This window comes from Carassius carassius, chromosome 46 (assembly GCF_963082965.1).
Source record: "Carassius carassius chromosome 46, fCarCar2.1, whole genome shotgun sequence".
Classification (NCBI taxonomy): domain Eukaryota; kingdom Metazoa; phylum Chordata; class Actinopteri; order Cypriniformes; family Cyprinidae; genus Carassius; species Carassius carassius.
The window spans coordinates 25474108-25586201 of NC_081800.1; the positions used below are offsets into that span (position 1 = coordinate 25474108).

The window sequence follows — 112094 nt, forward strand, 5'->3', positions numbered from 1 at the left end:
TGAGGAATCATCCCGCTTGGATGAGGTCGTCGTTGTCAGGTGAAAGGTCATCATGTGGGGCATTATATTTACGGCTAAATTATTATTCATAAATTTTACTTCTATTTAGATTTGCCATGGGCAGGCATTCACAAAAGGGTATGTAATTACATTGCCCTTATTACATGCAAAGGGGCAAGTGCTAAAGTCTTCAGTCTGAAGTTTAGTCTGCATAGAAGACATTGTTTGCTCCAATTTTTTTTTCTCATTTTTTTTTTTTCACCAAATCTGCAAAACCTCACCTTATCTGTGTAGAGCAGCAGCAGTCGCTATCACAGACTCAAACAGCAAATACTGGAATACATAAGATGGAAACTTGAGAAACACTGTTCAAATCTAAACCATAATAAATACTTTCTTTCTGTCCCAAACAGTCAATGTGTGTGATGCTGAGCTGAAGTTGGAGGCAGCTGATGGAGATAATGTCACTATATCCTTCAAAACCGCTGAACTGGAAGGAGCCGATAAAGTGAGGATAACTTTTACAAGAGAACATCAGAAAAAGTTGATTGCACACTACTACTGTGACCATCCCGGAGACTGTCATGTCGTGGAAAGACCAGGAGTCTTACTGAGAATTGAAGAAGGAACCGCGTCCTTGATTCTTCTGGACGTCAGCTCCAGTAACTCGGGTCTCTATAAAGCACAAGTCCTTAACGGAAAGTATGTGTCTGAGATACAAGCTACACTTGTTGTCAAAGGTATGTGATCAAGATCTACAGTATCTGTTTACCTGTATCAGGATTAGGAGAAGAATAAAGTTAATGTTCATGATTGTGCTCAAAGTTGTAAAAAGTATTCTTATTTGAGCCGGAAAGATTTGACATTGCAAAGAACTCTATCTGCCGTTTTCATAAGAAATCAAAGTAAATCATAAGTTACATTACACAGTAGCATGATTTAAAACGGCAGAGACTGTGCTTCAGGCAAATTATATGTATTTTTTTTTAAGTTGAAAATAATTATAAGTGATAACATTGAGGAGATCTTACTGATGTGAGGAATCAGATGTGACACATTGTTTGATTCACAGAATGAACTCCTCAAGAGAAGAAACTGTTTCTTTTACAACTCTTTAGATGATTGGTGTAAAAACCTGAGTAAACCTGCCGATCCTTCACTGACATTGATTCAAAAAGAGTAAAAGCTTGTGATTAGTTTTGATTTGGCAGATGATAGCAGTGGATTGGTCAGTTAGGTCTGTCAAGATGGCTGCTTTTGGTTTGTTTTTCTTCATGATGATAATTATGTAAGTGTGCACCATTTGTTGTATGTGACAGAACCAGTATTGTCCTCCACCAAAGAGCCACCACAGACCTCCTGCCCAAAACCTCCTGACTCCTCTGGACACCTGTGGCTGTGGCTGTGTGCTTTACTGATTACTTTAGTCATCATCGGTGTGTTCGCTTTCCTCTGGAGGAAGAAACACACAAGGGCAAGTATTACTTATGTTTATTCTCTTATGGATGGAAATGATCTGGGACTGCATTCACCAAAAATTATGAAGCTAAAAGTTGCTCCTAATTTGGAAATGTTGTTCTTAATTGTAATACTCATATATTTTATTTCTAAGAGTGATTCCCCAAGTGTAAAAAAAAAAAAAAAAGGACGAAGTAAAATGTTTTTTTTTTAATTCTAAAGAATTTCTGTGGCTAGGAGAAATTAATTTTCCATTTAATTCAAATATGAATTGAACCAGATCAAGAATAATGTGGTACATCTAAAAATGATAATTAATAAATTATTTGCTGGTTTTGTTGTTTCAAATAATGTTAAAAGAGTCTGGTTTAAATGTATATGCCTGAAGTGTATTAATTAAGCTTTGTCTTCAGCACTTTTATACAGTATCTGATTTGATTTTTCATCTTGTAATTGATTTGTGTGTTGACTGTCAGGAACGTGAAGCATTACCTGATACTGAAGAAGCCAGAGAAACCCTTGATGTCTCCAGGTATGAAGCTCCTGAATTTTCTCTGGTCTTTTATTTATCACTTCACTTTTTCATTAAGGATATTCTACTTTGTCATGTTGGGCCTCACTAAAGTCAGTTTTCTGTTGTTTTCTTTACAGCACAGCATCTGCACAAAATAAGAGGAAAATAATTGCACAGATTGTGTAGCTGTCTTCTTCAAGACATGTAGAGAAAACACTGACGATTAGCTCGTGGACACCTGACTTGATTCTGAGTGTTTTAAAACTGAATACTAAGTTTGCGCTGATGTCCAGCTATTCAGAAAAACATCTGCTGGTACAGATAGTTCGGTGGTTTTTACTCTATGGTGTCTCATGCTGCCAAATACTTTTACCTAAAGGCCTCTATGTCAGTTTTTAAGAAACAATCTTTCCTAAGTGTAACCCAGGTTAAAATCTGTCAAAATATATATTAAATGTTTGTATATTGGTTTTGCTGTCCCCGTCCCTTTAAATTGCCTGTGTGGAGTAGTGCCAATCAATTGACTGTGCTTAGCCAATCATGCAATTGAGCACAGGTGTTTAATCAGACTGTGGCGTCTTCCTCACTCAGAGGTGTGGGGAAGCCGATCGACAGTTGTGGACAGAACAACTTAACTGGCTGCAGGGAATTCGTCACCACCATCAGGTTATGTTACATAGAGGAACTGGCCAGGTTCTCTCTCTCTCTGTCTAGAGATGAATGATGGCGAGCTGAATTACTATGGCTAGGAGCCTAACATCTGAGCAGCATCTACTGAACAGCCATCCTAGTGGTCTGGTAGGAAGGTTGTCTGCAGCCTGTCCCCAACACACGTCTCCATAGACTAGCGCTTCCGTCCCACATGCACATCCTTTCCCTGGACAATAATCAATGGACTTATTAATATAAATTCTCATAAAACTCTTGTGGGTTGTCGTGTTAGTCTTCAAGAAACCAAACATCGCTGGGACAGTTTTTTCCTCTTTTTCTTTTTGTTCTTGTGTGTGGTATTTGCTGTAATTTCTGTTGTCATATCTTACTTGAACAATAACTTCAAAGTGCACTTGATTATAATCTGTTTAACTGCAGTCTGTAAATATTTTGTTTTTCTTATGTTTTTTCCTTCATTATTTCTGGTTGTAAATATTTTGTTTAATCACTTTTCAATACATGGTACCTGCACCAAATTTAAAATCATGTTTCTGTATTACTGACCACCAGCTCCTGTAGCCGAATTTAGACTTCTGTGATTTAACTAGCCTATATTGTTTATTTCCATAGCTACCTATTCAACTTATTATAGCTAATATTAATTACATAATATTGGCTAGCAGGTCCCAAAGACCCTTTACATAAGCAATACTGTAAACTTCAGGGAGCCCACTTATTTGGTACATTAATATTGAAATTAACAACATAGCTTAAACTATTATATTCAGCTGCTTTTTATTTTAGGATCTAATAAAAGGAAATTGGAAAAAAAAAGTTATTCACTCATAAAAACTTCATTTAATTTAAACAAACATTAATAACTATCAATAAGCTCCTCTATAATGTTTTAATAGCTAATAAAGTCTAGTAAAAGTGATGTCTTGAACCTAGGTGTCAAAACGGCATTATTATTATTTTGTGAAATTGTAAGATGATGTTGCATTAAATGGTGAGTTCACCCAAAAAATGAAAATTAGTCCATAAATAACTCGCCCTCAAGGTGTTTATGACTTTCTTCTTTCAGACGAATCCAGTGAGTTATATTAAAAATGCTCTTTGATCTTTCAAGCTGTTTAATGGCACTCAGCGGGTGTTACACGTATCAGTCCAAAAGAAGTCAAATAAAGTACATCCATCCATAATAAAAAGTGCCTCACACGGCTCCCAGGGGTGAACAAAGACATTCTGTAGCCAATCTATGCATTTTTGTAAGAAAAATATCTATATTTAAAACATAATAATCAATTTAAAGTAGCTTGGGCTCACTGTTGTAAACTGAAGCAGATCGTGCCGTGTGTCCTGGGCTTGAGAGTGAGTATTTAGAGGCCAGTGAACCTGCCCAGCCATCAGATGCAGTCTTTTATTCTTCATCAAGTATTCAGGGTTTTTTTTGTCATAATTTTGTTTAACTCTTGCATTGCAGTTAACTGTAAACTGTAGCTTTTGTGTGCCTTGTAAATCAAATGGTATTGCTGTTTTGCTATGACAGTATGAATGTACATTCAATTCAAGTTTATTTGTATAGCGCTTTTTACAATACAAATCGTTACAAAGCAACTTTACAGAAAATTATGTTTCTACAATATTTAGTAGTATAAGTAGTGACTGTCAGTTTGTGCACGTATGACAGGATTTTTTGAAAAATTAATACAAGACGTAGACAGCCAGACGATGAACATTATTAATATTATTAATAATTAATAGTTATTATATGATGCAGTCACACTTGTAGCAATAATTGTTAGTTCTGTTTGTTGATTCAAGGTTAGGATCATCTGGGGTCCTCTGAGGGTCAGCATCATCTCTTCTCAGGTGTTCTGGATCCAGACTGGAGCTTGTGTAAATCCTAGTTACCAAAACAGAGAAACAAATAGAGACATCATTAGCATAGCTGCTGTTCCAACAAAGTAAAATTAATTAGTTTAACCCAAGCTAAAGAATAAGAATGCGCATTTGATCAGATGCAACTACACTCACAATTTAAGATACATTATTCAAATTCTAGATTTAAACAGAGAGAGTGTACATTCATTTCTTAAAAAGAAAAAGGGGGAGAGATGTCTCGCTTTATTTCTGTGTGCACATTTTTTATTTAATTGTAGTATGTAATTAATTGAGTGCCTTAAAGAGACATTTCTGTGTTCTTTGGTACTTGTCACCTGACACTCGTCTAGTAGGTACCATTAATAAAACACTCCACATTTTCACCCCGGACTCCGTCTCTTCATTTATAATCCAACAAATACACATTTCTCATGCAAGTACATGCATAAAAATCTGACTTGGAATAATACAGATAGAATTTATTTTCTCTATGTATTTATATATTCATAAGACAAGAATTACTCTGCACATGCATTTTGTAATGATTATACCTGGATTTAAATACAAAATATTTTTACTGTTATTATTATTTGTCTTAACTAAATTATTGCAGTTTATAAAGAAACTATTGGGAAAAGTGAAAAATAAATCACAACACTGAATTCCTCACATATCCCAAAAAAGGTGAATTGATGCACGTTTTTTTATGTTAATGTATGCTGGTATTTATGCTAATAATTTGCTATTTCAATAGCTTAGGGGAGTACTGTTTTATCATATTTGCTGAGATAGCATTATAATCAGTTATTCAGATTAATTTAAAAAATTGATCTACCGTTTTTGGTAACAATTTACAATAAGCTTCCATCTGATTACTTACAGCTGGCTAACTAATGATGGCTTCTACAGAATTTATTAATCTTAAGTAATGATAATTTCAACATTTAGCCCACTAATTTAGAAATCAACAATTGTATTTTTACAAACTAACATTAACAAGGAGAAATAAATGCTTTGAAAAGAGGAGCATCTTAAAAGGTCAAGAGACAGAATGATAAAATAGTAATTTAATAATTATAATAAAATATTTAATTAATATATAATTCATATATATATATATATATATATGTTTAAAAAGCCAAAAACAAAACGCTGTGCAGTTTTATAAGCCTTCATTATAAACTACAGAAGAAGAAAAATAACATAAGCCTGTAACTCGCAATGTCCATGAAATGTTCTTTTGTTAAATTAAGCTGATCTTTAGGCTGATTCGGGACATTCTACGTTTAACGTGGCTTAATTCATTAAAACAGTGTTTTAAAAAGACCTAACTCAGTAAACATTTTTAATAAAGCTTTCTATTTACAAACTTATGGGAGGAAAAATGCATAGTTAAACGTGTTGCGTTCGTATTCTGGGGTCATATCTGCTTGTCTGTGAATAGACTGATCTATTAATAATTTGTTTACTGAGTTTGGTCTTTTTAAAATACAATATTAATGCATTAAGCCACGTACTTTCACGTTAAGCGAATGTCCCAGATTCATTTGTGAATTCGACTGGTCCAGAAGATTAAACATGCAGCAGCTAACATCTCGTGATTCAGTTAATCAGACATAGTGAGTCAAGTTAACAACAAACGACTGTGCATTATAATGAATGCTTTGTAAAACTGCACAGCGTTTTTCGCTTTTTAAACAAAATACCCTGTCCTACACACAGACTGTATAAAAGGTCTTACATGATAGGAAATGTGTATGTCTATGAAAGACGGTCAAACCAATCAGAGTAGGTATGGGGCGGAGCTACACGTGCAGCCCCGCCCCAGATGCAGGCTGCAGCCGGGTGTAAGCTACTTCTCTTTTGCAGATCCTTCCAAGTAGGGCTCGCTGCAGCCTGCGGTGGACATCCAACCCCGCCCACATCCAAGTGTGACGTCAGACGCCACGCCTATGCCATATGTAAAAATACGTCATCGGGTGATGCCAGGTGACAACTCATGTGTTGTGCGCATGTGCAAAAATGGCGGAAGTATGTTTTTTTTTTTTTTTTTTTATTAACATTTTGTCAAAGTACAATTTTAAGACGTAAACAAAATTGAATCAATTTTATCGGAAGTATATTGTTTCGGGGATCAAATTAAATAATGTTATCTTTCGTTTTACTAATACAGGTTAAATAACTTGTATTAAATAAATTTAAATAGTACAAATTAAACCTAGGCCACATCTCTAATGTATGGAAGTAAATTCATCCAAACAGCCGGTAAAACGCCTGCATTGGTTGATTATACTTAGGTAAATTAATATAATATTTATACCTTCCGCTGTTCGATTATGTAAATGACAAATTCACATATTTTATGATCGATTGTAACATACCTTAGACAATATGAAAGTTAAGTAGACAATTTTGTTTAAGGCATTTTTATTTATCTAATTCTCTAAAAATATGTTTCACTTATAAGGTAGGAATGTTAGTGATCATATCACTATTTTAAGGATAAATATGGGTGTTATGCAATAACTGGAATCCTCCCCTCTTTGCTTTTTTTTTAAATGTGTTTATTTTTCAAATTTCTTTCATTTTAAATAAAAAAAAAATGTTGCTGAAATTGGCAAATTTATATACTTCATTTGGTTTTAAGTATTTTTGTTTTCCTTTTAATTATATACAAGAACAATTATGATCTACACACTAATATTTTTTATAGCATGGAAAAAAAAAATGTATCACCTCGCAAAAAAGAGCAACTACATTTGCATGATAGGATTGACGGTTCTCTATATAGACTAAGCTACACATACATAGGCTTAAGTCATTGGTTGCTTTGATAGATTATGTAAGTAACATGGCATTGACTTTTGGGCCTTTTTCCATCAACACAAATATATATAAAAATGTGTCCAAGTCCTACGGATGCATAAAGATCAACTACAGTTCATCTTGTTGTTCTTTGAGATTCACATACATATTTAGATTATACAACATACATATACATGCATATATGATTTAAAAACACAAAAACCAATCATTATCTAAAGACATGCTCTCACCATACCTCCATGGTCCACTGCATGACTTATGTGGTTCTCTAGAAGGTGAAGTGTAAAAGATAACTTCTCTTCAGTGGTGAAACTGCAGCAGGGACATTCAAACCCCCCCATCACGGCAGAACTGTTCTGGATCAGGTTTGGACTGCAGAGGTGTAGGATCCTGTAAAACATGATAAATATTATGTGTATATAGAAAGATACAAAGATTTGCCACGAACAGAGACATAGTAAGACATAGTGAATTGTGTGGTTGCTCAAACAAGTTATTGTGCAAGAGTTGTCAGTGTATATCATTAAATATATTCCATGTGTTTTGCATGGGGCCAGGGGAGTACATGTATGTGAGAGAGGTGAAGTGTGAGTGTGTGTGTGTGTGTGTGAGAGAGATCAGTATTATGTGTCAGGGATATAAAAAAAAAAACATGAAGGATGAATCAATGCACATACATTTTATCAGGATACAGTTAGGAGCATTATAGACATTATGAAAGTAAACACAGCAGTGTTGGTAGCCTTATAACGTGCCTGTGTGCTATCGTTTCACTTCATGTCTAACAAAATATTCATTGATAATTTAATGTGTACATTTTACCATTTTAACTATTAACGTTAAGCAGAGACATACAGTGAGTGTGACAAACACTTTTGGGCTAAAAACCGAATTTTTCATTACTTACAGCCATGGCAGATAACTTCTTCCTCTTCTGGGCAACTGGCAAATACAGATAACAACAACTTCTTCTTCTTTCTGGCGATCGCAAAACAATATTTCCTTCTTTTACCGATTAAAAACATCACAAACTTCTTCAGTTCAGTCTTCTCGACGCTTCTTCCTGTTTGAAATTTAATGAGAACGTGACGTAGACGGATATAGGCGCGGTTTATGATGGCACATCCGGGTGGGCAGGGTTGGATATGTGACGTCTTTGGATGTGGGCGGGGTATCTGACGTCACGCTTGGATGTGGGCGGGGTTGGATGTCCACCGCAAGCTGCAGCGAGACGCTCCTCTCCCGAACGGCAAACTGTGTTCGATTTTCAAGACGAGCAATGATCATAATTAATGCTAGCGATTTCTTCTAACCGGCGCTGTGCTGCCAGTGCTTACATTATCTTTTTAAACTCGCAGATACTTTACACGATATTCAACATTTTAGCACCGCGAGCAATGCAGCAGCAGTCACTGGACGTGTGTTGATTATGATACATGGCGTTAATGATAACTGTGATGATTCCACATAGACGGTGGGCCGAGGGGAGATTTCGTGTTTTCAGACGATCTGTGGTGAGGGATAACCCAGTTTTTTTATACATAACCGCTACGCTTTTCGACAAAGCAAATAAAATTTGTTGCCACTCACACTTTGAACATTACTATAAAATCGATAACTTTCTCCAGGTTATTTTCCCGGCGAATAGACGGTTTCATCGGGCGCACGCGCCTGGACCTAAGTTAACTTCCGGTCTGTGTTGTGTAGTCTGGCTGCGGTGCCTTCTACAAACGCAGTTAAAGTCAAGGTGATGAGTAGACTGAAGTTGGGGTCAGGTGGTTGTGCTGCGGGATGTGTTTCCCATACATTTATTTATTTTTGGAGACTCGCCACAATTTTAAAACTGATTGATTTTCAAAAAGGCTTCGTTGGATGAACATGAGTAACGTTATGTACTGCACGTTTAATAATAATAATTCCTTACATTTATATGTCTGAATATCAAAACGAGGCACAGGTGTTTTTATATCGCTGTATTTCTGAAGGAAGACTTGCATGTTGTATGCCTGATAAAGCAGCGTGTGAGCGTACCAGCTCTGCTTTGTTTACAGCTGTTACTGGGGAAACCTCTATTCGATTTGAAACTTGTGTATGTTTGGGTCCGGTGAATGAATTAAATACACTATGTTCCCTACTGTTCACGAGATGAAAGTTGAACTCATGGTTTGTACACACAGCTACATAATGTATTTTTATCTTACCAAATATGTGAATGTACAAATTACTTATTTCTCGAAAATGTTTGCATTATTTTTTTTTTTTAATGAAATATTTACCCCGTGAGCCGTGGGCTGCGATTTATCTTCAGAAGTATCCATTTCTCAGTTGTACACATACATCAGTCTGTTTCATCGTTATTTTCACAACATATTTTATTATTTTACACAGTAAAAAATACGTGATTAATTTTAATATGTTTAATCTGATAATTAATGCAAAAGAATAATAATATACATGGCTGCTCATAGACAGATAATGATTTATGCTGCAGATCTTTCACAAAACAAATAAACATAGATAAAAACACACATGAATGCAAACAGCGATCTTTTATTTAAGGCAAACCTACCATAATTATATTACGTTTAATTGTACAGTTAGTTATAAATTATGTTATCAAATAAAGTTAATAAAACATGCTTTATCAGAAATCTCTGTGCGTCTTGTTTGACAGTCAGAAACATTGATCTTACATAACAGTCAGAACAAAACCAGCTCTTCGAAAATGAAAAGTATTGCATATTTGAGTGGTTTGTGTTTGAAAGAAGAAATCCCTGTGGACCTGACCTGACGCTGATCCGCAGAATCAACAGAAGAATAAAGCAATCTCCGCGTTGTATCTTGATGAATTTCCACACAGAGGTACGCAAAATGTGGGGAGGATGTTTCCCCATGTTTTTTATATACCACTATCGGCTGTTAAATTTGAATATCATTAATTATATACATCTAGCCAAGTTTCGTATGTAAGTTTACTTACAGTCAATGCGAGCGTCGCAAGACCGGAAATAAGTATGCACACACTCGCGTCGCTGAAGCTCACCGTCGCCATCTTGTGCAACTAGCCCATAGCGTGCGTGGAAAGTGTCGATTCTGGTGACGTGTTTGTGAACACACTGGCGTTTTAAGATTGTACTATTTAAGATAAGAACTGTTTAACCTAATTTTGCTACATATTCAGTTTGACACAAAATGAGAATGTAGAGGTTACTTTATCCATTTGTACAGTTATTATTTTATGTAACCACCTTTTGTCATACGATATCCTGCTCATCAAGCCTGCATTTATTTGCTCAAAAATACAGAAAAAATTTGATATTGTGATATATTATTACAATTTAAAATAATTGATTTTCAATTTATTATAACTTTAAATTATCATTAATTTCTGTGATGCAAAGCTGAATTTTTAGGATCATTATCACGTGATCCTTTAGAAATCATTCTAATATGATGATTCATTATCAAAGTTGGAAACAGGTCTATGGAAAACCAAGTGGACCAGAAAACGTGTGTTTTCAACACCGTATTAATTTTAAAACGCCATTTTCATAACGCCGCCAGGTGTTAAATAAGCGCCGTTACGCGATAAGTTAACGCCAGACGTCACCACGCGTTAAAATAACGCCACACGCCGACAGACGTTAAGTTAACGTGACACGCCACTTAAGATGCAGATTTATTTACTCATCTACATGGACATGGACCTCTCATGGCTACAAGGACTCTACGGCAAGTCAGAGCATCCAGTTTGCAAGAGCGCGAAGATGGCAAGGATAGCCCTTACAATTATACATATAGCTGTTGTCTCATAGAGTTATCACCCCAGGCACGAATGAGTGCAAATTTGGAAATTATTTTATTCAACAGTTAAATTAATAAGAAAGTAATATTATTATTTTATTATTATTATTATATTTTGAGTTGGCTATCATTTCAATTTAATAAATAGTTGGCGATAGTTTCACAAAAATAGAAAATCTGTTTATTTACATTTACTCAACCTAATGTTGTTTCAAACCTAATGCCTTTATTGCGTTTGAGGAAGATATTTTGAAGAATGCTGATAACCAAACTGTTTTAGTCTGTAAATATATGACGATTCAGATGCAGCTTCTGAAACAAAAGTAGAGCATATGTAATTCTAAATTAAATATAAATTTTCTTATATATTTATTTATTTATAAACATAAACTGAAATGATAATCATAGCTGAATTAAGCAGAACTGCGAAGCTGACCCCCCTAAAAAAAGACTTATGGGAGTTCCCCCTGATATTTTGTATTAGCATCAACAACAAAGGCAAATCTGAAAATAATAATAATAATAATGCTGTTAGCATAGTAAATAAGATTAAAGAGACGGAGTATGGGGATTGAATGAAGGCAGTAAATGTTTATTGGTTCACCTCAGATCGTGAAAGCAGACTGCAGTATTGTCATTCATCATAACAAACAGTGTAGAGAGGGCTCCCTCGGAAGAAATCCTGCAGGCGCCCCTGAACATATGGGCTTAAATTTCAGGAACACTTAATTTGCTCTATTTCAGGGGTCTCCAACCTTTTTGTGAGTGAGGGCTCCCTGAAGGGATAAAATAGTCTTGAGGGCTACTTGTTTGATATAGGCACACACACGCGCGCGCACACACACACACACACACACACACAGTTTAGAGTTTTCAAAAATACAACAACAAACAGTAATATTGTTAAATATTATGACTATTGAATATATAATTACCGTATATACCCGAATATAAGACAAGTTTTTTTGTTCTAAAAATAGGCGTTTTTGTCCTAAGAAATGTGGGGTCGTCGCGATATAGACAAAATCACGGGGGGAAAGGGAGAAAGAACAACGGCATAAATATGAAATAGTAACTGAATGATATACTTTACATACTTGCATGTAAAATTAGAAAAGCAACATAATATCTGTGTTTAACTTAATTACAACGCTGCTCCTCTGCCGCGCGATACGCAGAGAGAACAAGAGAGGTGCGCGCACGAGACGCAGAGCGAGCGAGAGAGAGAGAGAGAGACAGAGAGGTGCGCGCGCGCGAGACGAAGAGCGAGCGAGAGAGAGACGTGCAGATTCTAAATATTTTAAATTATTGAATTATTTTATTATGTTTTAATGGTATATGAAATGTCACCAATAGTTATTTTCTCATTTTATAACATTATCATAAAAAAAAAAGAAAGATTACAATTCAGGCTATTTATAGAACGTGCTCGGCGGGCGACTCAGAGACTCCACGCGGGCACCACGTTGGAGACCACTGCTCTATTTCTTAAAAACAAATTCAAACAAAGTCACAGCTGATCGCGGTGCACCTCCAAACAAACACGCAGCTGTTTCTGAACAACGTTTATGAATGAATCTGCATTTTTGAACAAATTTAGCAAGTCAATGATTTACCCATCACCAACTCATAAAGAGAGTCATTTGCTTTGTGATTCATTGATAAGGCAGTGACATGCTTCCACCTACTGTCGGTTTCAGTTTCATTTGAAAGTATAAATGAGTCATTTAAATAGTTTAATATTTCCATTTTCAAAACTTTATATTTTAAACATTAATTTCATTACATCGTTCTTATGAAATACATTAACGCCACCTCTAAGTCTTCTCAAAAAGTCTGCATAATCCTTAATGCAACAGCAGAGTTCTGTGCCTTTCAAAGCTGAAATGTTGATGCTGATTTCATTTGACTGGTAACTTATTCTTCTGGATTGTATTTTACTAATTTTTAAAAATGAGATGGAAAATGGGATGAAAAAGGTAAAAAAACAATCAAATATTGCCCTATTAATTTATTTATGTTCCTAAATAAAAAAAATATCAAAAAAGAAATGTAAGCATAGAGGCCTTGATACTGTAACGTTACCTTTTAAAGAGTAACTAAACCCTAAACCAACTTTTTTTAGTTAATGATCTGTAAGAATAATAGTGCTGTTCATTGATTCGAGTAACTTTTGTGACATTTGAGTATAAAGTGTTTTTAAACTGAAGAGTGCTGCCCTCTTCAGGTTGAACAGTGGCTACTGCAGTTGATTTTTCCCATTGGATGTTGCAGTGGCAAGTGACGTAAGCAGTTTCCAGCTCACCACGCCCCTTGGTGCGAGCTACCACGTATAAAACCATTTTGTTCCGTCAAAATCACTGTAGTGAGTCAGGAGTTGGAATGGCAAGTATTGAAAACGACCAGGATAGACTTATTATAGCATCTATTTAGCATAGCAATTATATAGTTATTTCGATTATTTTGTGTAGCCTATGTAGTTAATAAGCATAGTTGTTAGTGTATCATTGTATTGTTAGATGCATAGTTAGTTGGTAGCATAGTATTGCATCAGTTAGGAGAGCTTCAAGTTGGCGTAGATTTATCTGTATTTAGTACAGTGGTCAGGATGGTACGTAGGTGTAGTGTTGCTGGTTGTGACAGCACTGCTGGACTGCAGTTTACCAGCAGACTTTAAAATTAAGCGCCAGTGGTTGCATGCACTTGGCCTGGAAGACCGCGAGTTCCCGCCTAAAGCTGAAGTGTGCCAACTGCATTTTACACGGGATTGCTTCTCCAACGCAATGGAGGTGGAAATGGGCTTCTCCACACAGCTCGCGCTGAAAAGCGACGCGGTGCAGGAGTTAAGACCGCAGTTTGAGCCAGCGGCTCGAATTGATATGGCTCAGGCCCCAGACACCTCGACACCCTCCACTTCAGGTGAAGGTGGAGGAGAAAAGTCCTCTACTTCGGATGAATGAACGCTCTGTTGCAAAGCTACTTGCGTCACTACAGTCACTCTCCATTTTAGCGTCTTTGACAGCAGCTGTCAATCAATCCGTCACTACGGGTCTCAGGTTCACGCCCACTCGCTCAGCCCCGCCCTCGGTTCATCCCCTCTATCTCCGCTGTGCTCTGCCCACTTTTCAGCATTTTTCAAATATTGCCAGTGGGTGGAGTCAGGCTCTGACCAGGGGTTTAGTTAGCCTTTAAAAAACTAATTGCAAACGTTTATGCAAAGTGTATTATGTACAAATCATGCAATACTGTCCAACTAAATAAGAAAGGTTTTGAGGGCAAAGCTAATCCGGCCAATGAGAGACAATTAATAATCAATCTAATTTTTTATTAAATCATTCTTTCATTTCACTAATCAAGCTTTTTTATTTTTTTTTTATTTTTTTATTAAACACAAAGTGGTCATTAATGATGCTTACATTATAGCATGTGCAAATTCACAAACAAAGTATATATAATTTGGCCAAAATTACAGGTACCTATATTAATATTCAAGAATGAATAAATGTACTGTTATTATAGATTACAAAGGTATTTATAATTAAATACATTCAAAAGGTCAGGACTTGCCATACATTTTCTTATTTATTTAACCATTGTAATAATTTCCAAATTTGGACTTATTTGTGTCATTCGATAACTATATTCCCTATATCTATATTTGTAATTGCTTTATTGTAAAATAAATCAGGTATCTACTTTTGAGTATGATTTCAGTTTATCATATGTTATTATGTTTTTTTTTTTTTAAGTACCCTCAGAAGATATTTTAGAGCCTAATTGTGTTAAATGTGAAAAAGCAAACAAAATGTAGCTTTAAATATTAATATTTAATTTCAGAATCAAAATCAGAAAGAGCTTTATTGCCAAGTATGCTTGCGCATACAAGGAATTTGTTTTAGTGACATAAGCTTCCAGTAAACAGAGACAACAACACACAGACAAAAAAAAAAAAAAGGAGAATTACAAATTGGCAAATAAATAAGTGTATAAACAATTGTGCTATAAATGATAATGGAATAGGATTGAGTGAGATGCAGGAATGTTCTAGGATAGAGGGTTAACAAATAAATATAAGGATATTGCACATTTATAAGCATAATCGGGGAGCATTTAACTGTTCATGAGGTAGATTGTCCGGGGGAAGAAACAGTTCTTGTGCCTTGCTGTTCTGGTATTTGCGGCTCTGAGGCGCAAATACCACAAGTGAGACGCAGGAAGTCCCTTATAGGGACAAATGCATCAGATGTCACTACAACTGAATAACATGCAGAAACCACAGAAGCCAACTGTTTCAAACACGACTGATGTTAATGTAGTATGGAAGGCTGTTTCAGCATGAAAACGTTTCAGCGTTACTCGTCGTAATTATATTTTTACTAGTAACAATTAAATTAAAGAGCTCTATAATTTAATTTGTACTAGTAACAATTATGATTGTAGAGCTCTCTAATTGAATTATAGAGCTCTGCAATTGTATTCTTACTAGTAACAACTGAATTAAAGAGCTCTATAATTCCGTTTTTACTAGTAACAATTCCAATTAGAGAGCTCTACAATTCATTTATTACTAGTAATAATCCAATTGCAGAGCTCTACAATTCCACTAGAGAGCTCTCTAATTCAATTGTTACTAGTAAAAACTGAATTATAGAGCTCTCTAATTGTAATTGTTACTAGTAAAAATGGAATTAGAGAGCTCTTTAATTCAATTCTTACTAGTAACAATTCTAATTACAGAGCTCTATAATTGTATTATTACTAGTAGAAACTCCAATTCATGAGATGCTAAACAGATTGCAGATTTCCCGCCTACAAAAGTGCGTTTCAAAATAAAAGCCCTGTAGCGTGGTTCTAAAGTATCCTGAAATATTTTACAGACTTAGGTAACATATTAATCATGTTCACATTAAAGCAAAATTAAGATGATGCCTGAGATGAAAGCCTTTTGACAAACTTGATATTAAGGAGTATAAATTAATTTGAAATATTTACAGTGTTTAGTATTGTTATGCAATAATAGAATGATGTTTGTTGTTTAGTAAAATAGAAAACATTAGGCCAAATAGTCTTAAACTTTTTTATAAATTGTGACTCGAGGTTAAATCTAGCCTAAAGTTTGGTCAAGTTTTTTTTTTTTTTTTCTCCAGGTTGCAAGATTTTATATTTTGCCTTCAAATAAGCTTATGCCTGTTGTGGTTACATGTAGTGTTGTCAAAAGACCCGGTACTTCGGTACCAAGTCGGTACTAAAAAAATGTAAATGTGACGGTACCAGGTTTCTTTAAGTAACGCTAGTACCGAGGTCCCGTTCAAACCCGGTTCAGCGCTATGATTTCCGCGAAGCAGAAAACGAGGACGGAATCTCAAAATCCAGTCATGAAAATGAAACTTACATTTTAATATGGACAGTCATGGAATTTGTCAAAGTTAGCATAAATTAATCAAATCAAATCTCCATATGGACCAGTATCTGTAAATGTTAAGCCGCAAAAGTTGTTTGCAATATGAATCCGTGTTCTGCGCGTCTCTGTGTGAATGAATGAATGGCAGAGACGCGTTTGTTTACTACATAGACTGAAGCGCATGACACTTGCATTAATTTCAGCATCTGAGCTTCAGAGTTCTCTCTCCATCATGCGATCTGAACTTTTCAGTTCATCTCAATGGACGCACAGCGCACCTGTAATTGATGCTCTGTAAACTCTTTGTGAAGACACACGACTCACCGTCGCTTTACTGATAGCGCTGTTTCTCACACATGCAAAGAGAGAGAGAGCGAGAGTCTTACCACGCTGAATCGACACGCTATATGTAAACTATTCTTTGTTGTCTTCTCCTGTCAAAATAATGGAGTTCATTCAGCAAATCAGTTTGACCGAACGCAGACAACGTGATTAATATTCATGAACCCAGTATATACATTGGTATGATAGTAGAATTAGTAGTAGTATTATCTTTTAATAATAATTAATATGATCTATTACTATTTTTTTTTTACAGAAACCCTCAATGACCAAAAATATCTTAAGCATCACCTCCAGTCTTAAGTTCAGTTAAAATGACAAATATGCATTCATTAGGCCTAAAAGTTAATTTTTACATAAAGGCATTGTGCTAGAAATATTACTATTATTTAGTAAAATGTATGTGATACTGCTACTACTGTTGAAAAAAATTATAAAACTTTATTTTTCAAAGAAATAAATCACAATATTTCTTCCATGTTTTAATTTTAATAGCAAATCCCCTTTATTTACCAAAAATAAATGTGTTTAAATATGTTAAATATGTGTATGTGTTTAAATTTCATAAATTAAAAGACAAATTAAATTTGGGTGAAACTTGTTTACTGTTTTTCATAATTATATAAATAGTAGAAAAACTTTAAACACAATTGTAAATAAGTATAAAGAATGGCATTGGTTTTATTTTTAGTGCTAAAAAGTTATTTTTTAATTAGCATATTTTTGTGTTTTGCTTTGGTGCCGAAATTGGTACCGAGAACCGTGGATTTTCACTGGTATTGGTACCGAATACTGAAATTTTGGTACCATGACAACACTAATTACATGTGTTTGTTGTTAAGTAAAATGAACAAGAGAACAGTGAGGAATTCTGACTGTGCATTTAACTCTTTTATATATAAAAATATATATTATAATAACCTAGCCTATGAAAATAGTTGGCTAATGTCTTTGTAATAAATGCATAAAAACTATCATATTGTATTATTTGTCTGATGATGTTCAATTATCAATCAATCCATCCATAACCAAGAGAATTACTAGACGATTTTCATTATCATTATTATTACTATCATCATTATCATAGATTTTGGCCTTTTCAGAACTTTTATTATTAGGATTATTATTATTATCAATATCATTATTATTATTATCATTACTATTACTATCATCATTATCATAGATTTTGGACTTTTATCATAGACTTTTCAGTGTCCCACATTAGGAAGCACCAGACTGTTTTTAGACAACTTGCACTAAGAGCACTAATATGTCTATAATTTCTTTTATGAATGTGTTATCTGCATTTTCTCTTTTTATTTTATAAGGAGACATCCTGGGGATTTTAAAATGGTATTGTGTTTGAATTTAATGTTTTGGCTACAAATCGCAGATATTGCAGACTGCTGCCCTGCCTCTCCACCGTGTACTTCGTCCATCTCGACTGCGGGCGCCAAAGTTTCCCGCCTGCCTGTTTATATACCCCAGTTGAATATGCATAAGGCACGATTAGCATAATGATATGTCGCCGAATACAGAGCTCTGTAATGCAATTGTTACTAGTAAGAATTGCTATTGTAGAGCTCTGTAATTCAATTTGTACTAGTAAGATTGCAATTACAGAGCGATCTAATTCTAATTGTTACTAGTAAGAACTGAATTATGGAGGTCTGTAACTTAATTCTTACTAGTAACAATTCAATTAGAGAGCTCTATAATTCAATTATTACTAGTAAGAACTGCGATTAGAGAGCTCTACAATTGAATTGTTACTAGTAAGAATTGAATTACAGAGCTCTATATTTAAAAATGAATGGTAGTCAATGGAGACATATGACTAGTAATAAATGAATTGTAGAGCTCTCTAATTGGAATCGTTACTAGTAAAAATGTAATATAATAATTATAAAAATATAATTACGACAAGTAACGCTGAAACGTTTTTATGCTGAAACGGCCTTCCATAATGTAGTGCTTTTGGTGCAAAACATGATATTAGTCATGCTATGTTAAGCAAACGTATTACTTATCCCCGTTGCATGGAGCAACTGTTTTATGATTACAGTCACATAAGATTATGTGGTTGTTTATAAGAAGGGCAAAAGCAAAGAAGAGTAAGTAAAGTTTTAGTTTTAAAAGGGTTTAAAACAGTAAGAATAGAAAGGTGGCAGTAAAAATAATGTGGGGTATGGGTTGGGCATCATTTACATTTTATGATTCCGATTCTTGTTGATTCCTAATTTTGATTCCAGTAAGGTTAAAAAAGATTAATAATACATAATACAAAAATCTTAGATCTCATCTTATCAAGTCAAAATATATTTTGAAAAGCTCAAAGGGTGTTGGGTTGTCCACAGAGATGGCAGCACACCTGGCTTTCTTTTGGGCAGGAAAGAATGGATGGATTGGTTACTCTTGTCCTCATTCAATTTCAAATACTCCCACACAGATTGTCTTCACTACCAGATGAACTGAATCATGACTTTCACTCATGGGTGATTCATATTCAAGCGCAAAATGAGAACCGTTTCGCCAAGTGTAAAAAAAAAAATATTGAGAATCGAAAGCCAACCCACCGAACGAATATTCAAATAATCTAATATTCTGGTCCAGCCCTACATTAAATATTACAGAATAAGGATATGTTTTAATTATGAATCAATCATTATACATGATTTTTGCTGAGGAAGCTAAGAATTGATGCTGGAAAACTGTATCTTCAAGCTAATAAAATGTGTGCAAACTCTTTTTTTTTTTTCCCTTCCTTATGCTCTTATAGCTGAATTGATATCCGATTAATAAAGTGATAATTATGTGCTTTACTGGGCATTTGATACTGTTGTGATATTTGTTGTATTTTTAGGAGACAAAAACTTGGGAAACACTGTTCTAAACCATAATAAATACTTTTTCTTTCTGTCCCAAACGGTCAGAGGCAGTTTGTTTGCATGCTTTGTTAAATATTTAAGTTTTACAATAATAAGTGATCCATTGATCATGATGAATTAATTTATCAGGATTGAGAATGTCACACAGAAATAAAGCGTTATCTTCGGTGCTTGGCCCCTAAATATAGTACCTTTGTGTTACTGATGGGGCTGTTGGAATACATAAAATGAAATCTTGATAAACCCTGTTCTAAACCATAATAAATACTTTCTTTCTGTCCCAAACAGTCAATGTGTGTGATGCTGAGCTGAAGTTGGAGGCAGCTGATGGAGATAATGTCACTATATCCTTCAAAACCGCTGAACTGGAAGGAGCCGATAAAGTGAGGATAACTTTTACAAGAGACAATCAGAAAACGTTGATTGCACACTACTACTGTGACCATCCCGGAGACTGTCATGTCGTGGAAAGACCAGGAGTCTTACTGAGAATTGAAGAAGGAGTCTTTATTCTTCTTAATGTCAGCTCTGAAAGCTCAGGTCTCTATGAAGCACAGGTGTTCAACGGAAAGGATGTGCCTAAGAAGACTGTTACTCTTGTCGTCAGTAAGTGTCTTACTGTAATGTGTCTGTTTGTCTGTCAAGATCCAGAATCAGGATTATGAGAAACAATGATAAAAAAATGAAGTTGATGTTCTTCCTACTTGAGCCGTAATGACTTGTTCAGACCTGCCAACCTGCTCTGCTTTTACGATCTGTCACTCTAAACTACTCAAATCCAGACGCCTCTGTCCACGCGCAGCAGTAACGTGCGGTGAAATCTTGTCATGGGTAGGCTGTGACCTATCAATGTGTGGAATATATGTTCATATATTCATTCAGTTAATTTAGCAAACCAAGTTCATATCAGGCATCATCAGATCGCTGCCTGCATTCAGCAAAGTCAGTCATGTGAGGCTAATGCACAATCAAATATAATAATCAAATTAATGGACACATCTATCTTATGACTTATACAACAAACAAATGTTTTGTGCGGGACACAGAGAAGGAGGCGGCGCGGCAGCTTAGTCACTCCATCAAAATGCGCAAACGCGCACAGACAGCCACGGCGCGCACACACACACACACACACACACACACTTTTGGTCTGGTGACGGCGCACCAGGCTACAGTCAGAAAACATTGCGTCAGCAGTACAGCTTTAAAGTACAAAAACAGCTTATTCGCTCCTACAAACTGCTAGGCGCACACCCCGACATGCAAGTATACTAGATGCTAGTATTCGGGAAGCGCGCGGATTGAGTGAGAGCGAGTAGATCACGTGACATGAAGCAAGCTCAGTCTCTGCCTCAATGTTGATAATTCAAGACAGCATGAGAACTGACTGCGCATGCGCAAACCTACATAAACTACGTTCTATGGACCAAAGAGGCACCGCTCACCTCTGCCTCAATGGCCATGGCTTTTGAATTTCCTGCATGAAACAACGGTTTTTAGGAGCAAACAATGGCAAAATGAGTATATTATGTGTATTCCTGAAAATTTTTGTTACAAAAATAATATTTGGAATAAAAATTAATAATGTGGTGAATTAATAAAGCTCTTGGAATTAATAGGCTAAATGTAATGTCAACATTTCCTTTGGTGAGGCACTGCCTACCCTGACGGCACGTCCCTGACGCGCAGTATTCAGAACAAGCAACAGAAAAAGTTCAACCAATCTTAGCGTTTTTGTTGCTGTTTGTTTGTTTTACATTGAAATAATTTCTGTGTTTTATTTCTCTCCTAGTAGCCTATAGTTTATCGTTTTAGACTGAACTCTATTCAGATCTTGCTTTTAGATTGCAATGTTACAATGTAATATGATTTGAACCCTTTTTTGCACATAATGTATGTCTACATACATTCACTTTGTTTAATCTAAATACATAATACCAAGATATATAGGCTGCCATATACCACAAATCAGCCCAAAAATACAGAGATATGAATTTTTGCTCCTATTGCCCAGGCTTATACAGAAGTGTACTGGAGTTATAATTAAAGTGTTTTTTTTTATATATATATCATAAAAAAAAAAAACTAAATGGCTAAAATTAACTAAACTGTATAAAACTGTAGAAAGTAAACATGTAAATGGTTTACCCCAACTTCACGCTGATGGCACTGAACAATATTTCCAAGGTTGGCAGGTCTGCTTGTGGCATTGCAAAGCTTTTTATCTGCGGTCTACAAAATTAATATTAATATAAAATACAGTGTTGAGTGTTGTGAAGACAAATGGTTTGTGCAAAATCCTCAGTTGAAAAGAATTATGAGTGATAACATGTCGGTGATCTTCATGTAAAGACTGTTTGATCCAGTAATGTTTTAAGGTTCTTAGTGAAGGTCTTCTGATTTATGGTTTATAATCCTCTAAATATTTCTCTTGTTGTATCTCACAGAACCACGAATATCCTCCAGTAGAGCACCACCACGAACCTCCACCTCAAAACCTCCACAAACCTCCATCTCTGAACGCCGAAGGATATATGTGTTAATCGCTCCAGTTCTCTTCTGTGGGTTCTTGGGGGTTTGGTTCTTCTGTAAATACATGAGGGTAAGTATTACTTCCATTTCTTCTTACATTGATAAATGAGTTGTCTGAAGTTTTAATGATCGGGGCCATATAAGCCCAAAATCTTAAGACTAAGATAGGGATGTCCCTATCAGGCTTTTTTGTCCTTGAGTCCGAGTCATTTGATTTTGAGTATCTGCCGATACCGAGTTCCGATCCGATACTTCTATAATACATAAAAAAAGAATAAAGAAGAGCGAAAAAACAGATCCAGGATCTTCAATAAATTACATTTTGAAATATATTCAAATATAAAACAGTTATATTTTTATAACAGTATTTTAAATAGGCTAGTAAAAATATTTCAAAATCTTACTGTTTTGCTGTACTTTGGATCAAAGAAATGCAGGCTTGGTGAATAGAAGGGACTTCTTAAAAAAAAAAAAACCTTAACAAGCTTACTGTTCAAAAACTTCTGACTGGTAGTATAGGCAACTTTATTTTTTCTCTAATTTCTAGCTTTTAATTGGCTTAGAAATCTATAAATGCTGGACAATAACAAATAATAATGATTTGTTTATATACTACAAACACTGTTTATCACATAATAATGCAGAATAGTTTCTATACTGTAATAAATACTATGTCAATCAGCACTGCATTGTTCATACTTTATTTATCACCTGCTGGAGATGACTTGAAGAACAATTTATTGTCGTGATCGTATATTAATGTCTTCGTGTTTGGATAAGTTTCTGTTTTCCTGTGAGCACCACATCGATAGCTGGACGCTTTTGTCCATATTAGGAGTTTCCTGATATCAGCGCGAGAGCGCGCTCCGGCTTCGAGTATGAATGAAACACACACTGCATGAGAGTTTAGCGCTCTGTGATGTTCATCTCGCTGTATCCTGAGTCCGAATGAAATATCAGGTCATGCGCAAACTATCATGTCTCTTTGAGTTTGAATCTATATTTATTCACACCAGCTCTTGAAAACAAAGTGATGTCATGCCGCACGCGTCACTGTTTCTGTGTGGAGTCAAAAGGGTCTAACTCTGTGCCACCGCATAACAAAAGATGTGTTAAAAATTAATGAGAATATATATATATATATATATATATATATCCGAGTCCTGATCGGGAGGTAACGTCCAATTCCGATCGAGTCTGAAACCACGCGATCGGGCCCGATTTCCGATCACGTGATCGGATCTGGACATCCCTAGACTAAGAATTGCTCCTGATGCAGAAACTTAAAAATGAGGGGCTTTCAACTAAGAGTAATGTCAGAGATCTTCATTTCTATAGACAGGGGTTTTTTTTGCTAGATGTGTTCAGTTCTGAAGTATTTCTCTAGAACTGAGCATGACTCAAGTAAATCAAGTAATATATTCAATGTTTGTAGAAAGTGGATGAAAGGTAATTCAAGTTTATTATAAAAAGCTTCTCACGGATCTGTGAATTTCCTCTGTTTTTTTTGGGGTATCACATGACTTTTTCATAAAGGATATTTGTCATGTTGGGCTTCACTAACGTCAGTTTTCTGTTCTTTTCTTTACAGCCATCATCTTCAAGAAAATAGGTGTAAAACAAATGGCAGTGACTGTGTAGCAGTGTCCTGAAGAGTTGAAGAGAAGAGACTGAAGATCCTGCGAATAATCCTTGATGTCTCCTGTCAACAAGATGATTTCCTTGTGTGTGTAAACCCTTGGAAATGAAGCTCTTTCTGATTCTGAGAGTGAGAATGAAGCCTTCGAGGATAAACTGTCAGATGCACTTATTTATTCTTCATCACAAGATCCCATAATATTATCAGGGTTTGATTTAGTTTCTGGTCAGATTGCTGAAACTGATGCAGACTGTAGCTTTAGATTCACAAGAGCTTTCTAGTTTTGTGTGCACTTTAAATCAGATGGCATATAAAAATTATACTATTTATTCACTCAAAAGTAAAAAGTAAGATTTATCTGTATTCCTTTGTGCGCATATTTATTTTTATAAATGTATTGTCATTTTTTAGTTTCTTGTCAATGTTGATTTGTTGTCAAAGTCTATCTCTGCATTATATTGTTGTCTTGTGTGCCACATCTTTCTTACAACTTTACTCTAATTTCACTCAGCCATAGTATCATAAATATTAAATAATAAACATTAATTTAAAAGTCTGTACAGTTTAAATGAAAGCTACTGATTGACAATACAGATAATTTCATGAAAATAACTTTAGATTTATCTCAAGTTATAATAATTAATAGCTAGTTATAATTTATAATTATTTAAATGTACTTAAATATTTTTAGAATTTAAAAAATTAGTCATAAATACCTCTAATTTAGTGCAGCTTTTAAAGAATTAAAAAACAAATTGTAACACTGAACCTGAACTGAGTGTGAAGAACAGTGCTCAAACATTAAATTGAGCAGTATTTTTAAAGTGTGTTAGACCTGTTTCCTGTTTGACATTGAGAATATCATAATGTTGAAACACTGACGATCATGAACCTGTTCCTCATTCTAAGATCACACTCAACAAAACTGAGTAATTGTGAATTCATATATTAATGATAAACATCTTAAAGAGATAACGTACCAAAATGTGTCATATCTTTGTTAACATATTTTACTAGCCTTTTTGTTTTGTATCTTTCATTCATCGATCATCATCATATTATGCAAACAGAAACTAACAATGTGACACTGCACATATTTAACGGAGACCCTTTATTTTTCCATATAAAACACGAGTCAGTAACATTGTTAGAGCTTTATAAATGAAAACCATCTTTAAGGTCACTAATGTGGGATTAAACGGGTTAAGGCTGTTCATATACTGTATATCCCGAACATTGAAAACAGAAAACCAAACGCTAGATCAAATGTTTTAACGCGGAACAACAAAACCCCTTAAACTGACACATAAGAAGTGCTCGATTTGAAGGTCGGTGTAGGACATCGAAGTATCGCGAGAGCGAATCGAAAGCATTACAGGGTCGTCTGCTCTCTAGGACTCTCGCGGTAGTTTGAAGTCGAACTTAATCTGCTTTCAGTCTAACAACCAAACACTGTACAAAAGGGAACAAGCTACGCATAGCCATTTTTGCCTGTTCATGATGGTAGCCTTCACTACAACAGCAAGCAACAAAAAAGTAAGTAAAGAATTTTACCATATGAGTGTGTTCAATCTGTGGCTACTTTAGTATACGCAGTACATATTTACATCTATAATAGCAGTTATGAGCTAGATTAGCACAAATATGACGTAGATAAAGACTGTACATTGCCAATCGCATGCTTAAGAAATAGTTTACAATATGGCATTAAGCTAATATCGGCAGTCTAAATGAAGTAGGCTAAATATTTTTTTCTTCTTCTGAGTATCAGTTTGGTTAGCTATGAAACAGTCCCCATAACACACACAGGACTGTCTGATAATAGAAAAGGTCTCATATTCCCAACTAACATGCAACGCTTCAGTACAAAAGAGGTTGGTGAGCTCAAATTCGCATAAAGTGAAGTTTCTCTTCAGCTCTGCACTGCTGCAGGATCTGCCTTTCTTCCCCTCGAACATGAATACAGAGGGGTAACGATAGTGCACACGAACGTAGATTTAAAGCACACCGAGGCTGAGCGTAATTGTGTTACCAGTGTCGAAAATACTGTATAAACTTTCCCGTGAATTTGTAGACTAAGCGGAATAGATCAGATCCCTTTTTGGTTGTCTTTGCTGGTTCTACTGTGGCGTTGGTTTTGAGACTTGCATATTAGATCGTTTCCTTTCAAGCCTGTTATAGTTTACGCATGGGCGATTCTGCGCGTGCACGTGTGCATTATATTGTGATGGACCTCATACGAGCGCCGATCATCTCCGCCGTCACTTTCAAGTTGTCCGTGTCCGGATTAGTTAGCGGAAAGTATATCACGGGCTTTATAGTTATCTGTTGTTTCTTAATAATTTTAGAGACATTATTTTAACGTCGAAAAACTACATAGAGTTGTTTTATCGAGACGGAGGAGAAGAATCTTCACTTTTTCTGCGTCTTTTTGATCGTCTGTTCCTGAGACTCGATGTTGATAAGGAGTTAGATGTTAAGTGTTTTAAACTAATCTTGGAGATTTCTGTACTGAAGATGAGAAACGTTTTCCTCTTCGTCTTGGTCTTCTCAGGTGGGTAGAGTTGAGGTTAATAGAAGGATGGGTTTGTTTTTGGACTTGGATTTGCGTATTTGGGTTTATACTTGGGAACGGTAGGCATTTATCGTTAATTAGCGTGTGTGTGTGTGTGTGTGTGTGTCACAGTGTGATCTTCAGTTCTCTCAAAGTGAAGATATATTGATATGTAGTGTATTAAATCTGTGCGTTTATGTGAACTTGAATGACTTCAATATTAATCTGTACCTCACATTGTACTGTAGAACAGCTTCAGAACAGTTGAAATATGTGCAGAAAAACGTTTTGGTGCTTTTTTTTAATGGAGTAAGTTACATTACATTTGATTCTTGCATGTTTGTCATTGTTTGGTGGAACAGTGTGTGTTAGAATATTGCTCGCTCTCTGCCAGAGAGTTTGTCAAAAACCACCTCAAAGTGTAAAATTTTTTTTTTTTTGCGAATTATAATTATATTGTAATTGTTTTTATTCGAAATCCAGCGTTTCCATCTCTCGATTCTGATGCGATGCTTCAAAATGCGAATAAAATCAGGGTGATGGAAATGCAGCTTACAAGTGTCCTCTCTAGAGTTACCCTCCCTCCTTCCCGTGTTCTTCCTTCCTTAAAAAAGGTGAACTTGTAAACATGGAGTGTTAAATGCGATGTGGTCGAACAAGTTAGGTGCACCAGTGCAACCAGTGCAGGAAGTTAATAGAGAGAGCCCTGCTGTGTAGAAGCAGAAGCAGTCGCTGTCACAGACTCAAACTGCAATTATATTACCTCTGTGTTACTGATGGGGCTGTTGAAATACATTAGATCAAAACTTGAGAAACACTGTTCAAATCTAAACCATAATAAATACTTTCTTTCTGTCCCAAACAGTCAATGTGTGTGATGCTGAGCTGAAGTTGGAGGCAACTGATGGAGATAATGTCACTATATCCTTCAAAACCGCTGAACTGGAAGGAGCCGATAAAGTGAGGATAACTTTTACAAGAGACGATCAGAAAACGTTGATTGTGCACTACTACTGTGACCATCCCGGAGACTGTCATGTCTTGGAAACACCAGGAGTCTTACTGAGAATTGAAGAAGGAGTCTTTACTCTTCTTAATGTCAGCTCTGAAAGCTCAGGTCTCTATGAAGCACAGGTGTTCAACGGAAAGGATGTGCCTAAGAAGACTGTTACTCTTGTCGTCAGTAAGTGTCTTACTGTAATGTGTCTGTTTCTAGTAGATCAGAAATGTTTTAAGGTGCTTAGTGAAGGTCTTCTGATTTATGGTTTATAATCCTCTAAATATTTCTCTTGTTGTATCTCACAGAACCACGAATATCCTCCAGTAGAGCACCACCACGAACCTCCACCTCAAAACCTCCACAAACCTCCATCTCTGAACGCCGAAGGATATATGTGTTAATCGCTCCAGTTCTCTTCTGTGGGTTCTTGGGGGTTTGTTTCTTCTGTAAATACATGAGGGTAAGTATTACTTCCATTTCTTCTTACATTGATAAATGAGTTGTCTGAAGTTTTAATGATTGGGGGCCAAGAATTGCTCCTGATGCAGAAACTTAAAAATGAGGGGCTTTTAACTAAGAGTAACGTCAGAGATCTTCATTTCTATAGACAGGGTTTGTTTTGCTAGATGTGTTCAGTTCTGAAGTATTTCTCTAGAACTGAGCATGACTCTGATCAGATCAGCTGAAACAAATCTGAACAGTTTGGGTCAAAGAGCAAATCACTGTTCTGCTCAACATTTAGATTTTCATTTGATCAGAACTGAAACATTTAGCTTTGATTCACCATTTGTGAAAAGTTGTAAATCAAGTAATATATTCAGTGTTTGGAGAAAGTGGATGAAAGTTAATCCAGGTTTATTATAAAAAGCTTCTCACTGATCTGTGAATTTCCTCGGGTCTTTTTCATAAAGGATATTTGTCATGTTGGGTTTCACTAAAGTCAGTTTTCTGTTCTTTTCTTTACAGCGCAGCATCTTCAAGAAAATAGGTGTAAAAGAAATGGCAGTGACTGTGTAGCAGTGTCCTTCAAGACTTGAGAAGAGACTGAAGATCAGCTCGTGACTTGATTCTGAGTGTCTTGAACACAAGCGATGTCTGACTTCCTCCTGAACTGAACCAGAAAACTAGAAAAACACATTTAGTTTTTTGATCTTGGAGAATAGACAACTCAAAAGATGAGACTTTGTTTCATATCAAATGTAAGAAAGAACAACCCTTGCTTGAACTTTATAAATTACTTTCTGTTCTGTTTATTATTAGTTTTTAGTTTTATTTCCTTAAATTAGATTCATGTCTGTTCTGGAAGCTCCTGACACCAAGATGATTTCCTTGTGTGTGTAAACACTTGGAAATGAATCTCTTTCTGATTCTGAGAGTGAGAATGAAGCCTAACTATCAGATGCACTTATTTATTCTTCATCACAAGATCCCATAATATTATCAGGGTTTGATTTAGTTTCTGGTCAGATTGCTGAAACTGATGCAGACTGTAGCTTTAGATTCACAAGAGCTTTCTAGTTTTGTGTGCACTTTAAATCAGATGGCATATAAAAATGATAAAATGTATTCAGTTAAAAGCCCTTGCTACGTGTACTGTGTTAAGCTAACTGAGACTTGTTATAGCACTTATATTTCATTGCTCTTTTGTTGTTTTTGATTGCTTCCATTGTCCTCATTTGTAAGTCTCTTTGGATAAAAGTGTCTGCTAAATGTAAAAGTTAAAAGTAAGATTTCTGTATTTCTTTGTGTGCGCATATTTTTATAAATGTTGTTTTTATTTTTTTGTATATGTTGATTTGTTGTCAAAGTCTATCTCTATATTATAAAGTTATATTTGTGTGCCACATATCTCTCAGAACTTTGACTGGTCAAGTTTATTATTTTTTTTTAACTCACAAGGTAAGACATTTAATAACCTCTTCCACTCAACAATTCAATGCTATAATTGCAGAAATATAGTAATTTAATTTTTATTTTTATTTTTGGCTGTGGAATATTGGAATATTGGTAAAACGCAGTAATGCACCGGTGATGACACAGTAAGCAGGGTGTTATATATTGTGGCACTAACCCAACCAAACACAACAGTGGCCAAAAGTGATGTGTGGATTTTAATGACCCCTGCATTTCACTAAAACCATTAAAATACAAAAACACTGAGCAGTGTTCCCAACTCATTTCAATTGAAAGTAGGTAAAACTGGTCATTTAATGTTGCTAGATGACTTCATAATTTATATTTATACAGATCAATGAACTCGTCTTTATGACATAATGGGACAGTCTTTGAATGTACATTAAGTTTGTCCGAGAAATTGGTTTTGATGCAAGGCTTTTGGAAAAAAAGTCTCTTAAGGGATGAGGAAGTCACTAAATATTGTGATAAAACTCACTACTGACTACAACACACGTTATTTAGATTTCATTAGTCCTCTCGTTTTTGCATGTGTTCATAATTTCTTTGTATGATAGCATGGCAAAAACAAGTTAATGGACAATTTGGCTGTTTTCATTAAATTATTATAACAAATGAAACAACTAACCAAGCAACTATGCAATATGTTGCGCATATCATAAAAAAAGACCCTTTTACCAGGGTTTTTTGTAGAAAGAATGGTCACACGTGGCTGATTTCTTCCAGGAAGGATGGGGGGCTAACTGAGCATGTTCAGTATGAATATCATACTATAGCTCTTTCTTGACTGAAGAAATTAGCAATGTTGCAACTATCGTCTGTTTTTACTGCTTTTGTAAGGAGTCTCTTATGCTCACTTATTTTCTTTTTAAAAATAAGTGGTTTTGGTTTTACTAAAATAAAACTTATTGGTTTTATTTCTTGTTTAAAATGCTTCTCAAATGCATTCCTCAAGTCCAACTCAGTTGCTGCCGTAAGTTGGTTATCACAGCATCTGCCAAATAAGGGAAAACATTTTTATTTTATTTTTTTACTTTAAACTAATTGTAAAAGGAAGTCATTTTCCTTTGATTGGATGCCTACTTAAAACAAAGACAAGTTCATTTCACGTTTGTACTTTTTTCCCCACATCAATCTACCCTCCATACACCATACAGATCATGCAAAAACAAATTTGTCACAACTTAGCAAAAAGCAAAAGGCGGGAGCTGGTAACATGTGGAGTCTCTGGGATTGCAGCCAAAAATGCCCAACTTTACAGCAGAAAAATAATTTACAGCCTGGTTCAAAAAATTTGTTTGGTCTATACAGCTGATTTTGCCCTTCATGAGAGCTGTGAGGGGGTGATTTTTTTTAATAACTCATCCGTTTAAATTATTTTAAGCCTTAAATTTCTGCATAATTAAGGGCGTGGCCACTAGAGTGACAGGTGGATTGCCGCTGCTGTCACCGCAGGCGAGCTAGGTGGGCGTGGCTTCAGCAACCAGCTCCCGCCTTTTTGCCCATTTTCGATTGTCCGGGAGAGTCGCGCGGTGTTTGTAAACCGTAGACTGTATGTTGTAAACACGTAAATTTTACAGTTATTCCTCTGAACACATGCGTGCTGAACCGGGGCTTAGTCACTGTCAACAAAAACTCCCCTCACTAAAGTGTCACGGTTTCAAAACATGATAACAAATAATAGATAAATAATGAACACAATTATTAAAAAGGGAACGCAGATACTTACAAGACCAAGTAGGAATGTCCTTTATTGTTTGCCTGCTGCTCTCAACAAAATTCAAAACACAACTCTGATCTCTAACTCTCATGTCTCAGTAGGACTACTATTGCCATCTAGCGGTTGAGAATTGTAATGGCATTCCTTTTGTCTAGTAGGCAGTCTAAAAAAAAGAATCTGCAAAATAAAAAACATAGTCATAGAACACTCTTGCCAAATAAATGAGGAAGTTCAACTCTTTTACTCTGACTTGTATAGCTCAAATTTCCACAAAGAGGACTGTGAATCCATTTTTTTTACTCTGATTAAGAGCAATATTAAAAGGATTGGGGAGAATGACAAAAAAAGGCAAAATACATTTGCAAGAAATAGAAAATGCCCTGAAAAAAAATAAAAAATGGGAAGTCACCTGGAATTTATGGGTTGAACTCTGAATTTTTTTTTTTTTGAGAAGATATCAAATAATTGTTATTGAATGTATTTATCGAATGTATACAAGAAGGATGTCTTACTCCAACAATGAAAATTGGTATAATAACTCTACCCCCCAAAACAAAAAAAGATATAACAAATTTAGACAATTGGAGGCCTATTACGTTGCTCTGCAACGATTATAAATTATTAGCGTCAATTAATATATGCAGAGAGATTGAAAACAGTAATTGATCTCAATCTCAGTAGGATTACTATTGCCATCTAGCGGTTGGGAATTGTAATGGCATTCTTTTTGTTATTTTATATATGCAAGGCAAGGCAAGTTTATTTATATAGCACATTTCGTACTGTAATATCATACTGTAATATCAATAACATAGTATAATGTGTATGAATGTGACATTTCAACAGCTTGTGGGATGCATGACATCATATTATCAAATGCAAGTAAACTTTTAATTTAAACATTTAAATTAGCATCATTTTGGCATAATAAATAATGCTATATTTTTAAATAAGGCTGTAAAATAATTTAATAAAATATCAAATAATGCTAATAAAAATTTACTTGCATTTGATAAGAAGCTGTTTAAAGCCATTAAAGCTGCATTAAAACTGTGCATGCAAATATATGTTATATGAGTAACATTAAAGAACATGTCTCTGAAATGCAGTGGTTTTCCAAAATGTCCCGGAACAGCAGAACTTCCCTCATCTAACACACCAGAATCAGCTCCTCACTTCATCATAGCGACTTCCAGATCTGAAGAGGGTCAGAAAAGGTGAAGAGTAGGCCTAGTGAGAAAAAACTATGCATGTCAGATCCTCGTCATGCTCGGCAGCTTTCTTACACCATCCAAAAGTAGCCACAGACTGTATAAAAACAGGAAGCAACTTAATAACCAGCTCCGCCCATCAGCTGGTGCTGGACTTCTGTAGAGACTGCTAATGTTAGTTATCTTACTTAGATCTTGCATCCCACCTTCATTTTTGGGATTTTCTCGTTTGTTGTAAATCCCCTGCTAAACACCTCCACGAAGATTATATCATTTTTGTGCTGAAAAGCATTCTCCTGTAGTGTATTGTTTACGCTGGGCTCTGGACGATATATACCCCTAAATCCAGAGAAGGGAATTAACTTCTCAAATCAAATCGAGCATGCAGAACTCCAACATGTGAGTCATTAAACTATTATATATTTTATATATGTATTATGTTAATTTGTAAAAAGTAGACAAATACGTATAGTGAAGTTTAAAGTATTTAAAGTGTTTATTGTATCTACATATGACTTCTAACAGGTTAATTGTTAACTAGAAAGTGTGACTTTTAATGAATCAACGGTATTCACATAACACGAAAACCAAGCATCCTCAATCATTTACTCTTAACACTTTAATCCATAAAATTTACAAATGCCATATGTTTTTAAAAGCAACTTTTTTGTTGGTTTTCATTAAAACTGCACCATAGTTGTGTATTCTGCTTTTAGTTTCACTCTTCTGAGTGAGAAGGTCAGACTGCTGGCATAAGTAACTGTTAATGTTACTGGACAGGTTCTGGAGTCTCACACGTGTGTCCATCAGTGTCCATCTGTCTGTCTGGAACATGCTGACTTCTGTCTGTTCCTGTTGGGGTATGTTGTGTGTGTTTAAAGAATGTGGTATCAGTTTATTGGCACAGCTTTGTTTCAGAATGAAGATAATACACTGTGTTTAAACTGTATCCTAATTTTCATCTTTTCCTAAAAAGCAGCCAATGGGTTCATAGAGATGGACTCTGACTCTATAGATTTGCCTCTCTCTGTCGAGGAGACCGGACCAGAACTAATCCAGAGTTCAGTCCCGGAGGATGATGAGGATGATGAAGAGGAGCAGCTTGAGGGGTCAAGAAGATAAAACGATGTGCTGGACATTCAGATTTTTCTTGACTTTGTATGACACTGTTTCTGTGAAAACTTAATAAAACTATGATTGCTAAATGAAATTTCATTCTTTTATTTTTTACATATCTATCTTTAGATCTGTTTGCTCATCTCTAAATTAACGATTATAGGACGTTTCCTTTCAGATATCAAATAGACGTTTAGAAGATGTCTTTAAGATGCTTAAGTTTTTCCTAAAGACGTTTATCAGATGTTTGCACACAGCAGATGCTTTCCAGATGAAGCGATCTTTAACAGACATCTTGAAGACATACCGGTGCTATCTGTGAAAGTATTTGTTTTTCATTTAATCATTAAATCGATTAAAAAAATCATCAGATAAAATCGATTAAAAAATCATCAAAACTTCAGAAAACGCCGAACCTATATGTTGTTAAATTACTGAAATATGGACTTTGAAATCTCCAGGGGGGGAAAAATAGATCAAGCAGTCTGACAAAAAAAAAAAAAAAAAAGTTTCACTTTGTACTATAATGGTTTATTTTAAACCAAAGAACAACAAAGAGCAAGTCAATGCAAAAAATAATGTGTGTGTGTGTGCAAGAGATTAAATACCAAACAGCTAAAGTTATGTATTTCCATACGGTGTGCGCTCTGATATCAGTCATTACGGTGTGTTTAATATTCATAAGCCTTTGCTGATGAATATTAATTACAATTGTTGATTATTATAAAGTCCTTGATTGTTAAACGCCTCAGTAGTTAATATTCATGAGCGTAGCATGGTTATATAACCTCAAATCTCAGATGCTGTGAGCGAGTAGCTTCTTTACACAGGGGGCGTGGCCTTTCGCTGAATGGTATTAATATTCATGAATCTCTAGTAGTAGTAGTACGTTCGTGTTGTCACAAAGCGCGTGCGCGCTGACTCCGGTCGTTACGGTATCGCAGATGTGTCCGGAAGAGAGCGGCTCGACGGGTCGGTTTTGGATGCTTTGGTCGGTTTGAGGGGCGATGGGTCTGATCGCTCGCGCCCGTAAAGAATGGTTTATCATCGGTATAGTGCTCGTCATCACGTGCGCCAAGCTCGCGCCCTCCGTGGGAGTGAAAGGAGGTGAGAATCACCGGATACATTTCTGGACAGCTAAAGTCTATAAAAACTTTAAAATCAGTCAATGCACAGGCAGTAAACATTATGGTATTATGATCATTCGGAAATGATCAGGATGTGCACGAATATGACAGAACAAGGGAGTGATCGATGATTATTACATGTGCATTGATATAAAGTGTTAGTAGTTATTATGTGAGATGGTTTGAGATGTCTCAATCTAAATGCATGAATTCATGATAAGAGTTGATCTGAATATGATCACGCAGTCAGTGTTTAATCGCTGTGATTGGTGTGACAGGAGGTTGATGGGTGTTTTAACTGTAGCTGTCATATTTGTGACACGTTGCAACACCCGGATCTGAATAATCCTGTTCGGAGAGGCTCTAAAAGCTTTTTTTTTAGAGTCAGTTTTTCCTTTTTATATATACAGGAAAACAGTATTGTCTCATTGAAAATTATGCCTTGTCTCATTGAAAATAACGCCTTGAAGTTTGAAGGTTATTTAGTTATAGATAGATAGATTTACAAAACATTATTTTGAGGGTACTATGATGTACATCTGTATAGATACTGGATAACTACTGTGTTTATATACTATCGTATTTATATTATACACCTATGAGAAATTGAAGAAAACCACACTTAACTATCCAAACTGTCATGCTATTGCGCTAGTGCCATTATCTTAGTGTCCCAAAATATAGTAATACCATTTTATGTTTGTAATACCTCATGCTATTATTTGCCCATGATCAATAAAGTATGTTTTCTTTAAGGTCCTCTTCGGCCGGAGATCACCATCACCTATGTTGCAGTATCTGTTATTTTCTTTAACAGTGGCTTGTCTTTGAAAACAGAGGTATGATTGTGCCTGTTTGGTTTTTGATTTTATAGAGTTTTTAAAAAATAAATAAAAAAGAATGTCTGTTTTGCTCTGTTTTCAGGAACTTGCAAGTGCATTAATGCATGTAAAGTTGCATTTCTTCGTCCAGACATTCACGCTAGTATTTTTTCCCATCACTGTTTGGCTCCTTCTCAAAGTTCTGTCCCTAACGGCGATCAACGAATGGCTTCTCAGAGGGTGAGTGCATGTATTTTCAGTCATTTTCTTGTACACAGTCACCCTCTCTACCTGTTCGCCACTCTGTTGAATGGAGTCTCTGTCGGTAGGTTTGCGCTGAGTGTAACTGGATCTCAGAGGTCTTCGGTGTTGGCACTTTTGGTTATTTTCCTGCAAGAGAGTCATTGTGTTCACCTGCAACCTCCACACGTCCTTTCACAAGCAGAAAAAACTTTCATGTTTTTATAACATTTCAGATTTTGAGTCACTACAGCACAACCATTAGCTGAAATATCCTGAAGTGCCTCAGGGTTATTATAGTAGAGCACTGCTTGTTCTTGATTGGAAATATAGTGGGAAACAGTGAAACAAATGAGATTTAAATGCATAGTTATGTGTTATTATTTATTAACTTCTCTCTCTCTCTCTCTCTCTCTCTCTCTCTCTCTCTCTCTCTCTCTCAGGTTGCAGACGGTTGCTTGTATGCCTCCTCCTGTTTCCTCTGCTGTCATCCTAACTAAAGCTGTAGGAGGAAATGAGGTAAATAATGATACATCATAAAAACATTACAAGGAGACCTCACTATAAAATCATGATAATTTGTATAATCTATCGGAAAAAGAATAACTTTCCAACAGAACAATAACACAATTTAGTGTATTGTATAATAAATATAACATCCAGCACAACCACATTACAAACACATTCATCTCAGTTTTACAATCACATTACTTCACAACAAACATGACTTTGCAAACAATCACAACTTTACGAAGAATCACATTCTAATACAGCAATCACATCTTTACAAACAATCACTTTCCAATACAGCAATCAAAACTTAACAAACAATCACATTCCATTACAGCAATCACAACTTTACAAACAATCACATTCCATTACAGCAATCACAACTTTACAATCCCATTCAAATACAGCAATCACAACTTTACAATCACATTCCATTACAGCAACCACAACTTTACAAACAATCACATTCCATTACAGCAATCAAAACTTAACAAACAATCACATTCCATTACAGCAACCACAACTTTACAAACAATCACATTCCATTACAGCAACCACAACTTTACAAACAATCACATTCCATTACAGCAATCAAAACTTAACAAACAATCACATTCCATTACAGCAACCACAACTTTACAAACAATCACATTCCATTACAGCAATCACAACTTTACAAACAATCACATTCCATTACAGCAATCACAACTTTACAATCACATTCCATTACAGCAACCACAACTTTACAAACAATCACATTCCATTACAGCAATCACAACTTTACAAACAATCACATTCCATTACAGCAATCACAACTTTACAATCACATTCCATTACAGCAACCACAACTTTACAAACAATCACATTCCATTACAGCAATCTTTACAAAACTTTACAAATGCATTTCATCAAAGTGATCATACTTTGCATGTTTCCACCTACTGCAACTTTAAAAACACACTCCATCACAATAATCACAGCTTTACAAATACATTCCTCCATGTAAGTAACAACTTACATGGAGGACAAACTGGAGCACAAATTTGATGTCTTCAAAACTTTACAAACAGACCTCACCACAAAATCATGATTACTGTTATAATCACACTTTGTTATAGAAATCATTACTTTACAACAGCACAATCACAACATTTGATGTATAATAAGAAGTAAACCCCTAGAATTTACACAATCAACCCAGCTTTCTTCCATCACAACTTAAAAAAACTCTTAATCATAACAATCATAACTTTACAAATACATTCCACCGTAAGGATAACATGTTTCAAAAACACTCAGTCACAACTATCACATCTTCACATATGTATTTCATCAAAACAGTACAAACAGACCACTACTAAACACTGTTACAATCACACTTTGTTACACAAATCGTAACTTTACAACCATTATAATATACAGTATATTTTTATGTATTCTATGTATATATGTATATAATTTTTTTTCAGGCTGCAGCCATTTTCAATTCTGCATTTGGGAGCTTTCTGGTAAGTCTGATAATACAGAGAGATAAAAAAGGGAGGGGGGGGACAAAAAAGCTAAGAAATTAAATCATAATGTGAGTCTCATTTCTCTGTCCGGTCTACAGGGGATTGTGTTCACTCCTCTTCTGCTGCTAGTGTTTGTGAGTATAATTCCTCTTTTATTTTTTATGTCTCTTCATTGTGAATGTGCTGAACAATACAAACAGTTGTATGGGTGTGTTCTGTGTATTTTTGTTCTGCAGTTGAGTGTATAATTTTTTCCCACTGTATTGTTTGTGTGTTCATAGCTGGGCTCCTCTTCTTCTGTCCCGTTCACCTCCATTTTCTCGCAGCTGTTCATGACGGTGGTCGTCCCGCTCATAGTTGGACAGGCGAGTGTGTTTGTTGTTGGAGTAAATTAAAGCAATAAGCCCCAATAATCGTGCCTAAAACCCCCTTAGCTGTTATAAATTCACTGTAAACCACGGCTTCACAGGGGTTATTGCTTTTATAAAACGGTTAATCCATATACGTATATAAAACAGAGCAAATAAAGTGTAATGATATTAATAAAAACAGTATTCTTCCACCAGACAATGTAGTTCCTTAGAAACAGGTGTGGTTCCAACAAAGTGGTTGCCAAGCAACACACAAATGTAAACAAAGGTGTGTGTTTATAGAGTAATTTACAACAGCTTCAAATGTGGCTCAACCAATCAGAATCAAGGAGCGGAACTCTCCGTTTTATAATATGCTTTGAATGGGTTTTGATGTTAAAATTATTTCACACAACCTACCAAATGTCAACAAGACAGAAGTAAAATCACTTCTAATCCTCAATTAAGATTAGTTGATTTTGAATAATCTATGACACAGATTGTCTGCTTGTCAGAAACGATAACTAAAGTGCAATAGGAAAATCTAGAATTTGAAAAAAATCTATTCATGAATGAATAAAAATCTAAAAATGCCAAATAGTGCCTGTAAGGGGAAGGATTAGGAGTTTCTGTCTTGAAATGATTCAACAGCAGGAGTTAATATGAAGATGTTTTGTGCATGTAGGTGTGCAGGAGGTTCCTGAGGGAGTTTCTGGACCGCCGAAAGCCTCCGTTCGGGACGGTGAGCAGCGTGGTTCTGCTCATGATCATCTACACCACCTTCTGCGACACCTTCTCTAACACCAACATAGAGCTGGACCATCTGAGCCTGCTCATCGTCGTCTTCATCAGTGAGTGTGTTGTGTTCGGCGCAAGAGACATTTGACTGTATCTGCTGTAAGACTGTGAAGATATCTGTGACCCTGGAGCACAAAACCAGTCTTGAGTCTCTGGGGTATATTTGTAGCAATAGCCAAAAATACATTGCCCGGGTCAAAATTATCGATTTATGCCAGAAATCATTAGCATATAAAGTAAAGAGCGTGTTCTATGAATATATTTTGTAAATTTCCTATTGTAAATAAATAAAAACTTAATTTGATTTGATTAGTAATATGCATTGCTAAGAATTCATTTGCTGATTTTCTCAGTATTTAGATTCTTTTGCACCCTCAGAAATAGTTGCATTTCGGCCAAATATTTTCCGATCCTAACAACCCATAAATCAACGGAAAGATTATTTATTCAGCTATTTTAAGACCCTCAATAAATAATAAAAGACCTTTATAACTGGTTTTATGCTCCTGGGTCATGTATCGCTAACATTGTTCATTTTTTCCATTTTCAGTATTTTCCATTCAGTTGAGCTTCATGGCCCTGATATTTTTCTTGTCTACAAGGTGAGAAACATATGTTCGCAAAAACACGTTTGTTTTCTGTCATAGCGGGTCTTTCCTTGACATCTGCTGATTTAGACATTATTAGTTAGTTTTTAAGGTTTTACTTTAATTTTGTCCATTTGTTTGATCCTCACAATGTTGACGAAGCCTGATCCACTTGCTCTTTGATGTGTGGCACCACATAACTTGTGTTCATCTGTCTCTGTGCATGTGTGATGTTTGCAGGAAATCCTCTGGTTTCACTGCGGCCGATTCGGTAGCCATCATGTTTTGTGCGACTCATAAATCCCTCACTTTAGGTAAAACACACGCGTCTGTCTGACTAAAGCAAATATGAAGTGTTGCCTTCCTCCTCTAATTAAAAACTCGTGTTTGCTGTGTGTTTGTGTAGGTATTCCCATGCTGAAGATCGTGTTTGAGGGTTACGAGCATCTGTCTCTGATATCAGTGCCTCTGTTGATCTATCATCCCGCTCAGATCCTGCTGGGAAGCATCTTACTGCCCTCCATTAAAACATGGATGAGCGGCAGACAGAAGGTAGTGCACGCAGAGATTTGACCAAATCCAATGAAAGTGTATACTAAAACAATGGTGAGAGAATTTAAACAGTGCATGCTGTGAAATATAAAGTTTGAAATAGGATATAAACTCACAATTGTGAGATGCAAAGTTGTTTTTGTGAATAAAGCTAATTATTTACTATATCTGAACTCAAGGCCTAAAGAAAAATGATGCATTGATATACATATAGGGTATTCTTTTTTTTAAATATGTCTCTTACAGGTAATATTTTTCAGATTTAAATTCTATGCACAATTTTTTTCACTTAATTTTTTTCACTGAGCACAGTTTGGGTCAATGCATTTCATACCGTTTTCTTTTTCTCTAATTTAAATCACTAAAATGTTTTCGTCTGCTTGCCCCTAACACAATTACTAGAAGTTCACCTGAGATTTATAAATTAATATTTAACAACACATTTGCCTGTTCCCAGTTCTCTAATGTTGATTAATAGTCAAATAACATACAGGTAAGCAAATAAAACTGTTGAAAATGTACATATTTTCATATTTATATATGATGCATATTATATATAAAAATAATATAAATCATATATATGATTTACAAGTTTCTTATATATATATATATATATAAATATAAATATAAATGTATGTGTGTGTGTATTCATATATACATATAAATAAACAGTACACACACATTGTAAACAAACTTATTTTGGATGCAGTTTCGATTAGACAGCATTAATATATCCATATACAAATTAATTTTATATAAACATATTTTAGTTTTACAGATTAAATAAATTAATTACAGTTTTTAAGAAATGTATTTCTATTTTTTTCTATTTTTAAGTTGGACCCTAATCATATCTTCAGCCTAAATGATGATTATTTTGTGAATTTTCCCCAAAATACATTAAGGCAGTGTGAATGAGGTTGAAAGCATCATATCTAGAATCAGAGAAATGGGTCAAATGGGCTAAAAAAAGGGGTGAAAGTTAATCTGGGTCTGTTTTAACTCTATATTTACTCCCTTCAGACTCTTACACCTGTATGAACTACACTGTCGACTGGAAGCTGTGAAACACTTGGCTGAGCCAGAATCAACGAGACCAAACCAGACGAGACAAACGCCGATCAGGTGGATGTTTGCGTGAGAGCAAGTGCCTTAACACGACCCCGGGACCTCAGACGATTCCATGAGCTTTTTTAAACCTAGACATGAATGTATATTTTTATTTTTATATGAAGTGTAAAATCTTTTCTTACTTCAATGGCACTCAGACTTTGTCAGATGGATTTATTTTTGTTTTTTAGATGAACTCCACAGGCTTTGTTCAGGTTTCTTCTGGGATTTTTACTGCGGTAAAAACTGATGTGTGAGATTGCACTGCTAACATCAACGATAAGAGAGATTTTGACTCGTTGTTTGTTCATTTTGATGCAGTAAAAGGTCACCATTTGAAGTGTTATGTTACTGAAGACAATAAAGATTGTCAGAAATTCTGTCTAAATGATGTTTCGTGTGCAAACTCTTTCTGATCACGTGTTTGGTCATGCAGAAAAATGACTTTTGACCACAAACACACAACACTTTTGAAATTAAAAATATATTTTTTTAATTAAATACAGATTGAATATTTAGTTAAACCCTGATTAATTGTGTTCAACATTTTCTATTGTATCTTATTTGTGGTTTAAACTGAACTTTCAAACTCGTATTCAGACTGAAACGCATCATCTGTAGTTATTAAACACAATCTAAGGGAAAAACTTTCTGCTTTTGTCTTCGGGTTTAATACAGTGCTGTTTACACTGTTGTTTTGTTATTGCATGTGAAAGAATACACAAAATGGTTGAACAGTATTATGGTAAAGCTTAAAATGCGGTTTTACAGATTGTAGTATGAACTTTACGATGTCTTTTTTCGGTTTGATTTCATAATGAGTAAAAAAAAACTGCGCTATGACCTTTTTTATTTTTATTCAATGGCAGGAACGGGCTTCCATTTCCATTTGCTAGGATGTTCTGGGTGGTTACTAGGATGTTTTATCATGATGTTAGCTTTGAGGAACAAATTACATTTTCAAATGCAAAACAGTTTAAATTGCAATAATTGTTTACTGTTTTTTTAATTGTATTTTTTTACCAAATAAATGCAGTCTTGGAGAGCAGGAGACACTCATTTAAAAATCTTGTATGTACGCTGTGAGTCTGTAACAGTAGATTCAGGACCGTTTGTTTGTGTTATGAGTTAAGATGTGATTGAGGAAGTGTGTGGAGATGTGTGTCTGAACAAGGACAGAAGTGCTACTATTTTTAAAGTTATATATCATAATTTTCTATTCTAAAATCAGACAGTTACTTGCAGAAAGAAATGGCAAAATATTACGTCCTTAAAACCAATAAAACGATAAAACAAGTATTTTTTAATAAAAATGATTTTACTCATAACATAAGCAATTTATAAGCAACGTTACATTATCTATCTAATTTTAGTTTCTAGAATTCTTGTAGTTATTGTTGTATTAGCTAAAATTAGCTAAAAAAAAGTCTCTGCCAAAAGTATACTAACCACTCTGGTCCAGGATGTGGAAAAGCTGCTGATCCAGGATCCACCACATCCTCCTCCAAACACACACACACACACACACACACACACACACACACTCGTACACACAGACACACACACACACACAAAACACACTCGTACACACAGACACACACAAACACACTCGTACACACAGACACACACACACACACACACAACACTCGTACAAACATGCACACACACAGACTAAGTTAAACCAGTGAAACTTTATTCTCAGATTGTCATTACTCATTACAGACACTTCATCTCTTATCATAGAGACAGTTCATGTAAACACAAGGCCTGTCAATCAAAATCAGAAGGCTACTTATTAATAAAAATAATAATTCTGAATTGTATAGTTAAGTTCAAACAGCATTACAGAGCAACCGAATAAACAGATTGAGTCATGTGACCAAAAACACAAATAAAAATCAACAATTAATTAAATTTAATTTAGTAGTTAATACAAACAAAATATTAAGTTATATTTAAAAAAATACAATAATTATTAAAATTTAAATTAAAAGGTATTTAATTATATTTTAAAACCTTAAAATAAACAAAAATACGAATAAAAATCACACACACACACACCATATATATATATATATGATAAATATAAATAAAGAATATGGCATATTTAAAGTCAAATTTTATATATATATATATTTATATCATACTATTATTTCTATTATATATATAATAGAAGTATAAATAACATATGGCATATCTATAATCAATATCTATCTTATATCTATCTATCTATATATATATATATATGTATATATAATAAATAATACATTATATGATATATATTCAATGAAATGTATGAAATATATGATGTAGGTTAAGATTATCTACTTTTGTCAGTGTGATAATGAAGATAATAAACTATAAAATGGAAGACATCTGATTCAAGATATATTCTCAAAAGGACCTTCTTTATTTAGCCTCTATTTGTTCCTCATCTTTTATGTTATTGTGAGTAAAGTCAAGTCAAGTCACCTTTATTTGTATAGCTTATACAGCACTGATACAGTCAAAGCAGCAGTACAGTGTCAAGATAAATAAATGCAAGTATTTATTGACTTGTTTCCTTGCATGCATACCACTTTCTCTTTCGGTTCTGCTCAGTATTTATAGATGCAGCATGGGGTGTGTAGTTTTACTTTCCTTCTCGCCTACATCTCCCAGCGACTTCCAGCGTTCACCCAGCTCCTTTATTTTATAAATTGCATCCTAATGCCTTCCTAAGTCTACACATTTACCTGCTTCACTCTCCGGTGATCTCTTGGAAGAAAATATTGCAGCATTGGACGCGCATGTGAAGCGCCTGACTGTGCAACTTTCCTTTGTACTAAATAAAAAGCGAGTAAATCCAGTCCCCCAGGATCCTTTATGAGAGACCGGATTGCAGGGATGGTAAGCAAACCCTGTCTTAAGATATAGTGTGATTTGTGTGGGGCTTGTACCGTTGGGAGCGGATCATGGAGCTCCGGGCGGCACCGGCGGACGCGCAGCAGCAGCTGACCGCTGACGGGACGCATGAGGGCCGCATGGACGAGTACCTGCGCTCGCTGGGCTTCTACCGCAAAAAGATCGCCAAGGATGGGTCATGTCTGTTCAGGGCCGTGGCAGAACAGGTCAGACTGATCCTGGTCTTTATAATCAAAAACAAATTTCATGATTGTAATGTTTAGAAACACAAACACCGGCAACAAATCATGAATATTTTAATTAATCTAAAACTTCCTTAACGCCTTCGCGTCACATCATGAGATTAACTCAATTATCTAAAATGTCACACAATATCACCGCATTAACCCCCCCCCCCTTTACCCCTTGTGATCTAAATGTCAACGTTTGTAACATTATACGCTATGTTAAAATCACTTTTTAGTTTCTCTGAAGCTGATTACGTTAGCTTTAGCAAATTAGCAGCTAATGCTAACATGCACTAATCAACAGTTCTCGCTTTATTTCTCGTGATAGAAAACACTATTTAATCTGTATTTATCTCTATTAAAACTGTATAGAGTAAATATATATATAACCATTATAATTAAGTTTCCTTATCTATTGTCCTCTTGGATTTTACTTATTTCATATAACACCTTATGATTAATATTAAATCTAAAACTTTTATGAAGTTATTATGCAGGTTCGTAAATTATTTAATGATCGTTAATATGATGCCTCGCAATAATTACTCATTTCTTTGTTTCTTATCTTTTTATGTCGTTCATATCATAATATGATGTGAGATTAATGTAATATATATGCATCATATATTCATTAATATATTGAGTTACGTAGTTTCAGGAATGTTTTGTAGACGTTTAGGATAGAGATAATATGTTAATTGACACTTAGATGTGAATTTTAATTAAAATTAATATTAACATCATTAATATCAGTTTTAATGGACGTCTGGAAACTATTGTAAATACATTTGAATGAATATTAATATTAATTAATAATGATTTGTGTGTGTGTGTGTGTGTTTAATTTTTTATTAATACTAAAGAAGCTATTGCTGGATCATCACTCACAATGATTTAAGTCTGCATTTAAAATGTAAATGACTTCAGTTGTTTATGTTTTGATAAACCTGTTTTCCCAGACTCAGGCCGACGTCTCATGATGATTATAAATTATTTCATAACATATCAAGTGCACAGATTGACAGGTGTGTGTTTGATTGACAGGTGTTGCACTGTCAGGGTTCACACACACGAGTGCGAGCGGCCTGTGTGAATTATCTCAGACAGAACCGATCGACCTACGAGCTGGTGAGACATCATAGAAATGCATTTTGCATTCATGTTTTCAAATTTATACATTTATGTTGTAAGCATATCATAAGTGTATTAAAGAAGGATTCTCTGTTTCTGGTAGTTCATTGAAGGCAATTTTGAAAAATACCTGGAGAACTTACAGGACCCTCAGGTAACAAATGAAAAAAAAAAAAAAACATTGTACATTCATACAGACGTGGTCATCCAAAATGCTTTAGCCTGAACACGGACGAACTTCAGTTTTTCATAAAAACAGCATTTTCAGTTCTGACTTGGTTGATTGCATTTGTATTAAGATGTAAACATTTTCTTAACACTTTCCTCTGTCCGTTTAGAGCTGGGTTGGACAGGTGGAGATCACAGCTTTGGCTGAGCTCTACAAGTAAGAATATTACATTTATTTACATATTTTAACTGCGTATTTTGAGGCATGAACTGTGATGACGTTTGCTGTCTTGTCTACCATTATACTTCAATCTCCCAGACAGTGATTTTTATGGCTGGCATTCATGAAGTAGCTTTATGGTCGGACCTCTTCTAAATGTAATTGATATTTGAAAAGCTGTGACCAGTTGTGCATTATTCTCACTTGAGTTAATTAGATCACAAATGGGATTAATCGGCAGTAGAAAACATCATTTAGAATGCAAGTGTTTTCTGCAAAGTGTCATAATAATAGCATGACATGAATTAGTTTTAATAATAAAAATAATCCTATAAAGCCATCAAAACTTTGGTGAAAAACACATTGCACACAATCTACTACATGCTTTCTCTCTTCTGATTCTGGATTGCATTGCATTATATGTTTGGATCATTTCAATCTCATTTTATTAAAACAGATATTGAATAAAACTGAGCTGTTTTTCCTCCATATTCTCATTATATTAGAGTATATGAGCCATAAAAGCCTAATGGATCAAATATGACACTCAATAAAAAGCACAAAGCAAAATGCTTTTTTAAATGTTTTGTCTACAAGTTTCATTAAAATTCCTTTTGGCTTCACATTGTAAGAGTGTATTGTTTTTATTATTGACAGATCTGATGTTTGTTATGTCTGATGGTATAATAATAATGTTTTATTATTTTCCCCAGGCATGATTTTGTTATTTTCCAGGAGCCTGGTCAACCCCCCGTTAACATCACAGAGAATGGCTTCACTAAAAAGGTGCAGACATGCTTTCATGCAAGATTATTAGTCTTTATGTTTAAGAAAATGTAAATCGGTTAATTTCCATAACACTCTTTCTCTGTTAGGTTCGACTGTGCTTCCTCAACGGAAACCATTATGACAGTGTTTACCCACAATCTTTTGAGAAAAGTGCTGCTATGTGTCAATGTGAGTACTGCATCATTATTTAACCATATAATGCTGCTTTATGATTTCAGAATTACATTAAACTGTGTCTCCATCTCTAGCGATCCTGTATGAGCTGCTGTATGATCGAGTGTGTGGCGTCGAACGCAGTGCTTTAGGTCCGTGTATGAGAGGAGGAAAAGGACGAGAGAAACTGGATTCAGAGGAATGCAAGAGCAGTGAGGAGTCTGACCTGGAGGAAGATGAATTCTGGTACGGGTTTGCATGCTTGTTTATTAATTATTGCAATGTTATATCATGTTTTATTATCCAGTCAATCCCAATGGATAAAATTAAGTCAAGCCTGGCGTACGGGAGTAGTTTACCCAAATATAAAGAATTTGGTGAAAATGTCCTCACCCTCAGGTCATCCCAGATGTAGATCAGTTTGTTTCTTCGTCAGATTTGGAGAAATGTAGCATTGCATCACTTGCTCAGCAATGGATGTGAATGGGTGCCGTCAGAATGAGTCCAAACAGCTGATTAAAAACATCAGAATAATCCACACCACTCCAGCCCACCAGTTAACGTCTTGTGAAGCGAAAGCTGCATGTTTGTAAGAAACAAATCCATCATTAAGACTTTTTAAACATAAAACTGTTGCTTTTTGGCCAAAATACTAGATAGTCTTCTATCTATAATAACGTTTCCTCCAGTGAAAAAGTTCATCTACTTTTGTCCTCTCACATCAAAATCCACCCACATATTTGTCTAGTGCTGTTTTGGACTGTTTTGACTTCTAATCTGTGCAGAATTCTCTCCTGATTCTGACGATTTCACTGGTAATAGTAATATTATGGATATTTTAGCAAAAAGCAACATTTAAAAATCATCTTGATGGATTTGTTTCTAACAAACATGCAGCTTTTGGCTTCACAAGATGTTAACTGATGGACTGGAGTGGCTGTGGATTATTGTGATGTTTTTATCAGCTGTTTGGAAATCTCATTCTGACGGCACCCATTCACTGCAGAGCATCCATTGATGAGACACTGATGCAATGCTACATTTCTCCGAATCTGTTGAAGAAACAAACTCATCTACACCTCGGGGGAGTACATTTTCAGCAAATGTAAAAGTTTTCGTTCCATCAGAAATGTTCACCAAAAGGTAATATGTTGGTGTATTTGGTATTACTAGGTCCAGTGAACCAAGAGAAAAGCCAACCAATGGGATGAACGCCAGACCGCCGCAGAGGGTGGTTTTCTATCTCTTTTTACATTTCTCTTAAAGACTGAAATCACTATATTTCAATATTTTTGATGGTCCTCTATATCTGCGCTTTAGGGTCGTGGGAGGGGCCACACTCGAGGAAGGGGGCGTGACCTTCTCTCCGCTAAGGCTCAAAAGTCCCTAAACCCCGCCCTCTACAGGAACGTGGAGTATGACGTGTGGCTCCGTTCTAAACGAAGTACTTAATCTACTTTTTTACAACTGTTTTGAAATCTAGTTTGTATTTTCTTTGAAAAAAATATAACTGTGTGCATTTAGTTCAGCAGCAGCGGGATTTCTGCATGGCCGCAGGAATGCAGTACTCTGTCGGCGATAAGTGCAAGGTTAGCAGGATGTGCTGATATTTTTTTTTTAAGTTGCATTTGTTTAATACAGGTACACTACGTTAACAAATTGTATATTTTTCAACCACAAACTTTTTAATTGTTGTGTATGTTGTATATTATTCATTATGTATTGCCACTTTTCATTTAATTTTGTCAATAATTTTCCACTTTTTTTTGTTCACTTTGAGCCACTGAAAAGTGCTATCCAAATTAAATGTATTATTATCTAAAAAGGAACCGTCTTGATTTTCTCTTCTCGATCTTTCTCAGGTGCAGCTGAATAATCGCTTCTATAATGCTTACGTACAGGAAGTCAGTCCTGACAATGGGCCAGTCACTGTGTTTATTGGGGAACTCAACAAACAGTATGTGTTTTTATGTTTGTACATACGTGTAGGTGTTTTCATTGACTCCCAACTACTATTTTTGAAAAAATAGTATATATACTAAGCATAGTATGTGTATTTTCTGTATGCAAAGAATGGCAGTATGACTTAATTCATTCTCTCTTGCTTGTGTGTTTAGAGAAACTGTGCCATTGTTGAGTTTGCGTCTTCCATCTGAAGAGACTCAGTTATGGGAGACGGCAGAAAAGGGCAAAAGACATGGTGCACCAAACAACAGCACACAGGCGTCCTCCGGTACGTTCTTGCCAAATTAAATACGCACTTGAATAACATCAACTCACACGCGCTCAGTGTTCGCATCGGGTTCTTTATGCAGAATGGGAGAGCAGAGGAAGTCGCAGATCAAACAAAATGCAATCTCAGTCGGCACCCAGCGGTCGTGTGCATAAGCAACACTCTTGGCCTCCACAGTCCACCTCAGATGACGCAAAAACCAAGTTCAGACGGTCCGATCAGCACAGCAGTCCTGTGTGTGCGCTTCCAGAAGAGGATAGCGCAATTTTGGAGCTTCTGCATAAAGACGAGCACAACTTCCCCTCACTGGGAACAAGCCCTCAAACGGTGAAGCCAATGCAAAAGGCGTTTATATTTGGAAGTGCACAAGTACTTCACTTTTGGATACAAACATACAAATGCTTTTTTACTTTTGAATTCAGGCCACTGCTAGTGAAGTCATAAAGAAAGGAGGGGACAAGAGAGGCTCCCGGAAGAAGGACCAAAAAGATCATATCTCAGAGACGGGTGAGGTCACCAACATGATAGACCAAAGCTCTGGGAGGTATTCCAAAAAGCCTTGAGAAAACAAGGTTTGGGGTTAATCAACCGAAATTCAGGGTATAGCTGATGTTAAGTCAACCGTGCTTTCTGTAATACATCGTCAGGCTTATGACTGACTTCAACTACCTTGACATCTGTTTGCGTTTTTATAATGTATACTTATACATGTGCTTCATACATGAATTTAAATCTACAGTAGCATTGACATTTTCAACCAAGTTTAAAAGGAAAAAATCTCTATAAAATGTAATCCACTGACTTTACATTGATAATTAAGCTAATGATATTTTCATTCATGTTTGAACATTATCCTGAAGTTTGTTTGTTTTTTGGCTTTCAGAAACACCGCAGAGGCTTGTACAGAGACAGAAGAGCGCCACTGAAGAAAAACAAGGGGTGGGTTACATGGAGTCAACAGACTTGTGTTTATTTAAACCAGGGATTCTCAAATCTGGCCCACGAGATCCACTTTCCTGCAGAGTTTAGCTATAACCCTAATCAAACACACCTGAACAAGCTAATCAGTGTCTTCAGTATCATTAGAAAATCACATTTAAGTAAGTTTGAACAGGGTTGGAGCTAAACTCTGTAGCCCATTGGCCCTCCAGGGCAAGATCTGAGGGTGTCCAATCCTGTTCCTGAAGGGCTACTCTCTTTTTAGCTCCAACCCTGATTAAAGTGACCTGCCTGTAGCCTTCTGGTGATCCTGAAGACCTTGATTAGCTTGTCCATGTGTGTTTGATTGGGGTTGGAGCTAAACTCTCTAGGAAAGTGGACCTCGAGGGACTGAGTTGAGAACGAGGGACTGAGTTGAGAACCCCTGCTGTAAAAATTGAGCCTTTTAGTTTGCCAAAACCATGAATACTAGAAAGTGTTTTAGTTTATCACACCTGTGTTTCCCAACCCTGCACATTTTGTATGTTCTCCCTAATCGAACAAACCAGATTCACCTCAATAGTAAAGACTACAAGGCCTGAAATTGTTGTCAGATGAGAGAGACCTCCAAAATGTGTACTTTTAAGGGGTACTGTAAGAGCAGGTTTGGGAATCACTTCTTCGCACCATGTCCAAGTGCATGGCAACAAAACAAGCAATATATCCGGGATTCTTAACCCTGTAGAGTAAACTTTCTGTAATGTTTAGCTCCAAACATAATCAGACACGCATGCACCAGCAAATCAAGTTCTTCAGAATTACAAGAAAAAAATAAAGGCAGGTGAGTTTGATCAAGGTTGGAACTAAACTCAGCAGGAAAGTTTGAGGAAGTCGAGAACCACTGCAATGTGTCTTGCACCCTTCCATGTTAATCTAAGTTGTTTTGTACTAACAAGCCACTGGTTTTACTCCATTCTAGATAAAGGTTTCTGAGGAACCAGGGCAGAAAGCTTCATCAACAATAAAAGAGAAAGTACAAGAGAAACCCATCCCTGCTTTTCCTTCTCCACCTCCTGTTGTTATTGTCTCGTCTGACCCCAAAAAAGCTCCATCTTCATCTCCGTCTGAATCTGCTAAAGCCCTTTGTTCTAATCAGTCTGCTCCTGAGGCAATTAAAAAGACTCCTATCCCACCGAAGGCTGGCTTTGCTCGAAGCCCAGACAGCAGTCAGTTTGCTCCGGTGTCCACTTCAGCCCCATCACAGTACATCTCTGTGGCACGAGCGATCTCTGCTACCACCCCTGCAACTATTCAATCTATGCCTGCACTGAAACCCTCATCACAAAATGTCCCAGTGTATACCGTAGTGCTGCCCATTCCTGATCTTAATTCCCCGACCACTCAAACACCATCTCAGATTAGCTCGGTTGCATCTCAAATCACCCCTGTCCAAGTACCTGCTGCAATCCCAACTCAAACTACTCTGGCGCCTTCTGGCTTAGTCCGACGTGCCTCTGTTGAACCAACCCTGTCCATTCAAACCACCCCACCAGCTTCCATTCCACCATGTATACCAGCCTCTGCAATACCCATTTCTGCCCCAGCTCGGGTTCCTGCCCCTATGTTGGATGCCCCAGATCCATCTTCTACCACCCTTCCCATTAATGGAAGCAGTGGTCCACCAATTGATGAAAAAACTGTAAACCCTCATACTACTGTGCCACAAATCCCTCTTTCCCATGATCCTCCCACCTCCATCTCTCCTTCTTCTGGTCCTGCCCTTGCTCCACCTCCAGATTTGCCTCAGTCCTCATTCAACTCCTCAGATCCACAACCCTGTGATACAGCCATGCCAGCTTCTGGTAAGTTTTGTTACATATTGGACATGGCCTTGTTTGAAATGCATCTTATTTCAGTAGGCAAATCATTGTAATTATTGGCTTTCTAGTAGACGCAGCTGATCAAAGTTCTATGAGAGTTCTCACAGAACATTTCTTTTCCTTCAGGTGTAGCACCTGCTCCTGAGCTCCCATCTCAACCCCAACAACTCCCCTATCCTCATGTTCAATGGTCTCAGCTCCTTCAGGACCCAGTTTATCCAGGATTCCCCAAAAATGAGAAGGAAGAGGTGGAACCGCTGCCCCCCTATTCCTTCTCCCAAAAAGGAGAAGACTTGCCTAAAGGTAATAAAGACCCTAGTGATCAATTGTGTACAACCAAAAAAACCTTTCCTTTCTACCACAACATTGTTGATTCTTGAAGCCAATTGTAAGATATATTCAGGCAAATGGGGGAAGTCATGGCCTAAGGGTTTTAAGAGTTGGACTCGTAACCCCAAGGGTTGTAATTTTGGGAAAATCGCGATTAACACTAAATCTTGTGTAAATTATCCTGTCTAGTGTATTCCTCTGCTGGGAATATTTGGAGTTTCTGCACTTCAGCATCAACCATACTTCACTGAAAAGTGGTGCATAACAAATCATAGCCAACCGCCAAATTGTGTGCGATTTATTTTCAATTTATCGTGCAGCCCTTATGCCACCCTTTCTAGTCTGTCAGTTTCAGCACGAGTTGACATTTAAGATACCCTCTCAAACATAACCCATTATTCAAGTCTATTTAGTCTGTCTTCCACATAATGATTTTAATCTTTGAAAGGGTTTCTGTATTATTTCAGATATAAATATCCTCAGGTTCTTCTTCAACCTCGGTGTCAAGGTACATTATTTTGCATTTGTTGCTTTATTAAAGACTTTTACCGTTTATGGAATTACATAAGTGTAATGTACTCCCAATTTCCTCAGGCATACTCTCAGCCGATGTTTCCTCCCATCGTTTATCTTGGTGCACTAAACCAAGCCTATAAGATGCAACTTAGAGGGCCTCCTCCTTCCTCTGACTCTCCTGCTAACCCCAGCATGACTTCATGGCATCCAGAAAACCCTTCTTCTCCTCGGAATTTAAGCTCCATCCCTGACACCTCATTGGACAGCCATGCTCCCGTTGCACCTGTAGCATCTGGTAGCGGCCCTGTTGGACCCATAGAGTTGGGAGAGTACAGTGATCATCCTGTATCCATTCCAATGCCGCTGCCACCAAGGCCAACAATGTCCTGGCCAGCTTCCTCTGGTCCAAGTTCCTATGTTGGGTCGTACCCTCCAGTGCAGTTTTCAGCACCATCCTATCCACCCCCTGGGAATCCGATGTATCCACCGTCATCTGTTGGGTACCACCATATGCCACTTCCAATGCATCTTGAAGCCTTAAACCATGGCCCTCATGGTCGGATGGATTTCTTGCCATTTGTTCCTTCATCAGTGGACAGAGGTCAAGGGAATGGACAGAGGTCTGTGAACCCCCAGTTTGGGACCTTGCAGAAGACCGCTGGCTTTCCAGGAGCCCAACCTCATTTGAGTGGTGGTGATTACAAGCCTTTGGACATCCCTGTTTCAGTGGCCACGAGGGAACCTCCACCATTTAGTGGACATTATCCTGTCATGCAACCTTTTCAGATTGGCCCACTGCAAGGAGACATGGCAGGATTTAACCCTTTAACCAATGGGAGCTTAGGTAAACAAGGGGGAGTCTTCCCAAAGAACCTTCATGCTGGTCCTATCCCAGAAGACCCTTCTCGCTCCATTAACCCTTATTCTCCTGATGATAAGTGGTCGGTGGAAGAGATGGAGTTTCACAATGTGGATCTCCACAACACTCCGTCCTTTTACAGCCAGTCCCACAGGGGTGGAGGAAGACGTGGCCAAGATGATAGAGGAGGATATCGAGGCAGGAGCCATCGTGGCTGGAAAGATTATTCTGGCCGAGGCAGACAAGATGAACAGTCATTCTACAGAAATTATGTGAGACGAGGTGCAGGACCAAGAGTAGATACGCAGTTGCCATATATATGATGCTGAAATGCTGGATGTACACCTTTTTTTTTTTTGGTTTACGTTATCAGATACACAAATTTTTTTGTTTGGGTTTCTGGTAAATTATGTCGATTGGTAATAAGATACAATGCTTTTAACAGTTTTCTGGCATTTTCGCTCCCCACATTCTTGATTAAAACTAAAGTAACAGTTTCACCGGTTTATGTTTCACTAAACCCAAAATGTAACTGTGTTTGTACAGGTAATAAAACATAATAATTGGTTTTTGTTGTACTCCCCTTACATGCACAGCAAAAGTAAAAAAAAAAAAAAATTGGTTTTATATTGATTTTAATGTATGCATCTTTTCAAATCTTTATTTGGCTATTTTTTTAGACTGGTTCTCAGAGGACTGTTCTACAAATCTGAATTTTTCCGAAAAACTTCAGATGTATTAATGTTTTAATCTCAGCGGACACAGGGAAGTGCCTTTTTGTCAAATTTAGCTTTTACTATTTTTTGAAAATTTGGTTTTGATCAAGTTTCTGACTGCACCTTTATTGCGCTCATCAACCCCTTAATGAAAGTTGATGCCAAATCCCTGTAAATAATGACATTTCTGATCCAAAGATGTGGTTTTAACACCAAACAAATTAAAGATTAAGAATATCTTTTCTCAGTTATTGTTCTATTTTGACAAAAAGCTTAATCTATTGTCTTTCCATTTTACAGTTGAAGTTCCCTTCAATTAATACATAGACATGCTGCATTACTGGACCATATATTTCTCAGAGCCTTGTTTTCATCTCAAAGACGCGCTCTTATCAGAGGAAATAAAATGCATACAGAAAGATGTAGTTTTGACAGCAAATACAAGCCAATTAATATCTTCCTCAGTTGCAGTCTTTCCATTTAAAGTCAGTTTATTCCATCTCACTACACCGACGTATCACCCAATATAATTGATGCAACAGGTTTTGTGTAGCTAGTAGTGCGTTTTAATTATCAGTTTCAGTTGCATTCTTACAAGACTGCCAAAGGCAAATGCCTAATCTTGAGAAATCCGGTTATTTAATATGTAACATCATGCAACATGATTAAAATATTTCATTCAAAATATACAGTTGCATGTTTGCCGTGTGTAAATGGTTTCGCACCACTCTGACCAGAAAGAACTTAAGTTGTTAATTACGATAATTGACCCAAAAACATACATCTTTCAAGGTTTTATTTTTAAATAATGTCCTCTCCTCATCTCAGAGGATCCATGTTTTTTTTGTTAAACCACACCAATGGCCAAGAGGAGAGGAGCAGCTGTATGTTTGAAGTGGTGATGGTGGCGATAATTCAGTAAACATATAAGTCCACAGTGCCAGCGTTCACTGGTCTGATGTCATATGGAGCGGATACATTCCTGGAATTCTGTGAAATGGGATCTTCAGTCATCCAGGAAGAAGTAGTTTCCACTCTTCTTTTGTTCCACATCCTTAAAGATGGAAGCAGAAAACGGGTGTTTAATTAACAGGTACAAAGCTAATGGCCACTTAATGACACTATATCAAGACCATTAAAGCTCAAGTGGTAGAGCATTGCGTTAACAAGCGCAATGTTGTGGGTTGGATTCCCAGGGAACACATGTAATGTAAAAAATGTTAGCCTGAATGCACTGTAAGTCGCTTTGGATAAAAGCGTCTGCTAAATGCATAAATTTAATTTAAATTTATTTAGACAGCATTTCTGGAGGATCAGAAGTATGAAACCCCTATTAGGAGGCACAAAAATCCATATATATACACATACACACAACTTGACTACTTGATTTTAACTTCATTATCAAGATTTGCTGTCAACTCAGTCTAAAGCCTAAATAATTTTGGGTTAAATGCAGGATTATTATAGCATAAAAATAATCAATAATCAAAAATACTTGGAAAAAACACTATTTCATATAGTTTCTTTAAGTTGAATACTTATTTTTGACACTAAATTAAGTAAAACCTTATATATAAACTGCATTGACATATCTAAAAATAAAACAAAACCACTCAACTAAAAAAAAAAAAAAAAAATTAAAATAAAACCCAATTCGAAATACACAATAAACATAATATTCTGTCAGTGATAATAAAACAACACTGTTGAAATGTAATCCTGAAGAAATCAATCTGCAGATTTAATGTGTACAGAGTTGTTTCCATGTGCATGTTTACCTTAATGGAATGGAGTTTGTTAATTCTTGGTCTGAAGTTGTTTGGGTCTCTTCTGAACGTAATCTCCAGCTGCGATAAAAACTTATTCATGCCAGCCAGCAGAGTCTGTGGACTGATGAGAAACATTTCAGCATTAACATCAGTTTCATAATCACCAGCATGTTCTTAGACTTATAATACAGAAAATATGTCTTTTCTGAACATGTAAGGGAACTACCAATTACACAAACGCTATCCGAGCACATAAAGGACGTACGTATTGGCCGTGGTGCTTCTGGATGGGATTCCGTCGAAGACGATGACTCGGTCTGCCAGGTAAGTGGCCATGATGAAGTCGTGCTCCACCACAAATGCGGTCTTCTTTGCGTGAAGGATGAATCTTCACAGCAATTCAAGAAAAGAATCGGTGAAATAGTGAATCAAACACACACAAACTGCTATGAAAGTGGTGCAGATGTTACCGTTTGATGACTCTGGCAGCCATCAGACGCTGCTCAGAGTCCAGATACGCAGACGGCTCGTCGATCAGATACACATCCGCAGGTTTTCCTAAACACAGAGCCAAAGCCACACGCTGCAGCTCACCACCAGACAGATTCTGGACCTACAGACACAAAGAGCATGCACTGATCTATTAAACTGTGGGTGTACTTAAGTGTTGTTATTGTTAACAAAAACTGTTTTTAAAAAATTAGGTTAAATATTAAATAGAAAAATGACAAGTCAGAATGAAAATGTAAAAAGAAAAGCTAGTTCAAAATATTGATGAACACTATAATAACATTAAGGGTTTTAAAACTAAGTTCAATATTTATTGTAATTCTTCTATTTAATAAATAAATATATAAATCAGAATGAAAATATAAAAAGAAACGCTAATTCAAAATATTGATGAACACTATAATAACATTAAGGGTTTTAAAACTAAGTTAAATATTAAATAGAAAAAATACAAAAATAAATAAATATATAAATTAGAATGAAAATATTAAAAGCTAATACAAAATATTGATGAATATAATAATAACATTGAGTGTTTTTAAGTTTTAAAATTACTAAAAAATATCTAAATGCTAAAAACAATATTTATTTTTTAAAAATGACAAAAACTATAAAAAAAATGTTTTAATTAAAATAAAAACTGAAAATACACAAATAAGGAAAATATAAAAAGAAAAGCCAATTCAAAATATTGATGTACGCTATAATAACATTAAGGGTTTTGAAGGTTTAAAATTACAAATAAATATATCTAATGCTAAATATACATTTTTTAAAAAGAAAAACACCAAAATTACAAATTTTAATTCAAATAAAAATTGAAAATATAAGAAAAGCGAATTTAAAATATTGATAAACTAGAATAGTATGAAGGGTGTTGAGCTTCTAAACTTAGAAAAACTAAAAAAAAATTATAAAACTAAACAGAAATATTAAAAAGATTACTAAAACTTCACATTAAATTAAAAACTACAATTGTTTTAAAGGTGAAACTGTATTAAATAATAAAATAGTAAGGAAATACATTTCAAATAAAGATGGAAAAAATATTTAAGACTAAAATTTATTTAGAAGTGTTGCCTTGGCAACTAACTGAAAGTATCAGTTGAAATTCTTAAATTATATAACATTTCTAATTTTATGTTTAATGTATAAGTAACTGTAAGTTCAAATAATACAATTACAAAAACTGGAGAACTTCTTTTCAGAATAATTCAAATCCATGAGATTCAATTAATTTCCTTATTATAATGTAGAGACCAAGAGAGACTCCTGAAGAGGTTTACCATACCAAGTAACAAGAACATAAACATTAATTGCATGCACATACTGCCTACTTGGAATACAACAATGCAATGTGGAGAAAACGAGGGACTCGTTCCACTCTTAAGCAACACTAGAATAACTCTGGTGTACTCACGTCCTGGTCGATGATGCTTTCGATCTGCATGGGCTTCATAACGTCAGTGACGAACTGAGGGTGTGTGTACGCGTCTCTGATCTTATCGTGCAGCAGGGCTCGAACACTGCCCTGAAAACACACCGAACGTCACGATTCCTGCAGACTGATGTATATCCTACACAACACTCACAAAACAAACTCAAACTCACTTTAAATTTGGGGCTGATCTTCTGTGGTTTGTAGCTCACGTTTAGGATAGGCACCTCACCTGAGAAACACAACACACACTCAGTTAGCACAAAAAAATAAGTGTTTAACAAAAAAATACTAATAAAATGAATGCATGTGTTTGCCTGTATAAATTCATTCACATATCTGTGTGCAGATTTGATATCGTGAGATGAAAAAAAAAAAAAAAAAAAGTCCCCAAAAAATCTTTTTTACTTGCCAAAAGAAAAATAATTCATAAACTAAATGTTTATTATTAGTACCAATTACTCTTAGCATTAAGAATTTTATATTTTATTTTAAAACTCTTAGTATTTTTATTATTTGCTTTCATCATCTTTAATTTTCTTCTAAAACGTAAAAAAAAAATGTATGTGCTTTTGTCACGGAATAATTTTTATGTAATATATACGCTATTTTGTGTAATATAAATAAATGGGGAAAAAAATGGAAGCCTAAAAAAAAAAAAAAAAAAAACTTTTTTTTTTCCTTAATTTTTTTTCTTAAATTCTAAAACATTCAGTGATTTTGTTTTTATTTTATATATAGATACAATATATAAAGATACAATATATATATATATATATATATATATATATATACACACACACACACACACATATATTTATACATGTATATATAATTTTTCTAACTAGCTTTGGATTAACTTGGTCAAAAACCTTTTCAAGCATACATACACAATATAATTTCTTTCTTTGAACAGAATATTAAAATTGTATTAGATTTAGATGAATAATTAGTAATTTCCTGAATTGTTATGTTAAATGTGTGTTGATTTTCACCTCCTTCGTCTGGTTTGAGGCCTCCTGCAAGCATCCTGATGAAAGTGGTTTTCCCAGTTCCTGAAAGAGGAAACCCCGTTTATGAACAATAACTCACACCACAAATCACACTTCCTTCCCCATGGACCACGGTCTCCCTGATCTCACCGTTCTCTCCCAGCATGACCATGATCTCCGAGTCGGTGAACTCTCCTTCTGTGATGGTGAGAGAGAACTCGCCCATGCACTTCTTCATGTTGGGGTACTGATAGCGGCACATCTTCTTCACTTCCTCCTCAGTGGCCGTCTCTGCCACTTTAAACACCAGAGACGTCTCCCTGAAGCGCAGGTTCTCTGTCGGCACGAAGCCATCCAAGAAGATATTGATTCCTGAAGAAAGAAAGGCACAAGGTATAGTCAAAACGAAAGGTTTCTGAGCATCACACGCAGGTTTTGGAGAGGGTCGTACCTTCCCGGACGCTGAAGGGCATGGTCACCACACCGTACGCGCTGGGAACGCCGTACAGACAGCAGATGAAGTCCGACAGGTAATCCAACACACTCAAGTCGTGCTCCACCACAATGATGTACCTGCACAGAGGAATACGAGCTGTGAGGACTAGTAATGAGGAGTAACTACAGACACTAGGAGTGCTTCAGACCTGTCTGGAGAGATGAGGGAGCGGATGGTGATGGCAGCTCTCAGCCTCTGTTTCACATCGAGATAACTGGACGGCTCGTCGAACATGAAGCTAGAGAAAGAGAAACGGCATTGCTATCAGTGCTGCTGTTTACAAACTGTTATCATTAACTGAATTAAAAAAAAAATAGTGAAGTGACATTCGGCCAAGTATGGTGACCCATACTCAGAATTTGTGCTCTGCATTTAACCCATCCGAAATGCACACACACAGAGCAGTGAACACACACACACACTGTGGACACACACCCGGAGCAGTGGGCAGCCATTTATGCTGCGGCGCCCGGGGAGCAGTTGGGGGTTCGATGCCTTGCTCAAGGGCACCTAAGTCGTGGTATTGAAGGTGGAGAGAGAACTGTACATGCACCCCCCCCACCCACAATTCCTGCCGGCCCGGGACTCGAACTCACAACCTTTCGATTGGGAGTCCGATTCTCTAACCACCAGGCCACGACTTCCCCCCTATTAAAGCTTACAGAAGCGCATAAATATTTGATTAAAACTTACTATGAAAATTAGAAATGCAGCCTGACATAAGTTTAAAAGTAAGGCTAAATAAATAAACATAATTACTTTAATTAAAATGGAAGATATAAAATAAGATCTTAATATTATGAAATATTATAATAGTACATAAATGATAGTAAAATAATGCTGAAAATATATATTAAAAACAATATTACTATATAATATTAAAAACAAACTAACAAAAATTAAATAAGCACAAAATTAGTAAATTAAAAGTGTGTGTATATATATATATATATATATAATAATAATAATAATTGAAATACTGAAATAAGTTTAAGCCTCAATAGAAAAATTACTAAAAAAATATATATATATATATATATATATATATATATATATATATATATATATATATATATATATATATATATATATATATATATATATATATATATATATTATATATATATATATATATTCTTCTATTAATTATTTTTCCAGGTTTTTTATTTTTTTATTTTACATTTTAGTAATTTTTCTATTGAGGCTTAAACTTTATATTTTCAGCATTAAATTAAGTTTTCAGTAAATTTTGGCATTTTATAGTTTATATATATATATATATATATATATATATATATATATATATATATATATATAGACACACACACACACACACATATATATATACCAACTATAAAAATGACAAAATTTACTAAAACTAATGTTAAAAATATGAAAACAGAACTTAAAAATATTACTATTGCTAAAGTATGTAAATATTATTAATAACAATTAATGCTACAACAATTAAAAATGAAGCAATATTTTCATCTAATACTAAACGGATAATTGAAAAAATAAAAATACAAGCTCAACAAATAAATAATACTAAAATAACACTAATAAAATCAAATAACTTGTAGCTGAAGTACTGAAACGAAAAAATTAAAGCTAAACAGAAACATAAAAAAATGTAAGCTAATAAAGGCAACAAATTACATAAACTAAAATTACAATTAAAATTGAGAGAGCTGATTCAATGTATTAATTAGTACTAACATATAAATAAAATTAAAATAGCACTGAATGCTACAGGAGTTCTTCATTAAGGGGAAGGGACTCACATATCAGCTCTCTGAATGCAGACGACCGCGCAGGCGAATCTCTGCAGCTCTCCTCCTGACAGATCCTCAACATTACGCTCACGCAAGTGCAACAGATCTGACCAATCAGAGCAGAGAACCGTCAGAACCACACTTCTAAACGCATACACATGATCCTGCATGGAAAGAAAAGCCCTGTGTTCGTACCCAGCTGTCCACACACCAGCTCTTCTGTCTTGGTGTCATCCTTCCTGCTGAGGATGGAGCCTACTGACCCCTGCCGGACAAAAGGAGATTTACAACACAATCAAGCACAGCAGATTTGACTTTAGAGTCCCCTTAGCTGCCGTTCATACCAACCTTAACAGTTTTGGGGATCTGATCGACATACTGCGGCTTTACAATGGCCTTCAGATCGTCTTCCAGGATCTTGGTGAAGTAGTTCTGCAGCTCGGAGCCACGGAAATATGCCAGGATCTCCTGCCAGTCAGGAGGAGCCTGGAAAACCATGCATGAGTTAAGATCTGGATTGGGTGTTTGCGTGGCGGATAAGAGAAACTTACATCGAATCTCCCCAGGTTTGGCTTCTGTTTTCCCGCCAGGATTTTCAGAGCAGTGGATTTTCCGATACCGTTAGTTCCCACGAGCCCCAGCACCTCACCTGGACGAGGGATGGGCAACCTGAACAACACGAACACTCAGATTAAAATGCGCTAAACACTGAAGCATGACTAATGTGCTGATGACTCAGTTTGTACCTGTGGAGCTTGAAGGAGTTGGCACAGTATCTGTGTGTGGTTTCCTTCTCCAGGTTGCTCGGCAGGTTCACGATTGACAGCGCACCAAATGGACATTTCTATGAGATTAAATACACGATGAACTACGACTTTCGGGATATGGAAATTACGATAGAAGAATCTAACAACAAACGCTCCTCAAAAAAAAAAAGGATTGATGGAGAATCAAGTAAAGCTGATCTGCTTCAGTCCAGTAAGTGTTCATCTGGAAATATGACTTGACCTTTACTTCAGTCAAGATTTGACACGAGAAGCTCTAGCTGAAGGAGATGTTTGTATAATTACACTAAAAGAGCTGACTTGATAAAGAAGACTCAACTATTAATCAGATGATAATGCATGGAGTAGATAGTGTGCAACGGTGTGGAAATGTTGATAATTTAAAGGCCTTAAAAATTAATCCTAAAACAGTAGGCTTTATAGGTTTAAATCAAAGACAGAGAGAAATACAATATTTATCATTGCATTCTGAGGTCAAATCTTTATTAAACTAAAGAAGTGTGTTGTACTTCAGCTTGTGCAAAAGCTTTCTGGCGAATAGACACATGAATGCATATAAACACGAAAGGGAGCGGAGGCTCGTTCAATTACCTTGATACAGATTCCACATCCGATGCAGAGAGACTCAGAGATCCAGACGATTTTACTCTGAGGTGTGACCTCGATACACAGCTTTCCTGAGAACACACGTGAAAACACATGAGTGACGCGCCGAAACTGACATCTGGTGTCTTCAGCGTGCGAATCTTACCCATGCGCACTACCGGACAGCTCTTCTTGCACTCTTGACGGCATTTCTTTGGCTTACACTTGTCATGGTTCACGATAGCGATTCTGGTGTTCCTGTCTGCCATTTTTCTGGTTTGATGTCGCACACCGGCGACGCTGATTTAAAGGAAACGAGGAGGTCTAGACCTCACTAGAAAGAAAGAGAGAGATAAAGATTAATGCCAACAAAACACAAACTAATAATTAAGGTTGCATGATATATTGAAATATTGTAGATGTACAAATCACAATATGCACATCAGAAATGCTTGCAATAGCTGAATAGTTTTGTAATTGTTGTAAAAGACAAAATAGATTTTAATTGTTACGAAAAGAGTTTTAGGTCATGCCATCCATGATTGGGTACCAAAAATTTTTAAATATCGGTGTTGGTTATATTAGAAATAGAATTTAAACTAATTTAAAGCATCATCAACCTGCATTAACAAGTTACTGCATATTTCTTCAATATCATGCAGCCCTACTAATAATGAGAAGTAAATATTCATGACAAAATAAAACTTCCACAAGCTAATAATCAGGCTTGCATAATAAATAAAATAATCTAAGTATAACTATAACATACAAATTGCTATGATTTAGTGGGAAAAAAAGAGAACATGCTAGTTATCTTCAGCTTTTTAAATATAATTTTACACACAAAGCATTATGGTTTTATATTTAGCATTATTTAACAAGTCACTACATGTAGCATTTTTCTTCAGTATAATTACCTCCTAGCAATCACTCAGAGCAACTTTGCAACCACCCAAAATGTGCATTAGAATCAGTTTATCTCTAGTTAACAATAGGGGTGGGACAAATATCGTTACGCCAATATATCGCTGTCCTCCTCAGTGCGATATGAAAATCAATACGCTGGTGCCAAATATCGATATTTATGTATCACGTCTGATATCACAAATACTTTCAATGACACACAAGGTTTATAAACACACTTGGTTATGTCTAAAGTAAAATTAAACAGATGCGCTGTATATCAGATGCATGCAGGTCTTTAAGTGACAGCAGCCTAATAGTACTAAACATGCTGACGCTTGACAATCAAGGTACGGTCCACCCAAAAATTTTAATTGTTATTATTTATAATAACAAGAGAGATAACCAGCACCACAGGCATTTTGTTTTCAGTTAGACAGTCAGATATCGTGACGTATCAATACAGGATTGTCTTGCAATATATCGATTGGTCACAGAATTGCTGTATGCTGATATTATCAGTATCATAAGCCATGTATCGTATCATTCCCAGCCCTAGTTAACAGACATGGTCTCATTCAAACGACCACATATAATGGAAACCAATCTGATCAAGTCTGGAGAGCAAAAACAGCTCAAAATCAGGTCTGGATAGATGTTTTCCCAAGTCAGAGTCAGTCAGACAGCTCACCATCTGGATGAATGAGGTTGCTGAGTCGCTATAGCTGACAGAGCACCACGTGACCGCTGTTTAAACACCACACTGTCATCGCACTGAACCCCGTATTAGTCATTTAATTACTAATTAGTCATTTCGCAAATGCTTATACGTAGCGTGGCTCACTGTGGATCTATCACAGTCTTGTTGGAGTAAGATGAGGCTAACAATCTTGATCAAAAACCGTTAAATAAGACTCGGAACCTGCAACCTTTCAGACCAGGCCACTAACCAATGGAATCAGACCACTCCTAAATAGACAGCACTTGATTTTAAATTCTCGACGAAAATGACATTCAGAGCTCTGTTAAAAATCGTTTTGAATTTAAAGAGTGGACCGTGTTGAACACGTGGAGCCATGTGCGCGCGACGCAGGGGTTTACCTCAGAGAGTTTCCCGCTTTATTTCACCCCCAAACCAAAACGTTATTTCACTTGATCTTTCTAAATCATCTTCTCGGGTATAACACACTTCGTTTGGAATAAAGTTCGTTTGATATTAGCGGGAAACGACGGCGTTTTGTGTTTGTGGGGACAGACAAGGCCTCAAACGTTGGGCGTCGCACGTCTGTCAAAATACCTATCGGCGTCTGTTTAATTATTATAAAATATCAATAGAACACTGCTCACCTCCCGCTGATGCGAACAGCGCGGTATAACGTGTTAATAAGCGTAGAAAGTTTTCTTTCCGTGCGAACCGACGAACAGCGCGTGGAGCTCCGGCGCGCACCGGTAGCAAAGATGGCGTCACAGCGAGTGACGCTAAAGTGACGCGACTCTTGGACGCCGCCGGTCGGTGACGTGCTCGGAGCGCGCCGATGCTAACAGCTCTCGTGTTTACAATTATATTTGTATTATTTTTTAAAGAAAATGTCTCTAAATTAACGTTAACTGTGGAAACGGGAGTAGGAAGACCCTTTGTGCGAGACGAGTGTTTTTCAGGGACGGTGAGTAGCTGTGGTTTTGTCTTGTTGTAAAGAATAAAGGTAACGTAACGTTAGTTGTTTTTGAGTAAACTACCGCGTGATGTTCTAAGATTAAAACTGAATTTAAGTCCTTGTTATATTTAAAAATGCAATTATTAAGTGGTAAGGTGTATTTGTCAGGGTATTGTAATATATGTATATGTAAATACCACACAGTTAGAATTTTCTTAACCATATTCATATTACATGACTTTTTGTAAAATGAACAATGATAAAACGCCACACTTCTGAAAAACTTGTACACTTTTAACGAGGTCTCTTCTGCTCATCATGGCTGCATTTATTTGATCAGAAATACAGAAAAAAAACTGTAATATTGTGAAATATTATTGCCATTATAGTTTTAGTTTTGCTGCTTAATATTTTTTGCAAACATGTGATAATTTTTCGGGATTCTTTGGTGAATAAAGAACACCGTTTATTTAAAATATAAATCTTTTCTAACAAAATGTTTGTCACTTTTTATTAATTTAACACATCCTTGCTGAATAAAAGCATTCATTTCTAATAATAATAATTATTATTATTACAATAATTTATATATATATATATATATATATATATATATATATATATATATAATTATTGTTCCCTATACATTAGAATTCCCTATACATTAGAATGTGTCCTGTTTTTTTCTGAGTAAAAATGACTATCATACATTTTTAACATGATTTACAGAAGACCACTAAAATGTCGTTCAGTTTAACAAAAGCTTATATACCAAAAAAAAATAATAATAATTTGTCATCCATATTTAAGGATGACATTAAATGTTTAAGGATCAGATTGCAGCCCCAAAAACTAATTAATTGCAATTTTAAATATTCGCTAATCTTTGCCACCATCCTTCAAACCACTAGTTTTTTAATACATTTCAAATTTAATAAAACTTTAAGTGTTTTATTTTTACATGCATATATCTGTTATGCTGAATGATGAAGAAAGTAGACCTTTTACTTGCATTTAATATGCTTTTTATTTGCAAATGTAAGTGTGTGTGTGCTTGTGTGTGTAAAATAATGTTTTTTTTTAAACGATAATAAAAAAATTATACCATAGTTGTAGTGTTTTAGGCATGTAATACTCTGTTTCTCAGCTTTTTTCTAAGTCAGAACTCCATATTTATGTCAAATGTATGTGTAAGCCAATATCACACTGTATCATTTCAGCATCTTTTATTCTTACTGTGGGTGTTTAATTCCATCCATGTGGTCTGTCCTCTTTTTCATTCCTCAGTTACCATGGCAACCGCCACTAAAACCCCCCCAGGTGCAGACCCCAAGCAGCTGGAGCGCACAGGGACCGTCCGAGAGATCGGATCACAGGCCGTGTGGTCGCTGTCCTCGTGCAAGCCAGGTGTGTGTGTGTGTGTGTGTGTGTGTGTCTTATTTACTCTCTGTGTTTGATTGCACACCTGATAAATGCATCTTTTGTTTTGCTCTGTTTAGTTGTTTCTTCATTCATTGTGTTTCTGTGTGAAGGGTTTGGAGTCGACCAGTTGAGAGATGATAATCTGGAGACGTACTGGCAGTCTGACGGCTCTCAGCCACATCTAGTGAACATTCAGTTCAGGTAGAGCTATGTGTGTGTATATATATATATATATATATATATATATATATATATATATATATATATATATATATATATATATATATATATATATATATATATATATATATAATTCATATTTAAATTCCTAGAAAAGTGGAAAATTATTATAAGGTCAGGGAAAAATCATGTAGGTTTATTTATTGAATACATTTATAATATTCATACAACTCGAAAATATTTAACTAATTTAATTTAGTTTGTGTTTACATTTTAAAATATATATTTTTTAATCCTTGTATTTTAATAAATTATGTCTAAAGACCAAAAATCAATAGAGACCTGATCAATAGATATGTTTTTTTTTAAGTGAATTTCAAGTATTTTAAAACCATATTTAATTTAATTTAGTGTTTTAAATCTTTAATTTAACTTGTTTTATGTACCTCTCATTGATTATTACATTTTATTATATCATATAAAAGCATTGTCTAGCAACAATCCTGCGCTCTAGCTACTAAAAGGCATTAATATATATATATATCTCAGACAGTCATTAAAGTTTTAGTAACTTAAGTTGTCTGCTCAAATTCGGTCTCATCTTGTATTGAATTGTCAGTGCTGATTACATATAATCTCCACACTCTATGCTGATTTTCTATTAAAAATTGTTCTGTGCTTATAAAATTAGGCTTTAGACTTATTTAAAAAAAACTCTGACCTGAGATCAGTACCTACTGCATGTTTAGTAACAGTAAAACATGATTATGATGCATATTATAATGATCATATTCACAGCAGGGGGCTCCTCCAGAGGTCCGTTCATGCCTCTGCTAACTGTATGTGTTTTAATAGACTCTGTTGTGTCCTGTCAGGAGAAAAACCACTGTGAAAATGCTGTGTATTTATGCCGATTATAAATCGGATGAGAGCTACACTCCCAGCAAGATCTCGGTCAGAGTGGGAAACAACTTCCACAACTTGCAGGAGATCCGGGTAAGAAACACTGATCATGTCATAATCTATGTTTGTGGTGGCTGTTAGCACTGAATTGCTGTGTGTGCCCGCTTTTGGACTGATGACTGACTGACCCTAATATATACTGCTGTTCAAAAGTTTGGGATCAGTAAGACTTTAAATTTAATTTTTTTTAAAGAAGTGTCTTCTGATCATCAAGGCTGCATTTATTTGATCAAAAATACAGAAAAAAACAGTAATCTTGCAAAATGTTATTACAATAGTTTCTATTTTAATATCCTTTAAAATATAATTTATTTCTGCGATGCAAAGCTGAATTTCCATCATCATTCCTCCAGTATAAAGTGTCACATGATCTTCAGAAATCATTCTAATATGCTGATTTATTATTAGAATTATCAACAGTTTTTAGGGAAACTGCTATACTTTTTTTCACGATTCTTTGATGAATAAAAAGTTAAAAAGAACAGCATTTATTTAAATAACAATATAAATCAACAATATCTACTAAATCTACATATACAACTGACGATTTAACACATTCTTGCTGAAAAAGTTTTTTCTTAAAAAAAAAAAAAAGAAATAATAAAATATGTACTAACCCCATACTTTTGAACTGTGGTGTATTTTGTTAGAAAATATTTATTTTACTAAAATGCTCTTTTTAACTTTATTAATCAAGTAATGCTGAAAAGAGTATCACAAGTAAAAAAAAACTATATACGGTATATATATTTATATAGTTTATTATCAGTGTTGAAACTGTTGTTCTGCTTATATATATATATATATATATATATATATATATATATATATATATATATATATATATATAAGCAGAACAACAGTTTCAACACTGATCATAAATCATCATATTATTCTGATTTCTGAAGATCATGTGACACTGAAGACTGGAGGAATGATGATGATAAATTCAGCTTTGCATCACAGAAATAAATTCGATTTTAATCTATATTAAAATAGAAGAACCTTATTTTAAATCATAATAATATTTCACAATGTTAAATTTCCCCCCTGTATTTTTAATAAAATAAATGCAGCCTTGAAGAGCAGAAAAAAGCTCCTGTAAAAAAAAAAAAGAACATTAAAATCATTCTGATTCCAAACTTTTGAACAGTATTGTATATTTATAAATTAATAAAAACTATAATAGTATCTCAATGATGCACTATGGTCTCTTATCTTCTTGCATAGTAAATCAATCCATAACTCAAATCAACATTCCCTGTGCATTTATTGATTAATTTAGTAAGTAATCTTATAATAAGCAGAATAATGTGCATCTTTACCAGATGAATCCTTTCTTTGTGACTCGAGCGTTGTGTGTGTGTGTGTGTGTGTGTGTGTGTGAGAGCAGCAGCTGGAGATGGTGGAGCCGAGCGGTTGGATTCACATCCCTCTGTTGGATCTGGTGAACAATCCCATCAGGACCTTCATGATCCAGATCGCCGTGTTGGCCAACCACCAGAACGGACGGGACACGCACATGCGGCAGATCAAAGTCTACACGCCCGTGGAGGAGAGCTCCATCGGCAAATTCCCACGATGCACCACTGTAGACTTCATGATGTACCGCAGCATCAGATGACCAGAGCTTCTGCTCGAATGGATGGATTTAGATGCATGCTCTGCCTTCCCATAAGACTCTGTTCTAGAATTAAATGGTTTCAGATGGTTTAAAATGTGTTTTGTAAAGAAAACAGTTCAAAGTTAATTTGATGTAAATGCAAATCTACAGGAAATAAATGTTATTGTTTTTTTAAATAAAGAAAACCTGTCCTGTATCCTTTGATGCTGTATTACAGAAGGATGGATCAATTTAGCTTGCATTATCCAGTCGGCAAGAGGATTGATCGCTCAATTGCATGCTTTTCTATGCAACTCTGCCGAGAAATAAACAGGTTTTTATCAGTCCCAGGTTGCTACAAAGAGCCCTTTTGAGGAATAACTACAAAGTTTTTGAGCTTAATGCCATATAGACATAAATATTCTTATTTAAACATCCAAACATGTGTTCAGAAGTTCAGTTTGAGACAATTAGTAGTGAATATCAACAAACACATTTAATTCTGCTTGTATAACCATTAATGATCAAATAACATTTTGGGGTTAAAAGTGTAGAATTTATAAAGTATGATATGACAGGCCTTTCATTTAGTGCTTGTAGTTCACATTTAAACATTCTAACAAATCTATTAGAAAAGTAAGAGGTTGTTTTATTATCATTATTAATACAATAATATTTTTAGGTTAAAAGTGTAGGATTTATAACCCAAAATGTAGTTCTGTACAAGTTATAATTTAGGATTTGTTAAGCCGTAGTACTTGTAGTTCACATTTTAGCATTCAAACAAATCTATCAGGTGAGGAATAGAGATCTAGTTTTATGACCATTATTAATTAAATTTTTTTTTTATTAAAATTGTAGGATTTATAACACAAGACGTAGTACTTGAAAAAATTTTTTTTTAAGTTTGTTTATTCACAAATACCAGCAAATTCTATGATGATACAGCGGGGGGTACAGAAAATACAAATTAGGTATAGTGAAATGGGTCCCCAAAAGAAGCTAAAAAAGCTTATAAGTGTGGGCCCATAGTTTATGAAAGAAAAAAATATATAATAATAATAAAAAAACAAATAAGTGGTACAGACAAAGTACACATTTACCACCTCCAACCAGACAATGGTAAATGAACTGAAAGCATGTGAGAGCATACCCATACAGACATAAAAATACATACACATACAATCATACATCCCAGTAGAGCATGAAAAGACAGTTATATATTAAATATAGGTTGATAGATAATGCTTTTTTAGTTGTCTCTTAAAGTTGGAGATAGAGGGCAACACCTTAAGGCCATCATCAATCCCATTCCAAATCTGCGGCCCCCTACAGACAACGCTCATACTGGCGCGAACACGTCTGCGATATTTTCCAGATATGAGTGATTTGGTTCTCGTTTGGTAAGTGTGCTGGGGGCTGGAGATAGGAACAAGGCTACTTAATCTAGAGTTCAGATTATGAACAATTTGAAACATAAAACAGGAATTATGATATTTATTTAGCTCAGTCTTAGTAACTCAAAGCGATAAAATAGAGGGTGAGTAGGAGAATTTATCTCGGACCAGGACAGAGCCCGTGTGGCTTTCTTTTGTAAAGACGCAAGGTTTTTAAGATGACTTGTGAAGGTGTTGCACCATATCACATTACAGTAATTAAGATGTGGTTCAAAGAGAGTTTAATACAACAAGAGTAGAGCAGATAATGGAAGAACATGTCTAATCTTATAAAACAAACCAACATACTTTTTTTACAAGATGCTCAATATGACATTTAAAGGTTAGAGATTCGTCAATGATGACCCCCAGGAGTTTAGTGGAATGCACTCTTTTGATCAATTGGTCATTAATTTTAATCAGGCAATGGTCAGTGTTTTTAAGTAATTTTTTCTTGGTCGATTTGAATATAATACAATTTGTTTTGCTTACATTTAATGACATTTTATTACATTTGAACCAGGAGTCAACTTTTATTAACTCTGAATTGACCATATCTTGTAAAATAATTGGATTACTATGTGATGTTAACAAATTTGTATCGTCTGCAAAGATGATTTTATGGAATAATGTCGATGAATTTACAAAATCGTTTATATATAGAATAAATAAGAGTGGGCCTAAAATGGAGCCCTGGGGGACCCCCAAAATTATGGGCTTACAAGTAGAGTTATGATCATTGACATGGACATATTGTTCCCTCTCATTTAGATAACTTCTGAACCATTCAAGTGCTAGACCTCTGATACCATAATGTTGTAATTTGCGCAGTAAAATATCAATATCAATGGTGTCAAAGGCAAAGATACCAATACCACATTTCTCCTCTTCAATACAGTCATTAATTTGTTCAGTTAAGTCTAATATTGCCATACAGGTTGTGCTCTTTTTTCTAAAACCGTATTGGGAGGGAAAAAGTATATCCAGTTTATCAAGATAGCCACTAAGTCTATTGTATACTACCTTCTCCATTACTTAAAAAAAAGGGTAGAATTGATATGGGCCGGTAATTATTCATATAATTTCTATCGCCACGATTTAAAAATTGGAATTATTTCAGCGATTTTTGTCATTTTAGGTACAATACCAGTAAATAAAGAAAGGTTAATACAATGAGCCAGTGGCTCTACCATGATGTTTGCAATGGCCTTCATGATCTTACTAGATATTCCATCTACACCAGCTATGAGCTCCTCAACTCAGAAATGATTTTGAGGAGTTCGGTACTGTCGGTTGGTATCATGAAGAATGAGTGAATGTAACTACCAGAAAGAAAATGCTTAAAAGTGACACCCTTGGGTGGACTTATATTTTTTGACAGATTTAGACCCATTGAGGCAAAATGATTATTAAAACTCCGTGCAAGATCAGCTTTGGCATCACCAAGAGCAGGTAGAGCATTCTGTTTATGTCTCCTATTGAGAACTTCATTTAACTTCATTTATTGTTAAAATGTAGGATTTTTAATGTAAGACGTAGTACTTGTACACATGTACACATTTAAACGTTCAATCAAATCAATCATAAGGAACAGACATCTAGTTTTATTTTCATTATTAATGAAATTATATTTTTTATTTAAAAGGGTAATATTTATACTGTAAGATATGTCACTTCTTGCATTTAGTACTTGTAGTTCACATTTAAATGTTCAGACGTGCATTAAAAAGTTTAGTTTAAGACACTTAGTCACGAAAATATCGACAAGAATATTTAGGTAATCAAGTAAGAAATAGATATCTGCTTTTATTATTATTATTGATTAAATAACATTTTTGGGTTAAAAGTGTAGGAATTACAATGTACAACATGGCACTTGCGTTCAGTACTTGTAGTTCACATTTAAACTTTCAATCATGCATGCAAAAGTTTAGTTTGATTCCTTTTTGTGTGTAAATATTGACAAGCATATTAAGATTGCATGTATAAGAAATATAGATCCCATTTTATGATGATTATTAATTGAATAACATTTTGGGGTTATAAAATAAGATGTACTTGTACTTCACATGTAAACATTCAAAAAAATCTATAAGGTAAGAAATAGATATCAAATCTTACTATCATTATTAATGGAATAACACTTTTGGGTTAAGAATGTAGGATTTATAATGTCAAATGTAGTTCTTGTAGCTCACAATTAAACATTCAAATGTTTAGTTTGAGACACTTATTAGCATGTAAATATTGACACGCACATTTATTTAGACAAGTTTTCAGATAGGAAACAGTGATCTGCTTTATTATTAGCATGATGAATAATGATAATTTTTGATCAAACGTGTAAGATTTATAAAGCACTTTTTGCATGTAGTACTTGTAGTTCACATTTAAACATTTCAGATATGCATTCGAAAGTTTAGTTATACAAGCACAGCAAAATTCAGCTTTGTTTGAGAGTTACGGCTGTAATATGGTTGGTTTACACCTGCCATGCCATTTTTCTTTAAACATCTACAACCTTGCTGCATAATTTTATTTATTTAATTTTTTTGGCATCCCCTTTTTTTATATAGCTAATTGCTTTACTTATGAGTTAATCATTCTGTGCAAGTGCAAAACATTAATCTCAACCTTGGACAAAAAGGTCAGACCAGTGAACACTTGTCCACCAGGGGTGGCTCTTTAGCAGAAAAAAAATAAGATGAATGTTCACTACAGGCTAAAAAGGAACTAGCAGCCTGCTTAGATCTCAGAATGCATTTCATTGATTTTAACTTTTGCAAAACAATCGGTGTAAACAAAGCAGATCAAATGTTGCTAAATGTCTCATTTCTTTTTAATTAGTGATTTAATTCTAAATCTAATCATGATTATGCAACTACATTTGCACCCAAAAAATTGTAAAATATAGAAACAACATGTAGCCTGTTTGTTGCAAGCAAACATTTCAATATGCATTGAAAAGTTTACTTTAAGAGACTTAGTAACACGTAAATATCAACAAGCATGTTTAGAAAATTCATTGGGTAAGGAAATTAAATAATTAATTATGGAATAACATGTTTGGCTCAGATGTATATGATGTAATGTCTTGCATTTCATGCTTGTAGTTCCACTTGAACTTCCTCTGAGCAGTTAGAAAAGGTGCATGTTTGCATGTGTGTCTCTGTGCTGCTGACATCCTGTTCAGGCCCCTCTGTGGTTTGCATGATTCGGAGGCGATGATGACAAACTGTCAGAGAAAACAAATTCAGTTTAGGTGGAGCAGGACCTTTACAATTAACCAAAGTAGACCGGACTGAAAGATGCGCACTTACTGTGTACTTCTACACATTTTTGGTGAGTTACTTTAGTTTTTTTTTGGGAGTAGTGTGCAAAGCTAACTTATTTGATAAAATGTAACAACATTTATCTTCTCTGTTAAGATAAATAGAAAACCCAAATATGTGTCTGTTAAAACATTAATTTAGTTATAATATAAAAATACAATTAAATTTGTTTTTGTTTTTCTGTATTTATTAGCTTTGATAGTAATGAGATTAAAAAAAAAAAAAGCAAATGCTTCTCAAGAAACGTTTCTCCTGAGAGAAACATCACGTCTCTTCTAGATCTCGATGATGTGCTCACATTTGGGAGGCTCATATTTCAATATGAATTCAATATAAACGACTTCTACTGAATGATATTCACACTCATTCTATAGCAACAAAACTCTTATCCGTCCATCATTTGTGTTTGTTTTTATTTCTCCTAATGAATGATTGATGCAAAATGTTATAGATGCTGAATTTATTAAACCTTATATATGGTCACACTTTATTTTAAGAACCAATTCTCAATATTAAATGATTATTAACTATGACCTTTTGCTCTAAAACCTCCTAATTTGTTGCTTATTAATAGTCAATATGCATTCTTTTATTATACTTTCAGCTGCTCTACTCTTGTGTGATTATGGGATGTTCTCCAAGCCATCACCATCTCCATCAGAGATGTCCACCACTGCAATATCAGCCACATCTGACTCTCACACTACTGTGATGACAACAGAATCAGTAACTACTAGGAATGACTTGAGCTCGTTAGAGACTAGATCTGATGATGAAACGTCAGCTGATTCAAATGAAACTGAGATCAGTGGAGATGATCCTGAAAATTATTCTAAAAGTCTGAATGAAAGCGTCAGTGTAGTGATCTCAAGCACCACACCCGTGAAGCACCATAAAGAAGAAAACATAGGTTGGTGGATTTCTTATGAATTATTAGGTGGTTATGTTTAATGGAAGCTGTTATTGTAGTATTATTAGACTGTGTCTCTGAATGCTGTTATTACTTATAGACATTGTCTTCTGTATTTGTGTTGGAACGGCCATTGAGCAAAATTCAATTGTTTTTTTTTAACTAAAGCTTACGTGCATTAGCTACATGCAATATTTCTCCAGTTTAAAAAGGTCCTTTTAATATTGAAGCTTCAGAAATGACGTGCTTTCAGCTTTCTGATATTAAACAGATTAACATGCATGCTATTGGTCGAATGTTTAAAATAATTAATAATCGTTTTTGAAAGAAGTCTCTTCTGCTCACCGAGGCTTCATTTCTTTGATCATAAATACAGTAAAATAGTTAAATATTTTTACAATTTCAACGAACTGTTTTCTGTGTGAATCTCTGTTAAAGTATAATTTATTTCTGTGATGCTCCGCTGTATTTTCAGCATCATTCCTCCAGTCTTCAGTGTCACATGATCTTCAGAAATCATGAAAATATGATGATTTACTGCTCGAGAAACATTTCTGATTATTATCAATGTTGAACACAGTTGTGCTGCACAATATTTTTGTGGAAACAATGATACATTTTATTTTTCATGATTCTTTGAAGATAAAGTTCAGCATTTCTTTAAAAAAAGAAATCTTTTGTAACTTTATAAATGACTTTACTTTCCATTTTGATCAATGTGATGCACCTTTGCTGAATAAAATTATTAATTTCTAGATGCTGATTTATATGAAATTCAACTTTGATCACAGTAATACAATGCATTTTAACATAATACATTCACATAGAAAACTGTTATATTATAATATTTCACAGTGTTAAAGTTTTTATAGGATCTTTGATCAAATAAATGCAGCTTTGATGAGCACAAGAAACTTTTTTTTTTTCATTATTCCATACTTTTGACTCATATCATGACGACTATTCTGTGTTTTGAAATTTGTGGTAAAGTCTGTAAAATACTTTTTTAATAATAAAAAAAACACATTATAAATAGTGCAATTATAAGACAGAAGTGGAGCAAAAAAAAAAAAAAAAAAAAAAAAAAAAAAAAAAAGTGGACTTTAAGATTTTGTTTTTTTTAATTTTACATTCACAGCAGCTAAAACATACAAGATGTTTCTGACAAGTTGAGAAAATGGCAGAAATTTCAGGGCGGCTTTGAGATCTGAGTGTGAGTGTGAGTGGGTGCGAGATTGAGCACGTTCCATGCTTTTGAATGCAGACTCACCACAGCAGCAACATCTCTCTCTCTCTCTCTCTCTGTTCTCTCTCTCTGGGTGGGAAGTCGTGGCCTAATGGTTAGAGAGTCGGACTCCCAATCGAAAGGTTGTGAGTTCGAGTCCCGGGCCGGCAGGAATTGTGGGTGGGGGGAGTGCATGTACAGTTCTCTCTCCACCTTCAATACCATGACTTAGGTGCCCTTGAGCAAGGCATCGAACCCCCAACTGCTCCCCGGGCGCCGCAGCATAAATGGCTGCCCACTGCTCCGGGTGTGTGTTCACAGTGTGTGTGTGTGTTCACTGCTCTGTGTGTGTGCATTTCGGATGGGTTAAATGCAGAGCACAAATTCTGAGTATGGGTCACCATACTTGGCTGAATGTCACTTCACTTTTTTCACTTTCACTATTTAAATGCACTTGTGCATAATTTTAAAAGCATGCTTGAAGACTTGCACCAAAGCTTTTTATTTATCACAAATGATTATATCATAATTGCATGCTCTCAAAAGCAGATAGTGGTTTCTCAGTGTATCTGAGTTCATTCTGCTGGGTCTTTGTTGGTTTGTTGTAATGCGACCGTTGTTCTGTTTCAGATTCAGGAACGTTAACAGGAGGTGAGCTCGACTCTCTGCACATCACAGCGTCTGCTTTGATGAAGATAGGAAACACATCCTTTCTTCCTGTCTTAATGTTTCTGCACACTCGACTCTTTTATTTACTCTGAAACTATCTCTTTTTTCACATTAAAATCACGTTCATGTGCTAACGTTATACCTGTTCCCTTTATAAACTTATAACCACAACATCAAATCTCTGTATGTTGTTGACAGGCATCATCATTTTGATCCTCATCCTGATCCTGATTTTTTTTCTGCTTGGAATTTTATTTTTTCTGAGAAAGAAAGCAAGGGTAAGATTTTATAGTTTTTTCATTTTTTATGTTTTGGATCTGTTGCAAGCTCAAGTGTGCTAAGATAGTTTCCTAATTAAATCTCATTAGAATGAACGTCTTGTCATTAAGAGAGAAGTTGAGTAAATTTACTTCATTTAAATTATTTGTGTTACTCTTACTGAATTGCTCACATCACTTGCATCAGAGTATACCATTGTATTACATTTGCATTACATTTGATAAAATAAAATAAAAAACATAAATTAAGTTTTTACGCATTTATTTATTTATTGCCAAACAACAACATAGTTCTCAAACTGAGCTCAAACACAACTAAGACACTAAGGCAAAAACAAACACATTCATGCATTCTCTGCTAATATATTGAAAGTATTCCTTACTTATTTTGAGTTCAATTTACTTAAGCAATTTAAGTTTTCTTAACTTAATTTAAGCTGTGGTCTGAGGAACATTACTATTCAGAATTACTGACTCCCAGAGTGCATTGCGGTTTGAATAAATTATGCAAATGCTTTGTTTTACCGTTGTTGTTTTTATGCATGTATGCATACATTATTCCATCCATTATAAGGAATGAAATAGAGATGCACACTGTAAAAAGTGATTTGTTAGATTTACTTAATTCAATTGTGCAAACTCATTTCCTTAATTCAATTAAGAAATCTTAACTTAATATTACTGACTCCCAGAGTGCAATGCATTATGAATAAATTATGCAGTTGCTTTGTTTTACAGTTGTTGCTTTAATTTTTTTTTTTACATTTTTTTTGCTGTCTTATGTCAGTAGTAACAATAAAAAGACTAAATAAAATGGTTACAGTTACAATTAAATTATATGTAATACCATTATATAACAACTACTGTAAGTAAAGATAACTAAATATATCTAAGTGAACAGACCTTAGATGCTCTTAAGTACTGTTTACTAAAGTTGTTTAGTTGAACTATTGCATCCACCTGAACGTTCAAATAACGCAGTGTAATTAAGTAAATTCAACAAATTAGTAAAAATCAGTTATGTTTACTCGCTTTTCTTAATTCAGTGCCAGAAGAGTTTAAAACATGGAGCATACTATTCAAAAAGCATGCAGCGTTCTAATTGTTATCTAAGAATATGTTTTGTATTTAATTGATTGATTTGTTTGTTTACTTACCTACTTTTCAGATGCTTTAAATGCTCTTTAGGTATTATTATTAGAAAATTGCTTAAATCACTTACACTGTCACACTGTCTTTTCTTGCAAGGATTTTATTATTATTTTTTAAAAGGGAAAGTGTGTGTCTCCAATCAAACAGTCAAGATCTTGGGTCCGTATTCAACTATATCTAACTAAATTAGATGTTTTTTTTACAGAATCCTAGATTGCATTTCATAAAATACAAATTTTAAATGAATAAAATAAAAATGTAACATGCATTACTTAAAAATTCTTAAACCCTTTTTTTTTTTTTTTTTAAGCTTTAAAATGCTCATTAGGTCAACAGCTCACTAAGTTCTGGAACAGTCACTGAACATTGACAGGAATTTTGCATTTATTCACACACACACACACACACACACACACACACACACACACACACACACACACACACACACACACACACACATACACCTAGTCTAAAGTGATCTACTGTATTCTAATTGCATATCGCTTGCATTGTGATTGTAGAGTTACTCATTTGATTTGACTCGTGTCGATGGACCTGGCAATGATTATGAAACCCCGCTCAGGAGCGACCAACAAGGCCTAAGCTATGAACAAACCAACAAAGGCAAGTGTGAATGTAAAACACACACATTCTTGATTCGCCTGTGTGCAATCTGCTCAGAAACTCACTAAACTGTGTTCACTTCTACCTGCTCAGATCTGCCTGTGTCTTTGAATTTCATACAAGAAGACAAGTCTGAGGAAAAGACCAATTCGATAGCAAATGGCTCTGCAGGAGAGAAAACCGAACAAACACCTACCAGTGAAAACGGTAAGGCGCATAGGTGCTCGCTTGTGACAAAAGCTGATCCAAACAGCAGCTGTTTACATTGCTTTGGCAGAATTGCATGCATTATTTAATTTTTTTTATAATTCAAAACTTCAAAGAAATGATTGATGGCCACTATTTTCCTTCATTGGGAGGGGAATGAACGGGTTGTTTGTATTCACTTGATTGTTTTCCATATAATCTTAAAGATGAGCAGAATGCCCCAGAAGAGAACAGTTTCTCTCCAGACTCGAGTTTGTTCACACCAGTGAAGAAAGTGGAGTTTAACCTGGATCTGGATCTGCTTGGGAGTGAATCTGAATTAAGTGGTCTGACCGAAGCCGAAGCAACAGATGCGGCGCAGAATGAAAACAATAATAACGTCAGTAATGCTGGTCAGTACAGCCAAGAAAATTCATTGGCCAACATGCCTTTAGAATGATTTAGGCCTCTTATTTAAAAATCAAAACAAAACAATGTTATACATTTTAGGACTATGCATGTGCAATACTGGAAGTTTACAATGTCATTGGGTTTTATGCATTACAGGGCGAGGAACAGCAGAAGAGGTCTTCACTGAAATCAGTCTAGACGAGCCAAAGGAACATGCATAGCATGTGTTTCCCATCCAACAATCAAGATCTCTGGTCTTTAGAGCCTAGATCTAACTATATAATGCCTGGATCCAGACTATATGAGTGCAAAAGAGTCCTTTCGACATCCTCACTTCAAGTTTCATCTAGCGTTAAAAAAGATTGTATACTGTACATAAAAAACAACATTGAATCATTAAAGTTTATGTAAAAAATGTTAGCATAGGAATGCTGTATAAAATAATTTGTGGCTGTAATAAACCTTCTCTGTGTAATGCAAGTGTGTTTTTGACTGATGCTTTCTGTTAAAGGGACAGTCGCCCACAAATCAAAATGTAGTCATCATTTACTCTCCCTTGTATGCCCATCTTTTTTTGTTTCTGAACACAAAATTAGATTATTGTAATTTTGTTTTACTTTTTTAAATGTCCCGTGCCTTTTGTCCATATAAGAATAACTAAATTATAAATAATTAACTGCCAATGTGCAATCTGTAATCACATAGTCCATAAAAAAGGTAACTGTAATCTTATTATGAGCATTTTTTTCAAGTCTCCTGTCCTCATATTGGGAGAAATCAGAAGTACAGAGGCATTGTGTGTGCTGTGTGAACATGATGTAGTTCTAGATTAAATCTGAATGTGCATTAATTCATCCCACACACACACACACACACACACTGACAAAAAATTCAAAATGAATTAAAATAGTGAAATGTAAACTCAGAATATGATGCAAACCTGCAATAATGAAATGTTAAATAACACAAATGTATCTAATCCCATTTTATTAACTAATGTCTTTGCTGCTGACCTTTGATCCAGTTCAACCGTACTACTAAGCAAAAATGACTTTAGATAAACTAACAATTGTGTTTCACTGTTTTTTTATTGCTGTTTACAGACGGGCATTTTGCATGTAGGTTTATTCATTACACTTTTTGGTGTGAAATTGCTTTTACATTTGCTATAAATAAAACTTCTTACATGAAAAACAATCAAGCCCTGCTCATATTTAAAAAGTAATGCAAAAGTAACGTAATGCATTACTTTCCATAAAAAGTAACTAAGTAACATAATTAGTTAATTTTTTCGCAATATTGTAATGCATTACTTTTAAAGTAACTTTCCCCAATACTTGGGGGTAATGCATTACAAGTAACACAAGTCATGTAATCACATTGCTTTTCCAAGTAACTGGTAAGTAACGTTACTTTTAATTCACAAGAAAAGAGATACTTTTTCAAACACAGTTACTTTGTTTCCCCGTTTATTGACTGACAGCTCTCCTGTGTGTTGTTTATAACATGATCTTACTATAGTTCTAGTGACCAAGATATTTTATTTGTTTTGTGAAGTAGTAAATCTAGTAATAAATATATGAATAAACAATCAATAATTTAATTTGCACCTTAAGAGGACAAATGGGATGGATATAAGTATACAGTTTTGTCTGCTTTAGGATTCATTTTGGGTAGTTTCCATATTAATTTGAATACAGTAAAGAGAGGTTTAGAGACAGATTTTTGTTCATGTATGTGAAATTTAGTTATATTTTCATGTATTCTCCTTTGAGTAGTCAAAAAGTCCAAAGAAAACTTACATATTAGTGACTTTTATTTTAAAGAAGTTTTCTTCAAAAATAAGAGATTGGAGGAGCATTAAACTAATCTGAAATCAGTTTCTCTTCCTCAGAAGAGACAACAACTTCAATGCCCGACTTATTTTGTTGATTAAGATTTTTGTGAAATTTGGATTAACTCATTTTTACATGATCAAATACAATATAAACTTGACGATAACCACTGAAAATAGAAAAAACAAAAACAAATGCACACTTAGACAGACTTAAAACTAAACTATAAGGAGCCACGTGTCCCATGTTTCCCTTGAGAAAAGTGGATTTCTGACAATGCTTTTTTGATTTTGGGGGTTATCGAGAAACTTTTGAACTTTTGAAAGGTTTGTTATTTAGTTATTTAAGGTTGTATATGTCAGAAATGTTCTGTATGTATTTGTGTTTCGCAGAAACTGCTGCTGGTGAAGAGTACACACCCAAATCAGTGTGAAAGTGTGTCTCATGTCAGGCTTTTTGATGCACTCTGTAACAGCCATCAACCCAATGTGTTAAAATGATGACCTCGATGTGGGCTTGTGTCCTAATTGGTGATTTATTTCAACTAGTTGGCTTAAACTCATCAGTGTGTGTCTTTCCTTCATGTGCACCAGAGCTGAGAATTGTTCTTCCTGTGTGCATACAGGACCGAAACGAGAGTGACATTAGTCAGGGTGTCTAAAGATAGCTGAGGAAACTCCCCTGTCTGACGGGAACTGTGGAACATGTTTGAGAGAGCGCTAGAGCAGGACAGGGTTTCTTCTGATCAAGCTACCTAAAGGTCATTGATGCTGAATGTTCATGTTAAAGTCACAGGAAGCAGAATGGAAATAGTGTGAGACAGCGCCCTCTGTTGAAGAAAATTAACAAATTAACTGGAGATAGATGGTAAAGTGATAGATGCACTCCTGTGTGAAAAATGGACAACGGCATGAACAGGGAAGTCTAGATGGAAGGGATCTTTGTTTTTTCACATTGCTCCTTTTCCGTATAAAATTATTTGGACATATAGGCTACTTTTTAAGCGTTTTGCTTTTTTTCTGTCGTAACATCTTAAATATGTCATCTTTACTGTGAATAAAAAAGTGCATCCATCCATCATAAAAAGTGCCTCACATGGGTCCAGGGGGCGAATAAAGGCCTCCTGTAGCGAATCAATGCATTTTTGTAAGAAAATAAATCCATATACGAAATTTTATTAACCGTAATCACGCCTTTCCGGTGGATGATGTAGGACGTAGACGTAACATAAGGTTCGGTGAGAATACGCAAGTCTCACGAAAAAATGTTTGTTTACAGGAGGAAAGGGAGCAAAGTTTCCTTACTTTAGCAAACAGAAACCAGTCTCATCTGGGCTTTTACAAATCCTCATTTTGTACTTCTAATTCATCAGTGTTTTGTTTTTCGCTTTCTCCGCTGCACTTCCACATTCATCACTTCTCAACGGACCTTACGCTGCGTAATCCACCAGAACAGTGTCATTGTGAATGTGCGTTCAGCAGTAACTAAGATTATATAGTTTAAATAAAATATGGATGTTTTTCTTACACAAATGCATTAATTCACTTCAGGGGGTCTTTATTAACCCACTTGACCTATCAGGGACACTTTTTATTATAGATGGATGTGCTTTATTTGATGTCTTTTGGAGTATTGAAAAATAACACCCATTCACTGCCATTATACAGCTTGGAGGAGCCAGGACATTTTTTTTATATAACTCCGATTGGATTTGTCGGACAGAGGAAAGTCTTAAGGGTGAGTAAATCATAAGGTAATTAATATTTTTTGGGTGGACTGTCTCTTTAAGGGTGTCGCGCATGCGCAGATCCTCGCTCCGCCGCTAGTGGTCGCTGTTACGCGCTCCGTTTTTGTCACAACAGCTGAAGGCACCATGGCTCCATTGCGCCGCTTCTGCTCACGTTTTTACCCAACCAACGCGCCTCTCACACACGCAACAGGCTCTAGAGGTGATTAATTACCAAACTCCGTCTTCCAAGTTGAGTGTTTCGACCACGAGTGTCTGCGATTGCACCGCGTAACGCGGTCGATACGCACAAAGGCGGAGATTATGGAGTAAACGCGCGTCGCGCGGCCGCTAGACTCTCCATAATAATCAGAAATACACCGCTATGGCACTCTCGGTGATCCAGACGTGTCGTAGTCTGGCCCTGTCCACCTGGCTGCTGTCCTTCTGCTTCGTCCATCTGCTGTGTTTGGACTTCACGGTGGCGGAGAAGGAGGAGTGGTACACGGCGTTCGTCAACATCACGTACGTGGATCCGGACACGGCCGAGGTGCGCACCGAGAAGACGGAGTGCGGGCGTTACGGGGAGCAGTCGCTCAAGCGCGAGGCCAGAGGCGTGCTGGCGATGCCCGCCGCGCCGCAGCACAGAAACGCGTGCGATCCCAACAGCAGATTCACACCGCGCGGACACGGCGCGTGGATCGCGCTCATCAGCCGCGGAAACTGCACGTACAAAGAAAAAATCCGAAACGCCGTGGGAAAAAACGCGTCCGCTGTGGTCATATTCAACGTGGGATCCTCGAACCCCAATGACACCGTCACCATGCCTGATACAGGTGATGCATGTTTGCTTATGATCGATTATGACAGGCTGTGTGATTGCAAATCCATATTTGGTTATGAATGAATGAATGATGCATTTATATGAATTATGCATTATATATTTATATGGTTATGGAGTGATGGCAAATGCATGGCTGGCTGAATGTTTTGGCCAATGCATGTGTGTTGTGATGCATGCATGCATTCATCATCTGTCACCTAGATATGCATCTTTGGTTATGTGTTATTGTTAAGTCCATATACGGTTATGAGTGGTGGCTGGTGGTAAATGCACGTGTGGTTATGTGTGATGATAATGCATTATTGCATATGTCTGGCTGAATGCGAATGCATGTGTGGTTTATGTGTTTATAGATTGTTATAATGCATGCATTATATGCGTATTAGGTTATGAGTGATGGTGAATGGATATCGTGCACGTTTGATTGTGTTTTGCTAAATCTGTGATGGTTTAAAGAAATAGTTCACCCAAAGTTGCTGAAACTTAACTCACCTTTAGGACCATTCAAGATTAGAATGAGTTTGATTCTTCATCAGATTTGGAGAAATATAGCAATGCATCAGTGTCTCAGTAATGGATGCTCTGCAGTGAATGGGTACCGTCAGAATGGGAGTCCAAACAGCTGATAAAAACATCACAATAATCCACAAGTAATGTACTTGATCTGTGCAGATTTCTCTCCTGATTCAGACCAGATCACTTTTTTTTCACTGGAGGAAGCGTGATTAAGGATTATGGGCTCATATTTTAGCTGGAAGCAACAGTCTGAAGTTAAAAACTTCAACCGTTTTTATCAGCTGTTTGCATTCTCGTTCTGACGGCACCCATTCACTGCAATTCATCCAGCTGTGTTTATATGTTCTCTCACATCTGGAGTCTTTAGACGTGATGATAGTGTTGTGGTCAGTGCTCTGGTCATTCTGAGTGTCAGAAGTTTTATCTGACGCCTCTTATCTCTTTTTATCTCGCTGTGAAGTGTTGCAGAAATGCTGTTTGTTTAGTTCCTCTCTATGTTCTGCTTCACTATCTGCTTTTCCCCCTTTTGTTGCTTTTCTTGTTAGCGTTAACTCTTTCTTTGAACTTTGTTTCGTTTGGGCTGAAGAATTCTATACCTAACCCTAACCCTAATTTTCTTTTTTCATTTAATATTTTCTGGATTCTGTTTTAAGGTTCACATACAATTTAAGTAATCTAAAAGCATGTTTAATTAAATAATCATGATACTTATATAATTAAACAACAAAGTTGAACAAAAATGGCATATATGGCCCAATGAAATCATTTCTAGAAATTTTTCTGATTTAAATTTTCTAGATTACGTTTAAACGGTTAGACTAAATCATAATAATCATAATGTATAATTTAAATCATGAAAACTTATTCTGTTTAACAACAATGAATTAAAACTAAAAAAGAAATTAAACCTATGAAATCTTTTCCATTTTTTTCCATTCTGTAAACCCCCCCCCCCCCCCCCCCCCCAAATTTAATAGATTTTTTTCTCCCCTTTAAAATTTTCTGGATTACATTTAAATGGTTTCATTAAATCCTAACAATCAGAAAGAATACCTAATTAATTAAAATCATGAAACTAATTCAGTTTAACAAAAAAAATTAGTTTAACAAAGATTATTTTTTAGCCCTAGGAAATCCATTAGATTTTTTTCCCATTTTTATAATTTTTTTTAAATTCAGTTTTATTTTCTCAAATAATTTTTCCCCCAATTTATTTTATTTTATTTTTCCCAATTTTTTTGTCTCCTGATTAAAATTTTCTGGATTACGTTTAAATGGTTAGATTAAATCCTAACAATCAGAAAGAATGGCTAATTAATTAAATCATGAAACTTATTCAGTTTAACAAAATAATTATTAAAAGTTTATATTGTTTAGATCCATTTCCATTAGATTTGTCCCGTTTTTATTTTTTTCAAATTCTGTATTTTTTCCCCAAATGAATTTCCCCCCATTTTTATTATTTTGACTGAATATTTTTTTCCGATTTCCAATTTTATTTTAGGTTTTTTTTCAATTTCATTTAAAAATTTTCTAGATTTTTAAAAATGTATATAAATTCAGTATCATGTTTAAACGGTTAGATTAAATCTTAAAAATCGGAAAATTTGCCTAATTAATTAAAATCATGAAACCTATTCAGTTTAACAAAGTTTACATTTTTTAAGCCCTATGAAATCCATTTTATTTATTTTTTTCCATTTTTATAAATTTTTTTCTCAAAGTTTTTTTCCCCAATTAATTTTATTTTAGTTTTTTCCCAATTAAATTTTTTTTCCTCATTTAATATAAATGTTTGTAGTTTATTTAGCCCACAGAGGAAGCTGAGTCTCTGGTTAACTGTGTCTCTGTGTTTCAGGCTCCGGTGACGTGGTGTCCATCATGATCCCTGAACCGAAGGGTCGTGAGCTGGTTCTTCTGATGGAGAGGAACATCACTGTTTTCATGCACATCACCATCGGGACACGCAACCTCCAGAAATACGTCAGCCGCACCTCCGTGGTCTTTGTCTCCATCTCCTTCATCATCCTCATGATCATCTCGCTGGCCTGGCTCGTCTTTTACTACATCCAGCGCTTCAGATACGCCAACGCTAGAGACCGCAACCAGGTACAAACCTGAGAAACATCGTCTCGTGACACATTCTGCTGAAAGTGCTGCTTAACTGCGATGGACACATGTTGGACACATAATTTTGTTCAGAATGGGTATTTATGTGAAAATCTAATTAGGCTGATTGATTCATCTAAATAAAAACAAAATCATGTAATGGCTTTAAGACAACAGTAAATATTAATAATGTAATTTTACAAAAAAATAAAAATAAATCTTGAAAACTATTTTTTTATTGCAGCGAAATATTACATTATTGATATTTCTAATTTAGTTTTTATATAATACTATTTATATATTTAATTATTTGGTATTATTGTTTATAATAATAATAAAACAATACTTTAAATAGATTAATAATATTATATTTCTGTATTGTACAGTGAAATATTAGATAAATAAATTTTTTTTAAGAATTGTTATTATTATTATCATTGTTTATACAAAAACAATAAAAATTAAATTATTATTAATTGTTTAAGGATCTTTTACATATATAGGATTACATGTATAATAATAATAATAATTATATAATTATTATTAATAATAATATACTTTTTCTTAATACTCAATGGTTTATTGTACAGTGAAATATTACATTAATAATAATTCAACTTTTAGTAGTATTTATAGTTGTATTATAATTATTCATACAAATAAAAAAAATACAATTAAATTGAATAGCAACATTGATTATAAAATTGCAACAACAACAAAAATAAAAGTCCAATTGTGAAGCACTACAAACAAGCACAGAATAAAAATAAAAAAAATTAAGCTTCAGGTGAGTTCTAACCACTTTCTTGGTGTTTTGCATGTTTGTGTGTTCAGGTTGGTTAGAACGCAACCCTAAAACATGATAACAGGCCACAGGAAGTGACTTTTATCACAGAAAAACAGCTGCAGCCTGAAGGCAACAGAGCCTTTTATTACAGCTCTCAGTCGTTAATTATTCTAACGAGAGACTGATGTACTGTAGGAGATCACACTGAAGTCAAAGGAGAAATACATTCATTAATCACGTTCTGTTCTCTGATTGGTCACGTTCTGTTCTGTTCTCTGATTGGTCACGTTCTGTTCTGTTCTCTGATTGGTCACGTTCTGTTCTGTTCTCTGATTGGTCACGTTCTGTTCTCTGATTGGCCATGTTCAATTCTATTATGTTTTCTGATTGGTCACGTTCTGTTCTGTTCTCTGATTGGTCACGTTCTGTTCTGTTCTCTGATTGACCATGTTCAATTCTATTATGTTTTCTGATTGGTCACGTTCTGTTCTGTTCTCTGATTGGTCACGTTCTGTACTGTTCTCTGATTGGTCACATTCTGTACTGTTCTCTGATTGGTCACGTTCTGTTCTGTTCTCTGATTGGTCACGTTCTGTTCTATTCGCTGATTGGTCACGTTCAGTTCTCTGGTTGGTCACGTTCTGTTCTGTTCTCTGATTGGTCTAGAGCTGAAACAACGAATCGATTTAATCGATTAAAATCGATTATTAAAATAGTTGTCAACTAATTTAGTCATCGATTCGTTGCTAAATAACTTTTATTTGCTGTAAGCGGCTCATTTCGTGCATATTTCAAATCTGCGGTGACCAAAGTGTGGCAGTAATGAGCCACCGGAGGTTTCACTCAGCCAGTACAACAGGAGAAGTAGCAAATAGCCAATAGCTGGCCTCGTTTTATGTCACGTGCTTCCCGAACAGCGTCTCTGCAGCATTCAGCCGCATTCAGAGGGATGTGGGAGTATTTGCTTTGAGCCTTCAAAAAAAGAAGAGTAACCTGTAAACTCTGCACTACTGAACTGTTGACGTTCACATATTGCGTCTTTTGTGCGCTCAAGTTCGTTATTTCCAACACGGCACCGCATCGAGTTAAAAACTTTTCAACTTTTCAGAATGCCGCAAGCGCACCGCGGGTCATGTGACAAGAACTAACCAATCAGCTTCATCCTTTCCCGTAACAACGTTAAAAGCTCAGTCAAGATGAAAGGAACAGCTGATCATAGTTGTATATGGATTTCCATTTTGAAATAAATTTAGTAGCAGAGCTACTGCAAGCGATTTTTTGAGCTGCAAATCCATTTATCCTTTGCTGAAATTTCCGCGTCTTCAAGGAGAGAGCACGTCATGGTTGCTTAGCAAAGTCACGTTCTGTTCTGTTCTCTGATTGGTCACGTTCTGTTCTCTGATTGGTCACGTTCTGTTCTCTGATTGGTCACATTCTGTTCTGTTCTCTGATTGGTCACGTTCTGTTCTGTTCTCTGATTGGTCACATTCTGTTCTGTTCTCTGATTGGTCACGTTCTGTTCTGTTCTCTGATTGGTCACCTTCTGTTCTGTTCTATGATTGGTCAAGTTCTGTTCTGTTCTCTGATTGGTCACGTTCTGTTCTCTGATTGGTCACATTCTGTTCTGTTCTCTGATTGGTCACGTTCTGTTCTGTTCTCTGATTGGTCACGTTCTGTTCTGTTCTCTGATTGGTCAGAGGAGGCTGGGAGACGCCGCCAAAAAAGCCATCAGCCAGTTACAAGTGCGGAGCATCAGGAAAGGCGATCAGGTGAACTAATAAACACTCAATACTACAGTCTTTACAGCAGTGAGGCTGAACTCTACACTCTTTGTTTTCTCTAATGATGTGTGTGTGCTTCTTTAGGAAACGGAGAGTGATTTCGATAACTGTGCCGTGTGTATCGAGGGCTATAAACCAAATGATGTGGTGAGAATCTTACCTTGCAGGTAAACACACACCTGACGGCACTTTTGATAAGAAGATGTAGCCAACTACATTAATACAATGTTATTCCAATACTAGTACAGTATATATATATATATATATATATATATATATATATATATATATATATACACACACATACACATTAATGCTGTCAAACAATTAAATGCATACAAAATAAGTTTTGGTTTGCATAATTGTCACTTTTGATCAGTTGAATGCATCCTTGTGGAACAAATGCTCCACACACTTCTATCTCTGCTGCTTGCAGGCATCTGTTTCATAAGAGCTGTGTCGACCCATGGCTGGTGGACCATCGCACCTGTCCCATGTGTAAAATGAACATCCTCAAAGCTCTCGGCCTCACGGTTTGTGATTCTCTGTTTGTGCATGTTCAGTCCTCCTTGAGCTGAAGCTTCAGACAGAATCAGTGTAATGAAAATCCACAGAGTAAATTCACTTTATTTTTAATAATAATAATAAGAATAAAAAAATATCATGTAATTATTAATAAATTAATAATACATTACATTATTTCCAGAAGATGCTTTATTTTTATTTAATTTTTTTTAACATTAATATTTAGATTTGTTTAAAAAAAAAAAATGTTTTCTGTTTTCATTTGAATTTTAAAACAGTTTTAGTCGTTTTGTAGCATTTTTGTCATTTTTATTTGTATTTTTGGCAAATGTTGGTATAGTTTCGTTTTTTTTATTTTAAGTTTTAAATTATTTCCATTTGATTATTTTTTAAATCTTATTTTCTTTTATTATTTTATTGTATTTTTTTATCATTTTGTGCCTTAATGAGTGTATCTCATGTCAATTTTAATATACCAATATAATATTATTTTATAATAAATATAATAAATATAAGTTACTATAAATTATAAAAAATATTTTGAATTATTTTTATATTTATTTCTATTTTGGAGAATTTTGTTATGATTTAAATTGTATATATCTATATCTATCTGTCATTTTAATACATTGTTATTCCAGTTTTAGTTATGCTAATACATGGTCTTAGACTAAATGAAAATGTATGCCTTGTTTTCATTTTAATTTAAGTTAAAGTTTTAGTACTTTTGTTGTGTTTTCATAATATATATGTGTGTGTGTGTGTGTTTAGTTTTTATTGATATATAATTGTTAACTAAATGAAAATAAAATGTTGCCTTGGTAACTAGCTAATATACAATATGTTTAAACATTTAATAATTTATTTTCAAGTTCTGAAAGTTTGTTTTATGTTTCAAGTACTTTAGTTTAGTAATCCTGTCTTTAAGCATGCTAAAGTCACTGAAATGCATGTCTCCTATCTTTACTATGGCTGGAGGGTAACTCTATGGCATTTAACTCTATGTTGTTTTAATTCTGTTCGGCGCAGTCAAGTGCAGAGTGTCTGAATGAACTTCCTCTGGACTACGAGCTCGCCGTGGGGGGCGTGGCTCTCAACGCCATGGTGATGAGCGATGATGTCATGGTTGGTGATGTCGTCGGGGGGCGTGACCCTGGTGTGAGGATGGTGGGTCTCCCTCAGGTCCTCCTGGACTCTGAGCCGCTGTCCCAGGACACCTTGCCAACCGAACAGAGTGAGTCCTCTTCTGTTGTGCAAGGCATTGTGGGTAATCATTTACATTTAAGCATTTAGTAGATGCTTTTATCAAAAGAGACTTACAGGTAATTAATTATTAATAGCCCAAAAGGTGTGAACCATGAATGAGAAGTACACTTCAGCATACTTTTTAAATAGTATGCATTACAGAAAAAAATCAGTTTAAAGGAACACTCCACCGTTTTTTGAAATAGGGCTTATTCACATTATTTCCTACATTTAGATAGGTGGGCAAATGCATTTTTGCGTCAGTGCATGCATTGTTTTAGTTTGACTGGGTCGGCGTTAGCTTAGCTTAGCACAATGAATGGAATCCTTTGTTGCCAGCTAGCATGGCCTGAGTAAAAGTGATCAAAAAAATAAAAAAAACCCCACCTAATTACTTCTTGTGGCCTGCGTATTCACAACGAGTACAAATAGCGATCCAGATTAACACTAGGCGATTTCCTAGGCAGATATTGACTTGGGACTATATTATGGGGAAGCACAGGCGAAGCACTGCTACTTCGGCGCAGAGATATCACGCAACACATGAAATCCCACGACTTCCGTCAACATACCGGCGTGAATAGTAGCTGCCTGGCTATTTTCCTTACAGTACACGAATGGCGATGAACATGGCTGATTTTGAGAGAGACGAAGAGGGTGACTTCTCAGACAGTCAAGAACCAGAACCATACCTATTTGAACCAGAGTTTATAGAAGACAAGCTGCGTGCTTTGGAAATAGAACGACAGGAGGAGGAGGTTGCGATCGCTCGTGATGAGAGCCAACATGAACTGGTGGTGTGTATGTGGGGGAATATGCCAATCTATGCCGACGGAAATAGAGTGTCTGTGCTGTAGAGAGTGGGACATGTTTTTGCCATTGATGACCCGGCTCAACACGTCAGATCAAGATGAGCGTGCCCGAAGTTGTGTCACATCTACAGAGGATTTCACGGCGCTGATCCATTCTGCAGTACTCGATTTTTTTTTCCGGTGTGACAAAGAGAACTGGAAAAAACGCCCCACGCCGAATGGACCAAATGGACAGCTGTCCACAGAGTAAGTGATTATTTTAATCATGACGCATGTATAGATCGACCCATATTATAGCTGTATTCACATAGAGTTGATGTTTTCACAGGCAATATAGGTTATATAGGAAAATAAATAAAAGACAACTTACATGTGCACTTTGTTCTTCCTGTGTTTTCAAAGTAGTCCTCTGGTGCAAAATGTTCTTCGCAAACACGATACTGCTTTATTTTGTTGAGAGGCGTTGAACTACAGATCTCCAGAGCTGCTAGCCATTTATTTCTCAGTTCCACATTAGGTGGAATTCTGTGAAACATTACATTCGTGTATGTCCTTTGCTTGTTCTCACAACCTTTTGCTATGCAGGTAATAACCATGTTTGCTGTAACTTCTCAAAATAAATCATCCAAAAGCGAAGACACTCGGTGCAGGTCACGCCGGTATGTTCTTCTTCTTCTGTTTTTTTTGACGCGTTGCACGCCGGTATGTTGACGGAAGTCGTGGGATTTCATGTGTTGCGTGATATCTCTGCACCGAAGTAGCAGTGCTTCGCCTGTGCTTCCCCATAATATAGTCCCAAGTCAATATCTGCCTAGGAAATCGCCTAGTGTTAATCTGGATCGCTATTTGTACTCGTTGTGAATACGCAGGCCACAAGAAGTAATTAGGTGGGTTTTTTTTATTTTTTTTGATCACTTATACTCAGGCCATGCTAGCTGGCAACAAAGGATTCCATTCATTGTGCTAAGCTAAGCTAACGCCGACCCAGTCAAACTAAAACAATGCATGCACTGACGCAAAAATGCATTTGCCCACCTATCTAAATGTAGGAAATAATGTGAATAAGCCCTATTTCAAAAAACGGTGGAGTGTTCCTTTAATGTTTTTCACACTTCGTTGCATGTTAATTGCTATTAACTGAAAATGTATTATAGTTTAAATGTATGTTAAATGCAGTTAGTTGAACTTAGTGATCTTTCTATGTAATTTAATAGTTTTTGAAATTTGGATAATGTGTATTGATGAATATACTGACAAACATTTATGGAAAACAAGATATAATTTAATGCCATTTATTTTGAAACTTGCATATTTAAATGTAACATAATTATTATTGGTAACTAAAACTAAAACAATCCAAAATTTTTTTTTGTAATTTTAAATACAGTAAATGTTAACTGAAATAATAAAATATTTAAAAAACACATATTTTAATTCTGCTAGTTCCCAAGGGAAAAAAAATAAATGTACATTAATTGTAACTTCACTACAAAAAAAATAAAAATAATACTTATTTTAAATTTAATTTAAATTAAAACTTATTAACTTTAAATATAATATTGAATAAAAGCACATGTAAACCACAACAGAATATTTTTAGAACAATATTCTAAAATGTACTCTTTCAGTTCAACGTTATGAAAAGTGTACTTATGAAAGTGGCCTTTTATTTCATTAATTTTACATAATCTGCAAGTACAGTTTATTCTCATTGTGCATGCTGTTTAGTAAGGACAGCATGTCAGTTAGGACGCAGCCGTGGTGGATGTCATTATGACTGTGTTTCCTCCACAGGTGAGTTACAGCTAATAGCCAGCAGCAGTTCAGAAGTGTCGCTTGTGATGGGGGCGGGGCATTTGGACATTGACACGCCCATTGATGACCCAAAGTGCTGATCTGGTCACGCCCACTCGTGCTGAAAAGTTTGAGTGACCACAGCGACGGGTTTAGAGTGTAACAAACACTGCCTGCCAAGTACATACTACAATCCACATCCAATGTTACATTCATTTCATCTTCCTTCCTTTCTCTCTGAAAAGCAGGGTAAAGTCTGTTCTCTCTCGCCCGCAGTGCACACTACAGTATGCACTTGAGCTAAAGCACTTGTTCGGTATCAGCAGACGATCGGTTCTGCTCGGCTCGACAATCTTCTCTTTCTTACCGTTTCACCATTTGTCTGTGATCCCAGCGGGAAGAACGTGTCAAAGACTATTTTGAATCTGATCAGAAGTGGTTTATTTTTCTATAGAGAAGCATTTGATGTGCTCAAGTTCTGCAGTATTAAAAAAAAAACAAACAAGAGAGAGAGCGAGAGAATCTCGGTATTTAAAGTTTCGGGACTTGACCCTCGCCGAAGATGCGTGTGACGGACGTCGTACGGGACAAAACTGAGGGACTTTCTGGGAAGTGCTCTTTGGGTTCTGTGGAGCAGGACGTGTGATGTCTGCTGTGCATGCCACATGCCCTCTCCACGACATTTAAAGGGATAGTTTCTCAAAAATGAACGTTTACTGATGGTGTCTTAACCCTCAGTACATCCGAGATTTGAGAAGAACACATTTGGAGAAATGTAGCATAGCATCAGTGTCTCAGCAATGGATTTGAATGGGTGCCGTCAGAATGAGAATCCAAACAGCTGATAAAAATATCACAGTAATCCACAGCTGTCCAGTCCATCAGTTAACATCTGGAGCTGAAACAAATCAATCAAGACATTTTGGGAGAGACAACCTGAGATGGATTTTTTTCAGTGTTATTATGGATTATGGACTTTTTTTCTTTTTAGTGGCAAGCAGAGGTCTGAAGTTAAAAACATCTTTAATTATGGATTTGTTTCTTACAAACATGCAGCTTTTGTCTTCTCCAGATGTTAACTGATGGACTGGAGTGTTGTGGATTATTGTGATGTTTTTATCAGCTGTTTGGACTCTCATTCTGACGGCACCCATTCACTGCAGAGCATCCATTGATGAGACACTGATGCAATGCTACATTTCTCCAAATGTGATGAAGAAACAAACTCATTCTAATCTTGGATGATCTGAGGGTGAGTGAATTCTCAGCAAATGTTTGTCTTTGGGTGAACTGTTTCTTTAAAGGCATAGTTCACCTCATAAGTATTCGTTCCGTTACTGTTTATGCACCCTCGGGTCGTTCCAAATCTCTATTATTATTTCTTCTTTTATGTACAACTCCAGAATCACTTGTGAAGTATATTCAAACGGTTTCAGATGTTCTTTGTCAAATCAAACTCCTGGAGTGACGTGAGAGTGAGTAAATTATTATTTTCAGGTGCACTGTTCCTTTAAATTTGTAACTCGCTCTTATATTGTAAATAGAGAATAATTTGTTCCAGTTTTCTCCTTTATTGCTAAGTTTTTCCATCATGCACTTTATGTATTTAAAGGTTGGATTTCGTTTTGAGATTCGAAGTTCGGTCACAAGTTTGTGTATTCACACACACACACACACACACACACACAAACACAGTCTAAGTAGAGGTTTGTTTCATTTCATGCTCAGTATTTTGCACGTGTTTCAGTCAGACTGTGATTTGAATATTAATAAATGTTAATGTATTTTTTGGGGGGGCTAAACGTCGTGCTTCTCATTTACACTGTGTTTTCTTCTCTTGACTATAATGATGTCACATGATTCCATCTCATTTAAATATTTAAATGCTTCCGGAAATTCCAAAAACAGTTGAATAAAGAACATTCAGATCTTTATTCTGAACTCAGGACAGTGACAGTTGAAACAATTCCTGGATTTATGGCAAAAGTCCGATGTTTTTCTGGATGTGGAGGATGTTGGATCTGGTGCAGGTGTCCTCTGCTTCAACTGAGGGACAAAACATTCGACTTTTAGTCCAGTTTTGCGTGTCCGAACACAGACAGGATAGAAAGAGTTGCAGTACAAAACAAATGACAGTAAAGAATCATTTACAGAAACGATAATGTAACCCGCTGTCATTTCACCGCATGAATTGGTACGAGGAACTGAGAGAGAGACAATGACATGCAATTTCTGTAATGATTAATAAGCTCAAACTTATTTGAATGCACAATTAATTGCATATATATATATATATATATATATATATATATATATATATATAAATATAAAATACATACAAACACATACATTTTAAAATGGTTTTAGATAGAGAGTTGTTTAGTCATTAGTAACTCACCTTTTAGCTTCACTGCGAGCTTCTGCAAATTTGTGCCTGATCATAAAGCTTGCCAAAGCATCTGCCACCTCAAAGATTCACAAAACACAAATATGTAATTAAAACACAACAAGAATAATATTATCTGTGCTTAATATGTATCCAGATGAAGGAGTGCATGCTGAGGTTTCCAAGACTGCGATTATTTATTCAAAAATACAGTAAAACCGTCAATATTATTATAGCTGCTTTCTATATGAATATATTGTAAATTCTAATTTATTTCTGTGATGCCCCGCTGTATTTTCAGCATCATTCCTCCAGTCTTCAGTGTCACATGATCTTCAGAAATCAGAATAATATGATGATTTACTGCTCGAGAAACATTTCTGATTATTATCCATGTTGAAAACGGTTGTGCTGTTGAATATTTTTGTGGAAAACTGTAATACATTTTATTTTTCATGACTCACGTATGAATAGCAAGTTCAAAAGAGCAGAATTTATTTGAGATTCACAGAATTCACTTTTGATCAACTGAATGCACCCTTGCAATTTCCTAGAAGAAAATCAGTGATCACAAGCGTTTGAATAGAAAAGTGTGTATACTCTTACTTTATCAGGGATGTCTTCATGCACTGCATGTCCACAAGGAGGCAGCACCTGCATCATGAATTTACCTACAAAAGACAAAAAAAAAAAAAGAGAACATTATTGGGAACATAACGTGTTATTTTTTTATTTTGGTACTGGGCAAGTCACAGTTCACAGTCATTTGTGATTAAAGAATGAGGCATCTTTAAAATCATTCATATAGATAGTTTCTGTCAGATTTAAGTGAGTTTTAAATGATCAGTGCATTGATAACTGAGTGCATGATAACTCTCTGCATCTGTCCAATGGTCAGGTCTCTGTCCAGTCGATCAATGCCTGAACACAGGACAAGTTTCACATTAAACTGACAGAACTGAGCAGTTTTTTAGATTTCATGTGTTTCGGGTGAGTGTTTGATGGTCCGTGTCTCTTACCTGCCAGCAGTAGGAGTTTTGGGACGTTGCAGGACAGGAAGAGGTTCGATATCCCTCTGAACCAGCCATCCCAGTATTTCTCTGCTTTAGACAGGTCGATTCTCCAGCTGTACCCACTGCACGGCTGAAACACACACACACACACAGGCTCGTGCACATTGATTTTGCTCTGTTGTTTGTTCAGTTGCACACGGAGGGGTCAGAGGTTAGCAAATGTTAAATACGGGTGTGTGTGACCAATAGCTGTATTTCAGTTGTTATGGAAGCCCATTCAGCCACATAAGAAACAATTCATGCTTTAGTAGAACGTAATTATGAGATCAGTCATTGGAGCAGAAATATGAGATAAAAAGTCATATGACATAAAAATGTAACATTTATTTACCAAATCATAATAATGAGGTAAGTTGCAACTGATTTATCAAATAGTAATTATGGCATTAAAAAGTCAAATGTCATTGACGAAAATTTAAAATTGACTATATCATAATTGACTTTTGTCTCATTAAAGTCAAAATTAATTATGAGATAGTTTAAACTATAAGGACACAAATTATAAGGACAAAAGTCTAATTTATCAGATTAAAAAAATTGACCAAAAAAACCCTGAATTATGAGTGTAAACAGTCATAATGAGATAAAAATGATCTTAATTATGAGAAGATAAAATTGTTGAAATTAAGATTTAAATGGACAATAAAAATGTGAAGTGAGTGAAGTGACATTCAGCCAAGTATGGTGACCCATACTCAGAATTTGTGTTCTGCATTTAACCCATCCGAAGTGCACACACACAGAACAGTGAACACACACACACACACTGTGAGCACACACCCGGAGCAGTGGGCAGCCATTTATGCTGCGGCGCCCAGGGAGCAGTTGGGGGTTCGATGCCTTGCTCAAGGGCACCTAAGTCGTGGTATTGAAGGTGGAGAGAGAACTGTACATGCACTCCCCCCACCCACAATTCCTGCCGGCCCGGGACTCGAACTCACAACCTTTCGATTGGGAGTCCGACTCTCTAACCATTAGGCCACGACTTCCCTTTAACAACAGACTGTAAATGACTGTAAACAGTCATAGTTGAGAAAAAGTCAAAATTGTGGCATAAGATTTTTGACAAAAAAAGAATTGAGGTTAAAAAAATTAATTGACAAAAAGGTATGAATTTAAAAAGTAATAATTATGAGATAAGAATTTTTAATTGAGATAAACCAAAATTATGAGATAAAAAAAATTTAACAGACAATAAATTGTGTAAACAGTCATAACTGAGTCAAAACTATGACAGATGTAATTATGAAAAATTGAAATCGACAAAATTGTAAAAGTGTAAACAATGATAATTGAGAAAGTGAAAATTATGTCATACTGAGAATTGAAATAAAAAATTACATTGACAAAAAAAATCTAAATGTTGAGTTTAAGTGGCTATTATTGCGACAAAAAGTTCAAATAATGACATACTCATAAATATGATATGAGACAAAAAGTTGATATTATGAGAATTTTGATTTTATGATTGTCAATTTCAAGAAATAGGCTTCCATACATCTGCATTAATTTGAATAATTCAATTATTTGTGATAGTGTATAAGACAACCAAAATTTAATGTATATACAGGTAGCATGGTATAGTAATGTTCATATACCACAGTATTACCATGGTACATATCCAGACTGCCAGTGTTTATGTTGAGAGGAGCTCACCTCTGCTGATGCATTGCTCTCTGCTTTATCCGTCACGTAGTTGAGGTCGTAAAACTCTTCGTGACCCTTGGCCACGTTTTCAGTCACTGGACTCCCCGGCTCGAAAACACACTCATTCAGTGAGCCCCAGCTAATGTGAGGATGATGTGTGCTCAGATCCTACTGTCTCACTTGTCCAACCATTGACACTTTAGCAGATTCAAGGTTCCTGATCTGCCCACTTTTTACACTGCAACCAGAAAAGAAACATAGGTTGGATTTTTTTTTGACAGAAATTAATAAATGCAGTTCTTTTAAACTTTCTAAAATCCTGAAAAATAAAATGTGTCACAGTTTCCCGCAAAAATATTGAGTAGCACAACTGTTTTCAGCATTGGTAACAATCAGAAATTTCTCTGAAGACTGGAGTAATGATGCTGAAAATTCAGCTGCGCATCACTGAAATAAATTACAGTGCAACAAACACAGAAAACCGTTCTTTTACATTTAAATAATATTTTCACTCTTTTACTGTATTTTTCTATCAAATAAATGCAGCCTTTTGAGTGATAAACTTTTCTTTGTTGATTATGACAAAAATGTAAAACTATGACATACAGTATTAAGAGTTAACATCGAAATGGGCATAATAAATTAGAATTATTAGATAAAAAGGTGTAATTATGATTTAAAATATCATAACTGATGACATAATTTACTCCGTCATAACTAGTCATAGCCATAACTATGACATACTAAATTGTAGTTGTGAGATAATAAGTAAACATGAGAAAAAAGTAATTGTAAAATAAAATGTGAGATTATAGGCTAACACATGAAGTTAAGACAAGTCAAAACTGACGAAAATCATAATCATGAGATAAAACATTGTATTTGATATAAAAACGACGCACGAAACCTAGCTAGTTGTAATTGAGAGATAAAGTAAAAATATATGTTTATATTTTCCATCTAAAAAATAATACAAAAATAATAATTTACGTAAAAAAACATGTTAAAAAGATTTCTAAGGAAACTTATGTTTTTATATGAATTTTAAAAAATGATTTTATTTTGTTATTGTTGTGGAAAGTGACTAAGTTTATATTTCACATCTAAAAAATAATACAAAAATAATAATTTATAAACAAAAATTGTTAAAAAGATTTCTAAGAAAACTTATGTTCATATTTTTTTATTACTATTATTATTGCGGAAAGTGACTATGTTTATATTTAACATCTAAAAATAATATTAAAAATATAATTTATTAAAAAAAGCTTTTTTTGTAATTATTTACATTTTTTTAATTAGTAGTGGTGATAATATTTTGCAGTACTAACAGTTTTAGTATAAAATCATGTATCATATAATGCATATATATATATATATATATATATATATATATATATATATATATATATGTGTGTGTGTGTGTGTGTGTTTATGTATATTTATTAGCTGTAGTAGTATAGAAGTAGTAGTAGTTTTCTTTAAATAAAAGACAGAATTGTGTGATATCAGTGCATGATTTTGACGATGAAGCAGTGTTTCTCACCCTCCACCATGGGTCACCAGCCCGAGCACAGAGGGCAGCAGTGCTCCACCCACTGCGTGCACCGCGATAGCTCAGCCCACATTGTGACCCACCAGGATGATGGGGGGCGGGATCTCACCGTACGTCGCTCGCACCACATTGGCTATGTCTCTGTAAGCAGAGGAGCTGATTGGTCAGGCCTGTTAATGACGTGTGTGTGTGTGTGTGTGTGTTTTACCTTGACACGGGTAACTACTGCAGGTTAAACCTTAAACTATAGCTAGAAGTTTGATCTCACAGTGACCCCTGAGATCCATGGCCAAAACCCAACAAGTGACCCGACTGCGCTGCTTTTGCGCAGTTACTCTTTGAGGAAGTATAATGCATTAAAACACGAGAACACAACTAATATCTGTTATCATGGTTTGAAGAGGGTAATTAATAAAGAACTACATTTCAGATGTAACCAATATTTTGCAAATATTTCAATGCAATATACAATTATTTCAATATACATATATATATGTATAATGCATGACAATATACATAATGAATACCTTTATAATGCATTATAGATAAAAGCGTCAAGTAATTGTTAAAATAAAATGTTAACTTAAAATAAATGTTAACTATATAATAATAATAATAATTAAATTTGGTATACTGAAATGGCTAAAACTGGAAGAGAGACAAAAGAGAGGAAAAATACAGTACTAATGAAAAGGAGTAGGAGGATGCTTAGGTAGCTAGCTTGAAGGCAATGGGGCGGTCAATAAGAACAGGTCCAGTCTAGTCACTCTGATGTTAAGGTCTTTATTTTCCTTCCAAATCAGGCATTAGGTATGGGTGTGTATGCAGGGGTGTATGTGTGGGAGCGTGTGGTCTTTACAAAAAAGGACAGAATTACAATGATTTAGTTAACAATAAACATAACATTGAATTCACAGGAGATAACGTAATTTAAACAATGCATAAGGCCATCTACTCATACGATAAATCTCAAATACATATCTAAATAACATACGCAAGCAGGAAATACAGCAAAATAAACACACTTAGGACAAACTTAAGAAATACGGAATAATAGTTAAGTGTCAAACAAAAGCACTTACATGGTCAAATACACACACGCAGAAAATAAACAAAGGAAAAAAGAACTCAGTCCTCTGCACAGTGCGTCCATGTGCACCAGAATGAAGGTGCTGTGGGCACAGGTGCAATTTATAGTGTCCTAATTGGCTTGAGATCAGGGGGGTGGAGCTAGAAGTTTATCGTAAATTAACAAGCCAAGAGGGGTGTGGCACATGCTTGGCACCTTGAAGCTTAAGGACACATAGCTTTTCAACAGCCGCCCCCAAATTTGTAGAGCAAATTTGATCAATCAGGGGATATCAGGCAGGGCCGGAAGAGGGATGAGGCGGGCAACGGGCCTTGTATATGTCCTGTCCTTGACTTGGACATCAGCAACCCTACAACGGCCATTTTTGCTGGGATGAAGGGAGATGACCTTACCCACTGGCCATTGGGATCTGGGAAGTTGAGGATCTAGTATTAGAACAACAGTGTTAGGTTGTAGGTTAGGATGATCTGTGCGCCACTTCTGTCTGGACTGGAGAGAGGGAAGATAATTTCTAAGGAAATGGGCCCAAAAATGATCAGAAAGGATCTGGCTGTGACGCCATTGACAGCGACTGTGCAGCTCAGAGTCTGGATATGTAACCAGAGGAAGGGAAGCATCATGCTGCCCCATCAGCAGCAAGTTAGGGGTTACCGGGTCAGGGTCAGCAATGTCAGAAGACACATAGCCTATGGGTTTAGAATTTAAGATGCCTTCAATTTCAATCATTACGGTGCGTAATACCTCCTCACTGACAATTTGAGCACCTAGGGTAGTATCCAGAGCGATTTTGATGGAGCGCATTTCACGCTCCCAGGTTCCACCAAAAGTGAAGTGCGTATGGAGGATTGAATTTGAAAGAAATCCTCTGCTTAGCTAGAGCTTCCTGAAGGTCAAGGGTCAGGGATTGATAGGAATCTATTAACTCTTTTACCGCCAATGAAGTTGGTACCTCTGTCAGAGAATAGTTCAAAGGGTTTACCTCTGCGAGCAATAAAGCGCCTTAGCGCCATCAGGAAGGAATCTGTATTTATGTGACCAAGTAAATCAAGATGCACGCACCTAGTCGTCAGACATTTGAAAATTATTCCCCACCTTTTTTCAGCTCGTCTGCCAATCTTTACTGTATAGGGCCCAAAACAATCCATCCTAGTGGAATAGAATGGAGGTGTGTTAAGGCGAAGGCAAGCGGGAGGGAGATCTGCCATTTGGGGAACAATAGGCTGTGCTCGGAACTGTTGGCATTTCGGGCACCTATGCTGATATTTTTTTACTGCCTCATGACCCCTTAGGATCCAGTACCGCCTCCTTAACTCAGCGAATAGCCTCTCTCGCCCAGGATGTTGGTCACCACTTAGGTCATCACAATCCTTAATTATAAGTGTTGTGATTGGATGGGCAGGGTCCAGGACTACTGAATGAATGGTATCAGGGGGTAGATCACTACTTCGCCGTAACCTTCCGCCAACTCGAATGAGCCCTGATGCTGGGTCTAACTCTGGGGCAAGGGAGAGTAAACGGCTTGAAGGAAGAAGGGGCTTTTGGGTTTGAAGGCAGGCCAAATCATCCCAGAAGGAATCCACCTGGGCTTGTCTTAGGATGGCTGTCTCTGAGTCACGGTAGTTTTCTGCTGATGGAGGCTTTGCTGCTCCATGAAGGGATGCAGCCATGCAGTCAAGGAGATCTTGGAGGGTGGCAAATTGGCTGGGGTCAGGGATGGAGGGGTATGGACTGAGAGATACAGCCCCACAGAAGCTGGGCTTACGGCACTCTTCAGCGTCATCAGATTTATCTATAACAGGGCTGGTGGGCCACAGTTCGGTGGATTGGAACATGAAGGCAGGTCCTTAGTAGGCCCTGCAGGTGGAACCAAGTTCAACAAATGGCTTTCCTCTAGTTAGGTCGTCCGCTGGGTTGTTCTTAGAATCCACATAACACCACTCCAGGCCTTTAGTGAGCTCCTGGGACTTCTCTGATGAATCACAGAAGATGTGGAGGTCTTGAGTGACTAAGAAGGTGTCTACTGAATGAGGTATAAGGCAGCGAGGCAAAGTGATGGTGGAGAGGTTAGGGAGTTCATGCTCCCATGAAAGCCAAGCTTTTAAGAGATCATGAGGGAGATTAGGGTCATCCCATTCTCGTGCCTTTCCCCATAAGTGCTGGACAATGATTTTGGCCCTTGTGGTGTAAGGAAGGATATAGCCAAGAGGATCATACTTGCTAGCAAGAACTCTGTAAATATGACGCATAGTTGGAGTGGTAGATTCAATGGCTCTGTGCCTGTATCTGAGGGTATCTGTATGGCAGTTCCAGAGGAGGCCTAGAGTCGACTCCAAGGGATCAAGAGAAGGATGGTGTGATAACCAGAGCTCTGTTTGTTCTGACCTGGCTTCAGGAGGAAGGTGACAGATGACCTGAGGATCATTACTGGCCCATTGTCTGATTTCGAAGCCACCAGAGGAGAGGGTAGTGCGCAGACTATGAAGGAGATCTCTGGCTTCCTCTGGGGTAGGGAAACTCTGTAGACAGTTATCCACGTAGAAGTTACGGTGTATGGAATGGTGAATGCACTCATCTGCCTGAGCATCTTTGATTATCCTCTGGAGGATGTAAATGGCACAGCAAGGGCTTGAGGTTGTGCCAAAGGGGAGGACTTGCCATTCATACACTGTTGGGGGAGCTTTACAGTCCAGGTCACGCCAAAGGAATCGCAGGAGAGGTTTATCCTGGGGCAATAGGCGCACCTGGTGAAACATTGATTTAATGCCCCCACTGATTGCAATCTTGTGCTGCCTAAAACGGAGCAAAACTCCAAGAAGGGAAGGCCCGAGGATAGGTCCAGGAAGTAACTGAATTCAAACACTGATTTCGGTAGGAGAAGGAACAATCAAACACAATGCGATATTTACCATTGTGATGCACATTGTGGCGTGGTATGAACCAGCACTCAGGAGTATCTTCTAGATTAGAGGATGACAACTTCTTTACATACCCAGCATCAACTAATTTCTGGATCTCGTCAATATAGTTCTCTGCCTGTTGTGGATTTTGAAGGAGTCGCCTTTCACAGCTGCGGAGACGGGACATTACTGCCTCCTTGGGGGCCTTCAGAGGGGGCCAGGGGTCTACACGGAGGAGGGGTGCTGCATATCGTAGGACACAGTCAACAGGTGTTCTGATAGTTTGGGTCTCAAGCTGGTGTATTGCCTCTTGATCCTGTTCGGACCGAACCACTGCTTTCATGCTTCTCTGTGGTAACGCATCAATCTGCCATCGTTTCTGAACATTATGGTGGATGTCATCAGGTGGCCATTTAAAGGAGATATAATGAGAACAAGTAGAAGGTAAGCTAGAAAGATCTCTTGCAAGGCCCTTGCAGTGTCCAGCCAAGCCGGGTCTTGATTGCTACAGGGGTTCCAGGAGGGCCTAATTTGACAGGTTGTGCTAGGATAAGGTGTGTATGATCAGCCCCTACAAGGAGAAGTGGCCTTACTTTATTAAGCTGTTTGAGAGGGAGCTGACGGAGGTGTGAGTAGCGCCGCTGGAGGAATTTCACTGGGTGAGAATGTTCTGACAAGGACAGCTGTTCAGCAGTGAAGGCTTGACTGATGACATAGGACTTACTAGGATGCACTTTAGGAATAAGGGTGAAGGAAACAGAAGCTCCATTAAGAGTCTGAACATCCTGTCTCACAGTTCTCAGCTGTAGACTCTCAGATTTACCTTTTAGCTGATGTGTTTAGGCAGCAGGGTGAAGGAGGATTGTTCTTTCGGACCCATCATCCAGTATGGCATAAGTGTCTAAGGATCGGTCTCCATTGCGCAGGGTCACTTCAACTACCTTCAGTAGTACTTTATTGCAGTCACTAGGGTGGTCAAGATATAGATTTTGCACTTGCCTCTGGTTTACGTTGCATAGGATGTGTAGGTGTTTCCCATTACACTGGCTGCAGCGTCCCTTCAGGTCACATTGGGTCGTAAAGTGATCTCGTAAACGTCGCCAACAACGTCTCTAACTGGATCAAAGAACAGTTATCTGGGTTTTGGTGATCTGGATGAACTCACCACACTTACTGACATGATGTTCGGTAGAATTGCAGTAAGCGCACACTGGATAGGATTCAGCCAAGTTGTTAGGAGGCTGATTAACTTTCGGTGAGGGAATTTGGGCTTTAGAGGAGGTCATGTGAGAGGAGGTTTTAATACCATGAAGTATGGTTGTACCTCTTAATGGGTGAGGAGGTGGAGGCCTCTGCCGGATAGGCTGAAATGTCCTTTCTCTCCTAGTCTGGCAGCGGGCTTCTTGTTGTAGCCAGTTGGAAAAATCTACGAGGTTATAAGAAAGGGAACCTGGTCTACTCAAACTTCTCTAAAAGTCGCTCAACATGTGAGCCACAGGTAAGCTCAGATAGACCTTCAGGGCCCATGGACTGAAGGAGTCCCACTAATGCCTGCACTCGAAGCGAAAATTGGTCTAAGCCTCTACCATCACCTGTACGAATAACAGGCATCTCCATGATGGTCCGGAGCTCCTTCAAAGCAAGCTGTCTTTGTTGACCATAACGCTCATCTAGGGCTCGTATAGCTTGAGTGTAAGGATCTGGGGCATAAACATAAGCCAAAGCAAGTCTCCTCGCCTGGTCTACCTTTAGATGATCCAACAGGATGTGGTATTTATATTGCTCTGATTCTCTTGGATCTAACAAGTTGGATAGGGTCATCTTTAACATCATGTACTGACATTCATCTTCCCTCGTGAGATCAGGGAAAGAAGGACCTTCTACCCTCCTATGGTTTAACTGCAGGGGGCAACTAGGAGGAACTAGTTGGTTTAAAGGGGCAGCCGATGTCAGGTGGTGGGGCTGCACATTGAGAGACTGATATGCCGGCTGAACAGAATAGGACAAAACACCAGGCAAAGGTTGGTTTGGCAGTGTATAGGCTGGGTACATGGGGTTATAGGAGGCTGGTGCTTGGCAAGTGGCAGGAAACGGACCACAGCCAAGAGGATGCGTACTCTGCAATGACTGTGGCATAGGTTGGGTAGGAGGGGCACGACTTACAGGAGGCAAAGGAGATGGAAGCTGTGGCTGAAGTAGGAGAGAAGGGGGCCTATGGTCCTCTGTATGGGCTTGTGGAGATGCTGCTGATTGAAGGTTAAGATTATCAGGGCAAGGGGATGGAAAGTGAGACCGTGAGGAGTGAGTGCTGCTTCCAAGCATACACTGCTGGATTAGTCTACCCTGATTTCTTAATTCTTCTACTAATTGTTGTAGGAGTGCAGTTTGAGCATCAGGAATGGGAGCTATTGGAGAGGTATGAGGGTGCTCAACATCAGGGGCTTGCACTCTCTCAGATCTGACAGGCGAGTGAGGTTGTGCAATGTCCTCCTGAATGTCTCCCTCCGTGGGCAATTCCAACTCCTCTGGCTCTTCCTCAGACTCATCCTCTTTCCAGGGTTAATAATGAGGACCAGTACCAGGAATATCTGCAGGATGGAACGGTTGTGGTTCTGGTGCTTCTGCTGTAGGTTGCGACCGCTGATGATGTTGTAGGATGAAATCATCATAACGTGCGGGGAGCTGAGCCTGGCAACGTGGGCGCTCATGCTGAGACAATGAGGGCAGGGAGTGACTAGACATATCCACTGATCATCAATGAGATCCGGCTCGAAGGACCATGAAAAGGAGTAGGAGGATGCTTAGGTAGCTAGCTTGAAGCCAATGGGGCTGTCAATAAGAACAGGTCCAGTCTAGTCACTCTGATGTTAAGGTCTTTATTTTCCTTCCAAATCAGGCATTAGGTATGGGTGTGTATGCAGGGATGTATGCGTGTGAGTGTGTGGTCTCTACAAAGAGGACAGAATTACAATGATTTAGTTAACAATAAACATAACATTGAATTCACAGGAGATAACGTAATTTAAACAATGCATAAGGCCATCTACTCATACTGTAAATCTCAAATACATATCTAAATAACTAAAGAACACGCGTAAGCAGGAAATACAGCAAAATAAACACACTTAGGACAAACTTAAGAAATACGGAATAATAGTTAAGTGTCAAACAAAAGCACTTACATGGTCAAATACACACACGCAGAAAATAAACAAAGGAAAAAAGAACTCAGTCCTCTGCACAGTGCGTCCATGTGCACCAGAATGAAGGTGCTGTGGGCACAGGTGCAATTTATAGTGTCCTAATTGGCTTGAGATCAGGGGGGTGGAGCTAGAAGTTTATCGTAAATTAACAAGCCAAGAGGGGTGTGGCACATGCTTGGCACCTTGAAGCTTAAGGACACATAGCTTTTCAACAACTAATAAAAAAGACTAAAGCAAAATAAAATAACTAAATCTTTAACTAAAATATTTAAAATATTAAAATAAATATTAATAAACATTTCACAGACAAACAGCAAAATTACTAATGTTAACTTAAAATGAAAATGAAATTGGCAAATACAAAATAAAAAAACTAAATATTGAAAATAAAATATTAATAAAAAATGTCAAAAACACACAAAAAAACACTAAAACAATAAATAATTTTAAAATAAAAATGTCAAATACAAAATAAAAGTTAATTCAAAATATATATATAAAAAAACTTTAGTTAACACAACTGAAATGTTAACTAAAATTAAAATGGAAATGGAAAAAAAAATCTAATAAAAAAAAAAACTAATACAAATTTCAAAAACAAAAAAATGACTATAACCATGACTAAATTTAAATTGGAAAAGGAAAATACAAAAAAAAACAAATAAATAACTAATGAAAATTCTAACAACAAAATTCAAAATTCAAATGTAGGAAAATATAAAAACAAAAGCTAATTTAAAATACTACATTGCTTTGTGAGTAAATATGCTGCGTCCTATTCAAAGACACTGAAGCATTTTATTTGAATAAAAGTGAATGTTTCTGTGATGCCATACACTTACAGTTATGGATTTCATAGGTATACTGTAGATTGTTTACATTCATAATTATCTTTATATAACATAAATAATAGAAGAAAGTTGATCATTCTGACATAGGCTCCATTCTAAAACAAAGATATAGTTAATGTGTGTGTGTTTGTACCGTATAAGAAAACAGCCCAGGACAGAGCCGAATGCCCCCCTCCGTGAAGCAGAACCAGCAGTGGTCCGTCCTGACCGCTCTTATACACACGAAACACGTGCACACACACCTCAGTCAAGGAATAATAGTCATACACACATCTGTTATTACACACACACAAACTGTGATCTCTGATCAGTGAGTGTGTGAAAGATATATCCTTAGTCTCTCCAGACCCGATGACCACGTCGTCCATCATCTCAAAGTATTCGCTCCAGGACACGGGAGAGTAATCTCTCTTAGTGCTCACACCATGACTGAAACACAGAGACAGAGAGCTGTAGGTTACAAAAGATTTATATCTATTGAACTTTCTATTCATCTGTGAATCCTAAAAAATAAAATGCATGCAGTTTCCACAAAAATATTGAGCAGCACAACTGTGTTCAACATTGATAATAATCAGAAATGTTTTTGAGCATGTTATTCTGATTTCTGAAGATCATGTGACACTGAAGACTGGAGGAGGAATGATACTGAAAATACAGCTGTGCATCACAGAAATAAATTACACTTTAATAGATATTCACATAGAAAAAAATTATTTTACACTATAAAAATATTTACTATTTTAGTGTGTTTTTTAATAAATAAATGCAATCTCAGAAACCTCAACATTCACTCCTTCATCTTTTAATTTGATTAATATATTAGTAAATGTTGATATTACAATGCACTAAGATTACTGAAAAGTGTTTTAGAATTATTGTTATATATCGCTAGTTCAAGCCAATTAAATAATATGAACAAATATGATTTTTTATAAATTTGGAAATTAACATTTTATGTGATTGTTATTTTTTGTTATCTAATGTAATGAACTAATGGATCCTTAATGTAAAGTGTTACTCAAATATCTTTTTAACATTGATATTTTGTCATCTAGTTCTTCATTCCTAGTTCTGCAGATTGTAATTAAATGCACTTAAAGTGACTAATTAAGGGTTTATTTGTTACTTACAGACAGGTGCGCTGCAGGAATGTTTGTAAATGTGATTAATTGTCCAAACGCTGTTCAGAGTTGTTGTGTGTTAAAGAAAAGCAGGTGAAGTCTTACTTCTCGGTGTCGAAGCTTTCCTCCCACATGCTGTCTCGGGTCTGCATCAGAAGTCAGAGATCTCAATATGAGCTCAAACATTTCTCATCAATGACTCGAGGTGCTTTACATTCAACTTTATATACTCTTACTGTATGACTACAGTGATTTACAGTGTGTATGAACTTTTAACTCATTTGTGTCTATTTGAAGGATTCGTTTTAGGATAAATATTCATATAAATATCTTTGTCTGAGATACTACTATTTGAAAACCTGGAATCTGAGGGTGCAAAAAAATCTAAATATTGAGAAAATCATCTTTAAAGTTGTCCAAATGAATTCTTAGCAATGCATATTACTAATCAAAAATTATGTTTTGATATATTTAAGGTAGGAAATTTACAAAATATCTTCATGGAACATGATCTTTACTTAATATTCTAATGATTTTTGGCATAAAAGAAAAATAAATAATTTTGACTCATACAATGTTTTTTTGCCTATTGCTACAAATATAATCCAGTGACTTAAGACTGCTTTTGTGCTCCAGGGTCACATATATACATACACATTTGTATATGTATATATGTGTGTGTGTGTGTGTGTGTGTACAGTATACTTTTGTCATATACACATATTTAAAAGTTTTATATTATAATCTTATAACATTACACAATAGTTTTTTATTTTATTATAAAATGTGCATTGTATGAAAATTATAAGATGAAATGTAAAAAAACAATTAGAAAATGTGTCTGTGTATGCGATGCACATATTAATATACAGTAAAATTTAATTCATAAAATAATAAAATTACGGTTTTTAGTTTAAATATAACACATGCAGTGTACAACAATTATAATACGAAATGTAAAAAAAATTGTGTGCACTATATGTATATATATATATATATATATATATATATATATATATATATATATATATATATATATATATATATATATATAATTATGTAATATATGTATTGCATGAGACACGTCTCTAGGTTTCATGCAATGCTTATATTTTTATAAATATTTTCTAAATTTTTATAAATAAATATATTTTTATAGTATGATCATATTAGCTGCTGATGGTCATTACTGGTTACTAGACAACCAAAGCCCCTCATTGTACCATAAACAACTTAAATATGACAGATAAAGTCGAATTAATGAGATCCAAACACATTGTGAAGCTGCACACAAGCTAAATGCCAACATGTTTATGGATTCGTAAGCTGATATTTAATTACTAAATTCAACATTTACTTTAAGCCAGACTTAAGAGCATGAAATAATAATAATGCAATAACAATTATTGATCTTAAGTTATAAATGTGAACGGAAAATTCACTGACAGGTGAAGTAAAAACGCTGATTAGCTCTTCATCATGGCACCTGTTAGTGGCTGGGATATATTAGGCAGCAAGTGAACATTTTGTCCTCAAAATTGATGTGTTAGAAGCAGAAAAAATGGGCAAACGTAGTAGTTGAGCTATGTTTGATATGTCCAAACTGTGAAGGCTCTTATCTACAAAAACTGAAGCAGCAAACTTTGCAAAACACAAAATCTGTCACTGCTAAAACTTTTGGCCATGATAGTAGTGGAGTCCATGCCTCGACAGGTCAAACACACTATTAGGAGGAGTCATGCCTTATCGGTTTATTTGGTACTTATTCACATTTTTTTGTTCACCGTCACAGCGCTATAGCTAATAAAGTGCAGTTGCATTGACGTTTAACTATTGAGATATAATTACTTTAGAGCTGACAGAGCAAAGAAACCTTGCAATCAACGATTGCATCTCTAAAATGCCAGTTGATGTTTTGGAAAAATGAGATGCACATCAAAATAAATCAATACGTGACCTGTATTCCGCGCGCGCGTCATCCTCTGCTCGCGCATCTGATGCAGAGCCGAGCGTCGTCATTTATTCAAGCATGAGAGGGAAAAAACAGCTCAGTTTCAGCATCATTCAGAAGAGCGCATCGTCCTGCCAATTTCTGGGTCGATTTGGAAGGCTTTAAAACTACAGCAGTGAGTATGATTTAGCGTAATATTTACGAAATGTGGCGCGTTTCTGTAGTTCTTTAATAACGGGTCGTGTTTACTGATGACACGGTGTTTATGGGCGTCGCTAGCGGATTTGAAATAAAAGACACTGAAATAAAAAATAGCTTAGGAGAAGAATAAGATATCTTTATCAACAGCTGCTGCCTAACATAGTCAGACTGCTCTGTTTTGGCGTCTTGGACGCTTCTTAAAAATAATTTTTCTTTTCTTTTCTTTTCTTTTTCCAGCGGGCAAATTTGAGCTTTTAAGTATATTATTATTAGTAGTAGTATTATATTTTATTTATTTAATTGCTTTGGTTCTATTTTCATAAGTGGCACGTTTTTGAAAACACCAAACTGATTGCACATGTAAAACAGCCATCTTTCAAAACTTGCTTTGTATTGATTACATTTGTATAACCATTATTTTACTACAAATACCATGCTTAGTGTAGCTAAATCATGGTTTAGATATAGCTTTTTATCCCACTTCACTATAGTAACCATGTTTTTATTTTTTATTTTTTTTAGTGAAAGTGTTTGTTTAAACATGTGCTAAATGTACAGTCTTTAAACCAGTAGTGCATGTACAGTACCTAACTGAACTGACATACATTTACATTACGTTAACATTTAGTCATTTAGCAGATGCTTTTATCCAAAGCGACTTATAAATTAGAACAATGGAAATCCATAAAATCCATAGTTTCCCTAATCCTGTCCATCTAATGCCAATTAAAATGTTTGA

At 35.8% G+C, this 112094-nt stretch overlaps 6 protein-coding genes and 1 pseudogene across 12 annotated transcripts; 5 read left to right on the forward strand and 2 right to left on the reverse strand.

Moving 5' to 3' along the window:
• Positions 1 to 34345: 34345 nt before the first annotated feature.
• LOC132128878 (sodium/bile acid cotransporter 7-like) lies at positions 34346 to 41448 on the forward strand. Its single transcript, XM_059540259.1, has 12 exons — positions 34346 to 34561; positions 35338 to 35420; positions 35506 to 35642; positions 36086 to 36161; positions 37622 to 37660; positions 37762 to 37797; positions 37945 to 38028; positions 38699 to 38864; positions 39362 to 39413; positions 39639 to 39712; positions 39805 to 39950; positions 40974 to 41448. The coding sequence occupies exons 1-12, from the start codon at positions 34462 to 34464 to the stop codon at positions 40989 to 40991; spliced, it is 1011 nt and encodes a 336-aa protein (XP_059396242.1). The 5' UTR covers positions 34346 to 34461; the 3' UTR covers positions 40992 to 41448.
• A 2236-nt stretch (positions 41449 to 43684) lies between these two features.
• On the forward strand, positions 43685 to 53956 carry otud4 (OTU deubiquitinase 4). The gene is made up of 19 exons (XM_059541534.1): positions 43685 to 44170; positions 45236 to 45319; positions 45426 to 45476; positions 45661 to 45707; positions 46424 to 46496; positions 46586 to 46667; positions 46748 to 46898; positions 47826 to 47883; positions 47973 to 48096; positions 48177 to 48241; positions 48515 to 48609; positions 48770 to 48885; positions 48968 to 49212; positions 49308 to 49392; positions 49769 to 49824; positions 50783 to 51665; positions 51810 to 51986; positions 52481 to 52521; positions 52608 to 53956. Exons 1-19 carry the CDS (start codon positions 44015 to 44017, stop codon positions 53709 to 53711), a joined length of 3693 nt encoding a protein of 1230 aa, XP_059397517.1. The 5' UTR covers positions 43685 to 44014; the 3' UTR covers positions 53712 to 53956.
• A 691-nt stretch (positions 53957 to 54647) lies between these two features.
• On the reverse strand, positions 54648 to 64849 carry LOC132129775 (ATP-binding cassette sub-family E member 1). Of its 2 annotated transcripts, none has more exons than XM_059541530.1 (18): positions 64705 to 64849; positions 62621 to 62784; positions 62461 to 62546; positions 61831 to 61928; positions 61636 to 61753; positions 61433 to 61570; positions 61280 to 61349; positions 61094 to 61190; positions 59458 to 59547; positions 59265 to 59386; positions 58964 to 59185; positions 58817 to 58876; positions 57995 to 58053; positions 57804 to 57914; positions 56344 to 56486; positions 56139 to 56261; positions 55883 to 55994; positions 54648 to 55158 (listed from the first exon to the last, which is right to left on the reverse strand). In XM_059541530.1, the coding sequence occupies exons 2-18, from the start codon at positions 62721 to 62723 to the stop codon at positions 55111 to 55113; spliced, it is 1800 nt and encodes a 599-aa protein (XP_059397513.1). In that variant the 5' UTR covers positions 62724 to 62784; positions 64705 to 64849; the 3' UTR covers positions 54648 to 55110. The 2 variants fall into 2 exon arrangements, with proteins under 2 accessions (XP_059397513.1, XP_059397514.1); XM_059541531.1 differs by having other exon boundaries at positions 62621 to 62778; positions 64705 to 64816.
• A 12-nt stretch (positions 64850 to 64861) lies between these two features.
• Positions 64862 to 69397, forward strand: LOC132129778 (anaphase-promoting complex subunit 10). Its single transcript, XM_059541533.1, has 5 exons — positions 64862 to 65021; positions 66300 to 66419; positions 66545 to 66635; positions 67490 to 67610; positions 68971 to 69397. The coding sequence occupies exons 2-5, from the start codon at positions 66305 to 66307 to the stop codon at positions 69199 to 69201; spliced, it is 558 nt and encodes a 185-aa protein (XP_059397516.1). The 5' UTR covers positions 64862 to 65021; positions 66300 to 66304; the 3' UTR covers positions 69202 to 69397.
• A 7155-nt stretch (positions 69398 to 76552) lies between these two features.
• On the forward strand, positions 76553 to 79718 carry LOC132129238 (uncharacterized). Of its 6 annotated transcripts, none has more exons than XM_059540749.1 (5): positions 76553 to 77030; positions 78704 to 78812; positions 78900 to 79013; positions 79229 to 79405; positions 79560 to 79718. In XM_059540749.1, exons 1-5 carry the CDS (start codon positions 76938 to 76940, stop codon positions 79622 to 79624), a joined length of 558 nt encoding a protein of 185 aa, XP_059396732.1. In that variant the 5' UTR covers positions 76553 to 76937; the 3' UTR covers positions 79625 to 79718. The 6 variants fall into 6 exon arrangements, with proteins under 6 accessions (XP_059396732.1, XP_059396733.1, XP_059396735.1 ...); XM_059540750.1 differs by having other exon boundaries at positions 78900 to 79004; positions 79220 to 79405; XM_059540752.1 differs by having other exon boundaries at positions 76560 to 77030; positions 78704 to 78806; positions 78900 to 79004; positions 79220 to 79405.
• A 3358-nt stretch (positions 79719 to 83076) lies between these two features.
• Positions 83077 to 95197, forward strand: LOC132129777 (RING finger protein 150). Its single transcript, XM_059541532.1, has 7 exons — positions 83077 to 83800; positions 86183 to 86433; positions 88918 to 88989; positions 89086 to 89168; positions 89438 to 89534; positions 90556 to 90760; positions 93378 to 95197. Exons 1-7 carry the CDS (start codon positions 83350 to 83352, stop codon positions 93476 to 93478), a joined length of 1260 nt encoding a protein of 419 aa, XP_059397515.1. The 5' UTR covers positions 83077 to 83349; the 3' UTR covers positions 93479 to 95197.
• Positions 95198 to 95290: 93 nt separating this feature from the next.
• LOC132129553 (protein phosphatase methylesterase 1-like) lies at positions 95291 to 109337 on the reverse strand (annotated as a pseudogene).
• Between the last annotated feature and the right edge of the window lie 2757 nt (positions 109338 to 112094).

What these genes read in the sequence shown, in the direction of transcription:
- LOC132128878 (XM_059540259.1), top strand. Translation starts at nt 34,462, where the DNA reads ATGGGTCTGATCGCTCGCGCCCGTAAAGAATGGTTTATCATCGGTATA. An exon ending in CTCTTCTGCTGCTAGTGTTT is followed by an intron (nt 37,798 to 37,944) that starts GTGAGTATAATT and finishes GTGTGTTCATAG; the next exon opens with CTGGGCTCCTCTTCTTCTGT. An exon ending in TCATAAATCCCTCACTTTAG is followed by an intron (nt 39,713 to 39,804) that starts GTAAAACACACG and finishes GTGTTTGTGTAG; the next exon opens with GTATTCCCATGCTGAAGATC.
- otud4 (XM_059541534.1), top strand. Translation starts at nt 44,015, where the DNA reads ATGGAGCTCCGGGCGGCACCGGCGGACGCGCAGCAGCAGCTGACCGCT. An exon ending in AGAACTTACAGGACCCTCAG is followed by an intron (nt 45,477 to 45,660) that starts GTAACAAATGAA and finishes CTGTCCGTTTAG; the next exon opens with AGCTGGGTTGGACAGGTGGA. An exon ending in ATTGGGGAACTCAACAAACA is followed by an intron (nt 48,610 to 48,769) that starts GTATGTGTTTTT and finishes TTGTGTGTTTAG; the next exon opens with AGAAACTGTGCCATTGTTGA.
- LOC132129775 (XM_059541530.1), bottom strand. Translation starts at nt 62,723, where the DNA reads ATGGCAGACAGGAACACCAGAATCGCTATCGTGAACCATGACAAGTGT. An exon ending in TGCATTCAGAGAGCTGATAT is followed by an intron (nt 59,548 to 61,093) that starts GTGAGTCCCTTC and finishes CTCTTTCTCTAG; the next exon opens with CTTCATGTTCGACGAGCCGT. An exon ending in GCCCTTCAGCGTCCGGGAAG is followed by an intron (nt 59,186 to 59,264) that starts GTACGACCCTCT and finishes TTCTTTCTTCAG; the next exon opens with GAATCAATATCTTCTTGGAT.
- LOC132129238 (XM_059540747.1), top strand. Translation starts at nt 76,938, where the DNA reads ATGTTGTTGACAGGCATCATCATTTTGATCCTCATCCTGATCCTGATT. An exon ending in TTCTGAGAAAGAAAGCAAGG is followed by an intron (nt 77,031 to 78,703) that starts GTAAGATTTTAT and finishes TTGTGATTGTAG; the next exon opens with AGTTACTCATTTGATTTGAC. An exon ending in ACAAACCAACAAAGGCAAGT is followed by an intron (nt 78,813 to 78,899) that starts GTGAATGTAAAA and finishes CTACCTGCTCAG; the next exon opens with ATCTGCCTGTGTCTTTGAAT.
- LOC132129777 (XM_059541532.1), top strand. Translation starts at nt 83,350, where the DNA reads ATGGCACTCTCGGTGATCCAGACGTGTCGTAGTCTGGCCCTGTCCACC. An exon ending in ACGCTAGAGACCGCAACCAG is followed by an intron (nt 86,434 to 88,917) that starts GTACAAACCTGA and finishes CTGATTGGTCAG; the next exon opens with AGGAGGCTGGGAGACGCCGC. An exon ending in GCATCAGGAAAGGCGATCAG is followed by an intron (nt 88,990 to 89,085) that starts GTGAACTAATAA and finishes GTGCTTCTTTAG; the next exon opens with GAAACGGAGAGTGATTTCGA.
- LOC132129778 (XM_059541533.1), top strand. Translation starts at nt 66,305, where the DNA reads ATGGCAACCGCCACTAAAACCCCCCCAGGTGCAGACCCCAAGCAGCTG. An exon ending in CTAGTGAACATTCAGTTCAG is followed by an intron (nt 66,636 to 67,489) that starts GTAGAGCTATGT and finishes GTGTCCTGTCAG; the next exon opens with GAGAAAAACCACTGTGAAAA. An exon ending in ACAACTTGCAGGAGATCCGG is followed by an intron (nt 67,611 to 68,970) that starts GTAAGAAACACT and finishes GTGTGAGAGCAG; the next exon opens with CAGCTGGAGATGGTGGAGCC.